This window comes from Stegodyphus dumicola, chromosome 3 (assembly GCF_044657685.1).
Source record: "Stegodyphus dumicola isolate Sdum_Otavi_A_Nest chromosome 3, ASM4465768v1".
Lineage (NCBI taxonomy): Eukaryota > Metazoa > Arthropoda > Arachnida > Araneae > Eresidae > Stegodyphus > Stegodyphus dumicola.
Window position 1 is genome coordinate 150030460 of NC_140770.1, and position 144179 is coordinate 150174638.

General features: G+C 33.8%; 1 protein-coding gene across 1 annotated transcript; it reads right to left on the reverse strand.

Annotated features, from left to right (window-relative positions):
• Positions 1 to 21540: 21540 nt before the first annotated feature.
• LOC118201960 (growth arrest-specific protein 1-like) lies at positions 21541 to 103012 on the reverse strand. The gene is made up of 2 exons (XM_035374112.2): positions 102002 to 103012; positions 21541 to 32044 (listed from the first exon to the last, which is right to left on the reverse strand). The coding sequence occupies exons 1-2, from the start codon at positions 102925 to 102927 to the stop codon at positions 32038 to 32040; spliced, it is 933 nt and encodes a 310-aa protein (XP_035230003.1). The 5' UTR covers positions 102928 to 103012; the 3' UTR covers positions 21541 to 32037.
• Between the last annotated feature and the right edge of the window lie 41167 nt (positions 103013 to 144179).

Genomic DNA, 144179 nt, shown 5'->3' on the forward strand with positions numbered 1-144179 from the left:
GCTTACAATCTGGACGCCCAACGACGTACCATTCACGAATCAAGAGGTGAGTACAGTCATTAGGTCACCTCCTATTAATAAAGCACCAGGCCCTGACTCGATCGATTATAGAATTCTGAGGGCCTGGGTTTCCTGGCAAAATTCTTTAACAAGCTCCTGGAACTTAAATACTTCCCTCAAGCTTTCAAGACAGGGCAAGTGATTTTCTTTGCCAAGGAAGTAAAGGATCAAAGTAATCCAGCATCCTTCAGTGCATTTGCAGACGATGCAACCTTTGTAGTTAGTGGCAGGAGCAGAGACATTCTAGCAAATAATTGTAATGAAGTTATCTCAATGTTTGACAATCTGTGCCGGGAAAAGAAGTTAAAAATTTCTGAGGCCAAGTCCAAATACATGATATTTCATAAGCCGGGGCGAACAATCACACGAAATCCTTGTCTCTCTATGCAGGGGAGGAAAATCAAATGTGCTAAAGAACTAAAGCTCCTTGGCACCACGTTGGATGAGGCTTTCACTTGGATACCCCACCTACGGGCGCAACGTGAAAAGCGCACCGCATTGCAAACAGCCTCAAAAGAATGCAGGGATCAAATTGGGGGTTACGCCCTCACATCTTAAAAATTCTCTATTCTACAGTTGTAGAGAAGATAATTACTTATAGAGCGGCGATCTGAGCCTGCCCGATGACTACAAGAAAAGCCAAAGTGCTAAACAGCATTCAGAGACCTTTCGTTCTTGCTATAACTAGGGCGTACCGAATGACTTCAACAGCAGCCGAATCAGTCCTAGCAGGGCTAATACCACTGCCAATTAAAGCGATGCAGGAGGCTTCAATTTATTCGGTTTTCCAACTGCAAATGTGTAAGACTTTCGGGGATGCCACTTATGACGCCTCTGAATATAAGTTCAAGAGTTCCCAGCTGGATACGCACCCATCCCTTTACGGGAAGGGAGTCTTCACGTACCACGACCCAGCTCTCGCACCAAACACACACGGCCCAGGAGTAATCATATTTACAGACGGGTCCAAATTAGATGGAGAAGTGGGGTGCGCTTTTGTAGCATATAATAAAGGAGATGTACTAGCAACCTGGAAAGGGCATATGAACCCTGGAAACACAGTGTTCCAGGCGGAAGTTTTCGCACTGAATAAGGCAATAGATTGGCTAACAACATCCCACCAACGGTACGCAACAATCTTCACTGACAGCCTCTCAGCAATTCATGCAATTAAAAACCCACGACATTCAGCGCATCTTATTAGAGGTGCAAAAAACGCTAAGAGAGAACACCCCCACTTCAAAGATCCGCATAACCTGGGTAAAAGCACCCGCTGGAACCCAGGGTAATGAGAAAGCAGACGAATTGGCGAAGGAGGCAGCCCAAAATCAGGACGCAGAAGAAGTTTCAATTTTGCTGCCGAAATCGCACCTAAAAGGCAAAGCGCGGAATACGGCCCTAAGCCTGTGGCATGAGGAATGGGATACAATCCAACAAGGCCGGAAAACTCATGACTTTATACATAGAGTGACGACAGATCGGGTAATCTCCGCACCCTACCTCACACGCTTCATAACGGGTCAGGGAACTTTCCCGTCTTATTTAAAAGACAGAGGCATATCTACCACCAATATCTGTGCCGGCGGCAATGAAGGGTCGCCGGATCATTATCTTGTGGAATGCCCTTTAACACAGAAATGGCACATTAGCTTCGGTGGATCTGAGATCCCGTTTAAGCGCTTTCTGATAAAACAACAGGCACTTACAAATAAAATTAAATGTATAATGGATAAGCTCGAAGCGCTTGGACAAGAGCTGTGTCAAGCAGAATGATGTCTAAGAAGCTCCAAGTAGTGAGCTAAGTTATATGCAGCAAAATATTCGCTTAGTAAATATTACCGGTACCACTACATATGTACTGCTTGACATCCTGTTTTTGTCTTTTTGTACTAATTCACAAAAAGTCATGTTTCTGTATGCAATGTTGTGTAGATCATGTATGCTATGCTATGTTCAATCACATTTGTCTATGCTATGCTATGCCCACCTGCTGTACAGGTCATATTATGCTGTTTATATATATATATATATATATAATGTTGTATGAACTTAAATCCATTTAGTGCGAATACAAGTTATTATTACTTGCGCAATTGCTGCAAAGTTAGTTAATAATAATTTATTTCCTAAACAGTATTGATTAATTGATTATATTATCTCCTAAGTTTAATTAAAGTAGAATTATTTTAAAAGTGTGCATCCATACTGGTAAGTTAATTTTGAAAGATGTTTTGAAGTAATTTGAAAGCAAAATGTTAATAATGTTTTAACGGGGACTGGAGTTAAATCATCACGAAGAATAATATTACAAATGTAAAAGTAAAAATTAAAACATGTAATTATTGTCATTGATCGGAAATTAGTTGACTTTTCAAGGGGAACAAACCAACTCCCGTTCAATTATCAATAATTGATAAAAATACGTAAATATGAAAGTGTTTCGTCTTTACTCGAGTTATAAGTTAAAGCCAAACCGGCAATTCTAGTCAGGCCAAATATTTCCGCGAATAGTTGTTACTCAAAGAACTTATTCTCATGAAGCATTTTAGTCAATTCAATTTGGAGTAAAAATCAATTACTGTAGAGAAATCCTGTAAAACTCGAATAACCGTCCCCGACACTATCATCTTTATGTATTTGAGTACTATATTATTTGTAGAAATTAAACATTGGAAATTGTCATTATGAAATCGAAATCAAAGTAAAGTTGAAATAAACATAGAAGATTATAAAAAGATAAATAATGCAAACTTTGTAAAAACAAATCAAAGAGAACATAAAAATAATATAAAAATAATATAAAAATAAAAATAAAAATAAAAATAAAATTAAAATAATATAAAAATAAAAATAAAATAAAATAAAATAGAAAATAATATAAATAAGATCAGTGAATGTACATGAAGATATAAAGGCCAGAAAGGTATTAAGTAACTTACATTCTTTCTAGTGGGGGAGTTGGCAATGTGTTCTCTTCGTGTCTGACTCAGAAGTGTAGGGTGTCCGAAAATTCTTAGCGGCAGTAGGGGCTTTGAATTATATCAGTCGGTAAGACTTGGGTGAAGAAATTTATGGTAGTGGGTGGGACTTGGAATTCTTGAGGGATGTATTTTGTGGAGTTCTTATCTGAGAGAGACCGTCTGTTAAGATTTTTTTTAAAATACTAGTGAATGGAAATTAATTAATTTCTGGCTAATTGTCGTGTCGCAAAGATTAAGAATTTAAGAAAGGAAAAAGGTATTTTCGCTGTCCAAGAGCTAGTAGACAGTCTAAAGGCAGGAAATATGCCCATTTTTTTAGTAACAGTATAGTAACAGTATATGTCTGAAGACAATTAGCTTTTTACAATATATACAATTGAGTAATTGCACTATATACAAATCTTTCAACTGACAGTCATCCAACTTATACCGCCTTCTCAGGTTTAGGAATAAATTATCATATCCCTATCAGTTAAATGATTTAGAGTGAGTATTTAACGCCTGCTCTTTTAAGGCAATGGTTGATAAATTGAAAGGGAATTAGATTATTTTTGAGAATTTTGATAAGGATCAAAATTTCGCGTTGTGAATCTATTGTATCTGTGCATATAGTTTTAATTCGTTGTATTTGATTAATTATAGTATTGTTAATTACTTTTTTGGATATGTTGGAGTTCCAATTTATTAATTTGTTAGTATTGAAATTGAAGTTTCTTGTTTTGTCAAAAAGTAAAATTTTTTTGTAGTTAATGATTTGAAGATCTAGAAAGTCTATGCTATTTTGTGAATTATTAGTTTTATTAAGTTTAAGACAATTCGGATAAATGTCGGAGTTTTCAATTTCACCAAAATTATTAATTGTAATAAGGTCATCAATAAATCTGTAGGTGTGTTTGTAGTAATTTAACTCTTGTGGTTGTAGATTTTTTTGGAAGTTAAATTCTTTGACAAATAAAAAGATATTACAGATCGAGGTGCTGGAATGTAAGCCCATTGGCAATCCTCTGACTTGTTTAAAAAGTTGATTTTGAAACATGATGTAGTTATGAAAAAGTGTGCATTTTAGGTAGGTTTTCCATTTGTCAAGAGTCATGATATTGAGTATATTAGGGAAAAGTTTTGGTAGATCAAGTAGACTGGTATAGATTTCTTCTAGAGGAAGTGAGGTATATAAGTTTTCAAAATCATAGCAGTTAATGTTTTGGATGTTAATGGTATGAATGGTATTAATGACAGGAGTGTTATTATGAATGATCCAGCAATAGTTATGATTAGTGTTACAATCATTATATACCTCACTTCCTCTAGAAGAAATCTATACCAGTCTACTTGATCTACCAAAACTTTTCCCTAATATACTCAATATCATGACTCTTGACAAATGGAAAACCTACCTAAAATGCACACTTTTTCATAACTACATCATGTTTCAAAATCAACTTTTTAAACAAGTCAGAGGATTGCCAATGGGCTTACATTCCAGCACCTCGATCTGTAATATCTTTTTATTTGTCAAAGAATTTAACTTCCAAAAAAATCTACAACCACAAGAGTTAAATTACTACAAACACACCTACAGATTTATTGATGACCTTATTACAATTAATAATTTTGGTAAAATTGAAAACTCCGACATTTATCCGAATTGTCTTAAACTTAATAAAACTAATAATTCACAAAATAGCATAGACTTTCTAGATCTTCAAATCATTAACTACAAAAAAATTTTACTTTTTGACAAAACAAGAAACTTCAATTTCAATACTAACAAATTAATAAATTGGAACTCCAACATATCCAAAAAAGTAATTAACAATACTATAATTAATCAAATACAACGAATTAAAACTATATGCACAGATACAATAGATTTACAACGCGAAATTTTGATCCTTATCAAAATTCTCAAAAATAATCTAATTCCCTTTCAATTTATCAACCATTGCCTTAAAAGAGCAGGCGTTAAATACTCACTCTAAATCATTTAACTGATAGGGATATGATAATTTATTCCTAAACCTGAGAAGGCGGTATAAGTTGGATGACTGTCAGTTGAAAGATTTGTATATAGTGTAATTACTCAATTGTATATATTGTAAAAAGCTAATTGTCTTCAGACATATACTGTTACTATACTGTTACTAAAAAAATGGGCATATTTCCTGCCTTTAGACTGTCTACTAGCTCTTGGACAGCGAAAATACCTTTTTCCTTTCTTAAATTCTTAATCTTTGCGACACGACAATTAGCCAGAAATTAATTAATTTCCATTCACTAGTATTTTAAAAAAAATCTTAACAGACGGTCTCTCTCAGATAAGAACTCCACAAAATACATCCCTCAAGAATTCCAAGTCCCACCCACTACCATAAATTTCTTCACCCAAGTCTTACCGACTGATATAATTCAAAGCCCCTACTGCCGCTAAGAATTTTCGGACACCCTACACTTCTGAGTCAGACACGAAGAGAACACATTGCCAACTCCCCCACTAGAAAGAATGTAAGTTACTTAATACCTTTCTGGCCTTTATATCTTCATGTACATTCACTGATCTTATTTATATTATTTTCTATTTTATTTTATTTTATTTTTATTTTTATATTATTTTATTTTTATTTTTATTTTTATTTTTATTTTTATATTATTTTTATATTATTTTTATGTTCTCTTTGATTTGTTTTTACAAAGTTTGCATTATTTATCTTTTTATAATCTTCTATGTTTATTTCAACTTTACTTTGATTTCGATTTCATAATGACAATTTCCAATGTTTAATTTCTACAAATAATATAGTACTCAAATACATAAAGATGATAGTGTCGGGGACGGTTACTCGAGTTTTACAGGATTTCTCTACAGTAATTGATTTTTACTCCAAATTGAATTGACTAAAATGCTTCATGAGAATAAGTTCTTTGAGTAACAACTATTCGCGGAAATATTTGGCCTGACTAGAATTGCCGGTTTGGCTTTAACTTATAACTCGAGTAAAGACGAAACACTTTCATATTTACGTATTTTTATCAATTATTGATCATTGAACGGGAGTTGGTTTGTTCCCCTTGAAAAGTCAACTAATTTCCGATCAATGACAATAATTACATGTTTTAATTTTTACTTTTACAATTGTAATATTATTCTTCGTGATGATTTAACTCCAGTCCCCGTTAAAACATTATTAACATTTTGCTTTCAAATTACTTCAAAACATCTTTTAAAATATAACTTACCAGTATGGATGCACAGTTTTAAAATAATTCTACTTTAATTAAACTTAGGAGATAATATAATCAATTAATCAATACTGTTTAGGAAATAAATTATATATATATAAGTTATGTTGTGTATTTAATGCTGTAATTATGTAATCCTTATTCTATGCTATGTAACATGATGGTGCAATGTTAATGCTGTGTCATGTCATGTCTACGCTAAGCTATATGTCATCATGCAATGTCCACCTGTCGCATAGGTCATGCCACACTGCGAATTGTATGTTGTAAATATGTAACCACAATATGTTATGTCGCTATGTCTTATCTATGCTTAACTATGTTACGTTGCTATACTATATCCACCTGTCATGTAAGGTACATTATGTTGTGTATTTAATGTTGTAAATATGTTATGTCACTATGCAATGACTGTATTCTATACTATGTTCCGTCGAATGCTATGCCTATGCTGAGCTATGTTATGTCGCCATGCAATGCTCTCCTGTCGTGTAGGTAATGCAACTCTAGGTATTTTATGTTGTAAACATGTTATGCTCTAGATGGAGCGGGTCCCGGACTATACCCGATTAGTCTTTGAAAGCCGTCCGGGTGTCCGGCCCTGCTGTCACCTGTCACCTGCCTAAAGCATGGATACTTTCCGGATTCCTGGAAAAACGCGGAATGAGTGCTCTTTCCAAAAGACGGGAAAGACAAAAGAAGACCAAATGACTACAGGCCGATATGTCTGCTCTCCGCCTGGGGAAAAGTTCTAGATAAATTAGTTACGCAAAGATCAACATATCACTTGGAAAAGAATAACTTACTTAATGATAAGCAGTTTGGTTTCCGGAAAGGGAAGAGAACGGTAGATGCAGTAGATCATCTACAAAGAATAATACAAAGAAACAGGCAAGAAAATCAACACACCTGCGTCATCTCACTGGATGTCGCCTCGGCGTTCAACCAGTTGTGGTGGCCAGGTCTTAAGAAGAGGCTGAAGGAGCTAAGATGCCGCAAGAACATCTATAACTTAACTGACAGCTACCTAACGGGCAGGAAGGTTACGTATAACCGAGATGGCATTAACATAACTGGGGATTACTTTAAAGGTTCGCCGCAAGGATCTAACATCGGTCCCATATTATGGATAATAATGGCAGATTCTGCCCTCCAGATAGATTTTGAAGACGCCGCAACAATCCAAGCTTACGCCGACGATTTTATCATCGTCATCAAAGGCGGTAATCGCACGATCATAGAAAGAAAAGCGGCTTTTGTCCTAGAGAAGCTAACGGAATGGAGCAAAAGAAACAAATTAAAGTTTAGTGTTGAGAAAACACAGATGATACTATTCCCAAAAGGTACGAAAATAGAATCGAACCCGCCGAGGATTAAGTGGAACAATATCCCACTAAGAAGACAAGATACACTACAGTACTTAGGCTTCTTGTTGGACAAGAAATTAACATGGGTTCCCCATTTGACGGAACTAAGAAATAAGACGAATAAAATCATAAATAGCATAAATAGAACCATGAATGAGAAATGGAAACTTAAGAGAAGATTTATGAAAGACCTCTACCTCAGGTCAGTAGAAAGGATGATTCTTTACGGCAGCCCTGTGTGGATGACGAACACAGTCAGAGTCCAAATGAAATTAGCCCAAATACAGAGGATCGCGCTGCTGAAAATCACTTCAGCGTTCACAACAACATCAACGGCAGCCCTGCAAATCCTTGCCACTAGACTTGAAGGGGCAAAGAGAAAAGCTGATTTATCGGCTGTTACATTACGAAGAAGACGCTTCATATGAAGGTACCACAATAATTCAGTTTGAAGCAATGGAAAGGCTAAGCAATGATGCACTCCTCCACCCAGCGACACACTGAAAGACTACATGGTCTAAGGCTCTGCCAACAGGTCAAGGACTAGAGATTTTTACAGATGGTTCGCGCATAAACAACCGAGTAGGAGCAGCCATCGTGGCGTACTACCAGGGACAAGAAATTTTCAAAGAAGGACTTAGACTTTCAAACGAAGCAACAGTATTTCAGGCGGAAACCCACGCCCTCAAAAAGGCAGCCCTATGGCAGGAGCACAAAATAAAGATCAGATAAGCTTCTTTACAGACAGCATGAACGTGCTGCAAGCGCTCAACAAAAGAGGGAAAGTGGCAGAACACGCAGCCACATTAAGGGAAATTTTCCACACAATGGAAAATCACAAGATTCAATTAAGCTGGGTCAGAGGACATACAGGACTTCAAGGAAACGAACAGGCGGACGAACAAGCCAAAGCGGCAGCTTCAAAGACCGATATTGACGTTGGAGTTCCACTTTCTACAGAAGTAGCTAAAAGATTCATTACTAAGTTCTTAATAGACGAATGGCAAGATCGCTGGAGTGAAGATGAGAAAGAACAGCACACTTTCAGATTCTTCCCCAAGGTCAGCACAAGACGTCTAAGATCTAACTATTTCCTGGTTCAGGCTTTGACAGATCATGGCAAGTTTCCAGCCTACTTTCGACGGTTCCTGAATCGAGATGTAAGATGTGCCTGTGGCCATCTTACATCTCGATTCAGGAACCGTCGAAAGTAGACATCAAGCAGACGTCCTTCATTATATCCAAGATTGCAGGCTGGTCCAAGACATCAGATCACGTCACTTTCCAGTAAACCACGAAGATCTACCACTAGTCTCCCTTGCTACAGACTACTATATGGTGAAAGGAGTCATCAATATCATCAGCGAGATTAATTCCAGACAAGACATCTTCCTAGAAGAATAAATAGAAACAGGTCTGCGTACCTGAACACCGATTACGACTTGTAAATATTGTAAATAGCAAAAGTCTAAAAGGACATAATATGTAATCTCTTTCTTAAATCTAGATGTATGTAACGTGATGTGTATTTGTATTTGTATGTTAAGTAAAGGACGTCAAGTCCACCACAGCAGTAAATAGGCAGTATATCTGCTTAGATTACTAGCGCAAGGAGGATGATTTCAAGCCCTGTAGTGCCTTCTTAATGAAATGGTGAAACCGGTTAGGTCACAAAACACTAGTTAATCCAAATATAATTCGCTCATTTTTATGATTTATTTTTAAAATTTGTATTTTTAAATATTTTTTATAAATTTTTCGAAAAAATTTTGTATTATAACCTATAAAATTTTTAACATTCTTTTAAAGAAGATGTATTTCTAGGCACACCTGCAAAAAAATTAGAGTTTTTTATTCAAAATTTTCTAAGAGTCAATCGGACCAGTAGAACGAGAGATATATAACTGTACCCCCTTTTTTTTTCCTTCGCAGTGTACGTCTGCCGTCTATCTGTACAGAAAGGTCAAGTTTCAAGAAATTGTTTTTTTAATAAAAGAATAAAAGTTCGCTAAAAACTTTCAATAAAAGTTTTTTCCCTTTCTTCATTGGTCCTTTACACTGCTCTTTTTCGCAAATGTTTTACTTCGGCAGTTTTCGTTATATGGGTATCGTTCTGACGCCATTTTTGGTTTCTTAAAGCGCCGATCAGTCTGCATAGGAAAAAATAGGATGTTGCTATTTGAAAATTTCGAAATATTTTCACTGTAACCGTAACTGTGAAAGCTCTATTGTTTTAAATCATCACATCTCGAGCGCATACCTTCAAATAAAAATATCTAAAATTTTATTTCGATCAGTTGAACGGATAGGCCGCTAGGAGTTCACATATCGGCGAAGTTGTTTTATGAGTACCCTGCACTAAGGTATAGCTTTCTCATATGTAAGCTTTCTGTTCTCTTTTAAAATACTTTAAAACAGTGCGAGACAATTAAGCGAAGATATGTTATATAATTGCAATGAATGGTAACTCTTTCGTTAAACTCGGTCAGCAAAAATGACAAAAGTTTCTCTGCAAATACATACGACAGTACATATATATACGCGCAAGTTTAATGAGGACAACGGGCTTTTTCTCTTGAACGCTTAATGAAGTGTCTTATGCTCATGCATGAGTAAGCATAGATAAAGATAACATAGTTGAACATTTAACCTCAGAAAGTTCTTTTCCATTCTTTTAACCATGCAATTAATGACAATGGCAAGAATTCAGACAACAGAAGGCGGAAATGATAGAGTTTACCCCGGGCTTCTTTCGATCGATCTGATCAGACGTTCACTCAACTCTACAAGTAGAACAACTACCTGGTCATGGCCTTACAATTCATTTTGTCACTGTTATGAAATCTCGGTTGTTTGTATCATATTACGTTTCGGAGAGGTAAAATGTCAAATTCAGACTTTATCTCTCGATCGCTCGTTTCTGATATCCAGATTGTTCAGTGATTTGCATATTATTTTAGCTTGGAGAACACTAGCAAGTGAAAATATGTCACTTGAAATCAAAGTTGCTTGCGGGTGGACAAAAAAAAAAAAAAAAAAAAAAAACTAATACAGGTGAAACGAACCAAAAAAAAAAAAAAAAAAAAAAAAAAAAAAAAAAAAAAAAAAATTGAGAGGGGATTGGCAATATGTGATATTCTTCAGGAGAGAAAATGCTACGATCTATCACACTGAACGAAAATAGTTTTTTAAATATCCCCGTTGTTTTTATTCGAAGTATTTACTTGTTTTATAATTTTTAGTTCCCTTTAGTGTTAGGTACTTTTTATTCGTTTTGAACTTCATATATTTTTGCAAATATAAAGGTATTAATAAACCTATATGCTGCACTTTTACATCAGTAATTATCATTCGATAATCGATAGTCGCAATGCATCGATAATTGTTTAAGAGGACCACCTTCACATAAGTTTGAAATCGTCTGGCATCATGGGTGATCATTTTAGAGAACGTTCACAGTATTTAAATTTGCTTTACTTTTCCCCCCTGCATTTTAGTGCTATTATTTGGCTTTAAATCAAACTTTCATTCTGAGAAACCTACTTAAAATTGGATTCCTTAATATAACAGCCATATTCATTACGGCAGTCTTTCTGCATGTAAATAAAAGTGATTTGCCTTTAAGAAGATAATTCGATTTTCATTAGGAAAAGTGATTATCATAAAAATATCCCGTGTTTAATCCATGCATCTTTTCTTGATTATTAACTATGTTTTTCGTTTAGGGATCAAATTTCTTCCCGTAATTCTTTCAATCACTCCAGGAAGAAAACTAAATATTATTTCAATTTTCTTCCAGGAATGGCTGAATGAATTTTGAAGATCAATTACACATGTTTATGCAGGGTGATTCAGAAAACGCGTATACATTTCTGGGAGAAACAGTTTGCAGAAAGGAAGTCGGAATCAAAATAGAAAGGCAGGTTAGGAAAAAAAAAACATCTTTGTAGTTGCTTCAGAAGGCTGAGATATGCCACGATCAAAATATATTCTCCAAAATATATGTCATTCCATGTGCTAATGTTGCCAAGTGTACTGGAACAAACCCTGAATGATGATACCTTGAGTAATGTCAGCGATGTGAAACTTTTGCCAGTGATGTACTGTATCCATACTCGTAGAAGAATTAGATGGCATCTCATTTAGTTTAACAACTTTTGTATTTAGAAACATTCTATTGATCTTCGATTTGCACGATGTAATTTTATTTTTACATTCCAAGCTATCCTGTATTTCTGTTTCGTACTCTTTTTCGTCTGTTATGGCAGATTCGACTTTATGCGTTTAATATTAATATATCACTTTCATTTAAGATGGATAAGTCATCTTCTAATAAATCAAATTTAATATTATCCAATTCTATTTCTCTTTCCAATTTAGCGATAAGTCTCGTAACTGATGCTCTTAGGATTCCCCCCCCTTTTTTAGTGCTTTAGCTTATCCACTGTAATAATCAATATTCAATCCCAACTCGAACAATAATGAATACTTAAATTATAATCTAAAGACCACTGGTTATGCCGGGTTCCAGCACCATTTCTTTATTTTCTAAGTTGTATTTTCTTAAATTTTAATTTTCTAAAACTATTTGGTAAGAAAAGTCTTTTAGTCAAAAGGGTCTTTGCCCCTGAAGGACTATTGTTTTCGCTTTGAGATTTTGCGTCGTTATCCTATAAACGGCGTATCACTTTTCAAATCGTTGCCACCAAATACTATCGCCCTCTATTATATTCGAAGAAATTAAATAATGAAAAATCTACATAAATGTATGTATATTTCTCGCATTGTGATAAAACATACATACATAAAGCTATCGAATTTTGAATGACGTAATCCTCCTAGGAATATGGGCATGTGGAAGACCAAATTTGAAATTTGGAATTTGTTTTATTATCGATTTCATATTTTGTAAAACTTTAACAAATTTTTGAGTAACAAACTCATCGGCAACATTCTACGCAGAAAAAAAAAAAAAAAAAAAAAAAAAAAAAAACTTTTTATCTGCAGCGCGTAGAACTGTGTATCGGAAATTCGAAAGATATGCTCATTTTAAAATTATTTTGTGACATTGCTATTGAACTGAATTTTATGGTTTAAGTGCAAAGAACATGATATTTAATAAATAAAGGTAACACACAAAAGGTTAAAAAACGCCTCTTTGGACGTCATATAAAAGAAACCTTTCAGATTTTTTTTTTCGCCCGTTCTAATTACTTAGTGCTTTGACATGGCAGTAAAAGCCAGAATGCAGTGTCATTCTTGTAGAAGATTAAACAGGCTTCAGATTAAGCCGAATGGTCTTAGGTGCTTCTTTTTCATTTTCTGTCCTCTTTGTGAACTAACATATGCAGACAGCGTTTCCGACCTCGTGGTATTCCGATTATGTCTTTGAGCAGCCTATCCTCTTAGAAGTTTAACGCACCGAAGTTGGAATCATCCTGCAGCTTTTTCTTTATATATATATATATATATCCTTCATTTATTCCACGTAGATATACTGTACTTTATTACACTGAATTATTCCGTAAATTTAAAAATTAGATAATTAGAAGGAGACAAAGGAACGCCAAAACTTTACATACTGTTTTAGTTGTTAAAGTAAATTTTTTCACAAGATAGATGCCTAGTCAGATTCTGTCATATTGCTTACCCGCAATATACCTATTCTTCTCAGAGGCGGGGCGTTACTTTCATACAGAACATAAGTATCGATATTAGAATTCATAAATAAAGAAATATTAGCACGAAATAAAAAGCAAATTAATATTGGAAAAAGGATAAAATGCATGCATAAAATCTTTTCATCTGGATTTCCAATCTGCTTTTGACTCCGTTTCTAGGGAGAGGAGGGATTCCAAGTTTAAAAATCTTGGATTAGGTTCCAGGACGCTGAATTGCTTTCGTGACGTGACTTTTTGGGCCAGAGAAGCTGTAGGATACGCTATGGAAGCGCTAAACCAAACAAATCTTTAAACTGTAAAATGGATTGTCATAGGCTGCAGTTGGTAGCTGCTCCCTTTTTAACGTCTACTTTAATAATCTGATTCCGCTGCTGAATACAATTGTCTGCTGTTTGCAGACGATCTTGTTATATGAACCCAGGTAGCAAAAAGAGTACTAAATTCGAAATTGAGAAGAAATTAAATGAATCAATTATGATTTTGGAGAGATGGTGCGAGGAAAATAATATGTTTCTAAATTTTACAAAAACAGCACTACAGACCTTCTTCCTTATGCATCGAAATATTGCCCAAGAGGCCTTCTATCAGGAGTGGCGCTTGACAAACAGTGAGATTCCAGATAGATTATTTAGCTAAGGGAACTGAAAAAAGATTAGAAATTTTAAAAACGTTTGGCGGGTTGTCTCTGGAGTTGTTCCCAGTCAACACTAAACCAAACGTATAAAGCATTAATTACTGCTCTGAGGTTTCTATCACAGTTCCAAGAAACGTAATAAAAATGGAAATCTTAAAAAATCAGGCATTAAGACTTATTATTGGGGTCTTAGATAATTAGTCTTGGGGTAAAGACTACCCCTATAGATGTAATGCTCCTTTTTTTACAAGAAATAGACTTATTAAACTTATTATCGAAGAGAAAGCCTTGTTGCTTTTTGAGAAATTAGTAATAACTGGAATTCCTTTTTGGAATTATTATGGAAATGAAGGCAGTAATCTAAAAACAAAAATTCAAGACGGACTCCTCCAGAAGGTGATGAAACTTAGATCAGACTTTGAACCTGGAAAATGAGACTTTTCTGAAACCCCGTAGATCTTTGGAGTTGTTCGGGAGAAATATCAACTTAGATCTTATTCAACATAGTTTGAAAAATCAAACATCTCGAGTTCCTTTCAAAATTTTGGCTCTTGATGTCCACAGTTTATCCTGAATCGGAGCGGTTTTACATCTGTACAAACGGTTCATTCAATGAGGGTTCACCAAACGCCGGAGCGAAAAATTTTTCCGCCCATTTTCGTTCTATATACCCATGGGTACGCGGCAAACTGCTTTCGATAGCGAGGAAATGGCTTATCTGGTAATTTTGGAATTACGCTCATTTTGTTTTTAAATTATTATTTAAATTTTTACAATAGGATCATTTAATTTTTAAACGTTTTTTGATGTGTCTCAGTCTGTGCAGTAATTGTATGCATATCTTTTTTTTTTTTTTTTTTTCAATTTTTGTAACTATTCATTTTTGTACTTAGATAAACTAAATATGATATTTGAATTTGTTTTGATTTTGGTTTAATTTTTAATTTATATATAGGGTTTTGGAGTCAATGGTGTTTTGCCTCATGTATAAGGTTAACATGAGCCAATTTCCTTCAAAAAGTAGGCCCTTCAGCCGCAGACCGGATTCGTTGTTCAGTCTGAGGTTCGAGTCTCGGCGAACAGATTGACTGCATAAGTGCTGTCGTGGTTTTTCCCACGTATAAAGTACACTGGTGTGCAAAAATTAAGGACGAAGTCGAAAAATTAGCATATCAGCTGAGCGAAGAGGCAGAGCGGACAGAAAGACCAATCAGGAGATTAAGTAAGGTGATGTACGGTAGCACATGCGCATATATGCAGGTAGACGTAATGGGGGAGTGTCTGAGTAGTATAAAGTATGTTGTCGGTGTAAGATCAGTATTTCTGGCAAAGAGATTGCACGCCGTATAGCAGTTAAAATCACACCGAGTTGCTGCCTCAGCGAGAAATGGCGAATAATCAATTTGTTAGACGACATCTGGATGCTTTTACCCGAGGTCGAATCATTGGGAAGTTGGAGGAAGGCCGCAGTGTGACAAGTGTGGCTGCAGAGTTCGGAATTGCTCACAGCATCGTTTCACGACTTTGGAGACAATTTCAAACTACAGGAACAGCTATCCGGAGGTTTAGTAGTGGTCGTCCACGAAGAACCACACCCGCAGATGACCGGTATATTGCCTTACAGGCCAGAAGAAACAGGCGGCAGACAGCGGGAGAAATCTCTAGACACACGACACAGGCGACTGGACGACCGATATCGCGTTTTACCATGGCTAGAAGACTGCACGGTGGTGGTCTGTTTGCACGACGCCCTGTACGGTGTGTACCTCTAACGCCTGCCCATCGGAGAAGGCGTTCTCTGTGGTGCCGGGAACACCGGAATTGGAGAGACAATGAATGGGGACGAGTACTCTTTACAGGTGAGAGCAGATTCAGTCTGAGTAGCGATTCTCATCGCATACTCACCTGGAGAGAGCGGGGAAGCCGCAATCATCCCTCGAACATCATTGAAAGGGACAGGTATGGAGATGGCGGTGTTCTCGTTTGGGGAGGCATCATGCTTGGTAGTCGTACAGACCTTCACATCTTCGACGCAGGTTCAGTCAACGGGACCCGTTATTGTAATGAGATTCTTCTTCCATATGTGCGTCTTTTTAGAGGCGCTATGGGTCCGCAATTTTTTTTTCATGGACGACAATGCACCATGTCATCGCACAGTAGCTGCCGAACAGCTCTTAGAGAGTGAGGATATTGAACGTATGGATTGGCCGGCACGATCTCCGGATCTCAATCCCATCGAGCATGTATGGGATTTTCTAGGCAGACGCTTGGCAGCTCGTACCTTACCACCAGTAACGATTCCGGAGCTTCGATTGGCGCTGTAAGACGAATGGGCAGCAATGCCTCAACAACTCATTGACACCCTCATTCTCAGCATGGGCAAACGCTGTGAAACCTGCCTAGCAGTCAGGGGAGATCATATCCCCTATTAAATACCGGATGTTTCTTGCTGGACACCCATCACAGGGATGTTTCGGCCTTCAGTCGCATTGCGCTCCATGCTACTCTTTCAATAAAGCTTCTTTTTATCCCTCTGATTTCTCTTTTAGTAAGTGTTGCTTACATTACTCATGTCCTTACGTATTGGGGATCTTACGGTATTAAATGTGTTGATTTGGAAAGCTTTTGTACAAAGTTATATTGAAAAAACCGTCTCGTCCTTAATTTTTGCACACCAGTGTAGATACGAACCAGTTTTCATTAGAAATCTCTCCATGAAAGCATCTCTCCCCTCAGGCAGCCTTTGAGAGCTTTATAATGAAATACACCAAACCTTTAAAAAAGTCTTCCACGAAGGCCTCTCTTCTGTTAGGCTAATAGCCGTCGTGTGCTTTGTCATAATCCAAATCTCTGAGTTGACAAAGTTTGAAAGCTACTGATCTAGACTAGAGTTTCTTAAACTGTGGGTCGCGACTCCCCCCTGCAACAGGCAGTCACCCAAAAATTTTAGCAGTTTTGATTTTTTTAAACTTATTATAATAATTTTACAATTACAAAATATTTTTACACAATTTATCTGAAAGTAGATAAAGATAAGAAAATACAGACAAAGGAAAAACGAAAACATTTTGACGCATTCTTTTTATAATGTAAAAGTTTATTTTACTTGCTTTGCACGTGACGTCGTCATTTCGTCTGTTACTTATTTAAAATTTTCACATTGTTCTATGTCTTAAAATTAGAAATTAAATTTAATGACCTAAAACTGCTATAGTGTATTGCAGTACAAGGGGGGAAAACTGACAGTTTCACTCACTCGTGTGTCGTATTTGCGCTGTACTTATGGGGTGCTACAAAGTTTTCGTAAAAAGTATGGGGTCCTGGGGTAGCGAAAAAAATCTCAGTGATAAAAAGGGATCGCGACTGAAAAAAGTTTAAGAAGCCTTGATCTAGACCCATATATATATATATTATATATCCTTTTCTTGGTAAAATGTATTAGTCTCATTTACGAAGACCAGAAAATTTTTTGAGGTGAAAAGCTATGTGTTTTACATACTATACCTGAATTTTGAATGTTTAATGTTATGAATGATATCTAAATCGGTAGTAAAGAAGAAAATAATGTCTTCATTAACATTTGACTGTTGTAACTGAACACGATCAGTGTTAACTGCTAATTAAATTTCACCGAAAGAAAAATTATGGAATAAAGTATTGTTAAGTAAATTAAAAAACCCATTTCTCAAAGTTCTAACAGATTTAAATATTTAAAATTTATATTTTTAATTTACATTTAAAAGTTTATTTACTGCAAATTAAAAACTATCAATTTTTTTATGACTAAAAGGATTATTTTTAAGCCACTTGGCAAAATTAAAAATAACAATATTTACATCCATTCTTCTTGAAAAAGTTGTTGTTTCAATACATTAAAAAAATCAACGAAAATGCATTGGAATTTCGAAAAATGGGACACACACCTCAGTAAAAGCACCATCATTTTTCCTTCACGCTTTCAATATAAATTATAAGCAGTACGAAAACTGCATCAGAGTGCATCTGTCGAATAATTCTCTGATATATTTATGCAACGAATTCTATCATTTCTGTTGAAAAGGGAAAACTATCACCGCTTTTCCCTATCAGAGATTAAAAGGCACTATATCCTTCTTCCCATTTATATAAACTCTTTTTCAAGCTAACTTCGACAGAAAATACAAAGCTTCAGCTTGCATTCTATTAATATTTCTGCCACGAAAGGCAGTAAATTACACGCTTTCAAAAATTTTTTAAATATTCTGTTCTTGAATGGTATGTGAATTAATATTAAATGAATATTCCCCAAGAATAACCCAAAATCCCTAGACCTTCATTCCGTTGTCCCCTTTCCTTAAATGTTCTACGACCTGGGTGGTCCGGGCCAACGTGTGTGGCTCTGCGATGCGTGTGTGTTCAGGACTGCCAGGTAGAACACTAAAGTCGGTGCAAAATTTCGATTCACTAGCATATATTGCGTAATGTTATTGCCATTTTCTTTTCGGGTTTCTTTTTAATTTTTTATCCACCAAACAGCATCTCCAGGTATAAGTTGTTTATTTAAAATATGTTACAGCGATGTTTAAATTTCATTTCGGATGATCACATCAATGTCACTATTCGCTATTCTCTTCTCGCAGCGAAGCGTGGCAATGAGCGGAATGGTTTTCAAAGCATCTCTTCACTTCAATTTTATTTTTGACTGTCAAATTTTAAAACGTAGAACTACCAGCAAGAATAAAACTGGCCTAGATTTTCCCTAGTGGTGAATGCCATCAAAAATTTCAGTTTTAGTTAACAGTATGTAGTTTACGACTTTTGTTAAGATAGTTAAGGAATAAGAATGGAAATTTTCATGAAATCATTAAACATATTTTTGTCCAGTTTACAACGAATAAATTTTACATGCATTTTGCAAATATATCACTTTTACTCCATATTAAACATATACTGAATAAATGCCAGATATTCTCATATATACATATATATGTAAGCATAATAACACATATAAATAAATACTCGTCTACCAACAAATGGCAATACTGTATATTTTAAAAGCATGTTTTTTTGGAATTGACAACGATGAGAGTTAAATTCTGAAGATTGTAAACGGCCAGTCGTGTTGATATTTTTGTGCGTTCATACCCAGTAAGATATTTGCGCTAATTGATTTATTGTATATATATAAGGTGGAACTAATATTTTTAAAATTAACAACAGCACTTCCATTACCTGAATTTCGAATTCCGCTTGGTCAGATCGTTTGTTTTCTTAGGAAGGTAAGTTAAGTTTGTTATTAATTTGTTTACATGCGTTTTTAATTTTTTTTATTTAAATCACAAAAATATAATGTAGTAAAATACGCATTTATTTGAGAGCCTAAATTAGTTTGGATAAGCATGTACTACGTGTAGAGGACTTCCACAATACCCGACAAATATAAACTACATACAGGCCCAAGTGATCTTCGAGAAAAATTCTCACACTTGCTTTACGATTAGCAGATATTAACGAATAAAGGTATATCTGACCTATAGAAAAAAGGACAAGTAAATTAACCGGATTTTTCAAATATCAGAAAACGCTGACGTGGTTGTAGTTGGAGAGATTCTGGCACATAACCTTAAAGGTCATAATAAGCCAAACGCATCATCTAAATATCTTGCAGAGATTGCCATTGTAGAGACATTAGGATTTTTTGGAAGCTGGAGAGCTGAAAAATTAGCAAACGCCTTCCCCGGGAATCGAACCACGGACCTCTGGAATACCGGCCCCAGCGTGCAGAACCACTACACCACGAAGGTACGCTAGAAAGGCGGGAGAAATACCTTATACCATACTGAATAAATGTCAAGAGTGCTTGTAGTGGTGTCGCACCTTGAAGTTCGATATTCCTAATTTTCTCCTAATCTGGTTCCCTATACAATTCAGTGTTTTAGGTACCGAACAAATCATTGCAGGATATTGGAATGAAATTTCCCAAAAAACTTCGAATGGTATCTGAAAGAAAACTTGTTCATGCTTTTCAAAAACCCTATGGTAACACGTTAGAAACTGATTAAGATATTTATACGATAGAAGTTGTTAATTTTGCCAGGCAATTAGATTTCGAGATTGAGAGTGATTATGTGAAGTTTCACTTATCAAAGAGCTGACAACTGACGAAAACATGCGTGAATAAGTCGCTACTGAAGAAGCAGACATTTTAGATCTAGATACACCAGAAAAATATTACGGCAATCCTTTGCTCGACAGGTACAGGTAGAAGTGGGCGAGACACCATAGCTTCACCATTGTTACAGTCTCTCCGCCCTTAATGTGCAATTCTACAGCAATTTGGCGGAAGAACGTCCCTGTGCGATCCGATGGTCGCCCATCCATCTTCTCCTACCAGCAGTCTCTTGAGAGGACTCGCCGTGTATTTTGAGTCTTCTTGTCACGCAAAAACTATGCGCTTAGAAACATACATGTCTTTTCCTGGATTTGAACTCAGGCCCATGATATGGCAGCCAGCGACTCAAACTACTATGCAGTCTTAGCTCAACTGAAATATGGTTATAAAATTTGGATATTATAGATCTTAACGAGGAACGCGCTCTAGTTACAAGGCAAGAAAGAAAAAAAATTTAAATTGGCTGCGAAGAAATTTTTCATGATTAAATGTCATTGAATCTTTAAGCCAGTTTTGTAAATTTTGTAAAACCATTCGGCACCACATTAGCTCCGTTTTATGTAATGCGTTTATTTGAAAACTGTTTTGTATTGATATGCATGAAAACTACATTCTTTATTACGTTCGTTTTCTTCTAAACAAGTTTTTTCGCCTCCCCTTGGTCCTATTTATCTAAAATTTATATAAATTTACATGCAAAGTTAGACCCTGACTTAAAGTGCTTTTCTTCGGCTCCAGCAATCATGTAGCTTAGGGAGTATTACCGTATCATCAACCAATTCACTTCTTGTATGCATAACAGAATAATGACGGTTTATTAATATGTTGAACCGCTGCAGCCGGTTCCCTTTTTTGTTACGTTTTGAGTTTCAGAAACTGCAATTTGCAGCAGGACAGTGCAATATTAGCACGCATCTTTTACGGTGTAAGCTAATTCCTGGACCAGAAAGATCCTCAGGTTTCTCGGCAACCGAGAATCTGGTGGACATGATTCGCCATTTTATGATTTACTCTCCATTGAGAATAACTGGAAAATTTAGCGAATACTACATAATATGCGTTACCTTGGAGAGAATTCCACTATCTATTGAATCAATGCTTTGCCTATAACTGTGTAACTACTGTATAACCTAAAATTATGGCCTTATTTATTACTAATTAACTGATAAATCTGGTTCCTGGACATCCAAATCTGTTGTACATAAAACATTTCCTCAGAGCGCCTTCTGTAGGTGCCATATTTCGTAGCATTTAAAATGTGTACTCCCCCCTCCATGTTTCTCTAAAATTACATATATACCGTGTTGAATATTGGTTATATTTCGGGTGTTACAACACCACTCAGATCGAAGTTTTTAATTTACTAAAGGGTTTATTTAAAATTATAAAAAGAAACAATACAGACACTCAAAAGGAAAAAAACAACAGCTTGGAAAAACCATAAATTTATTTTGATTTGATTTATAATATAACGAGTTTTTATATATAACATCTGTACAAAATCCAAACCTGAGCTTAACAGTTTTTTTTTTACCTTTGAAGAGAATTCACATTTGAACATTGAAGTGCATATCAGAGAATTCAGAATTTAAAAAAAAAAAAAAAAAAAAAAGAGGGGCTCAGAAAACAATATTTTGTTGCAATTACTATAGCTTTTGTTTCGTGGCTTCAGCTTCAAATTTTGCATCTTTAGGATAGGATACATCAGTGTTTTAACATTTAAAAACAGTGCTTTTGCTTCAAAGATGTTCTAATTCATTCATACTTCGGTGAGCATTACAAATTTTTAAAAGAAGTACAGAAGTACATTATATTTCCAATACTGCAATTATTGTTTTTTTAAAAATAATATTACAAAAATTATTAAATATTCTAATCTCCTTATATCATAGTTGCCAACTTTAAGTTCTTAAAGAGGGGGATATTTTTGAGATAAAACCGGTAGGATTTTCAAGCTGCCCGGCAACACCATTTCAAAGGAACTCCAAATGAACCATACCATTATAAATCACTTTATAATGGTATGATTCAGGTTACTGACCTAATCGTAATTCAATTCTAATGTAAAATATATTAGCATTTAACTGAACATTCTAAATTTTATTTTTTGCCTAATTTCCTTGTGTTTTTATTCTGAGAAAATCCCGAATAGTGAACGAAAGCTTTTATTTATCAAAGCATTTTCAAATAGGATGAAAATAAAATTAATAATTAATGCACGTAGCGTCTGTGTAGATAAACTTAGTAATGTGCCATATATTGAAGTCAACAAAATTAAATACAAATATTAACAAATTAAACGCTGCTCAAATCTTCATATAAAAATCTACAAATGTCAACAGTAGATTAGATTGAGGCAACTCATCAAATGAAATTTAATAGGACAGAATAAATAAAATATAACCAGAAAATTACAATTCAGATGAAATAAAATTTATAAGTAAAATTATGTTAAAAGCCATTAGAGGTGGACGAATAGAATTTGCCTATTTTAAGTTTCATTTATTGCTGGGAAACATTTTCCTTAATAAAGGGCAAAAATTAAAGACTGGGAAATTCAGTTATCTACCGGAAGACTAAGGAGATATCAAAAGGCTGTAGTCTCTCCGTAAAGCCAGGAGAATTAGCAGCTATGTTATATATAGAGGCCGACTTTGTTTTGCAGATATTGGCATATACGTTAAAAATCAAGTAATTATCAAATTTGAATGTAACCAAATAATTGTTGTACAGTTGCTTAAAATGGTCTTTGATTAAGATTATATTTATTATAACTAGCTTAATTACTTTAGTCTTAATGAAAGATAATTTCATTCTGTCTACTCCACAAGCTGATTTTCTGATAATTGTTTCCCTTCAAAATTTTAGAGTATTAGAATTAATTTCATAGATTTAAAACAGTTGATTATCTCAGTACAATAAAACTATGTAAGACTTATTTTAGCTGACATGTTATTTTTGCGTTAATTCTTCTCTTTTATAACTTTCAGATACAAATCAGGTCGAATTTAAATAACGAACAAATTTGTGTTATTTAACCTTAATATAAAATTTCATGAGTTTCAGTTTATTGTAAAATTATTTTTTTTCTGTGCTGGAACTGGCATCGAACCCGCGCAACATTTCGAAATATGCATTTACTTGAAGTATGATGAGCGAAGTCAAGAAACCACAAAACAAGTTGAATCAAAACAGTTCCGAATTTTTACATCGAGAAAAAAGGAACTTCTTCCATTTTATATTAAATTGAACATTTGGAATATGGTAAAAACATTACATTTCATAAATATACATATATCTTTTATAATATAAATGATAAAGTTTATAATAACTTAAGTAAATACATTACATTCACAGATTTCTTTGTTGTTACGAGACGTCATTTTTTTTTTTGTGATATGCAATGACGTCAGCCGGTAGACGACTTTGGTCACGAGTTGTACTTAATAAAAGTTGCCACTTGCAACTTCGAAATGAAATACAGAGGTAGATATTATCCATAACAAGCCTTTGTGCATTACTTCACTTTCTCAGTACAGATTGTTAAAAGTTAAGGCACTCATTTACAGTTACGGTTCTTTTACAGCTACAGTTCAAATTTAGAAGATTTCTGTCTTGATAGAAATGTGATGCAACGATAGCATGTTTATATAAAATATATTTCTCACATTTTAAAAACGTGTTAAATATCACTGTTTTTGAAATATTCACCTGCTCTTCTGTTACAGATAAAGAAACATTATCTTAATTTTTGTAATTATAAAACACATATTAAAAATTATTATAGTATGCATAAATGGCGGAACATGCACTACATAGCCATTAATAATCAGACACTCAAATGAAAATTATAGAATTAGATTTATGATCTTACAAAAAGGCTGTGAGCGTTTCATTCATCTTGCTATATGACTTACGAAACTGCGCGAACTTTCACGTCATAACCGGGTGATTTGAGGAAATGGGAATGAACAAATTCACCCAAAGACTGACGACCAAAGCTTTTAAATTTCAGCCAAAAACTGAACGTCTCTGGGATGAGTCGGTGTCTTCCTGTTTCCGCGATTCCTAAAAACGTTCCTGTTTCCGCGAAATCATCAATCTTCATTACCCCCTTACCGAAAGGGGTTACATAGTGGGGGATATTGAGCCTTGGCCTCTCCCGAAATGTAGGAAAGCAAAAAATTTTAGATAAAAAAAAAAAAAAAAAAAAAAAAGAATTTTTAAAAGAAATAATCGAAAAAATATTTACGATCTCAGTCAGATCTTTGCATGAATGAAGCTAATACTGTATTTAAAAGGGGAGAGAGAGATGTTCACACTCTGCGATGATTTTGTCAATGAACTAAAAGATTACATTTCCTACAATAAAAATAATATTCTTCCGAAATTTTGCATAAAGGCGAGATTTAATAAAATCGTTCAGAATAATATTCGTTTCGAAAAGAATGGTGCATTAAAAGAAACTGCACCTCGAATATCATCGCAGCTTCTGATAAATCCTGATAACATTTGAACCTCGTCTGAATGGACTCGCTTTACTTGTATTCATCGGAATATCATAACACATAAATAGGAAATCATTCATAAATTTATCATTCGTCAAAGGTAAACTTGTTAGTTTCCAAGATTTAATTCAAAAGTTCCAGAAGCATGGCGCACAGTTCAGAAGTGATTATATATATTTGTCATAATAATTTAAAATAACTTATTAAGTATATATATTTTTAATTAATTATTAACAGTAAATATAAGCAGTTGTAGAGTATATTTTAAATAATTCAATTTTATGTATAAAACGAAATTGCTAATTATAATCAACTTAGTTAATATTATTTCGTTTTACAGTACTTTTTTTCTAAGTCTCCTTCCTATTCATCTAGCTTCTATGTTAAGAGAAACTACTTTGTGAGCCACTAGCAGTTCCAACTCTAGACGCGGTTCGCAATTAAATTAAATTTATTCCTATGGTCGCAATATTAAGAACTTCGGAAACACTGGTTCAACAATTATAACCGAATTCAATTAGAGTCAACTTCTTTAAGGCAACTGTCAAGTGACTGGTTTATTGTGATGGTGGATATTTTAAAAGCTTGATTAAGGTGAGATGTGAAAATAACAGCAAATATTCTAATAGAATTACAAATAGAATGAAACTAAGGATTTCAAGAGAAGCCTAAACTAAAACATGACGTCAAGATGAAAACTAACTTATTCACAAAGAAACTGAGCAGCTCTTCTTGATGACTCATCAAGACATTCCCATGGAGGTAGGAAGTAAGATGGAGTCGCCCTAAACAAGTTTCTCCCGTACCCTGCTCTGAAACACCGGCGATCCCTACGTGGTGACCGAAACATTGGGTCATTTACCATTGAGATCAATGGGATTTCACGCGTTCGGATGTAAATATTTTGTAATTACGTGGTAAATATACATATAAATGTATATATTTTCTTTTTCTACAACACTTCAGAGTCCTAAGTATGTGAAAACAACATATTTTTAAACAACATTTCATTCTGAACGGAATTAAATGCTACAGTTTTCTCAGAATGGTTTAATTTGAATGAAATATTTTCGCAAGTTTTCGTTAATTACATTAGAAAAAAAAATTAAGGTAATTCGATTTGATTCGGTTAAGGTACAAAAATTAAGATCAAAGTTTATTGTATTATTAATATTAAAATTATGCATTATTTCTTTTCTATTTATAGAGCTTCTTCCTAAAATACTTTCTTAAATATGACATGAATTTTTGGCTTCTTTTAAATCGAAAAATGTAAGTCAATTTATAATTAATGCTCTATTCGGTTCCATTTTAAATTAGAGAATTATTAGGAATTAGCGAAATACTTTAAATAAGTATTTCGCTAATTCCTAATAATTAAGCAGGTATTAAATAGTATTTGACTTTCTCTGAACATTTCTGAAAGGGAATAAAATTAGTTTTTTTTTTTTTTTTTTTAAGTATTATTTAAAACTTGTAACTGAGTTATTATAAAATGTAAAGGGAATAATTCTTTTAATTATACTTATCAGATTTTTTTTTTTTTTACCCTTCATTTCAACAATACATATTCCAAAACTCTTTATTACGTTCTTAAGTGCGCATCTCATAGGATTTGCTTTACAATACCTTTTAACAGAGTACTTTTCAATACGAACAATTCTTGCTTATATAGTTTTATAACGTATTTGTCAACAGGATTTCAATTTATGTTTACAATTCAATATTAAGGTTATTATATATTTAGATAACATTTATAATCATTATAAATTAGATACATTTAATAATTAGATTTCTTCACAGTACTTTCACAGTTGTTTATAAGTGAATAAATTCTTCATTTCAAATACATTTATAAATAATTTAATGAATATTTAAGTATTTTGTCAAAGGCAGATACATGCTTTTTGCAAGCACATGCATAAATACCCATACATATTTCCTGTTTTTCATTTCCGGCATGTGCAAATCTTTACTTTCTGTGCATTCACTATATTTTTCGTGTAAAGTAATTTACACTAATTTAGCATACACCCGAAAGTTTTACATAAAAAATGTATATGAATATAATTGAATGAAAACTATAAGTATTATTTTTGATATCCACTCAAAGGTCAGGTTTTCTTCAAAATTCCTCCACGATGGAATCTCTCTCTTTAGACAGATAGCCGTTGCATGCGTTACTCTATTTAATAAAAACTTAATCTGACCTATGTACCTAATTACAAATATTTTAACATACATAATTTTATATTTATAAAACGTGTAAGCCCAAAGCGATTATTTTTCAGATATATAAAATTAAAACGATAGGTTTAAAATGAGCAGCAGTAAAGCCTCTCCTCTAAAAAATTTTAAAAGGTACATGTTACAATAATATATCGATGTGAAAAAAATTTGTTTTATTTAAAACATTTTGACGTTTGGAAAATAAAATAAAAGTAGCGAATACTCTATCAAGGGTATCGAAAGACGTATACAATTTTAAATGTACCGTAAGGTATATTTCATTCTTTAAGCATAACATTTTTCTTAAAATCTATATTTTTGTAGTGCAACAGCTTAGAATTTTATAAAACAAATTCATAATCAAAATCGCTGTTGTTAGTTATCGAAAATAATTAGGATGTGATTTTTGCGTAAATGTCAATAAACTATACAAATTGCTATTATCCATCACACTATGAATGTTTCTTTCATGCGAAAGTGTCCCTTTTTCGATTTCTATGGAACTGTCGTGTGTCGAAATACTATCAGAATCTTGTCAAGCGAGTTTCTGAATGTAAACAAAGAACACCCCATCTGGTTACCCAAGCTTCAAAGCAGTGCTTCACTTTTAGCACGGGTTGGCCCCTCATCCCTTTCCTACCTCCATGGACATTCCCTGAGGAGCTGTTTGAGGGGGACTGTACCCTCCGATTTCGGGGGAACAGGAAGAATTTTGAAAAACGCGGAAAGAGGAATCGCGGAAACAGAACTAATTCGGATAAGTCAGAGCGACAGTCGACAGCAAGCGGAACTGCTTCCAAAGCTGGCACAGAGCTGTTTGTCATATTGCAATATGAACAGAAGAAAATATTTCTTAATGTCTTTCGGAACTCAGCAGAAACTTTTGCAAGAAAGGTTCAGGCTGCGACAAAAGTGAATGTCCAACCTCTGTCACATTGAGAGGAACTATTAGTATCATATTCAGTTAAGCAATAGGGTCATTAATGGTAACATAATAAGTAATGAAAATAAAGCACATTTACAGGCCTTGAATTACAAGTTCTTCTGCAATGTGATTTAATTAACATATTAATAATCAAACGCATTTGCAAAATCGTCAATTAATTTCATACAAAACTTCGGTACTTGTCAATAACAGAGGCCTTGACCAGAAACAGAAAATGGCGCGTTTTAGACATGGCGAGAAACACACATTTACTGACTTGCCAAATGTGCACGTAGTTCATTCTCTTTCTTCTTATTTTTCTTATGCACATAGTTTGTTTATTCAATTCGTGAATATTTACTGAGATTTCTTTTTTTATTGCCAAATATTCAGTATGTTTACTATTTTTGCCATCTCTATTATGAAGGGAAAAAAATTATGTATACGACTTCTTCGCATATACTAAATTTTAAGCACACGTAGTTTTATACTCTTGAAATCCGTTATTTATTTATATTGCATTTTAGACAATCTTAATGAATTTTTATATTCAAAAAGATTCATGTGAGCACTGCATAAGTTATTTCTGCTCGCACGTTGTAACAAACGTGCGAGCTTGTTGTAACTTTTAGGATTTTGAGCACAAAAGATTAAAATTTGAAAACTGCATAGAATAAAAGTTTAAAGTATCAAAAAACTGGCTTTAAGTAAAATGTTTTCCATAGCTCTTTGGTTAGTAAAATACTATTGTTCGTCTTTTATGTTAATAGCGATGGTATTTACTATTTTTATTCTTTTAATTTTACTACTTGCTTGAGCGACCAGCCTTCGGTCTGGCATGTGCTCGTTTTGACCTATTAAACATGCCACACCGAAGGTTGGCCCCTGGCTAGTCGGTGGAAAAAGATGCATTTTATTTAATCCCCCCCCCAAAAGGAACGCATTTTGCCCTTCAAGAGAATTTGTGAAAATGGCCGTAATAACGCAACTGCAAGTTGGGGAATAAAAATCTTTTTGTGTCTACCAGAGAGTTAGTTACATTTCGAGTATGTTTGTACGCATTGATTACCTGGCAACGAAATTCATTGAAACTAGTGCTAATCATTCCGGCTGCCGGGGTTTTGTAGAATCTTTCATTGCGCCATTTTGCCTTTCAATATTTTGAGTTCGCATCGGTCCCGAAGCTCCATTGCTTGCTGCTCCTTTGCTAATATCTTTTTTTACAAAAACTAACGTGGCTTATAGTGGATTGGGATTACATACAACCAAAGCGAAGATTCTACGAATATAATGTTACGTTATGCTTATTTATTTATTACTAGCCCTATGTTGTACTGTTTGGCGACTTGTTGAAACTGTTCGATGGTGAAATATGAAAGTTTCTTAATGTATATTAAATTCCTTTAGTATATGTTGCATAAATGAACGATGTATTTTAGACATAGACTAAATTGCTTGTGGGAACATCTGTTATTCGCCAAAGCTGAAACGCGCCGATTCCCATTTCTTGTCAAGGCAGATGTAACCAACAATTCTCCGAAATTTCTTCAAATGTGTTTCTAATAATTTCGTAATTTCTCCAAAGCGAATTGGAATAATGTCCACAATTTATTAGCAGAACTGTTATTGCATCGTGATGCAAACTGATAATAGATAAAATTAATTAAATAATATTCATTGATAGCTGTTGAGATATAAACAATTTTACGTTGATTAGAATAGCGCAGAATATTTCAAAAATAAAAAACAGCAATTTTCGGTACTACTTTGGTAGACGGTTGCACGGTTTTTTGGCAATTAACGTTGGCGCAATTGTTGGCGCGATTTTTACAATCGTCAGCCATCTTGAAAAACGCTGTTTTAACGCATAGTTAGGTATTCGAAGCTTAAAAAAAGATAAATATCGTTAAAAGTAATGGATTAATTTTTTGTTGAAAATGTCGTTTTGTAAGATGGCAGGCAAGTGTAAATAAATACATTTACTATGAGTATAAAATACTAAAGGTTACTATTACTTTCATATAGCAAAAAAGAGAATAAAAACACCGCTATAAAAACATTGTGCTAACGTTTAATTAGATTAAAATATTACTGAAATTGAATATCGAATTAAAAACCATCATACTAACATTTAAAAGAATTAGGTTATTATTAAATACAAATACTTTAAAATACGTTATATAGAATATAATTAACATGAAAACATATGTGACAATAATTATCTCAGCAATTTTTGAAAATAGTGTATTAATTTTTTAAACAAAAATTGAAGTATACAATTATAAAATAAAAGAAAAATATGTACTTATATTTTTTTGAGTCATTTAACCTGTTGTTTATTGATAAGTAGCACAAAAAAAAATCGGAATCATAATTGAATCTGCTCTTTTAACCATCTTCATCTGTAATCCACATTTCTCGCACTTCATTGAAGAAGCAATTAACGAGGTTTCCTCCAAAAATTTAAAATAAATTTCCTCTGATGCTATTAACAATTTATAAATAAATCTTTGATTAGGAAAGACAGGTTGGCCAAAATAAGTTCTCAAAGGGCAATTTTTTTATTCCAATAGCAATAATTCTTGGTAATTACCAATACCAACATTCATTTTCGAAAAGGACATATCCATTCCATTTGAAATCTGAGGAATTCGAAGAGATGAATAATAAAATTTTAAAATGGCGCGGTAATGCACAAATATTCAGTAACCAATCAGGGAGCTGATTACATCACGCATAGAATTAAAATTATTTAAATAATCATTCATAATAAAATCATTTTTAAAACAAATGCAAAATTAAATTGCATTTTAATATTTAACAGCCATAAATAATGTTTAAAACATTAGATTAAATTTATTGATATTAATAAAACCAATTACTTTTTAAGTAAGGTGACGTCATTGATTACATCATCCACAACATAAAATTATATAAAATATTATAAACAACAAAATTTTTATTTCAAAGAAAAATGCAAAATTAAAATGATTTTTAATATTTAGAAGCCATAAATAATATTTAAAACACGAAATTTATGCATAATAAAACGCATTATTTTTTTTAATAAAATGACAACAAAGTATCGGTTACCATAAATAACTTATCCAGCAATGGGTTTACCATAAGTTGTATTACTCGCCAAAAGAAAAATCGCCCAAATCCGTGCAACCGTCTACCAAAGTAGCACCCAATTTTCATTACTTTTTCATCTTTTTAAATAAAAGTACTTTAAACAAAGATATTTCACAGAAGATTTTTCATATATTAAACGTATGTAACTGCGTGCCCTAAATTTTCCTAAGCCCTAACGATCCCTTCCTGTAATTGCGTGCCCTAACATTTTCAAACGTTTACCTGTCAAATTCAGCTACAGATAGAACTTTGATATTATTTTTGTATTTATTACACAAAAATGTGACTATCATGAGCGAACAGTAATTTACCCCTCTCCCAATTTGGCAATATCAATATCTAACACACATCTTTCGTTAGCAAAATTTCTATCGCTAATTCTTAAATCTAATTTCTAGAATTATTAAGTAATCAGCAAGTACCATAATGGATTGATTCGCATTTTCGAATGCGTTTAAGAAAGGAGTAACAAAAAAAAACTTTGCGTATAGATGAATATGATAAAAAAATAAACTGAGGTTGAAGAATTATAATAAAAGGTATAAATAACCAAATGCAAATATGCTTTAATTTAAAAAGTTCGAGGATGCTAAGTAAATTACTTTCTTCAAATATTAGACTGTTTTTTTTTTATGGTACGGAGCGTACAGCACGAGTTTGAGTGAGAAATGATAGAATTCAAAACAAATTGTCCAAGCTAAAAAACTAGCATTCTAACAGTTTGAAATGAACAGCTAATAAAGCAAACAGATGATAAATATCAAGATATTTTTCATATTATAAAGACAGGGGACGAAAGTACTTCCAGTATATAACAAAATGACAATAAAATAATAAAAAAGTCAATGAATACATTTGAATTTTTAGGCCATTACTTTTTTTACGTGGAATATAAATAATAGATGAAATGAAGTGAAGTAGTTAATCTCGGTCTGCAACGGAAGGTATGCAGTTTGAATTCTATTGCCCTCGAAGCCAGAATATCCATCAAGGCTGAATGGTAGCTTTCAGATGCAATATGTGTGAACGTCCATTTCTCTAACCTGAGTTTGAAATGAAGAGGAACGTTTTTGTTTTTCATGTATGTCTCACCGGTTCTACAAAATAGGAATATCCATCACTCGTATTCTTAGAACCTGCAAAAGACAGAAGGAGGGAAAAATTAATTTTGTTAATTTACAGTATCAAAACTGATATATATATATATATATATATATATATATATATATAAAAGAAACTGTGTTCAACTTATGTTAGGTTTCGATATTAAAAAAAATACATATAATTTCATTATTATAGTATACTGCCTAACTAAACTGACCAGACGCAAACGTGCAAAGTATACAAAGTCTAAACTAAGTTCAATGTATACAGATTAATGAATATAAATTAATTCAGTTCAAAGCATATAAATTAAAGTATACAAAATTAATAAACAAACTGACCAGACGCAGACACTCATTATGATAGTGTTGCGTGCGTATGGTTTCATAATAAATTTAATGCACAAGTCCAATGAAAAGTGAATAAAATTTATTCTTATCACAACAAGTAAACACAAAATGCTGAAATTGCCTTAGAGATATTCGTATAATAATTTCGCCCAGTAGTTATATTTTAAACTACTAAAACGTTGAATAGAACTCAATTCAATGAGAAAGCTAATCCGATCTCACCGTGAATTCGCTATAACAGCACTAAATAAAAAACTGAATTGAGATGTTTTCCTCCAGCTTGTATAAGCTTTTTAATTCTGCATGAGAACATTCTGGTAATTTTTTATTTCTCGAGATTTCCGGAAAGCAAAATTACGAGATATCTATTTATAAAAATGTTAAATGCGCGTGCTTCTATATTTTAATTTTTCCGGCGTAGATTTCTCTTCAGATAAGTCTCGTACTGCATTGCACGGAAATATGAAACAATTTTAATTACAAATTCTGCTAAACATAGCTAAACTAAATACAAAAACCGTAACAGTAGAACACTACGCAACTAAACTGACCGTACTCAGGGTCCGATCTGCACAATGGCACAGGGGCCTCTGCATTCAGGTATGCTTTAAAATCCTTCAATAACATTTAAAATCAAATAGATAAGAAAAACGTCAACATAAATTTTAAAATTAAGCAAGAAAAGCAACTTCATTTTGGCATATATTTTGAATAAAATTAAGTTATGTCCAAAATAAGTTTGAGTTTCATTCAAAATCTATTGGCGAATTAAGGTTGCTTTTTCTGCCTAATTTTTAACAAACATTAAAAACAAGTTAAAATTTTAAATAGTTCTTAGTTCCATTTTTTAAATTAGAAACAGGAACAAAATTAAAAATTTTACGTTTTTACCTCTTCAAAAATTAGACATGATCGCTGTTTTACACTTTCACTGGCAACAGATATTATTTAGCAAAGCCTCGATTTGTAAACGAACACTTACTCGCACAGTTAATCTCTACTACTGTGTGACCACTACCACATTTGCTGCTCAAGTCATATATGAGGGTCTTTCAATAATCGCAAGTATAGTTATATACTTGAATTTTAAATTTATAAGGATCATTCTATTATCACTTAACAGAAAATTGAAATTTTTTGAAATCGTGATTACTCTGTTTAGGAGATGTCACTGCAACAAATGAGCAATTGGAAAAATAATCCCAGTGATTATGAGTAAAATAATACGCTGAATAATGATCATTGGAGATGTTACGGCAACAAGAATTAAAATTTCCGTGAAAAAATTAATAACATAAGCAAAATAAGGTGCAATGAATATATACTTTTCATTTATTATATATATATATATATATATTGATTCCAGATCTAAGCTTCCAGATGCCTATATTCGAGTGGAGAGCTACGTTCTTCCAAATTTGATGAATTTTTTCCCCTCACTGCGAGAAACATACATGCATTGATACAGATTCTTCATTATTTAATTTTTTTTTAAAATTGTAGAGACATTAGGTAATTTGGAAGCAGGAAGGATAGAAAATGAGCAACCGTCTTCGCCGGGAATCGAACCACGGACCTCTGGAATACGCGCCCAGGGTGCAGACCATCCCACCACGAAGGCACACCAAGGAGGTGGGAGAAATACCTTATAAAATAAAATGCAGGGCTCTAACATTTGGTAGTAACAAATTAAAAAGTGATTCAGACTTATAGTGAACCAACGCAAAATGCCAAAACGAAATTAATAGCTCTTCTAAGCGGTGTCTTCCTGTTTCTGCGTTGTCAAAAACGTTCCTGTTTCCGCGAAATCATCAATCGTCACTACGCCCCCTTTTCAAAGAGGTTACATAGTGAGGGGCCGAGTGGACCTTGGCCTCTCTCAAAATGTAGGAACGAAAAAAAATTTTTAATTTAGAAAAAAGAATTTTTAAGACTAATAATCGAAAAATATTTACGATCTCAGATCTTTGCATGAATGAATCTAATACTCTATTTAAAAGGACAGAGATGTTCGAACTCTGCGATGATTTTGGCAATGAACTAAAAGATCGTTTCCGAAATTAAAAAATAATCTTTCAAAATTCTGCATAAAAGTAAGTTATAATAAAATCTTTCGGAAAAAATATTCGTTCTAAAATGAAGTTCTAAAATGACGTTCTTTCTTCTAAAACGACTTTAGTTTTAATTGCGCCTTTGCAGCTTTTAACGCAAATCCAATATAAATTCGTTTATGCAAATCCAATAAACTACATTTTCCTTTTTTCTATTTCGAATTCAATACTGATAACCTTTATAAAGCGCTAAAGATTTTTTTCCTTTTAGTTTCAATAATGTCTGAAACATCCATATTAATTAACATAAGATGTGAAAATAACAGCTAATATTGTAGCAGAATCATAAATAGAATGAAATTAAAAGATTTCGAGAGGAGCCTAAGCGAAGACTAACTTATTCACATAGAAACTGCCCAGCTCTTCTTAATGACTTATCGTGACATCCCCTGAGGAGCTGTGGGAGGGGAACTGTACTCTCCGATTTCGCGGGAACAGGAAGAATTTTGAACAACTAAAAAAGGGGAATCGCGGACACAGAACTAATTCTTCTGAGCTAACGCCCCTTTGGACTAACAATAATTCAGCAACAATAAATCATCTTTAAATGCAATTCGGAACAAAAATCTCTTGAGATTAGTAAATGTAACTCCTGATACAAATACTGTATTATTTTCAGTTTTGTATACGTATTTGAAGTTTAATTTTACATATTCTCTTTTAGGGTTACGACTTTTATTGAGAAAGAATTGATTAGGGCCTTCACAGGGAAGAAATTATTGTCTATCAATTAAGATCCGACTTTTCCTTTTAATTTATCAATTTTACAAATATATATATATAATTTATTTCCTAAACAGTATTGATTAATTGATTATATTATCTCCTAAGTTAAATTAAAGTAGAATTATTTTAAAAGAGTGAATCCAAACTGGTAAGTTATATTTTGAAAGGTGTTTTGAAGTAACTTGAAAGTAAAATGTTAATAATGTTTTAACGGGGACTAGAATTAAATCATCATGAAGAACAAAAATTCAATTGTAAAAGGAAAAATTAAACTAAATGCATGTAATCATTGTCATTGATCGGAAATTAGTTGACTTTTCAAGGGGAACAAACCAACTCCCGTTCAATGAACAATAATTGAAAAAAATACGTAAATACGAAAGTGTTTCGTCTTTACTCGAGTTATAAGTTAAAGCCAAACCGGCAATTCTAGTCAGGCCAAATATTTCCGCGAATAGAAGGGATTATGAACCAATGCTGATACTCAAAGAACTTATTCTTATGAAGCATTTTAGTCAATTCAATTTGGTGTAAAAAGCAATTACTGTAGAGAAATCCTAATTAACTCGAGTAAACTTCCTCGACACTTTCATGTTTATGCATTTGAGTTCTATATTATTTGTAAAAATTAAACATTGGAAATTGTCATTATGAAATCGAATTTAAAGTAAAGTTGAAATAAACATAGAAGATTACAAAATAAGATAAATAATGCAAACTTTGTAAAAACAAATCAAAGACAATATAAAAATAATATATAAGAACAGTGAATGTACATGAAGATATAAAGGCCAGTCCCCGTTAAAACATTATTAACATTTTGCTTTCAAATTACTTCAAAACATCTTTCAAAATATAACTTACCAGTTTGGATTCACTCTTTTAAAATAATTCTACTTTAATTTAACTTGGGAGATAATATAATCAATTAATCAATACTGTTTAGGAAATAAATTATTATCAACTAACTTTGCCGCAATTGCGCAAGTAGTAATAACTTGTTTTCGCACTAAATGGATTTAAGATCATACAACATTATATATAAAGATGTTGATACAAAAAAAAAAAAAAAAAATCGATTAACTGCCACAGCGAAATTTGAAGTCTCCAAGTCCATTCATATGCGCAGTAAAATATTTTTAGGTACAGTAGTCAGCCTCTTGAACACAAGCGTGAAAATCAGTTTTAAATATGACCCCTTACTGCGGTTGAAGAAATAAAAACCATGGAGTCCCGCAGGGACTTTCCAGGAAATATGCCGCTTTTAATTTGCATGAGTAATCCATCCGATTCTAGAAGCAGTGATTAAAATAAACGTTGAAATATGAATGCAAATGGGAACTTACAAACCACTAATGACAGTCAATGGTCGAGATTAAATCAGGCTTCACAATTACATCGAAAGAAAACGAATTCAGTATGTTAATGGTCGACAGACGTCGCTGAAAGCGATTACTCGTGACAATTTAAAATGCTGATTATTTAAAGAATAGATGCGCAGCTTCCATCATCGCAGGTGTAACTCACATCTGAAAATTACGTCCAATTAGTATTTGCTCATATGAGAAGAATTCAAGAAGCTGAAATGTCGTTTACTGTACTTTTGGCTAAGCATAAAAGAGGACTTTAAAAAAACAAAAGAAGATTTATAAAACAGTTCGATTGGGATCTTTCTGTTATAGGACAACAGTTTTCTGCGGAAATATAAGGATGTAATAGGAAAGCTGGTCAAAAACTTACGGAGCGGTATATGAAGGCAAAATTAACAATTTTCGCAATACAGTGTCTTATAGGAAGCCAAGCGGTTTGTTGTGTTCATGACATGCTGGATGAATACCTTATTTTGTATTTACAAGAAAGAAATTATTTACAATAATTTATTTTTACGTAAAAGCCATGGAAATTGTCAAAATCCGTTTTATGTTGTTAGAACACATCCACGTAAGCTTCCTTGTTTATTTGGACATTCAGCAAACAATCTATTTCCACTCATATATTCTGAAGAATGTCAGCTGTTACACAGAGGAAGACTACATTCTTTCAGCTCACCAACAAATAACTTTTTTTTTATCTGCAGTGCCTTTAACAAAGTTTATAAAAAAGGAATCAAGAGATAACTAGCGACGGGATAATGTTAGTCTAAATTAGGGGTAGTCAACCTTTTTGTACTTACCGCCCACACGGCAGGTAGTAAAATTTCCTTACCGCCCACAGGTCTAAGAACATTTTTTTATGTTGGGCTCCAGCCGTTTTGGCCGCTGGCCGCTGGCCGCTACTAAGGCCAGAAGCAGTGGCCATTTTATTATGGAGGCATTTAATAGACGGCCACCCTTACCTCCTATGAAGGGATAGACAATTAACATTCATTCCTTCTCCGGGATCCGAACCCGGGCTCTTCGGTATGACAGTCAGAGTCACTAACCACTTTCCGTCTGTGCGGCTACTTAAATTAGCGCAACTGCAAAGCAATTTTTTAGTGGATGTTTGTAAAAAGTGTTTGTAAGTGCTAAATTTGTCCATTCATTTTGTCATGATGTTTGTAAAGGATTTCACCATTTTGTGACAGGAGATAATTTCAATCTTCCTTGATCTCCATCATTGGACAACGACCTCTGCCACGCTGAAAGTTTAAATCACCCATTACTGGGCATTACAGACAAAGTTAACAATCCTTAGTCTAAACAAGCGTTTCCAAAACATTTTAATATGTTCGCTTATTTAAGTATGGTAAAGCACGCAACGACTTTCAACCTGAGGAGGGATACTTTCATGGAGAACTTTCTAATGGAAATTTCATCACACTTAAAGCTTTTTAACACATTCACTGTCACTGCAAAATCAGATTAAATACTTTGTCGGGCCATTTTTTATTGCTAGTGTTTTCTTGTCCCATTTATCCTAAAAATCAATTCAGTACCTAGTTTTGGTTTGAACTCGTTATCGTTATGGTCATTTTCAGCTGCATGATCTCCCACCCTCTTCCTCTACCACCATTAAACCACTCGAAAGAACTTTCGGCTTCTGAATATTTTAACTGCCCCTCAATGCCGCATAGATATTATGGTGATGTCCACTTTTAGTCGTAGATTTTGATCACACACACACACACACACACACACAAAAAAAAAAAAAAAAAAAAAGTGGATTTTTATTTAAAAATTCGGTGATGTCCATTTTTAGCCACTTTTATCCGTGGAGTCAGAAATGAAAATAGTGGATTTTTAGCCAAAAATTCTGCCCCCTACTTAAGGAACGTGCAAGTAACCCGTCCCCTATCAGCTGTGGTCTGACTGAATAGATTCTGCTACTCTAAATTATCCACCTGTCTTTTTCCAGGGTTAAAGCATGGACTCAATGATACACCAACCAACATCCCTAACTCCTCCATCAATCTTGTTTCCCGGAAATTTCAAGCTTGCAGTCTAACATTTCAAAATGTAATTTGAAAATAATAGAAATAAATGCAATAGAAATAAAACAAAATCTCTAGTCTGTCAAATCAAATCTTTACAGTTAAATAAAATCAAAAAACAAATAAAAAAATTATACACATACACGTGCACGCCTGTTCCAGAACTTTACCATTTTGGATGTCGTTGCAGTACCAGAAGAAGCAGTAGCAGAGCGTCTGCTAGCAGGCAAATTGAAAAGCAAGTGCGATTAGTTAAAAACGAAATCTTAGTTCAAATTGATTTAGTTTCGACCTTGATATCTTTTAATGGGCTAACTAGTAATACTTTGCATGGGGTGAGTTTTCAGTTCACAAAACCATATGCATCAAAACATTATGCCATATGACGGCTATTAATTTTGATGACGCAGTTTTAGAGAAGTTTATTGTTAGCAATTACTGTTTATAGAACAGAAAGGGTAAATACGCAAACGTTACCATTTTGACATACACACGCTCTTGTATATAATTTTACATCAATGCTGAATTTTACTTTGTATGTAGATTATGACTCAGAAAAGAATTAAAATGAGATATTTTGTAATCGACTTGCAATTGAGTGTTTGAAACATTTTTTTTATTACACTAATTATAAAATGAATCTTATTGCTAAATGTTAAGAAGCATAACTAATTATTCCAATTATTTACTTTTTTACTTTAATGTGCAGTGAACTTCTATAATATGGAAAATAAATGAAGGATTTCAGGTTTTGCCCACTCCTGGTCATTGTTTGTAACAGATAAAAAGCATTTAGTGAGCGTAATCTCGTTCTTGTAAAATATCAATATAGCGAACAATCTCAAAGATCATCACTCATGATTCTATATAATTTTGGTCTGCTCTACTTAGAGCAGTAATGTTCAGTACCGACGTATATTATACAAATACTACAGATACTGGTCACATTCACATGTCGTCCCCAGGAGAAAATTTACTGTATACATGGCAAACTGTATTACTGTATTACAAAGCAGAAAAGCTTCAAAAATTTTTAGACCTATCAAAATTCCTTGCAGTTCACATTTCTCGTGTATAGTGCTCCTTGTGTGAACGTAAATATGATATACTTAGAAAATCCTCTACGAAGAAATCTCCCAACGCTTAGGCTGACAGACTCTGAGTACTTTGCAATACTCGAATAACAAAGTCCCCGCCCCCCTTAAATCAGAAATTAGTTTTTCAAGGAAGAAAGTAGCATAAGATTTTCTACGAATTTTAAAATCTTAAGAACACCTTAATGTACATAATTTTCCTTTTAATACATTCCCCCGTATTGGAGTTTTACTGGTGGCCAAGAAACTCTTTCTTGTCTTTCAAAATTTTCTCCCCCCACCACCACTATCGCAGGCTTTTCTCTTGCTTTTTCAATTCAGCGAGAAACTGGAACCACTGCCTTTCAGAATGACTTCATTAGCGGAGAGAGCACACGATCAACAGAAATGAGCGCCATCTGGCGGATTGCCGGGACATTTTAATTATTTCATTTTTTATGAAAGAGATTGAACTCACAAAGTCGCTTTTATATCCCAGCTTCAGAATAAGGAAAAAAAATTGACACTCGAGAAAAATGTCTTCATTTCCCATCAGTGGCGTCTATTAAACAAGACACACGCTTTTCGAAAAGAAAACGAATATGTTTTAAGAAGTCGTTAAATAGTTTTTTTAAAAAATACATTAAATAACTATTGTTCCTTTGGGTTGTATTTCACGACTCTTAGGTTTTAATTAAAGAGTGTAAATTAAGATACTGGATGGCAAATGGCGCGTTCTTGCGTGCCACAAGACATTCCATTAAAAACTTAGGAACACTGTTTTTGACTCGCAATTTTCATTCTGTTTTCATGTTCACATCCAAGAATTTCTTCCCTCTTTCCCAGTAAAGGAAAAAATAAATGAAGAAATTAAGTTTATTTTTATTGAACCCCTGAACTGCTATAAAAGTGCACGCTAATTAAAACCTGAAACTTGTGAAATATAACCCAAAGAAACAATAGTTATTTAATGTATTTCTAAAAAAGAGGGAGAGATTATTAATTACAATAGGGAACGAATTCGCGTGCAGTTGATTAACAAACAACTTGGGTTTAAACTATACAATTTAGCTTATACACATTGATCATTATTTCAAAAAGTATAATAGAAATTCTTTTAGAAAATTTGCAACAATTTTTCAGAAACTTCCATAAGAACCACATGGCCTAAAAATTTTAAAAAAAAAGTGATGATGCATATAATTAATATTAAGATAATAATATTATCATTTGTTAACATTAAATATAAAAAAATATATTACAAAAATAATTATCTTTGATGTCTAATGTCAGTAATACATATCACAGCACGGTATTTTGCATCACAGTAGATAATACTGCTGCACGTACAGACAAACAGAACCTTGTACCATGAACTTTGTTTGGTCTTATGAATTTTTCAAAATGTTTCCCTCCCTCCAACTTTTTAAATAGCTCTAATATCTTGTATTAAAAAAGGCGAAGAGGAAAAAAAAAAAAAAAAAAAAATTGTGTGCGGCGTGGACGCAGTTAGCTGATCAATGTTTACGTTTACAGACTATCAAGTGTTGCCATGTTATTTTTATATTCGCTATATTATGAATTATTAGAATGTTAGAATTATTAATTATTAGAATGTTAACTGATAAAAGTAGCCGGATTTATTACAGTTGTCTTCACCTGTAAAAATTGTTTCTGTTTGAAGTTCTAAAAAGAAAAATGTTCCGATTTTTTTTTGGGGGGGGAGGGCTGTTGTGGTAGGTTTATTCAAAAAATTTATAGGATTTAACACACAAAAATATTAATTCAACATCTAAAAATACTGGAAAACATCAAAATGTTTAATTTAATCTATCTTCGTTTTGAAGTTATAGCAACTATTTCAATTTGAAATGAAATCCTAAGTTTTAAAACTTATTTTGAAAAGCAGATCAGATTCCAGTAATGCAGTCAATAAGATGTTATAAACCTTTACCGTGATCTAATTTTGCGATCTAAATTCTGCGAATTCTTTTCACGTTAGTTTTAAGGTTTGAGATAATAAGGTTTAAGGCATGAGTTGCTTAGATCAGTTATTAATTGCAGCGTTAGCAATGACTTCAGCATCTTGGTTAATATTACTCGGCGAAAGAGTGAAAAAAATGGCGAAGAGAAAAAATGTATTGGACGCACTTCAGTTAGTTGATCGCGGACGTACTCAGCTGATCAATGTTTACGTCTACAAGTAATGTTTTCGAAAATGAGAGTAATCAAAAATAATCTGAGAGGGATCACTGAGTAGTCAAAACATTTTAGTTCTTTCCGTGAGCCCGACAAGTTAACATCATTTTTTTTCTTGCAAAATTCTAACTTTAATTTGCAACAGTCCCCTAATTCTCTACTTTAATTTGAGTTTATCCCCTTTCTGGCATACAAATAGTAACTGCCTACAGGAACCCCCTCTCAAAACTGCATCGTTACAAAACTAATCCATGTGATATGATTCTTACATGACGCTAACTTGCTTAATATCAAATTTACGAATCGAAACTTTTTAACATCCGATAAGAAAACTGAACTGTAACTAAATCCTTCTAAACCCAAATTTCATCTTGGACGCGTCTCATTCGGCGCTTGCTTCTCTACTTTATAATTTTTCTTGCTATTTCAGGAATACAAAATGTTCTTCAAGAAGAGCAGGCGCGCTTACAGTGCTTATATGTGGCTGCATACATCAAGAATATAAGAATGTTTAACTGGTTCAAATGACTGGCTACTACAAATGACTGGTCTTTACGGATCAATGTTTAAATCATTACATATATATGAAATGAAAATTTTGAATCTGATGTAGGAGATACATGATGAAGCTTTAGTGAGGTATAATTCGTACATAACTGAAATAATTCTATTGGGAGGGAAGACAACATGTTTGGAAGACAGACAGAAGTATGAGAAGAACGAAGATTACGATACTGATACTAGATTAAGAACAACGCTATTTCAACGCTAGTTAACTTCATTTAACTATCAGAATTGAAGCAGAAGTTATAGTTCTGCTTCAATTCTGCTGGTTAAATGAAGGATTTGGTTTGAATACTCTTCCTTAGTCTCGGGTACACGTTTTAGTTTTATGTAAATACATGCGTCTTTAGTGTTACATAAGAATCATATGACCAGATTAACCAGAAATGACGCAATTCAGAAATATTTAAAAGCATTTTACTATTTTTGGAATTGAAAAAGTAAAATAAATAAATATATATAAAAAAAAGAGTTAAGTGCTGTAACAAATTAAAAAGAACTTTTATCTTACAAATTTCTATCTATGGTTATACAACAAGAAAAGGTTATACGTTAGACCACAGATTCCCAAAGTAGTCTATATGGAGCCAAGAGATCTACTCTGACCTGTAAAATCGTTCATGTCGACGAAAAAATTGGGGCTGCACCTGCTACGTTTTATCATATTTAAATAGCTGTTGTCCACAGCTTTTAACTGAATCTAAAGAGAAATGTTGGCAGTACAGTATTGATTATTTAAAATTCGGCTTTATTCTACATCTATTCATGTGCCATTTAGGCAGCAACGTTTTAAGCAGTGACTATATGAAACCATCTAAGCTGGAGGATCATCTGAGAAGGTTTCACCCTGATAAAACTGGTAAAGATCTGAAATACTTTCAACCACTAAAAGAAAAACTTTAGAAGAGGCCAACGGTTGACATGTTCTCTTCAACGTCGAAAAGAGACGATGGTGCTTAGCAGACGTCTGAACAACACCTCAGTAAGCAAAATCAGGAGAGCCGCATACTATCAGAGAAGAAATAACATATCTTGCCAGCCACTGAAGAAATTTTAAAAACTGTTCTACACCAACCTGCATATGATATATGCAATCTTTCGGTAACAACACAATTCAGAGACGTATTGATGAAATGAATGATGATGTTGAAAGCTTCTTGTGTAAATAAATATCTGCACGCGACCCATTTCTCCACGTATCTCGACGAGTCAACTTTACTTCGTTTATCGCCACCCATTCGCTATGTTGTAAACAAGGAAATCCATGAAGCAATGCGAGAACTTTGACAACACATACTAAAGACGAACCAATATTCAATGTTTCGGGAGATCATTTCATGGAAAAAGCGAACCCTCTATCAAATATAATGTCAGCAGCAGTAGACGTAGCACCTGCCATGTCTGAGAGCAATTATGATTTTGTTACTATTTTTTAAACAAAAGTTACCCAGATTTACAATTCACTGCGTCATCCATCGACAACATTTAGTTGCTAAAAATCTGAGTGGCAGATTGCATCAATCTTTTCAATTCGTCCGAAATGCAGTAAAAAAAAATTCGGAGCAAAGCTTTGAATTCGAGGTTATTTGCGCAGTTGTGTGGAGAAAATGACGATGACTTTTATCTATTACTCCTTCACACAAAAGTAGTACTCTAGTACTTCCGACCCGTACTCCAGGAACCATTGCTAAATATGGTGTTGTACTACTGCAATAATAGGAGCAAGAGCATTTGATGACAACCTCCCCCTCACTAAAAAAAATTGCATAATGAAGCAACTGATTGTGTTAGACAAGTATATTTGTAAATTTAGTAGGATATTATAAATTGAATTTGCATATTACTTACTTTCAAATTTTTTAATATATGTATTATAACGCCCATGTATATATATATTTTAGAATATATATAAATTCTAAAATTAAAAACATGATTTTAAGGTCTAAACAATGGCAGTCAATACAAACAATGGTCTAAACAATTTCATAAATCCATTCGACTTATGAAATTTTATTAATGTAATGCTTATAAACACCGTCTTTATGAAATGAAAAGGAGTAAAACTCTAATAAAATAAAATTTCCTTAATAGTTTAGATTTTTACTCTTTTACAATATATCTGATACAATTCAAAATATGCTTCATTTATATGTTCACTAGCGTCATTAATGTAATTAATAAAAATGTTTCTGATGCCGTACCATTGTAGAGACATTAGGTATTTCTGGAAGCTGGCTTAGTAACGCCTTCGCCGAGAATCGAACCGCGGACTTCTCAATTACGCGCTAAGCGTGCAGACCACCACACCACGAAGGCATGCGAAGAAGGCGGAAGAAATACCTTATGTACTCCCTCTTTTAAAGGGCAACTGGGGATTTTAGGGGACCCAATCGCCAAATCCTGGGTGAGGAGAATCATCATCCAACACACTTTTTAGTTTGGGCGCCACTGTAGAGACATTAGGTATTTTTGGAAGCAGGCAAGATGAAAAATTACCAACACCTATGCCGGGAATCGTGGACCTCTCAATTACACGCTGAGCGTGCGGACCACCACACCACGAAGGCATGCCAAGAAGGCGGGAGAAGTACCTTATACCATAAACAGATATTCCTTTTTTCTCATCTTCTTCTATAAAAGAGGTTGGGATAATTCAGAATTGATTCTGATCTCGTTGTAGTTAATGTATATTGATAAGACTTCCCTAACTATAAGTTATACATTTTGTAGATCATCCTGTATAATGATACTACACGAATCTTTCATATGTTCATAGGGCCAGATTAAACGGCTTTTGAGACCTGGATATAGCATTCATTCAGTGCTCCCTCCCCCATGCTTCTTGTTTTCATAACGTAAAAAAAAAAAAAAAACAAGATTGTGAGAAAGTAGTTTGATACTTTCGGCCTCCTAAAATCTGAGGCCTAGGCGCGGGCTTTTTAGTAATCAGCCCTGCATGACTTCGTTTGGAGTCAACTTGTCACACATTTTCACAGTACCAGTTAAAGGTGAATAAACCAAAGGTTCCTTACAGCTAGCTCATAGTTAACGAAATATCGGATTCCCAAAAGCTCTTGGCTTCATTCAGATAGAATCAAAAAGTCGAGTTCGTGCTCTGAATACGGCAAGAAGTATAAAAAGGAACAAACAAACAAACAAACAAAAAAGATCCAGTTGACAAGCACACTTTTCGAACTATCTGTTTTGGATGGGATAACCAGTTCCGTGATAAAAACTGCTTCCAGGGTCAAGAGAATTTCTTTCTTTTTTCTTTTCTTTTTTAACTTTTCTTTTTTAGATATCTGTTTCATCGTGATGTTCTTTCCTCCCTCGGAGACGGGAGTTGGCATAAATTCCGACGCTTGCCGCCCATTCGACAACGCGCGTTCCTCCTAATTGAGTCATTTATCTTCCCTGTCAACCGATTAACATCAAAAAAGATACGCACGGCTCATGAATCGAATTTCATCGGCTTCGCGGAAGCCGTTGCTTGTGACGACAATAAATCTGGCAAGGGCATTTTCATAACGTTCTTTTATGGGAAGGAAAGTGTAATATTAGGCAAAAACTTCAGCTTTAAATGGAGGCCATTTTTAGAGACCAGATGTATAGTTTTAGCCTTCCAAATGTCAACAATATTTGTCTCAATATTTGCCAAATACATACGATAGTGATTGGTTGCTTTTTCAGTTTACGGCAAAGATTCGAGGACTACCTGCCTAAAAGGAGGGAAGTCTTCTCGGAGGACTTTCTAAGGGGAAGCGGCTCGTATACGCGTTACGCATGAGGAAAACACGAAAACGCCCATGTGGCCAGCCCGTTCTCCTAAATTCGAACCGCGGATCGAACTACCAGTGTTCTGTGACTTGACCGCTCGGGCGCTGGTTGACCAAACAAATACGATATTGTATAAGCTTTTTTCTGAAATGTGATCAATTTATAAAAGAGTCATGTGCAAAGTAGCATAGGATTTTTGAATTTTAACGAAGAAAATACCGCTTAAATACAAGCCAGTTTTCCTTAGAATGTCTTTCACGAAAATATCCCTTTCCTTAGGCAAATAACCTAAGGGTAAATAAATAATAACCTTGAGTTTTAGTAAAACAAACATTCCCATAATTTCCTTGGGTACTTTCGGTATACGGGAGCAAAAAATTTGGCCGCTTGGAATCCTCCTTCAAAGAACGGCTCTCCCTTCCTGGAAGGATTATGTTAATTAACCCATGATCTTATTGTTTGATCTATACTTCACTTCTACTTTTCGTCAACTCTCACCAGAATGCAGATTGGAAACATGTATTTAAGAACACTGTTCTTGAAAGCTGGAGAGAGAGATCTTTGGCAGCTACACTAATTGTTGTGCTATTTCCTCACCCAGCCTGAATTCAGACTGCCGTCAGTCTTTTAGCTTGACGTTATTAGCACAAGTAATTTAGAAATGAGTCAGTGGTTGTTAGACTTTTAGAACATCGAATTCAGCGTGAAATTGCTTAATTTTAAATTCCCACTTAGCATTAATTGAATTCCTTGAACTGCGGAGTTAAATTCTGTAAGCATAAATCGCGCATCTGTTAATTTTAAATAATACAAAAAAAAAAAAAAAAAAAAAAAAAAAAAAAAACCACTTCTGAGTCTATATTGTTTTCATAGACGGTAGGTAAATCGCCCGACAGTCTCACGGGGGAGGGGCGTAAGTTAAATTAAGCAGTGACAACTACACTTTTGTCCCCAAAAGACACGAACTCTGCATTATTTTTCCGAAAATATATCACTTAATAATAATAATATAAAAAAATACCGGGGTGGTGCGGAAAGAAAATCTGAAAGCTTTAGATTTTATATGATGCCCAAACGGATGTATTTTTACTTCCTTGTACGAAGTAAAGGAAGTATTGTAACCGTGAACATTTTCTGGTATTATATTTCAGCGAAATATCCATTTCAACCGCTTTCGAAACCGTCTGAACGATGTTTTTGCGTGACATCTGTAAGTACAGACAGAATAAAGGATTGCTTTTGCTACAAAGGACTGTAAAAAACCGATTTAAAATGGATTCAGAAGAGATTTCTTTTTTCTTGATGTCTGTATGTACCTCGCATAATTCAAGAACGAGTAGCTGTAGAACATTGAAATTTTGATATGGGACTGCTATAACATGTAGTTGTGCACCTCCCTTTCTCGATGCAATCCGCAGCGCCAATCGTATTTCGCATTTATTAGTTACTGTTAATTGATCGGGCGTTGGTTTATTCCCCTTGAAAAGTCAACTAATTTCCGATCAATGACGATAATTACTTCTTTTATTAATAACATTTTCTTTTTAATTCCTTTTTAAAAGTTTCTATTCTTCAATTTATTCTAGATTCATATTTGATGTTTCCATTAAAAAAAAATTTCCAGATTCATTTTTTAAATATGCTTATAAATTACTTCATTCCACTAGAATTCTAACTACCTTTATCAAAAGAGATAATATACTAAATAATCCATTAGTAAATAATTGATTGTTTTATTACTTTGCAGCTTTTGCGCAAGTATTATGCAATTTTTTTTGTTTAATTAAAATACTTATATATATATTCTTCCTCTGTTACCTAGCTTAGTGAGCTTAGTTTTTTCATTCTTATATACTGGTAAACTGCGCATTTTTTTACTTTAAAAGTGATTGAATTATGTAGTTTTTATGTTCCGGTTACGGTTTTTACCTTTATTTAATCTGTATGCAATTGTTGTAGAATTATCAACAATTTAAAACTTTATGTTTCAACTTTTAACCCGTTCTCCTGAAATTGAAACCAGCTCGAACTATCAGTGTTCAGCAAATTTAACACTCAGCTGCTGGTGGACAAAAAAATGATACATATATCCAAAATGGAGATCGTATTCGCAGAATCTTATAGAATCCATGTTCTAGAAGAAACTATCAGGCTTCAGTATTAGCACATAGCTAACTTGTAATCCCCAACTATGGTGGGCACATGTCTTCATAGACACCACTTCTAAAGCCAGAAGCGGTAGTCTCTTTATTATGAAAGCACCTAATACGCACCTAATACCGGGCCCTTTGGGTCTGGCGGCTATTCCATCTGGGCGGCGAACTTGTAATATTATTTGCGGTCATTAAAAATGCCAAATATTTGTAATTGTTCGTAATTATTTTTAGCTTCCATAAAATATCAAAGTGCGTTTACACCACAATATTTACAGGAATTAAAAAGTTAATACATTTCCAATTTAATGAATGTTTTGTATGATTATAAGATAACGATTCTAAAGCAATAAAATTTCATGAGAATATAAATAACATATTTTTTTATTTTGAAAACTTATAAACTACTTATGTGTGTATTCTTTTGACACACCAAATGTAACAAAACTATAAATTAAAGAACGTTAAACAGTACTACACCATTTATCAATTCATTTAACTGAAAAGTTTCTATTCGTAAATATCATGGCAAAGGGGCTGGCAACAATTCCTTTAACAATATTTTCTATCTTGTGAGGGAAACACAGTAACATCACACGGTTAAAGAAAGGACGTAACATTTGTACCGCCATCTCAAAATGGATCAGAAGGAAAGAGGGCAAAGAAAAAAAATTAACGGAAGTCTTAAAAAAAAGTACGGAAGAATATGATTAAAATTATTAACTAAAATTGAAAGATTTCTGTAAACGCGCAAGAATTCGAGAAAATCTAACTTCCCAACTGATGAAGTTTATTAGGTAACTAATATTCAGGAACTAAAATTAAATGAATGGTCAGAGGACTAGTAACGATGAAGTAACGACGGAAAGGCTTACTTATTTCTTCTTTTCTAATTGCATTTTCTGATAATTTTAAGTACAAAAGAAACACCTTTAAGACAAAATTATAAAAATTCATAAAAGTGGCTAAAAATTCACAATCTGGTGTATACAGAATTTACTTGACTTTAAAAGAAGTCGCAAAAGCATTTAGCAATTAAATTTATAATTGCTAATAAACTGCTAACAACAGTCTATTTTGAATCACGGATTTCATTTCTCTCCCGCCTCTTGTAAACGTTAGAAAAATGTAGCATTTCAACGCCAAACTTTGCATGTTGCTCGTTTTTTGCAATAAATTAAAAAAAGAAAAATAATCAGCGGATCCCTGGTAGGTGGCAGTTAATCTGTATACCTAGTTTTGCTGAAAATTTTCCGAAGGCATCAGTAGTTGCATTTCCTTCCAGGCGACAAAATGTCTCTACACTATACAGTATAAAAAAGAAGTTCTGCTATTTCTCTGAAATAAGAATAGAGCGGGGAGATGCGGTCACACCCTCCCACTCTTTAAAAAAGAACCCACATAATAAGGGGCATACAGCGGGAAAAAAAAAAAAAAAAAAAAAAAGGGAACGAAAAAACAGAAAGACCCTTCTCGGCACCTACCAGCTTGTTTATTTAAAGAAAGTGATATCTTGAAGTGCTAACAGCTCGAAAGGTCAAGCAGAGGTCTAAAGAATTGACGTCACATACACATAAGCGTAGCTCCAGACTTCGGCTTGTCACTTGACACCGTCTAAATAAGGTCCACATGGGAAGACTTTGCTCATCTCTAAAGGATGGCAAAAAAATTTTGGCAGAAGTCGTTCATCGTGATTTAATTAGGCCCAGTTTTTGCCTCGCCTTCTATGTTGGCTTTGAGACCTTTCCCTGATGATTTCTGCTCGAAAAAAGGATAGTTTATGCGTAATGCTCAGAAAAAATCAATAGTTCTTTATTGTTGGATATGGGCTCTTTCGAATTGAGATATCTACCACAATGTACAAACATAATGCAGTTTACAGTGGTCACACGTAAACGGATCATAGAGACTGACTTTTAATCCTTTAACCCTGCCAGCTTTGATTTATGCCCTAGACTTGGCAAAACAATCTCAGATTTCGCACAAGTGCTGGCAGCGTTCATTTGGTTTTTAAATAAGTTTAATTAACAGTTAAATAACAGTACGCGCTCATTTTCCTAAACATTCCAATGTTCCATTAAGATGTGTCAATACTCATGAGTCATTTCGCCGTCTATCACCGAAAAAGTAGCTCAAGGAGGACGCATCACAGGAGATGATCGATTTTTCTTGGAGACGTTCCAACTAATTGTTGAAGGAGATTCTTTCAAGGAACAAGTTCAAAGTGCCTCTCGACCCTCGTCCGCTACCAGCTACTCAAGAAGATTTTCGGCTTGTCGCATATTTTAGGGCCCTTATGCCGCAAAGATTTACAAACATCAAAGCCTTCTTTGGTTTCGAAATAGCTAACGGTACGACAGGCAGCAGCACTCTTATTAAGAAATTCATCCAAATTTATCTCAAATCGCTTATCAGATGTTTACAGATTCTGTCGTAGTGTACGCAGTTCGTATTAGCATTAAATTTCGGCATTTCTAAAGGCTAATATTCTCACGAGCTAATATTCGCAGCTACAAAATTCTTCCCTTGCGGTTTACATATTGGTGACCCATCTTCATGCAAGTCTGTCAAGGGCCGTTCCCACTGGGGTTTATCTGAGCTAACGAACACAAGTGACGAAGCCGACCCATCTCCATAACCAGTTTTTTTCCCATAGGGCAGCAAGTTGACACTGTTCGAGAAGGCAAGAACCTTTGTAAAATGGCAGCCTCGGTGCCGTGGCGGTGTAAAGGCCATTCACACTGGGTTTATCTGAGCTAACGAAGTCAGTTCCATGTGTCGATTAGCTCCGCTATGCCTGCGGTTCAGATTTTTCAACCTGCTGCCCTATGAGGAAAAATTGGTTTTGGAGATGGGTCGGCCATGTCAGTTGTCTCCGTTAGCTCAGATAAACCCCAGTGTGAACGGTGCTTAATGGCTCGCAGTTGTTCAATGTTTTGGTGATTTAACGGAGGCTTAAAATCAGAAGTGCGATGCGAGACACCGCGTAGCTTTGGAGACAGAACTTCAGTCCGTTTCATGGGAGTGAAATATTCTACCTCATAACAAAAGAATTTTTCGGTGAGGACTGCAAGTAATTTAAAGTTCGCTCGCTTAACACCGAAAGCACTTAATACATTATGAGCGGGGCAGGTATTTGTACCCGTTGCGAGGATTGCCACTTATAAGCGGGGCAGGTATTAGTACCCGTTGCGAGGATTGCCACTTATAAGCGCGACAGGTATTAGTACCCGTTGCGAGGATTGCCACTTATAAGCGGAATAGGTATTAGTACCCGTTTAAAATAAGTAATTTTAAGTGACACAAGGGAAAAATAATGTTTTATCAAATATATGACTACGTCTCAAAGAACGTAAAGTGAGATCGAAAAAATTCCGTCTATCTGTATTTTAACCAATAATATTCTTCGCAGCCACGTGTTTCCACAAATTCGTTTTATGCGATGTTGTTAGTGGAGCAGCTCGTAGAAAGAGGTACGTGTAACGTTGATATTGTGTAAGCGGTTGATACCACCTACAATTCAAAGACAATTGATTCTAATAGTGATAGTGATGTATATGCAGATGACTTGTCGCAGATTTCAAGTGACGCGGAATTTCCTGATTTAGACAGTGAAAGTGACGAGGAATTATTTCGACCTAGAAGAAATCGAGTTTTGCCAATACCATCATCTAGTGACTCCAAAGACAGTGATGACGAAGTCAACAACATATGTCAAAGTCAACAACAACAATGGTCAGCAACTGATAATGTACCAATTATTGAACAATTCCTCGGTCAAAGTGGAGTTTTTGTAATGCCAGATAATTCAAAAAGTGTAATAGATGTGGTTAAGCTATTTATTGGAGATGACTTATTTGAATATATGGCAACGGAAACCAATCGGTATCGCAAACAAAAACCAGATGCATTTCGAGACAGAGCAAAATCTGTGAAGTGGAAGGATGTGAATGTGGTAGATTAAAAAAAAAAAAATGCTCGGACTACTACTCCTAATGGGACAATTTCTTAAAGATACAAGAGACGAATATTGGTCTACAGATAAACCTATCCAAACTCCAATTTTCGCGGAAGTAATGAGCAGGGATAGATTTAGACAGATATGGTATGCGTGGCATTTCTCTAATAATGATGACAGAGATCGTTTGAAAAAAATCCGACCAATTATATCTTACTTCTTACCTAAATTTCAAGAGGTTTATAAGCCAGAGAGAGAGTTATCACTGGATGAGAGCATCATGCCATGGAGGGGCCATTTGTCATTTAAAGTTTATAATGCATTAAAAATTATAAAGTATGGTTTACTTATAAGAATAGTGTGTGAAACTAAAACGGGATACATTTGTAATTTTCGCATATACTGTGGTGAGGGAAGTCGTTTGCAAGAAAGATTTAAAATCTGCTTGTACCCTATTCCAACTTATGACATCACATATACATGGACAATTATTACAATAGTGTTGCCACTTGTGAATTACTTTTACAGAATAGTTTTCGGACTTGCGGCACTATTCGGGTAAACAGAGGCCTTCCCAGTTGTTTGAAAAATCCTAAACTAGCAAGGGGGGATCTATATTTCGTTGCCGCCAGAATATTTTATTACAATGTTGGCAATCAAAAAGAACAGTCCGAATGATTTCAACTATACATTCAGCTGACATTGCGGAAAGCCATAATATTGACTGGGCAACAAAACAAAGAATTTGGAAGCTAATATGCGTAATTGATTATAATAAATACATGAAAGGTGTTGATCGCGCTGACCAATACTTATCGTATTACTCGATTGTGAGTCGTACAAAAAAAAAAAAAAAACGGACGAAACGAGCTGTAATGTTTTTTATCAATTGTGCGTTATTTAATGCGTTTAGAATTTTTAAAGCGTTAAATCCACATTAAAAAAAAAAGTATGAGATGTTTTTACATGATGTTGCAAAGGAATGGATTAGCGAAGCTCTTCCTAGCAATACAGATGATCCTGTACAAGGTACATCCTCTACGTCCAGCAGAAGTGATCCTCCGGGGAGGTTATCAAAAGATCCCAAAAGGCATAAATTGGTTAAAATTACCACTGGTGGAACAAAATTGAAACCTCAAAAACAGTGTCGCGTATGTGCCGCACATAAGAAAAAAAGTTAAACCGTGCTTGTTTAATGCTTGCATACTTTTTTTTTACATATGGGAGAAAGTGCAGAATCGTCCACTGCTTGGCGCGTTTTTAAGAATTACACGTACTCGGTATCCATGTACACATTGACCTATTTTCACTTAAAAAAACATCAGAGAATTGCCCAAACTAGGCATTGCGCACTTTCTTGACTTTATTCATGTACACATCGACCAATTTTCACTTAAAAAGACAAAGAAAATTGACAAAAATCCAGTTCTTCTTACTCTTGTAAAAAGCGCCAAACAAATAAGTGGGCTATTCTGCACTTTAGCCTATGTATATATTATCGGGCTATTTTATTTTGCTCCCGGTGAATTAGGAACAACGGCCTATAATTCTAATGGCTTTATATTTTTTAAATGTTTATTGTATTTTTTTTTTTTGGTATAATTTGGTTCATAAGAAATTCGACAGTAATACTGTATTTTTATAAAACAAGTGAGTCATGCATAATCTCACGAATTCTGAAATATACTTATCAAATATAAAAATATAAATTAATGTATATAATATAGTTCCAGATAAGACACATTACCAAATTTTGCAAAAATCTAACCATTACTTTTACGTCTATCAAGTTTATTTTCACACGCATATATTTCGCTTAGCTGGCAAATTAGCCCGCTACGCAGCACTGTCCGATATCATGAGCGGACCGCTTATAATGTGTTAACAGCTTCGAGCCAATAACCATGGCCTGAACTAGCCGCGCAAACGAATGGAAGTGAACACAGCTCCCCAACGCAACGATCAATCACATCAGCAAAGGGCTGAAAACACGGCAAAAAGTCGTACTTTTTCATTAGCATACAGATGCTGGGGGAGGGTGTATGGTGGCCCGCGGAGCCAGCCAGCGCTCTTAAAGAGTTGAATTACTAGAATTAGTCACCGAAAAGCTCTTTCGTAACGAGTTAAAAGTATTTCACTTCTATAAAACGGACTGAAGTTCTGTCCTTCAAAGGCAACGCAGTCTCTCACATAGCACTTCTGATTCGACTCATAGATGTTGCCACGAGCAAAGCCCTCCGTTAAACACGAAAAGGCCACAGACAGCGAGCCATAAAACACCACAGCTCCGTGCTCATAAACTTGTAAAAGCAACCTTCTTAAAAAGTACGGCATGGTGAGCAGTTTAAGTTTTGTACTCTGATTAGCCGAACGTATGAAAAGTCCACTTGCATAGCGGTGCTTTGGAATAAACGTACCTGCAACGAGAGTCTGTGTGAACATTTACGGTAGGTTTTACTTTACACAAAAGTTAGTCTGTGCGTGTTTCTGAAGTGAAAATAAATCGGATACTAAACGAAGTTGAAATTTCGAGTCAAAATGGAAATGACATTGGACTTTGCATCAAGTAGTGAACCAAAAGTCGTACGGCCTACCAGCGGCCAAGCGGTGAAAGCCGCTGAACACTGGTAGTTCGGTCTGGGATTCGAATCCCGCCAACGGACTGGCTGCAGGGGCATTTTCGTGGTTTTCCCCATGTGTAACGTGGATACCAGCTAGTTTCGCTTAAAAAGACCATCACAGGGCATTCCTCCCTTTCCGTGTAGTGCCTAAGGGTGGAGCACATAATAAGAAAGTAAAAAACCCATAAGTCGTAAAATTTACGTACCGAATATTATTTTATTGGAAGTAAATCCTGTAATTAATGAATTTATTTAGTTTTTGATTGGTTCTGAGTTATATTATACAAAGCTGTAAGCATCCAATTAGTATAATTTAATAAAATGTATGATGTATGTATGCTGAATAGGCAGAACAAAAAAAGGCTCTGGGGACCAAACAAGTTTTTATGTAAACAGCTAAAATACTAGTATACCAAAGAACAATAGAAAACTTCGTTTTGTGATCTACTGATCATTCTGAAATAAGCAAAGTTAATCTCTTAACCGGTAATATCACAAGAACAAGAAAACAGCCCCCTCCCCTTCAGTTCTGCATCATCACCAGTTCGCAAGCGTGCCCTCCTCCCCCAAAAATAAACCTGGTAGCCAAGGGGAGGGGCAGAGAGAGCTCGAGGAGGACAAAGATGAAGGGAGGTGGGGGGAAGGGAGCGGCAAAGACCAAATGAAGATATCTGGCGGCGGACGGAATACCGCCTGTCACGAAAGATAAATGACCTACTCAGACAGCTGCCTCTAACGTCCCAACAACCTGTTGCCAAATTTGGCACTCAAATCCCTTTTTTGGCGAGCTCAAGAAACCGATCATCTGAATTCACTGTTGTTCGTCAAGTGTTTGTGTTAAGTAGTTTCACTTAACGGTTTACGTATGCGATTTCTTTCTGTTAGCAAATACATCGAAAAAAATCTTTTTTTTTTTTTATGACTAAACTAAAACTGGAATTTTCATACAACTGAAGAATGATGTTACGAAGAATGGAAAATAAGAATTAAAAAAAGGAGGAAAAAAGAGAAAGAGATTGCAGATGAAAGCTGTATGGGAAGATAGAAAAAACTACCAGGGAGATGAATTTGGGTTTTGACTAGGACTATCTGCCTAAGAGCAGCGATGCCTTTGAGCAGGATTATTTTTTAAACCAAACTGACTCCTATTCGGGTTACACAAGAAAAAACCACGGAAACTCCTATGCAATGGGTTCGCCGGGATTTGAAACCGGGTCGGGCTACCAAAATTCAGAAATCCTATTGCTGGTGGACCACAAAAAATTACAATTAACCCCGGTATTTCACGAATACCTGAAAGTACACAAAAGAGTAAACGATAAAAAATTAGTAGTTAATAAAATTATGTAATACATGGTAGTAGAAACACTTTTTAATAAGAAATGTAACACATGGTAGCAGAAATTTCTTTTAATAAATATAAAAGTGCAAATGTTAATAAACATTACCAATTATGTAATACATGGTAGTAGAAACATATTCTACTAAACACAATAATATGAAATGTTAATAAAATTACGAGTTAGTTATATTGTAAAGCATATGAGTAAGATGTATTTTAAACCGCATCAATCAGAGATATTATTTTTAAAAAAATTAAGCTATAAATTACTAAGTACATCTCTTTTAAATACTTGAACTAAAATAACATATAATTTAAATTTAAAAGATAAAGAATTTATTCTAGAACGAATGGTCAAGAATGATGACTTCAAAATAAAGGAAGGATGATGAAGATCTTATGCTTCGTGGCTTCCTAATCTGCATTTGGTTGATGATTATTCCAATATAGCAAAGCATGCAAGGGATATTTTCCTAAGAGGAAGGATACCTTCGTACAGGACTTCTAGAGGAAACTGGCGCGTATTCTAGTTACACATGAGGAAAACCACGGCAAACAACTAACCTGTTCGCCTAAACTGGAGCCCAGGTCGCATTACCAACTATTCAGCTGTTTTAACACTGGGCCACTCATGGAGGTAAGAAAGGAAGGAGTGGCCAAATCGGTACTAGAAGTGAAGAAGCATTGCTTTGAAGCTTCGGTCACCAGATGGGGTGTTTTTTGTCGCTTGACAGCGCTCTGATAGTATTTCGACAAACGACAGTTCTATACAAATCGAAAAACGGGACACTTTCGCATAAAAGAAACATTTCTAGTATGATGGATAATAGCAATTTGTATAGTTTAGCGACAATTACGCAAAAAATCACAACTTGGTTATTTTTCGATAACTAACAACAGCGATTTTCATTATGAATTTGTTTTATAAAATTTTAAGCTGTTGTATACAAAAATATAGATTTTAGCAAAAAAGTTATGCTTAGAGAATGAAAAATACCTCACCGTACCTTTAAAATTGTATACATTTTTCGATACCCTTAATACAGTATTCGCTACTTTTATTTTATGTTCCAAACGCCAAAATGTTTTAAATAAAATAATTTTTTTTTTTATATCTACATATTATTGTAACATGTACTTTTTAAAATTAGTGTAAATTACTTTACTCGAAAAATATAGTGAATGCACAGGAATTAAAGATTTCCAAGGGAATGAAAAATATGAAATATATATCGGTATTTATGTATGTGCTTCCAAAAAGCATGTATCTGCCTTTAACAAAATACTTAAATATTTATTTAATTATTTATAAATGTATTTGAAATGAAGGATTTATTCATTCATAAATAACTGTGAAGAAATCTAATTATTAAATGCATCTAAATTTATAATGATTATAAATATTATCTAAATATAACCTTAACATTGAATTGTAAACATAAATTGACATCCTGTTGACAAATACGTTATAAAAATATTTAAGCAAGAATTGTTCGTACTGGAAAGCAATTTGTTAAAAGGTATTGTAAAGCAATTTCTATGAGATGCATACTTAAGAAAGTAATAAAGAAGAGTATTGGAATATGTATTGTTGAAATTAAGACTAAAAAAATCTAATAAGTATAATTAAAAGAATTATTCCCCTTATCAGTCATATATTCCCCTTATATAAGTCAGTTACAAGTTTTAAATAATATTTAAAAAATAATCCTTATTTTATTCCCTTTCAGAAATATTCAGAGAAAGTTAAGTACTATTTAAAGTATTGCGCTATTAAATTAAAAGGTGATCTAATTTGAAATGGCCTGAATAGAACATTAATTATAAATTGACTTACAGTTTTCGATTTAAAAGATGCCTCAGAAGCTAAAAAATAATGTCATATTTGAGAAAGTATTTCAGGAAGAAGCTCTGTAAATAGGAAAGAAATAATGCATAATTTTAATAATACAATAAACTTTGATCTTAATTTTTGTAATCTTTCACCGAATCAAATCGAATTACCTTAATTTTTTTTCTAATGTAATTAACAAATACTTGTGAAAATATTTCAAATTAAACCATGCTGAGCAAACTGTTCTGTGAAAAGTACAGCATTTGATTCCGTTCAGAATGATATGTTGTTTAAAAAATGTATTCTTTTCATATACTTAGGCCTCTGAAGTCTTGTAGAAAAAGAAAATATATACATTTATATGCATATTTACGACGTAATTACAAAATATTTACATCCGATCGCGTCAAAACCCATTGAACTCAATGGTAAATTAACCAATGTTTTGGTCACCAAAGAAGGGTTCGCCAGGGCTTCAAAGCAGGGTATGAGGAAACCGGTTCAGGGCTACTCCATCTAACTTCCTACCTCCATGGGGCCACTGGTGGGGCATCAGGCTGCATGAATGATAAATGCTTTGAGAGCGTAATGCAATATAACAACAGAAAAAAATAGAAATACAAAACTACAGGTATTTCTAACATCAAATATGTGTTAACAAATCTATTACAAAAGCCCTTCATTTTTTTACGTCAACTATTAGTAATATATTAGGCATATAAGAGCTCAAGAATTTCGTATCACGTGAGGCCATATATAGGCCCATAAAAATAGCTTCTTCTGAAAAGAAGAATAAAGGCTAAACTTGTAACTGTAATGTATTTATCAGTATCTTATATTGTTAAATACATTAGAGTACTGCAAGTGCATTTTCTCTTCTTTATAATTTTGCGCTCCATTGTAACGTTCCATTATGTTAATCCAACGAGTCATTATGATTTAGAACTTTACTATCACTTCTCTCTTCCGTTTCCTAGTCAGAATGCAAATTAGACTGAATACGTCAGCTGAGGTTGTTGCATACTAAGAGAGAGCGTATTTCTGCCTTGTTACGCGCATGTTACGTTTCTCCCAGCTCTGATGGTCTGAATTTCTCGGCTTCACATTATATGCTGTCGACATTTAAATATCTGCGCCTGTTAGGTTCGTGAACCTACTTCACGCTAATTTGATTTGCTTAGTCTTTGACTATTTTAGTTATAATAAAGGGTTCTTTACAACCTTCTTAAGTCTCAGTTGTTATTTTAGATAACTAAGAAGACCAAACTTTATAGCATTTACGTTCTTCTGCTGTGAGAATACAGTACCTAACATGTATGTAATTAACATACAGAAGGCGTGAAAATCAGTTGCATCAAGATGGCATTCCCGTACAAGTGGCATTTACTCACATTATACCTGTGAGAACATGAAAGTTTCTATAGATGTAAGTTATGGACAACAAATGATCCTTCCCAAAGCCTGTCAGAAACAATCAATCAGCGTTATGATTTATTGACATGATTATTTTAAGTAGTGTCTAATCCAACTCTGACAGTTGTTCTAAATATTTCTTGTGTGTAAAGGCCCGTCCACACGAGTACGCTCGAAACGTAGCTGACGAACGCGCTTTTACGTTACCAGCGTAAAAGCGTCCAAACGAGTACGCTTGCGAATAGTACGTTTAACCAATAGAATTATTTTGCGCAAAAATCACGTGACGCTGTAATATAGCGTCGACAGAGCTGTATCTTATTACTTCGCTGTTGTTCTGTATGTTTGCGGCAAGTTGTCCGAATCAGATGATTTTTCTTATAGCTGAAACTTTACTATTATGTGCAATTATTAAGCAGAGGCAAAACCGCAAAAAATGGCAAGAATGGGTCCGAAAGATTTATTTAGAGCGACCTGTTCAAAGAGTTTTTTTTTTTTTTTTTTTTTTTTTTTTTTTTTTTTTTTTACTGCCTCGTTTGCGAAAAGAATATCTGGAATTATTAAATTCCTACTATTAGCTCACACTCTCCCTATATCTTGTTCAAATTTTCAGTACATAAAATGCTTTTTATTCATCCACTCAAGTTCAAATACAATTTTTTAAACTTGCAGTGAATGACACTTGATGTTAATACAGCTTTTTCACATATTAAAATTTTTTTAAATTTTAAATTTAAAAAAATTATGTTTGTATTTTTATTTATTTATTTTTGTATTTTTAAACTTTTCTTTGTGGACCTAAGTAGGAATTAATTTTTTTTTTTTTCGGGGAGGGGGTATATTACTTGTTTTTTAATTCCTTCAGGATGAGTATCAACCAGTTTGACAGACTTGCAGATTCTATATCGTAGGAAAATTAGGATTTATAAAATTGGTTTGGAATACAGTATATAAAGAGAATTAAATTACTTAATTCTCTTTATATACACTATCCACCATATAATAAAACCAACTTCATATTTTTTTAACTCGCTCTCCCTTGGTCTTTTGTTTTTCTTTTTATTTATTTTTGAATTTAGAATGAGGTTCAAACTTTGGACAGTTTATGAGAAATTATGTGCATGATAAAATATGCAATAAAGTAAAAATAGAGAATTTATAGATGATATATGATAAAGAGATGCAGATATATTTTTACATAAGGATTTCTATTTGCACTGCACATTTTTAAACTAAATTAAAAACAATAGTAATAATGAATAAAATAAGAAATGAAAACAATAATGATAGGTAAAATAAGAATATAATGATTCATGATTAAATATAAAAAACACGTTTCAAAATGAGAAAAGCTAACTGAATTACACCGTCTACGGGTGAGGTTCGAACTTGCCACCTTTCCATTCCTCCGCCACCAAAGTAGCGCGCTGACCACTCAGCTATCTATGATAGTAGTGCTTGTAATAAATAATGTAACAAGTAGAAGTCGCTGCAAAGGTAATTTAATTAAACTTCAATAAATGATTGCTGTATGACACAAGTTGTAACGTTCCTCCAAAATTTCATAATTGTATTTTATTGAATACTCTTTCACAGTCAACTGCTTTATTTTAGAAGTTATTATATTGCTAAAGTTAGTTTTTGGTGTATTTAATATTGGGATATTTATAGAGCTTTTTATTACACATGATATAGCCAATATTTATAATAATTAAGGAGAATTTTGTAAGGCAGAAACTTTGATTTCGTAGAAACTGTAATTTATTTAGGTTCCTATTACTTACGGTGTTATAAATAGGTGATGCATATGGATATACTAGTCGGATCATTGCTTTATAAGTATACAGTTTTCCCCTTTAATGAGAATTTTAAATGTATACTAATATCTACGGTTTGAGAAATCTGAAGATGGCGTGAACAATGCTGATTATTTTATTGCCGTATACAGTTATATTTCTAAGCAAAAACTCATCTCTGTGTGGCTCTGACGCCATATTGAAACGGGTAAGCAAGAAGGTTTTCTGATTATGACACGTGATAAGAACTCGGTCGACTATTGGCTATACGCGCGCGTCGCGGGCGAAAAAGCTGAACAGGAGCGTACTCAGTTTTACGTCTTCTGCGTCCTGCGAATTTACGCCGGCGTCAAAAACGTTACGTCAACTACGTCGGTAGCGTCCTCGTGTGGACGGGCCTTTATACGTTTTTTCCGAATTTCTTTTTGAATATTTTTGTAAAATGAGTCTCGCCCTGAATTTCTGTGCACGAAACTGATTTCGGGGCACAAAACTGAAAGCTTACTTTTGGTCTCACTCGACAAAAAGACACTGAAGGCGTAGAAACTGATTCAATTTGTGTGGAGGCTATGCTGAGTCAATATATGGGATAATTTAATAACTTAATGATAATTCTCATTATCGGTATCAACAGTTTCGTGTTATTCCAATATCGGTATCCACAGTTTCGTGTTGCTGCAAATTCTAAAATGACAAAGTGGAAATATATTAAAAGCAAATCTGAAGGTGCAAAGGTTGAGTGAACTACACTAATTGCTATTACTCATCCAGCAATGAATGTTTCTTGTGTGCAAGTCTTCTTGCTTTTCGATTTGTGCACTAGTGCCACTAAACCAAATCAGCAAGAAGTTGTTAAAATGTTCAGAGGCAATATAATTGGATTTATCAATTATAATTTTTGATTGCCTCCAAGGATAAAGTGTATATACAGCACGCGATCCATGGTCGTCCGTGATATACGCAGTCGATATTTTGGCTCGTTAAGTGGGAAAAAAAAAAAAAAGTTTTATATCTGAAATATTAATCTGAAAAACATCATGCTACGATACACTTTTTTTTAAAAACCTTCACTAATTTAAATTTTAAATTAAGCTTAAGATAACCACAGGCAGCACATAAAATAGTTGGATTAAAGACGGAATTTTCATAATAATTTTCAGTGAGCATAAGAATCACCGCAGAAAATAATCCAAAATAACTAAATTATTTTCGAAGCCGTCACAATCACACGGTCCCCCTCATGAACCACTGTTCTTTCTCAAAAACGTTATCTCTAAAACTGGTCAGTATTTTTCTAACATAAATAAACTTTTCAGCCTTTATTCCCTTGAGTGGGTCGATAAAATGAGTACCAAGTTCGCTTGGGGACTAAACACCGGGGTCCTACGACAAGCTGACCACTTGTCCAGGGCATATGCTCAAAGCGTCCCGGGGTACACATTTAAGAAAGCAGATTTCGGTGTACTGCAAGCCATGGCCCACATAAAAGGCTGTTGCTCCAATGAGTTAAATTTTTAGTTAAGTAAACTTTGGTATTAAACGTTGCTTCTGTAAAAAGATTACCAGAAATCAAAATTATCCGAAACGTGGGTGTCTTATAGACGATTCATCCTTAATTTATTACAAATAAATAAAATAAAATAAAATAAATGGGTAAATTTTCATCTTTTCGGAAAATACAGACTTCCATTTAAGAAGAAATAAATGTAATGTATATACTATTTCTGACTCGTTTAATTTAACTAAATTAGCTTTGTACATGTTCATTTAACTGTCGATAATTCATAAACTTTTTTTTTTTTTTTTTTTTAATTTTCTAAAGCGAAAAACAGTTAAGATACAATAACCCGCCGAACAAACATAAACTTAGAAGTCAAACAACCAAAATCAGCATTATATTTTCAAATTTTTCACAGGAACTAGTTTCGATGGTTTTACCGAACCATCAGCCTCAGCTGCAAAAGCGCAAATGAACGAGATAGGATATAATGATTAAATAAGATAAGAAAGCCTGGACAGGAGATAAGCCCCTTGCGCCATCTGTTGATGAAACCAGAACTAAAACATAATTTCTTTAAAGGCTGAAGGCAAAGATGAATTGGAATTAGGGTTGTTAACTAGAACAGAAAGATACTTTTGAATGTGAAATGCCTCTAGAAAATTCAGTTCGCCAGTGGAAGATGTGAATAATAATGAATAATTTTGGCAGCAGAAAAATTGAACGTGTGGCAGCGAAAAACAGTTCTCGATTGTTTTAGATGATATTTAAAACTTTGCAGAAAATTGCAGTTACCTAATAGCTCCAATTCTTCTAATTTATCTAAGTATGTAATGCTTTTCATTCGAGAGTTTATAATTACTGTTATTTTTATTCTATATTAAACGCAGCAAAATACAGATGTCGCTTCTAGGTTAACAAATGATGTCTACTTATTAAAACTGCTTCTGTATTCAAAATAATGGGCTTTACTATAACTTTGCTTTGAAGATTATTGAAAATTTTGAGAACAATTGTAATTGAACCCGTATGTGAGAATTATCTTAGATTTATAATGAGAAGACTATACGTCAGTACTGCTCCAGTAACACCTAAGACAGAATTTCTTCTAAAATCAATAATTTCCCAGCCCGATAATACAAAACTAGGTCTGTTTATAAGTTCTTTTGCTACTACGTGTTTTTCCAAACCGATGCACAGTCTATTGTCACACATTTTGTTGAAAATATCTCTCAGGTAATCAAACGCTATGGGAACTTGGCCTGCAAACAGGATTACAAAAATTAAAGATGCTGAGGAACTTAAGAAAATAAAACAGTCTTCTATCATCAAAGGTACTGTCTGTACATCCTTCGTGTTCACCAAATATATTGCCAACATGCCAAAACAAGAAACAGAGTACAAAGCACACAGGAAAAACGCTACTTGTGCGAATACGCATTGAATCTTTTTCAGTTTATGCATGTTTATGTCTTGAATCCTGAAAATTTCAATTTGTTCTTGCGGTGAAAATGTGAAGAAGTCGCGCTGTTCTAAGTCACGGGCAAGAAGTTCAACAGATTCAGCACCACGATGACATAATAAGCAGTACACAGCAGTAGCTAGATTAAGAAAAGTGGGATGTATGAGAAGGTAGAGAAAATATTTGAAAAAGAATGAAACTTTTTGTAATGTTTTGCTTTCATACGTATATCCGTACATAAAGAAACGAAATGTTTCATCGTCAAGCATTATCGTGTGTACAAAAAGCTCTATAATGAACATGCCAATTACAATACTTATGAAGGAAGTAACTATTTTTTTCTCACGTGGCTTTGAAACATCGGAATAGTCATTCAGCAAATCCAATAGTTGTTCACGTTTATGATGCAGTATGAAATAAATGACGATTGTCGTTATATGCATACTAAAATAAGCTACTAAAGTTTGCCAGCCACTAGGATAGTCAATAAAGATTATAATAGTGCGTACCGTGATGTCAACGGAAATAACAACAATGCAAATTCTGAATAGAAAGGCAGCTATCTGTGATCGTCTGCTAAGAACTGCTTCTTCTATAAGACCAGTAAAACAAAGGATTCTAAATAGCAATCCGTACGAATCGCTGCAATTTTTTCTTTGAAAAGTGTGTGTACGTCTCATTTTCAGGTTCAAAACTGTTGGAAATAATGCAGGAAATCTTAACATTGGCACTCGATAACGAAACTATCGACGATTAACATGCATTGGAAAAAAAAATGCTCTGCAAAAAGAAAGAAAAGATGAACTTTGATTTTTGTTAAACAGCTCAAACTCTTTATTCCAAGAATATTATGTAGATTCTCTCAAGACAATAAAGAAATATGTTATTCCTTGAAAATTCTTGAAAAAAATGGCAGTTATGTTAGAACAATCATATAACAATCTATATATTGATTACATTAGGCAAATCAATACATCTGTTACATATTAGTCTCAAAATTCCCATTAGTTAATTCCTTCCCTCTAAGAAAGTAATTTGGATATTGATTATTGGACTTTCTGGGAATGAGTTTAAAGCCCTCTCATAATGAAAGGTGAAAGGAAAAAATAATGCGTGTCAAATAAATCATTAAAAAGAAGTAAACTTTGTAATGCACGAGGCTTTTATGAATATTGCACATTTTAAGGTTTAGCTTTTCAATTTGTTTCATAAATATAATACGTCACAGAAATTTTGCTGCTAGAAAAAATTTCAGATAACTGAATGAAGTACTTCCTAATAAAAAAAATTATGTATTTTAAATGAGTTTGTAATGATCCAATAAGATTCTGTTGAATTCTTTCCTTTCACTGAAAGACTATTACACTTCTAATTTTAAATTTTACTGATTCAGAAAACAAATTTTAAATAAATTCAACTGCAAAACCGATAAGGGCAGGAATACATTTCAAACTTGATAGAAGAAGATAGTCATCTCTCATGATGATATAAATAAAATTCCACTTTGAAAGAAGGGCAAAAATGTTCATTGTATTAAAACAATTAATTAGCTCATTAAATCAGATTTTATTTAAAAATAAAATCTGATTTAATGAGATAATTTATGTTTGCAGGGATATACGATAATTCTTTATATTCTGCTCCAGTTAGGGCGACTGGAAAGAGGGACGAGACCCACACGATCAAATCTAGATGGAGACACATTATCATCTACAAATTTATTTCGGGCGTTACTGTATAGACTGTTAAGCTTTTCTATATCTTAAATTCAATAAAAGTAAGAAACGTAAAAAATAGCTCGGTCCCTCATCCGTATTCGAATCACGGGTCGTCTATTTACCAGCTGGATGTGCGAATTACTTACAATACAACCAGTACGCTTGGGGAATGCGATAATTCCTTACATTCTTTCATATGAACGTAGAAACCGTCGGTAAATAAATCCATCAGCTATTAAGTTCATAATGCAATATGAAGTAAATGGTGGTTATGTTACCCGCATTCAAATTATAAAGCTGAAATTTAGTCTGTAGCGTCCACTATATTAATTCCTGTGTGAAAATTGTAAGAGTAGTAACTGCACAGGAAAAGGGTTGAAAGTACCCATTATTAACTCTTTAAAATTTACAACGCGTCAACTCGACGCTAACAAACTACGCCTCTGCTTGGGCGGTAACTGAAATCAAAGAACTAACTAAAGATTTAAGATATATACAAGTCGTCGAACTAAACTAAAGGGCTCAGAATAATTCCTGTTTTTTTAAACCCCCGTCGAAAACTAGTGGTAGGAAGTAAATACAATTAAGCCACGCGAAGCAGCAATAACTCTGAGAGCATATACTTAAGCAACAGAGATGACGGCAGTAGCCTAACTCTCTCTTTCCTATTGAACCTCACTTTTTAAACTCTTTGTAGAATTTTCATTCCTTCACGCGCGCTACCAAATTTAAATATTCTGTAGCTAGCAAGACAATCAAGAATTATTTATGCTTTAAAAAAATAAATAACTTAAATGAATTCCCGATTTATAGAGGTAATACAAAGGACAATGTTCACGGCTAACTTAAAATCGTGTTTAATCGGAGAACAATTAAACAAACACAAGCAGAAGGAAAGAGTAATAACCCATATTAAAATTAGCAAAATATATTGTTAACATCTACCTGCAGTTTCGAGTAGTTTAATTTGAAGCGCAAATTCAAATTAATCAGTAATAAACATAAAAAGAAAGCACTATAAATAATGGAAAAATAAACATTATTAAAAATGAAGAAATTAAGTTACATATGGCATTGAAAGAACAACATTACCAGAACTTAAAACGATTTTACTTGAGTTCAAACTTGCGTATAGAAACTGGTTAGAACTTTTGTGTTTTATTGTTCAATGTTTAACACTAGGTTTAAGGACATTTTAGAATCCTCCTATTTACGGACACCCGTTAAACAGACGGATATAGAAAACCATGTATTTTCTTAAAAAATTATTAATTTTATTTAAAAACATGTACAATTTTAACACTAGAGCAACGAATAACCGTCAATTAGACGAAGTTGTTTTTTAACGGTGTAACGGTAGTTTTAGCGTTAACAAATTTACCAGAGCAATCTTCGCTGACTCTATTTTCTCTAGCCATTCAGTACTTCTTCTCGGATTACTGATGATGAGTATAGAAGGGTATTTCGCCAACTAGTACTTTCCTCTAATTCTGTAAATGATACTGCTAATACTCATAATAATCTAATATTGTCAATTGTCTCTACTAGTATTAACGAACTTTTTCTGAAATGTCTTGACTAGAACCCAGCGACTGCAGATGGTTCCTAGTCTAGAGCTTTAACGCTTTAAGTGAACGCTTTAGGAATGTACGATTGACAAATCCCTTGCTATGGAGACCAGCGGCCGAGAGGTTAAGTCGCTGAACGCTGATAGTTCGGTCCGAGGTTCGAATCCCGCGAACGGGCTGGCTGCATGGACGTTTTCGTGGTTTTCCCCATGTGTAACGTGTATACGAGCCAGTTTCCCTTAGAAAGTCCGCCACGAAGGCATCCTTCCCCTTAGGCAGATAGCCCTAGTGTGCTTTGCCGTTGTCTCAATAAACTAAACTAAACCAAACCAACCCTTGCTCTGGAAAGCCGCAATGCGTTTTTTAGAGGAGTTTGAAGTAATCAAAAAGTATTTCAGTATAATTTTGATTTTGATTTAGTACCTACGTTTTGACTATTACTATATTTTTCACCAGAAGAATAATTTCATAAAAAATCCGGTTTATTATAATTCCCTGTCTGTTGACGTCATTTTTTTAACTTAGTCATTTTTTTTAACTTTAGTCATTTTTTTTAACTTTAGTCATTTTTTAAAACTTTCTTTTAACTCATCATTTTCATTCATAAGATATACGCATTCATAAGATATACATAAGATTCATAAGATATATCATTCATAAGATATACGCATACATCATACATATCCCTGAAATTAAAACCTGAAGAGGAAATAAATTTGGGTATGTATTCATCTCATTACATCGGTAATTGTCAGCATAAATATTGGGTAATTGTCAGCATAAATTAGAAAATAAAAGTAATGGTTTCTGTAATTTTGCTCATGAAGTCCGAAATCCGTCAAAATGACAGATCTGCACAGTGTTATATAAGCCGCGCTGATCGGTAGGGCTCCTTGCGGTTGTATTATTCGTTGGGTTTGGGTTGGAATTCCGGAGAAGGCTTGGATATTTGTAAGCGGACAGTGTCTGAGCGGCGTGGGGGCCCTCAAAATACACGGCGAGCCGAAAGTTCTCTCTAGTGCTTTGGTCGTAGGGAAAGAGGGGTGGTAGACAGATCCATCTCCCTGTCTCCATCAAATCTGGGACGGTACTGTCACCTGTACGTGGCTCAAGGCCAAAGCAACGACAGACGCAATCTTGCGCTGTACCAGAACGAGGAATATGATAACAGGTAACGATTTAAGAAAAAGCAGTAAGGAACTGAATGAGCTAAAAGAATAGTATTTATTTACCAGGGCATTGTTGAAATCTTAAGGCATCTAGATTATTTCTGAACTAACTCAGTAACCAATTTTAAAATAGCAAGTTTTAAAAAACACGCCAAGTAATATTAAAGGTTCCCAAAACTACTTTTAGCGAAATAATATTTACGAAGAAGCGAAAGAGATGGGGAAAAGATAGCTACTCCCAAAAAAGGTTTTGCTTGATTGATAACATTTTTGTTTATTTCATTTCTCATCATTTTCATTCTGGGAAATAAATAAACACGATGTCATCCACCTTCTTCAAAATGGAAGCTGATTGTTTATGATTGTGATGCTTATCTTTATCTTTAGTGATTTCTATCCAAGATACATCCGAATTGCGTTCGCTCAGAAATCTCAAGCGATAAAAACAAGGCTGTGATCTACTTGCTTACATTTTTTAATGGAGGAGGTTGCGGAACCTAATTCAGTTCTTGCAATTTTGTATTCTAATTAGCCAAAACGTTCTTTTTTTTTTTTTTTTTTTTTCCCTAAATGAAAGCGATTACAAAAAGCATATCAAAAGAAGACATACATATTTAACCCATGCGTCGATACTGCCAATTTTATTCAACACTTTTAGCACTTCCCAATACCAATATTTTGATCTAAATAGCGTCCGGACCGCTTTTTCGCAACACATAACCGACACAATATCATCCTGATTTTACTGCAGCGTAAGTAACACGTATACACACGGTGTGATAAAATAATGTTTACGCTCTTTTGATTTCATAAGCAAAACAATAACAAAAGCAAGTTTGAACTTTTATTGGCATTACATGCGTTACAGACATTCAAAATGGCCACAACCAGAGCTTAAATTGCGTCGGAGCCTACCGGAGCCAGGCTCCGATACTTCTTAGTTTTGGGGATAAATCCTAATTCTAACCGGAGCGCACCGGAGCCCTAAAATATGAAAGCTCCGGCACTTCTTTTATGTAACTGAACAGCAATTTCAGTAGATATTTTATCTCGAAAATTTTATTTTTAGCCCCAAAATTCTATTAAAAATCGCTCATTAAATTTTAATTTATCTCTTTACATTTTATTTAATTTTAATTATCTAACTACTTTAATAATCCCGGGTAAAACATGGATGTTTGTAAATGTATAGTGTCGGTGCGGCATGGCAGCGAGCCGAAATCCTCCCATGTGGACTGGTGGGTGAGGGGAGGGGTGAAAGATCCCCGGATCCCTCCGAGGTGCTCTCCCTCTAAATTGGGGCCGGAAATTAGAAGCCCAACATCTCTTCGGAGTAGGCTCTGGCAACCATTGTTCCATATAATATGGACAAGACAACAACAACAACTAAATACTTTAATCTTTAATTATTTTAATAAATAATAATTAAATTAATAATAATTGATTAATATTTAATAAATAATAATTAATTTTATGAAATAAAAATTAATAAATATTAATGAAATAGTTTTTAATTAATTTGATAAATATTAAATATTTAATTTTAAAATTATTAATGATTTTAATAGTCATTTTATTTATTTATTTACTGTTGTTTCTTTTTCTGACGGGGGCCCACCAGCGGCCGAGCGGTAAAGTCGCTGAACACTGGTAGTTCGGTCCGAGGTTCGAATCCCGCGAACGGGCTGGCTGCATGGGCGTTTTCGTGGTTTTCCCCATGTGTAACGTGTATACGAGCCAGTTCCCTTAGAAAGTCCTCCACGAAGGCATCCCTCCTCTTAGGCAGATAGCCCTCGAGGCTTTGCCATAATCACACACACACACACACTTTTTCTGACGGTCTTCCATAGGACTCCGTCACTTTTAATATTAGAAATTAAGCCCTGGCCACAACTGATAGCAATAACACTGATCGACAAACAGCGGAAATGACTCCTAAAGAGAAACACAGTCTCAGTCGTGCGACTTAGTGTGTCTATGGCACACTGACTTAAAATAACTGAAGCATATTTTTTTTTCAATTACTTAAACATTTTTGCAGAATATATAACTGCACAAACTGTACATCTTCTTTTTAGATTCAAAATATCTTTGCCCCCCAGTGTATCTTTGCTTTTAGGTTCAAGTGCAGTCTATAGCTCTTAGTCACACCCAAAGTGTTTGGAAAAAGTCTAAAGGTTAAGTACACTTACTCCTTTCAGTAAGTTGAGGAGCTAAGTTTCGCCCACTTAACGAGCTATATTTGTCGGCGCAGCTCACGATTTTAAGCAAATGATACAAAGCACGCTACGTTGAAAGGGAAATACCTTGATGTTCCGTTTTTGGATCAATGAAAAGAGCCTGTCTGCTCTTCGACAGTATTACTCCCCTCCGTAAAGCCTGAAGATAGTGATTTCTTGAACAATTTATTAGTCCTCCGCCTACGGATATATTCAGGTTAGGTTAGATTAAACAACTGGAACATGGGAAACGACACGAGGGCTATCTGCCTACGGATTTATCCTGACCAGTGGTTTCCAAACTTTGTCGACTCGGAGAATCCTTTAAAAACCCGGAACGGATGGGACTACTGGGAGCCTGCGAAATTCATGTAGGAAAATGCTATGAGGTCATGTGGAGAAAAAATAAAGACACTAGAAATCGAAAGATAAACTAATGGCAACCGTATTAAACTTAACGTCTTAGACCATCATCGTCAGCTCGTCGCAGACTCGTTATTTCTAGATCTAATTCCTTATTCCATTGTGTAAAAGTAAAGAATTTTTATTTCCTGGATATTTTATTTCCTTTTTATTTATACCATGGAGGATTTCATATAAAGTTATAAAAATGCCGGTATTTTTAATGCAAGTAGGTAACTGTTCGCCAACATTAAGATCGTGACATGGGTGTCCTGGCAGCCCTAATGAGGGCTGTTTTCTTCATGTTGTCGGATTTCATAAGGGTGCCGGCATATTTGTGCCTTTATGCTATATAACCTTTACGTACTGGCAAACGACGTGTAACTTCGAAAATAGTGCCAGTATCTTCTTCCAAGTTGCCCACGCCGGTTATACCAACTCCATTCGCCCTTGCCTAAAATCATAATTTTTGTGGAATCAGTAAGTTTATACCTTTTTATGGAATCCCAGAAATTAATTTTTTGTGAAATCGGTAAGTTTATACTTTTTTTTTATGGAATCCCTGAAATTAATTTTTTGTTGAACCGTTAAAGCTGTATTTTTTATGGAATTCCTAAAGCTAATTTTTTGTGGAATCCGAATCCCTATAAAGCTGCATTTTTTTTTTTTTTTTGTAGAACTCATAAAACTACTAAAATTTCTAAAATTAATTTTTTTGGGTAAAATCCTTAAAACTAAATTTTTTATGAAATCTAAAATAACAATTTTTTTGTAGATTTCTTAAAACTGTAACTTTTCATAGAACCAGTAATTCTGTTGTGGTATCGCTAAAAATACGGCATATATTCGTATCAGTATATAGTAAAGCAGTGTAAAAATCGACGTTATTGCATTTCAAAGAAAGGCATATTTAATATATTAAATTTGAAAGGGGAAAAGCGTCTGGCTGAAAGTAAAAATGGCCGCAAAACCGCATTCTCTAGTTATACGTCTCAGTCAACTGCTGCTTATTTAGTAAAGAAAGAAACAGTAATAAAATATATCGTGTTTAATGAAATACCCGTAAATTAACCTGAAGCTTCTCGTATCAACTTAATCGCTTTCGATTTGTTAAAATGAGCCTTAGAAACTGCATTCAAGAACATTGAAAGGACGCTGAAAAAGACCCATGAGGAGTGAGATAAATTGACATGACAGTGCTACAAAAAGTTAACTTTCTTGGAAATTTCGAGCTATATAGCTACAGCCAAGAATCAAAGCAAATTCGCCGCAAGAAATAAGCACCTTATGCATGAGAATTATTACGAAAATCCTTACTATAATGTGCTAACGACCTTCTGCAAACCGATCTCTACTCTTTTCATGGGGGGGGGGAACTTTATATTTCAAGAAAAGTGTTGTATCATTTTCTCAAACTTGTGTTTACAAATAGAATCCATCATATGATTTCGATCAAAGTATCTTCAGTTTTGAACCTAACTCAAAGATAATCTGCAAATATACTGTTTCTTACTCCCCAGCATTCCCCACAAACGTGATGATGTATGATGGGCGGAGAGCGATTTTCCTCGCAAAAATATCATACTCCCCTTATATGGGGTCCCTGAAGAGACAAACAACTCTCTTTTGTCTTTAACACCCCCAAACAGATGTCTGAGAAAAAATGGGAAACGGCAGAAGTGAAGGCTGCTTAAAAAAAAAATGAATTAAAAAAAAAAAAAATAGATGGAAAAACAGCGGGGAGATTATAATGGGAATTCTGAGTAGCTTGAGGCCCCTATAAGGCAAAAAAGAGGGGACTGCAAGAAGGCTCTAAACAAGAAAAGTCTACATTTTTGAAAAGCCTTTTTTTACTCTCATCACGCTGGTAACTGTCAATACATTTAAATAACTATATTCTAGTCTTTTTTTTTTTGGAGGGGGAGGGAAGAAGGGGATTATATACAAATATATTTCTCGAAATAATAATACTTAATAAGTTTGCTTTAAGTTAAATATAAAATAGTCACTAAACTTTTCCAAAATTGCAAGGAACACTTTTCAAGTAGGCTTAAGCAGCAAGACATTAAATCAGAAAGCACAATGCATCAGAATAGCAAATATAATGCATCATGCATTGCAATGTAGTGTATCAGTGTAGTAAATACAATACAAGTGTTGTATATAGGTTTAAGTTTATTTAATTATGGCAAAGCACACTAGGGCTATCTGCCTAAGGTGAGGGATGTCTTCGTGGAGGACTTTCTAAGGGAAACTGGCTGGTATACACGTTACACATGGGGAAAAATCACAAAAACGCACAAGCACCTAGCCCGCTCGCAGGATTCGAAACTCGGACCGAACTACCAGTGTTCAGCCACTTTACCGCTGGGCCGCTGGTGAGCCTTTGCTTCCCATCACAACTTCAAAGTATTCGGGATGGATTCGATTACGGTAAAGAACACTACAACAAACTGCCTAAGTAGAATTACGGGCGACGTTTCTAAGGATACTGGTTCATATTTTTACGACCCATGAGAAAAAGCAAGAAAACACCCATTGAGTCAAGTCGTTAGCCAGGATTCGAATGTAATAGTTTGAACTACCAGCAATCAGCGCTCTTACCACTAAGACATGATTGAGGTTGGTGCAATGCACTGCGCATGCCCATACAGCTGTGATAAATATTACAAAAAACAAGCATAAAAAATACAGCAAATGTAATATAAGTCATAAATGTGACTGTAGAGTAAAACTTCTTTTCGTCAAAGATTCGAATCATCCATTTAAAATTCCTTTTATTTCTAATATTTACAAGCAAAAATAGACTGAAACTTTACTTGCTGTATTTTTGAATATTGTTTTGTAAAGTTTTTAAAGAAGAAAATAATCGTTTTAATGTAATATGTGTTACCAAGATGGCCAATTTTCCCAATTTTATTGCCTTAAAATCTTTTTTAATCTCACCGCCCCCCCCAAATAAAATTAATTAACTCAGTTTTTAAAAGGGGAAAAAAAGCTTCCGTAATTTTATTTTTCACATGGTCAGACAATTTTTAAAGATGAAATCAAGGATTTTTTGCTAAATAAAAATAAAATTTTCAGACTTTACTTCTCTGATAAAATGAGCAGAATATCTCAGACCTGCTAACAAACGTAGGGCTATTGGGGAAGTCGGCCGCTATTAAAAAAGACAGTAACTTTCATAAAGGTGCTGGCACATTTTTGCGGATTGCTTTTCACAAATTGGGTAGAAAAACTCATTAACGTAAAATTTAAAATTGGGGGAAAACAAAACCTTAAATTGTGATGATTCTGAATAAAACTGGCCGATTTCGAGGGAGCTTAGACATCCGTCTTTTTAAAGGCCCGTCAGCGACCGAGCGGTATAGTCGCTGAACACTGGTAGTTCGGTCCGAATCTTGGCGAGCGACTAGCTGCATGGACGCTTTCGTGGTTTTCCACATGTGTAACGAGTATACGAGCCAGTTTCCCTTAGAAAGTTCTCCAAGCAAACATCCCTCCCCTTAGGTAATGAGCCCTTTAGGTAATGAGCGAGTGCTTTGCCGTAATTAAATAAACTAAACTAAATCAAACACTCTTTATAAAAAATAAAAACATTTTTGCAAAGCTAAGAAGATAGGCAACCATTTTGCATCAAACGCCATGAACAATGCAAAGCGAAAAAGGATGCATTGCTTCTGTTGAAGAAAATAGTAATGACACGTGAAAAGGAGTAGATAATACAATTTTGGAAATACTGGGAAGAGCTGGATTGGAATTAATATTGACTAGAGAAGACGTGAAAAACGTCAAAAGAAATACAGTCCGCCATCTGAAGAAACTTTGCGGATAACCAATGTGAAAAGAGCTAGCTGTCGAAAATTCGTATATTTAATTTATTACTTTATTAATTTTAATACTTGTTTTAATTTGGCACAATCATACTGACAAGGTATGCTACTAATTTCTCAAGAAACAGAGGTGGGACTTCTTGAGAATCGAATAACGAAACATAAAAGGATGAACTGGTATGATGAAAATGTTGTTAAACTCATTTCTCACGGTCGAATGTCTCATATAATGGAAAAAGATGTATATTTTAAATGTTTTTTGAATGTCAGGGAATGAAAACGCACTGTTGATGGCAACAATTTTTTTTTTTTTTTTTTTTTAATATTCAGTTTCGGAGAAAGCAAAGGTTTAGAAGAACAAATTTTCGCAACATAATAGATGTAAGAGTGAAAAGAGGTAATTTTTTTTGTTTATTAGGATGACATAATTTCGCATCAGAAACCAAATAGAAAATGTTTTATGAAAAAAAGTAGAGCTGAAATGATATTTCTTGCCATTTATCAGTATGCCGAGAAAAGGAAGAGAATTCAGGGTCAATTTCAATAGAATCCATAGTTTTATTCAAAACCACGAAATCAAAGGAATAAAAAAATCTACGAAATTTGTTTTTCATAAGTTAGAAAATGTAAAAAGTTCTGGACTTTTAATGTTAAAGTATTTTTACGAAGATTTCTTTTTTTTTCGAACAGTAGCTGATTTACACTAAACTATCAGGGGAACTTGCCGGAAAAACTATCAGGGGATCATTGTGAAGGCGTTCCCGTAAGCATATACACGTTTCTCAGACCTGTTTTGCTTTTTTTGTGGCACCTTAGACAAAGCGGAGGGGAGAGGATATATTTTTACGAATTATTAACAACCGCAGTCAACAACGCTCGAGCGTTGCGAGATGCCGATGTTTCCCGCTGATTTACGACCCCCCTTAAATAGTTTCTTTCTTTAGCCCCGAAAGAAGATGCATCACTTCTTTGGCACACAGCGACAAAACGTTCACACCCATTTAAAACTGACGCAGCAGCTGATGCCACAAATAATCACATCTTTAGCACAGTTTCTCTCCCTTCATACCTCTTCGCCATTTTAAAAATGTAGCTCCAATTTAGCTCATCGTGGCATTTTTTTATAACAATTTACCATGTTCCATATTTCTTCATTACTACATAACGATGAATTTGCTGATTGTCTCAAAGGATAACATAGTTGATTACATGCAAATCTTTCATGTTCTGTGTAAAAGCGCCATTTTCGTACGACAAGTTTTTTTCAATGTGTTTGAAAGACTAAATACTGTATCTGGCATCCGCGGGTCATGTTCGCAGATTATGCCGTAACACTACACAAGGTCGGAAAAGTCCTTACCGGACGCTGTCATAACGGTTCTCCGTGGTAAATGGCCCAGCACCTTGCGAGCAAGTTGACTATTGTTCGAAAAGACAAAAGTGGTTGTACTCTTATGAAGATCAGTTTCTAATTTGTAAAATGCAACCTTCGTACCGATTGGGATACTTTTATGACAGGACACCGCTATGCTAGTTGAATTGCCGTTCGGTTTTTTAATTAGAGCGGCAAACAAAAATGCTACTTACATAGCGATGTGCCTGTATCCTTATAAGAAAATTGCTCGCTACAAGTTAGATACTGATCTTTATAAGGATGTAGACATCTTCATGTCGATGCACCATTATGTAGATTTCTAGTTTTTTGAACAGTGGCCGATTTCCATAATGGTGGCAGCACCATTTTTCGATGGAGCACTGTAATGAAGAATTGACTGTCTCGTCCATATGTACTTCTATCATTGTGGAATGAATAAAATGGACAACGTTGAATCGAATGTATCTGATTCCAAAATAGAAAATTCCTTAGGAAAAAATTAAGAGAATTATCAAATCTAACTTTGCAACGAAACGATGCAGAGGAAAATAATCAAATTATCAAATAAGTACAGTAATTTGAGGATAGAACGCTGGCGTAATTTCGCTGTGCTTTTGGTTCTTGTTACAATTATTTATTTGCATTTATATTTTGTGTAATTCAGACGTTTTTATCATTTTACAAGTGAAATTAGGTTCACTGCCTTGAGTGGGCTCAGCTTTTAAGGTACGTGCGTTTTTTTTTTTTTTTTTTTTTTTTTTTTTTTATGCTTTGTAAAGCAAAACAGTAAACATTATTTAAGCGAAAATTATCAGCGACGCTGCCGGCATGGCGACAGCTGGCGATGATGCATTTACAGCGCGTTCGAAAACTGTTGTAAATCAATGAACATATCATTAAATGCGAAACGTAATCTAAATGCTCAGGTGAGGGAGGAACCAAAGAATGCTTTCAGTGAATTATGTTTTTTAATTAAGAAGTCTGAACGCTTTTAAGGTTAAAAATCGCCACCAGGCTTGTCAAACCGTATTAGCTGATAGTTGTAGGAAACTTTACTCTGAGACTGTAGCCCTTACCTAATAGCCATTTTGAAAGCTGGACTTTTTAATTTGATATTGCTGTTGAATCAACAGACTCTTGCTACGCTGAAGAGGTTAAAAAACATAAAAGTTGATCCAAGAAAAGCAAGGACTGGTGTCAGAAGAATGAAATGTATAAGTAAAAGGTCGCTTCTAAACTGCTTCTGATAAGAAGATAAGAAACGGTTTCAAGGAGCTTTATTAAATAAACCAAATTTAACTTCTGCTTAAAGTAGAAATCCAACGCCTTTTTCTGACAAATTTCCACATAATATCAGTGAGGTTGAATAAATTAATATACTGAAAGAGAATCCCGATTTAGATGAGTTAAGAGAAGTATGGGATCAAACAAAAGTGAGATTCGTGTTGAAGAAATTTAAAGACGGAAGGCATATTGTAATCGAAACGAACGCAGAATGTCGTAAGAAATTCCTAAATCCTTAAAAACTGAACTTGAATCTGTAGAAAATAGATTTTGTTATCTTAAATCGTTGTTTTAAATGTTCATAAAACAATTATTAGGCATCTAAGTGCAGAAAATCCTTAACCTGCTTTAAGTGTATGAGAGAACATAAAAGTTCAGAATGTGATCAGGATATTCAGATATGTGCAAACCTATATCCGATTTAATAAAAGAATGGGCAAGTGTACCTGGGAGTTGGCAGCAATAATTTGATGTATACTGAAGGATGGAAGCCTGTTTATGAATTTAGAACACTGATTTACTTAACTAAGTCGTACTCACATTAATTTATTGTACACAACAAATGCGTTATTCTGCGGTGCAAATGACTGACATTAAATATCGCACCCTCGCATATTATTTTTCTCTTTTATTGCATATTCTTTGTCTAACTGAATGTTTCTTGATTTAACAAACTATAGCTTACGAGTATTATCATCGGTCCTGTGGGATTCGTTAGATCTGATTGAAACAACTGCATTACAAAAAATTTCAAATGAAGGAATGCAAGTCGAATCTAACATCATTTTTTTACAGAAAATGAAAAGAAAAAGTACTATTCTGCAAGGGCTTGGGAAGCAACGAGGAAAAACTCAACCTTGACTGAAATCACACGCTTCGGCAAGAACACTGATGACTAAGACAGAAAAGAGACATTACAACTTGCTGCTGAAAGAATAAAAACGAAATTGATTTAAAAATCACGTTTCACACATTCAGCTTCGACCGTCTAAAAATCAAATAACAGTCACAAGTCAGACTAGGAAAAAATAATAAGATTAAAATGAACCAAATAAATAGACATGGGAAGACGGGTTCTCAGGAGAGCGTGAGATTCGCGATTTCCGTTGGTAAAATTTAATCACTAACCATCAAATTCGTGGCCAACTTTTTTTTTAACTTCTTCGGACCTTCCCAAGGTTTAATGATTTCTTCAGCAACTCATCCACAGGTATCGACTTCCTCTCGTTCCGCCCTTCTCACAGAAGCGCTCGACAAGAACCAATTTTGGTCTACAAAAAATGAGCTACCATTCCCAAATACGCATCTTGGAGTTAGATGAGCTCGAAGAACAGCGACTAGCGTTAAATGAAAAGTTACCACATTTCGATCTTAATTAATGTAGAACTAGGCTGACCACATTTCCGGCAGACAGAAAAGAATGTTTTCTTACATGCACATCGGTATCTCAACCGAATTTACTTCTACTGTGACGGTGATTCTTTGAAAGCTGTTGTTTATGTTTTATTTCGTATTTGTTTCACAGCCGTTTGCTGTATGCAGCATGGATACATATCTCCTAAATTCTTTCAACCAGGTAGTGAAATCTTCGCAATTATTTACATTTGATCTAATTTCATGTTGGAAGTTTTCGCAAGAAATATTTACTGTAACCACATTCTTCGGAAATTAATTAAATTATTCACATAATTATGTCTTCTCGATTTTCGAACTATAAAATTAGGAAATAAGGGGGGCAAAATACGCGAGGAAGTACGGTAATTCCAAAATACTAAACACTGTAAGAATAAAATGAAGATACTTATTTTGAATTTTTTTACACAAATTATTTACATTTTTCGTTTCATTGCTGATCTTCAAGTTATCAGTATTTCATTTAAATAATTCTAAAGTGAAAAACATTTCAAGCCTCATCTTTACGTTTTTGTAGCGATATAGCATTACGTTATGTATTCTACAAACGGCCGAACATTTGGCTCAGCCATGCGATCTGGCAAATTGCAGATTTTGATAATTGTTACCGTTCCGTTTTACATAAAATTCTTAATTTACCTTTCAAACTGTAACAGTGCATTGTAACAAACTCAGAGATTTAAGGTCAATATCATTTTCTTAATATTACTAGCATTGTTTTTAAGCCTTCGAAGGGCGGTGGTTACTTACAGTAACCACTTTTCCTATTGAACGTCTTACTCACTCGTGTGAGTGGTTTTCAAGAATGACCGTTTCTGAAGTTCCTTTGTACCTAATTAGATGGCAATCAAGAAACATAAGCCAGTAGTTGATACAGCAATTCGTCGTCAAGAAAATAAACATCAGCCATCGATGACAACATCAGGACTATGTGCGCTCTGCACATAGTCCTGCAGCACCAAGAAAAGGCCTCTAGGAACATTGTGGAAATGCAGCACATGCAAAATTGCACTCTGCTTGAAAAAGGAAAACTGTTTCCATGAGTACTATACTGATTTGTAGGGATGTGTTCTGTGGGCGGTGGTTAGTGACACTAACCACCAGAAGTCGTCATTTTTTCACGTGTATTGGACAAAATATGTGTAATAGTCGCAAATAATTTCATTGTAACCTGAAAAAAAATAAAAGAAACAGTCTGTGTGTGTGTCTTATGTTTGCGCAGCGCGTAAGCTAATAGACCCACGGCTACGAAATTTGGTACCTAGATGCATCTAGACAAGAGCCAGCGCACCTCGAAGCGATTTTTTCGAAATTCGAATTCGAATTTTTTTAATTTTATGTTTTGTGACGAAATCGCGTCATTTTGAGACATAATGGGAGAGCGAGATTTTACTCTACACACTCCATTTTCACATCGTCATGAAACGTAGGCACTTAGCTATTTTACGAACTTAACATAAATTTCGTGTTTCAATAAATCGATTAAATACAAATTAATTTAACAAAAGTAGCTTAACACTTTTTCAACGTGATTTTTCTAAAAAAGTTTATCTTTGAAAATGTACAGTTTATTTTTCTTTGATTTTTGGACACATTAAACTTTCATCCTTGCGACTGCTTTTACAAAAAGAATTTTGGAAAAATGATAATATTTTGCATTTTTAAAACTTTTTTTAAATGAAGCTTCCAAGTACACTTCTCACATCTTTAAGAATGTGATTTTGACAACAATTTTCCTTTCTTATTGCTGTTGATAGATTTTTGATGAAATTGCATCATTTTGAATAGTTTCATTCCTTTAGAAATATGGGTTTCGCAACAATTTTTCATCGTATTTCTTATGTCACTGATTTTAAGAGATTGGCATATTCCATTGCCATTTTTTTGTATTATATAATACATTTTTATTGAATTTTTTTGATAAAGTTGTTCTGCAGAGTGAAATTGTGCGCGGAATTTTTTGTTTTTTGAGTTTCTTTCATGTTATTTTTTGCTTTTTTCACTGTCTGTGAGATATTGAAAAGTTTTGCATGTTTTTCTTTCTTCAACGGAAGGTTGGTTAATTTTTTTATTAGGATAATTAATATTTGTATTAAGGGATATAGCTATTTCAATGTAATTTTTTTCCTCTTGAAAATATAAGATAAAACATCATTAATTATACTTTGCTTTTCAGAATTTTTTGTATTCTTTTATGTTATTTATTGCTTATTTCACTGTTTTTAAGATATTGAAAAGTTTTGAGTGATTTTTTTAGAAAACAAAGTTCTTAACCTCCTTTATACCATTCGAGTTTTTAAGATTTTGCAAAGGGAAGTTGGTTAATTTATTTATTAGGATAATTAATATTTGTATTAAGGGATATTGCTTATTTCATTGTAATTTTGTTATACATAATAACTTTTTTTTTATGAAGTTGTTCTGCAGAGTAAAATTCTACGCTGTTTTTAAATTTAACGTTTGGTGTCCCTTCAGCCATTTTCCCGGTACATTTAAAAGCTAGACGAAGGCTCGCAGCGAAGCTGCTAGTAGTAAATAAAATAAGAGTTTTGCTGAAAATGTTAATTGCCTTGTCTTGCCCCTCAAAAAGTTAACGTTATATTAGATATGCATCTGTTTCCTACAGAATTTACTTATTGGGATAGTTTAATTCAATTTTTACTCTTAAAAGAATGGTTTTTCATGAAACAGACACATAAACGTATATAATAAAATAAGTTTTACTTTACGTCCAGAATTTACACATTAGGCTAGTTTAATTAGATTTATCATTTAAAAACCATTTAAAAAATTGTTTTTCATGAAATAGATATAATGTCTTAAGACAGACAGTCATTTTTATACCAAAAATGGTGAACGGAAAATCACATAGTGACAGCCGTTATCTTCCTGCACTTCAGTTCTCAATAATTATTCTTCCTTAAAGCAAAGACAACTTCTCCTCTAAGGGAAAAAAACTTATTATTCTAATTCCGTATAAGAAAGAAAGAAGATTATAAGTAGTGCAGGGAGACGAAAATACGCCGTACTATTTTTATAGCTATCCATTCAATCCGGAAATCATTTACTCTACAATTACATGGATGAATAGCTAGGAGTTCTAAAACAGGTCAAATTCTTGCCAGAAAAGTGGCAGCCCATCGTTCAGCTTGTTTCAATCGATGTACTTCAATTACGTAAAAATTATAACTTCTCATGGATGGCTAACAACAGTTTTATTCTAATTTCAATGAAATATATGTAAACTAACATCACGTCACTTTTCCTTCACTTCTTTTTTCCTCCCAAAATGCATAAAAAAATAGTAATATTTTTATTACAACATTTATTTTGACTGAAACGCTATTTACAACAGAATTTTAAGTATTCAAATTTCAAAACATATTTAGGCAAATTACATGTTGTTCTTTTTTTTAACTCTGTTGTTAATTTATTTACATGCTTTTAATTTTTTCGTGTATTCATATGACGTAAAAATCCGTACTTTTTTAGAAGCTCTTAAATTAAATTAGATGAATGTGTACGATTTCTAAATTAGGGTGGAAGAGAATGAGATTTTTCTTTTGCAATCTGCGATTAGACAATTTTTGCGGTTTAAAAAAAATTTGAAGCATATCATCATTACTATAATCAATTCTTATTCCATCAACATTTCATCATACAAAATAAGAATAATCAGGTATTCATAAACTATTAAAATTTTTACTTGAAATTTATCTTTTCAATGTAATCTTTAAGAATTCTTCGTTCGCCATATGTCATCAAGTTGATGATATTTAGCGATTTATCGCTAACTAGGCAACATTCTGAAAAGTTTCAGAAAACACATTTTCGAATAGAACCGATTTTTCTCGCAGCTTAAAAAACTATAAATATCGGCTACGTCCAAGACCTGAATCAGTCACTCTGAATAAACATTTCAAGACCATATTTTACCAATCGTGGTAACGACTGCTGCGAACTGGTATAATCCTAATCGGCTAAAATCCCCTAAAGGTGCGTTCAGACGTGGGCATAAAGCACGTAGAGGCGTCCTCTATACGGTGATGACCATACACATAACGATCAAAAGGAAAGGTCGTTATGGCTTTGAAGTTCCTATTTTAGAGTAATAGACTTTAGTTTAGATAGTCAATTCAGAATCTGCATGTGCTTTGCCAAAAACTCACTCGGTGATGGGTGCTTTAAATTTTACCCTGTGAGTACTTTTGATGATCTGCGATGTTCCTCACGTGTTAAAGAGAATTTACTTTGTTTTTATTGTTCTGCTTGGGCTATTCATAGTTGTTTATCTTGCTGAATGAACTGTTATTTATTTGAATAAAATTTCAATTTCATCCTGTTCATCTAGCGTAATTACGCAGAAGATCTTTGCGAGTTCGTAGATCGCAATAATTTTGTTAATTTTTAATTACTGCATATTTTTAATTGGGAAATCTTTAGATATGAAATATTAAATTAAAAAAAAAAAAGAAAAAAGAAAATCTGAAAGGTTTCGGATTTTAAATTACGTCCAAAGGGGCGTTTTTTAAACATTTTATGCATTACCTTTATTTATTAAATATCATGCTCTTCGCACTAAACCATAAAATTCCATTCAAGAGCAATATCGCAAATTAATTTTAAATTGAGCATATTGTTACGAAATGTACAGGCGCGGTGAGATAGCTTTCCCGCAAAGCAGATTTAGGGTTGCCATAAAATGGCAAGGGAGAGGCAGGGTTGCCACATTTGGCGTGAAATCGCCCATTTGGCGACAAAATTGGCGCTATACCATGGACAGTTAGAGAACCTTCTGGAACGAATTCTTACCGGTTTAGCCCAGAATGTTCTCGAACACAAGCCGAAAGCTATATAAACCCTGCTGGTCTGCAGTCAGTGTGCCTCGTCGAGAGGGCGAGTCAGTATCGAGTGTGTGCCTCGTCTAGCGAGCTGATCGTCAGTCATTCAGCGAGTGTCTAGCGCCGAGTTGGTCGTCGAGTGCATCCAGAGAGTCGTTTTGTGTATCGCGAATTAGTGCATCGTCGAGTTTTGTCTTAGACTGTGCTGAGTCGAGAGCTATACTCTTGTGTATCGTCGAATGCATCGCGAGGTGTAGCATGGAGAGTCTCGAGAGTACGTGGAGTTCCGAGAACGATTAAGTAGAGTCGGAAGCTGTCTCTATCTACCGTTATTGCCTGACAGTGTGAAGGCTGTGTCGCTGAACGTGTCAGCGTGTTTACAGTAGTTCATCGACGACTGTAAAACGAGAATTTGGGGCGGTCCTGATTACTATTGGCTAAATAAAGTGTGTTTCAATACTTCATCAAGTGTGATCGTTATTCACTCCAAATCCACACAAACCCCGTACGAACGTGAAGGAAGAAATTAACGTAACAACTGGTGTCAGAAAAGGAAAACGTAACAATATCTTTAGAATTTCCGATACACAGTCTCATGTGCTGGAGATAAAAATGTTTATTCGGTACAACGTTGCCATAGCTCACTTTGAAATTCTTGAGTTTTTTTAATCAAAATTCGTTGAAGTTTTACAAAATATGAAATCGATAATAAAACAAATTCCATATTTCAAATTTGGGCTTCCAGATGCCTATATTCGGGTGGAAACGTACGTTATTCAAAATTGGATGGCTCTAAGTACCATAGTTTTATCACAGTGAGAGAAACATACATACATTTATGCAGATTCTTCATTATTTAATTTCCTCAAATATAATGCAGGGCGATATTTTTGGTAGCAACATTATGAAAAGTGAAACGAACATTCAGAGTGATTCGACGCAAAATCGCAAAACGAAAACAGCAGTTCCTCAGAAACAAAGCCCCTTTGGACTTAAAATAAAATTATCTTAATTGTTATGCAGTAGAAGTATCTGACTTACAAAATAAAAAACATTTTGCAGTTATTTGAATTTTCCAATTATCCGGAGGGCTGCGATTCCGTTTGGTCCAAGTATGTAATATTTAGAAACTTAGTAATTTGTTTTTTTCCTTATTTCCGAAAAGAATTAAGGGCCGCCAGTTTTACATTTCTTAAATCGTTCACCGTTCGTGTTATCTTCGTCTTCATTTTCAAATCGGTTATTATTTATAAAGCTTGGCAACGTAAAACCATATTCGAGAAAAAAACAGCAAAAATTATTGAAGAAGGAGTAATAAGGCCTTTTTTTATCCGTCTGTCCAGCTTAATTTATATCCTCCTTGAGGAAAAAAGTATTTCGCCTTGTCATATATTTTTCTAAGAATGTCTTTAAAAAAAGCAACAAGGGAGACTAAAATCACGGAAAGAAAACAACAGGGACAAGTTCTTTCACATCTGTTTATGTGGCCATAAATAACAATTCCTGCAATACGTCGTTTTAGGAACTTTTAAGGACTTTCGCGTTAAAGAATCCTGAAAAGGTTCATAAAAAATAATAATAAAAAAAAATATTCTTCGAAATTTCTAAGAATAAAACAAAGCATACCTGACGAAAACAAATCAGAATTTAACAATAAGGGCAATTTTTTAAGAATTAGACAGCACTTCCAATTTAAAATGTTTAGTTAAGAAATTGAAAAAGGCTAATTATATAACTGAAGTAGTTCACATATTAGAGATGGCAGTCTCTGATAATGACAGTGAGAATAAAAGACTGAAGCATCAGATTTTAGCCTTGCTTGTTATATTCATCAGAATTAATGGAAATCGTTTTCGAGGATACTGAATTTTGATTATACTTTTATTACTTCGATTCTCAATCGTGAAATAATTTAAACCTTTTATATGATTTGTAGAGATGTTAGGTATTTTTTGAAAGTAGGAGATGTGAGAAATGAGCAATGCCATCGCCCAGACTCGGACCTCTCGAATACGCGCGGAGTGTGCTGACCATTACACCACAAAGGCATGCTAAGAAGGCGGAAGAAATACCTTATAGATTTTACAAAGAAAGATCGAAAAACTAACATTGTTACGAATTTTGTACACAGCATGTAAATAATTTTAGTGAAATTAGTTGTTTTTTTTTTTTTTTTTTTTTTTTTTTTTTTCCCCCCTCCATAATGTAACATGAAAAATCTAAAGTCGCGAAAGTTTTCCGGAAATGTAAGAATACAGGGACAAGTCTATTTAACGGTGAGTAAAAGCTGCGAAGTTTTTCTATTTTGAGTTGGTTTTGATTAGTTTGAAGTGTAACTACCGATTGTGCTCTGTGACACTGTGAAGAGCTGTACCAATATTTTTGTGGAAAGTTTCAGAACTGTGAAGTGTTTCTTTTGGTGAAATAAATTTTATCGAGCTATCGTCGATTCTGCGTGCATTCAATCTTTTAGGAAACCGTACGCACTCAACAATCTTTATTCTCTTTTGGGTTTGCAAGCAGTATGGTAGATAACTAGTCTGATTATCGTAGTGCAGACTGATTTCGTTGAATCAGCTCTGCGTAAATGTAGCGTTTGCTATTGCGATTTACAACTGAAGATGAATAATCTGCTTTTCTTCAGTTAAAGAAAAAAAAAAAAAAACTTGGGAAAGGGAAAACTTCATAACACACTGAAACCTTAAAGCTTCATAACCACACCTTTTTTCCTTTCCTCTGTTTGGCGTTTGGTTTATCCACATTGAACCAAGGCTTCAATCTAACTGAAACAATCGGTCATTTGTGGGTGGCGATACGGACAAGAAATGGACAAAATATAATAAAATCGTTGTCACAGCGAAGAAAACGAACGGATACTTTCAGCTCTCGTACAATTTCATTTTATGTTTTTTGACTACGTGATGAACTTGTTAAGAAGGGTTAGCGAGCATAACTTTCCTCTCGAGCTCCGATACAAACCAAGGACTACAGAAAGCTAAATACATCGTTGGTGGGCAATGCAACACATCTAAGAAGTACACGGTTTACATTCGAAGCAAAACTCAACAGCATGGACTTAGCAAGAACATAGTCATAGGAAGATAAGATTAAAAAAACACCTTAAAATTTCAACTCTATTGTACATGTATGGCTGCCAATGATAACACTCGTACTACACACAGTCTTATTCACAGTTTACGATAGGCTTTTTTCAGTCAATGCATTTGTTAGAGAAACAAGCTTGAGAAAATAAGGGACATCCTGAATAAACAGAGGCAAATGATAATCTTGTCCACGCGTGCTCAAGACAAACTGCAGGGTGGGCAGCAGAATACATCTCCGAGGTACAACAATTTACGTTCACAGCAAAAAATGTAGCAGCACGTATATGGCCAAATCAGCCATAATGGCAGATAACAGAGGGAGAACCGATCAGGGACCCGATCTCTAATCTAAACAATAGTTCCTTCTTGTTTCTAGGAGCTAACTTCTTCTGAATTGACTAAAATTAACACCATTCTTACTAAACATTAACATGTACATGCGCCCAGATCTTCTTTGTGACCAAACAAACACAGATTAATGGATATGATTTTATTTTCACATAAGGTAATCCTTACAAATATAACTAAATCAAGAAAGATAAATAATTCGGCGTATTCTGCTGTAGCATTTTCTCACGTAGAAGCATATTGTATCTCATTTCTTTGCTTGGAAAATTGTCGTTCTGACTTATATAATGAAAAGATTTTTATTTTTTAACTTAGCTATATAAACTGCTACAATTCTCGAGGCAAACTATGATAATTTTAAGGAGTTAAAAAAAGGGGGAGGCGAATATTGTGTTTATCTCCTCGTTACTATAGTGATCGAACCATATTATTTCGAAAGAAATTAGCTACAAATCGTATAAATAAAGAAACTGTAGTTAGTCATAATATAAATAAACGCCATTCAATCAGAAAAGAAGGGAAAAGGAATGGAAACCTGAAAATTCTGTCGTAAAATGAAGAGAAAGCAAAAATATTTGAAAAGAAAAGCGTTTATTGTTTAATTATTTGTTTAACTGAATAAAGTACACAATAGCTATATGTCTGTGACGAAGGATGCTTTGGTGAAAAGCTTTCTGAAACTTAACCCCTTGCTTGTGGAATATATTTGCGTAAAAAGTGGCAAAAATGGAAAACTTTTTCCTCTTTAATTTTGTTCGTTATTATCATCAAAATGTTAGAAATAGATATTTTTTTTAAATCAAATTTTAAACAAAATAACTACTATATTCAATATTTTCACATGTATGAAAATTGCTAATGGATTACAGCCATTTTGGGCTTTAATTATAGCAAAACTAATCAACTGACATAATTTTCGAGATAAATATAAAAAACTAATGCAACAATATTATTACTTATATCAACTGTCATGAATTTCATGTCCTCAGATTTTTACATGAATGGGCCAAATTTTGTGCAGTTTTGCATTAGGGTGTGTTTCAAGGTCGATCACTTCGTTGTTCACAAAATGTAAATATTTTCTTATCATTTGAAATCAGTCGTAACACATAACTTTGCGAAAGAATGAATTTCAAGACATGTCCTTTTTTGACCAAAACATCGAGGCATCAGGCTTCTGAATACCATGTGAAAACATGGAGCAACAGAAATATTTTCATTTCATGGTCATTTGTAGGCACCCACATTTCTGATGCGCTTTTTGGTTTCAGATGTCGCCTTTCAATGCACTGCTGTGCATATCTATTAGTCTCTTCCGTAATGGAGTGAATCAAATTGTCATCGAAAAATAGTTCAAAATATTATTTTTCTTGAATAATTATTGCACCCACTTATGGTTGTTGGAATGGAAGTCTTAGAGCGGCTGGAAAAAGATTATTCAAACATAGCGGCACCCAGGTTCGGCATGAAAGAGTTTCACTTTCAAATCGTCACTTTTGGAATAGTCATACTCTTCTGTTGAAATACTGGTATCTGAGTATAAACAGCCAAACGAATATTTTTCATTGTCGTCTGATTCCGACATTGCGAACATAATGTGGTTATTTAGGAAAATATATTTTTTTATTTATACAATATATATATATATATATTGTATAAATAAAAAAAAAAAAAAAAAAAAAACCGGCAAATGGCGCAAAACTATCGAACATTTCACGGGAAAGTATCACAATCTATTGGAAACATGGTAAATTGCGTATTATGGATTGGACGAACTGAGTTTGGGCTTCATGGAATTGAAACACCCATTTTTCTCTTGCCCGAACTCAGGTCGGAGATTCCAAAATTGGCGCATGCATTTGCGTTGTCAGAACTGAGTTCGGGAGTCAAAGGCATGGAGGTAAGAAAGGAAGGAGTGGCCATGGTGAAGCACTGCTTCGAAGCTTCGGTCACCAGATGGCGTGTTCTTTGTTTACATTCAGAAGCTCTCTTGACAGTGTTCTGATAGTATTTCGACACACGACAGTTCCATACAAATCGAAAAAGGGACACGTTCACATGAAAGAAACATTCATAGTGTGATGGATAATAGAAATTTGTATAGTTTAGTGACATTTACGCAAAAATCACATCTTGGTTATTTTTCGATAACTAACAACAGCGATTTTGATTATGAATTTGTTTTATAAAATTCTAAGCTGTTGAACTACAAAAATATAAATTTTAACAAAAATGTTATACTTAAAGAATGAAAAATACCTTACGGAGGCTTTACTGCTGCTCATTTTAAACTCATTATTTTAATTTTATATATCTGAAAAATAATCCCTTTGAGCTTACACGTTTTACTTATTTGGGTTAATTAAAAATAAAATATAGTGAATGCACAGAAATTAAAGATTTGCACATGCCGGAAATGAAAAATATGAAATATGTATGGGTATTTATGCATGTGCGTGCAAAAAGCATGTATCTGCCTTTAACAAAATACATAAATATTCATTAAATTGTTTATAAATGTATTTGAAATGAAGAATTTATTCATTTATAAACAACTGTGAAGAAATCTAATTATTAAATGTATCTAATTTATAATTATTATAAATGTTATCTAAATATATAATAACCTTAATATTAAATTGTAAACATAAATTTAAATCCTGTTGACAAATACATTATAAAACTATTTAAGCAAGAATTGCTTAAATTCCGTTCAGAATTTACTATTAGAAGAAACTATTTAAGCAAGAATTTGCAATCTGTTAAAAGGCATTGTAAAGCAAATGCTATGATATGCGCACCTAAGAAAGTAATAAAGAGTTTTGGAATATGTACTGTTGAAATTAATGGTAAAAAAAATCTGATACGTATAATTAAAAGAATTATTTCCCTTACATTTTATAATAACTCAGTTACAAGTTTTAAATAATACTTAAGAAAAAATCCTTATTTTATTCCCTTTCAGAAATGTTCAGAGAAAGTTAAGTACTATTTAAAGTATTTCGCTAATTTCTAATAATTGTCTAATTTAAAATGAACCGAATAGAGCACTAATTATAAATTAACTTATATTTTTCGATTTAAAAGATGCCTCAGAAGCCAAAAAATCATGTCATATTTAAGAAAGTATTTTAGGAAGAAGCTCTATAAATAGAAAAGAAATAATGCATAATTTTAATATTAATAATACAATAAGCTTTGATCTTAATTTTTGTACTTTAACCGAATCAAATCGAATTACCTTATTTTTTTTTCTAACGTTTACAATGTAATGACAAAATATTTACATACGATCCCGTCAAAACCCATTGAATTTAATGGTAAATGACCCAATGCTTTGGTCACCACGTAGGGATCGCCAGTGCTTCAGAGCAGGGTACGGGAGAAACCTGTTTAGGGCTACTCCATCTTACTTCCTACCTCCATGGTCAAAGGCAAGGGGTTAATGTAGGTGGATTGACTAAAACAAGTACAAACAGCTATTTCACTTAAAGAGATTAATGTCCTCGTATAGGACTGAAAAAAAAAAAAAAAAAAACACTGGAAGGCATTATACGTTGGAAAAACCGCAAAAATACACATGCAGCCATATCTTTCGCTGGGATTTGAAACTAGATCGAACTACCCGTGTTTAGTCTTACCCATTCCATCAGCAGTCAATATACGTTCTAAAAGAAGTTAGCTCGTTTTTACCTCAGATGGAGAAAATCCCGAAAACACTCACACAATCCATGTGACACTCATACGGTCAGGATTTGAACCTGGAGTTGCTGTATGCGAATTTTTCCTGCATTTACAGTAAATACAAGCTAATTTTCCATACAAAGTCTTCCCTCTCTTTAGATAATCTTCGCACGATTTGTCTAAATCAAATTAATGTAACCCCTTCGAATAAACAGAGAAGGCATTTGAAAATGCTCGAAATTCACTACTCTTTATGCACGATCTGCCTTCGTAGTGGGCAGCTGTGGTGAGTATAGAATTAACAATCAAGCAGTTAACTTCATACTCACCAAGTGCTTTAATCCCCATTCAGCTAATCTAAACTCTTTTTAATATCCTAACAGAATGACTGCTTAACTGTGAAATAAGAATGGACAAAAAAAGATTCGAACTTCGAGAAAAACTGATTATTAAAAATAATAGCAACAAACGTTAAGATCCTTTGCCAAACGTAACAAAGACAGCAAAACACGGGCAGTCTCTAGATCCGAGAAGGACAAATTTATTATAAACATTGATTGCAAACTTTCTGATGCGTACAAATTTTCATACATTTGGCCATCTACAGAACTCGCTGAAAATATCAATAATGAGAGTGAAAACTATGATCGGTGGGCTTTCTGCTTCGCATGAACGCCTAGAAATTCCTCATTCTTGTATCTCAATCTAAAGAGATATAATATTTTAAAAGCAATCAAAATATCGATTTCTTGCATTGCCTTAAGTTACAGTTATGACGTTTTAGCCCGATGCGGAAAATTTCAGAGTTTAGCTTAAACGTTATTGAAGTTTTTTTAAATGAAGATATTAAAAAAACAGTTTCTTTAAACAGCTGCTTTTGATACTACCATAGCCTGACTGAAAATATTAAATTACAGTGAACCTTCGCTTCGTTATTTAATTTCTTTAAATATAATACAGTGCGATAATATTTGGCGGCAACAATTTGGAAAGTGATACGCACTTTATTGTGATTCAAAGTAAAATGCCGTTTCCAGACTAACACTATATTCGGGACTAACGTCCATTTTGGGCTAATAATTAACGGGTAAATTACTACGTGGATATAAACATTATATCCAACTAAGTACAAATATTAACTGATCAAACATGGATTGAATCTTCATACAAATGTTTAGTAATACTAAAATTAAATAGCGAGAGATTCAGTAATCTGTCAAGAGAGTTGGCAGCTGTGGAATACATAGAAACTAGTATTTTGAAATAATCCTCATTCAACGCATATTGCTAAATATTACGAAAATAAATAAATAAATAAAATAATAATGTAGAGCCCATGGCGCCAACGCACATCTTAATTTAGCCTTCGAGAGCATGGAAATGGTAACATCTGGCCTAGATGATAGGGAAAAGATTAAGCAATGATATCCGAAAGATAAAAAAAGTCTGAAGCATATGGAGAAAATTTTTGATAGAGTGGAAAATCTATATTCTGTTACTGTCTTAATGCAGTTTCTTCGCCCACAGCCGTGCTCGAAACAGCGTGAATCTTCACCTCGTGCCTCTCTCCTTTATTTATTTTTATCTTCTTTTCCACCTTGTAGAGGGCCCCTTGGCGCACTTGCCATCCCAGCTGGCCCCAGGGAAGCAGCACGCCCTGCAAAGGATCCCCATTGATTGCAGAGGAGAGATAAGCAAATCCCGATGTGATTTCTATGACTCGCAAAGGGTGAAGCTTCGGAGCGCAGCAAGACACTGACTGGAGGATAAAGCTACTTATGGCATGTGTTTTTCCATGCTGAAAAACGAGTTCTCGGCTTTTGACATTTTTAGCTTCATCTACAGCAGTTTTTGTAAAACGTGTTCATACATTAAAACACTGAAAGACAGGAGGGAAAAAAACTCGTAACAATGCGCCAGAATCCTTAGCTTCAGTTTTTTTTGCCTTTAATAAAATTGATTAGAAATATTGTAAAAGGCATGATTTTTCTTTAAAAAGATCTTCAAAGTAGATATCATCACTTTTAGCTTTTTAAAATAATTTGCGCGAGACCTCATGCTTGCGCCAGCTGAAAATCTCGTACACTTCAAGTCTTTGTTCATTGATGCATCAATACCACATTCCGAAGATTTGAATCTTGAAGGACGATCTTTGAATACCCAATGTAATGTAAATGGTTTTCCCTTTAAAAATTTGCTTCAGATTGTTTTTAAAATTTTTTCACAAAAGCATCTCTCTCCTTAAGTTTATTAATTACTGGTTTAAATGAATATGACAAAGCCTGCCCTGTGCTTTGTCATATTCATTTAAACCAGTAATAGCCAATCTCTGTGATTCGGGATCAATTTAAAGGGGTGCCTTTCGGACCAAGGGCAGCGCAATGTATTTATGTGCTGTGTATTTTTAGGAATACAATCGTAGATCCGTATTCATTGATTCAGTATTTGCGGTTTTCCTTACTCGCGCTTGAAAAAATAAATTTTCAGAGTTTCAGTAAGTTTCGAAATGCAACTGAAGTGCTTCAAAGTGAAGCACTGAAGTGCTGAAAGTGAAGTACTGAAGTGTTCAGTAAGTTTCGAAATGCAACTGAAGTTCGTAAAGCGATTGAATACGGTAGTTCGAATGCTCCCAATATTATCTTCTTCCGACGCATCTGCAGCTCTTTTTTTTTTTTTTTCTTCCAGCCGCTTTCACTAAATATGGAGAATGGAGATCATCTTTGAAGAACCATCTTTCGATATCCTCATGCGATTCATATGTTCTACAGAGAATTTCGGTTATTAATGGAAAGTGAGTATTTGACTTATTTCGGCACAGACAGTTCTTTTTAAATTTATTTCTATAAACCATATTTAACTTGTTCTCATTGAAGTGGTATCATTACTTTTCTATTCTTTAACTCCGAATTTATCGACCAGCGGCTGAGCGGTCAAGTCGCTGAACACTAGTAGTTCGGTCCGAGATTCGAATCCCGTGAACCGACTGACTGCATGAGCGTTTTCGTGGTTTTCCCCATATGTAACGTGTATACAAGCCAGTTCCCTGAAAACGTCCTCCACAAAAGTGTCCCTCCCCTTAGGCAGATAGCCCCAGTGAGCTTTGCCGTAATCTCAATAAACCAAACCAAACCAAACCAAATTTATCGCAAGAAGGGCCCATACGATTACCGGTTTGGTTTATTGAGATTACGGCAAAGCACACTACGGCTATCTGCTAAGGAAAGGGATGCCTTCATGGAGGTCTTTCTGAAGGAAACTGGCTCCTATTTGCATTAACACATATGGAAAACTACAAAAGCTTCCATACAGCCAGCCCGTTCGCCAGGAATCTATGCCGTTTCGAAACTACCAGTGTTCAGGGACTTTACAGCTCGGCCCACGGTGGGCCCATACGATTAGTATTGCTACAAGTGTTGAAACTACTACAGAGCTATGAATGCCACGAAAATAAATGTTTCTTACTTCTATAAGCCTTAGAAGAAAGAGTGTTACGTTGTACATACAAAACTGCATGTCTTCGTTTCTTATTTGTCTTTGTGTATTAAATTAAAATGTCGGAATCCCTTAATTTCATACGTACCGAAAGACATACTGTACAATGTACAATATATTTCGCATTACTTTATTTAGTAGTGTAGTACATAATGCATTGTATTATATAGAAAACTTTATTATGAATTTATAAATATCGGGGAAGTATTTGTATAATTTATGAAATAAATGAAATTATGTGGTGCTGTACGAATATACTGTTTTATATTATGTTTGCGGTTACCCACGATTTCATGTATCCGTGGTAAGTCTTGGAACGTATTACCAGAGGCTCTAGTGTCACCTACTGTACCTTCTGGAATGATAAACATTGGTTATTTCAAGACTCTTGTGGTCGTAATTTCAAATAATCGCTGTAAACAATTCGGCAGATAAAAAATTACGGAAACCACAGGGAGGAAAGCTTACTTGGAGAAATTCAAAATGCCATTTGAAATATACTCTAAAGGGAAAAACATTTCCTTTTTAATATTCAGGCTGAAAGTATAATAACAGGAATATGGCACTCAAGCGAAAACAAATTCAAGGTCAGTTTTTCACTGATACTGTTGATATTTATGCTGAAAATAATTTTAAAATGGGTTAAAGCACGAAACTACGAGTAAACAAATTCGAAAATCTGATGTCAGTAATAATTAATTCAAACGTCTGTTATCCTACCCGCAGGCTGCAGAAAAGTAACAAGTTAAACAGGTCTAGATTAAAAGCAAGGCACTGCAAAATATGAGCTATGACTTAAAATATGGAGATACAGGCCACATTTTTATACGCTATTTTACGTTTTAAATTGCATTTTCAACAACAAAATGTAGCACATTGTCGCAAAACCTGGTCAAGTGGTTGGAAAAAGTAGTATGAGTGATGGAATACTGGCATTTCCATCCGGGTTCAAAGCCAGGCAAACGGACTGGCCCCAAAGAAGATTTTCGATTTCCTCCAAATATTTCTCATTGCAGATTACAAATAAATATTCATACAAGATAATTAGCTCGCTATGTCAGCGATTCTCAATCGGTAGTACGGAAGAGCAAAATAGGTGGAGGCAAAGAAACAAAGCATTTTTAACTATTAAATCTAAAAATCTCGCGGAAAGAAAAAGAAACACTTGACAGAAATTTCCTGTGATCGAACTCTAACTGCAGATTTAAAAAATAGCACTGGTTAACTTTTGGCTGAACCCAGGGCCGGATTTACGCATAAGCTTCAGACCCACAATTTCTTCAGGGCCCCCCCCCGAAAAAAATTAAAATATAGTATAAATAGTATTAAAATACATTATAACAAACTTATAAAGGGCTCCGTATCTCAAATAGCTGAGGGCCTTATCCAGTCTAAATCTGGCTCTGGCTGAACCGCAAAAAACAATTTAAAGGCATTTCAAATAAAACTATTAAACTTTTAACACCTTTTTGCAGAACCTATTTGTGTGAACAGGGTTTTCTTCCATGTTATATTTGAAAATAAATACGGAAGAAAATTAAAAGTGGGTCTTAGCTTACGGTAAAAACGAAGTGAAATAAGACCGGACATAAAAAAATCGATCTCCCATAAACAGACCTAAATTTCAGAATTAAAGTTTTATATCTTAAATTTTGATAATCAGAATGGTAACCTTTTCAATCTAATATTTTTACGTGTGTATATTTAATACGAATAGCCAATAGGTTGTGCAAATGGCATTTTTTTTTTTTTTTTTTTTTTTTTTTAATTATTGAGAAACTGAAAAATAATCACTGTAAAATGTAATGGTGGTACTAAGGTTTTTCAATTTTTGTTTAGATGGTACGCGTTAGTCAAAAGGTTGAGAATCGTTGCTCTAAGCGATAAAGAAAACTTTAAATATTTAAGAAATACTACCAACGCGTTTTAATTTTTAATAATATACACCTTTTCCTCACGAAAGCTGATGTAAATTTATGTAATTTAAAGCGATATGAAGTACGGAAGAGTAGAGTTATGTGCAACTATTTCTCAATGGCGTCTTCGTATTAATGCCCCATTATACTGTAAGATTACTTTTAAGTTATAGTTGAAGTTCGAGAATCTTAAGAACTGATCAGCGAATACGAATTCGTGAGATACAGACAACACGTAAGAAGGGTGAAATTACCCTTTATTATTCCAATAAGGTTTAACAGAACTCCGTCTTGGAGTTTTACAAATAAGCTGCCACTCGGGCTTGAACTTAGGAAACTAAGAACTAAAACTAATCTTAACTAAAAAGATATAACCGAAGCTATCAAGATTCTAACCGAGTTGGCCCCTTAAAGCTGAATAACGGCAAAGCTATCAAGGGCCTAAAGTACGACCGAGCATAATAATAGCTTAAGAGAGAGTAACCTAAAAAGGAGGGCGTATACTAGCCAGATTCATTCGTTCTCTCTAACGAAGTCGGTAGAACTTCACGGTTAAATACTTCTCCTCATTTGCATTCAGACGCGATTCTAAAAATACGTTCTGAAAGGAAGTTGTAAGTTGAAATTCAGGAAGACAGAAAAGGAACTTTCACCCAAAATTTAACTGAAATTAACATAATCCTTACAATACAAATACGGAAAGCAAATTAACCATTTTTCGAAATGACAGAAATCTTCATCAGGTTGCCGTGGCATAAAATTAGAACTATACAAAGGTATAAGTTCATCTCGATAAACTTGCCCCTCATAAGTGAGAATCCATTTTTAACTTTTACATATTTCTAATTTTATATCAAAGTAACCTTCATAAATGAGCAGGCACTTCAACAGACTAGGGCATGGTTACAGAAGTAGAATTTTCATTCACTTTGATAATCTGAATAGCAAAAATCCTACTTAGCGGTGTAACGGCATAAAAGCAGTGCAAGATTTATGTATAAGCTACACAAGCTGCAGCTTAAAAGCTCCCCTTTTTCGGGGGCCCCCCAAAAAATTAAAATATAGTATTATATTACAGACTAACAAAGGGCCCCATATCTCAAATAGCGTAGAGCCTCATAAAGTCTAAATCCGGCTCTGCATAAAGATATCTGCATTTTTAAGTTTATCTTATTGCATAAAGGTATCCGTTTCCTTATAAAGGTTCGAGTTAGAAACGGATCTTCATTTAAAAGGGTGCGGCCACTTTTATGCCAGAGAACGTTATGAAGGTGTTTGTCTTTTCGAATAGTGGCCGCCTTGCGTAAAGATACTGGTACATTTATGACAAGGCGCCACTTCCTAGATAGTGTCAAGCGAGACTTGAATTCGCTTAAGCAATTCTTTTAGCAATTAGAACATCACTGCTGATTATTTAAGCACAGCGGGATTTTGAGTAAAAGGCGCCGCTTTACTCAGAATTTCTCCACTCAAATCCGTATTCATTAAGATGGCGGTAAGCCTTGTAATGTCATCGGCGAGTTTTTATCATTGCCGCTAAAATTAACAAGTCGTACTGGAAACGATTTCAAATATTACTTACATTTACATATAACGTTAAACTGGCTATGTTGTTCTTATCTAATAAAAGCGTTCTTATTTTCGAAATACTGTTATTAATAAGAAGATTTAAAGATGTCATCTGGCTTTTAAATGTATCGGAAAAAATGCCTGAAGGGAACACCAAACGTTAAATTTAAAAACTGCGCAGAATTTTACTCTGCAGAACTTCATTTAAAAAAAAATGTATTATATATAACAAAATTACAATGAAATAAGCAATATCGCATAATACAAATATTAATTATCCTAATAAATTAACCAACTTCCCGTTGCCTTCTCTCAACAAACGTCCAGTATCCAAAAGAAACATTAAATTTAAAAACTGCACGGAATTATAGCCCTCATTTTTCCAAGTTGCAACAGTGCTGATTTTCAACAGTCAGCAGTCCAGTATACAAATCATTCAATGAAAAACTAGTGCCAAAACATCATTTCTAAAAGATTGAAATTATTCAAAATGATTCGATAAAATCGAAAAAAAAAAAATTTTTTTTTAAATCTGATTCGAATTTTGAAAAAATCGTTCCGAGGTGCACTGGCTCTTGTCTAGATTCACCTATATACCAAATTTCGTAGGCTTGGGTCTATTAGCTTACGCGCAGCACGAACGAAAGGCACACAGACTCTTTTATTATATGTAGAGATGGCAAAGTTCTTTTATTATATGTAGAGATGGCAAAGCACTCGATGGCTGTCTAACTAAGGGGAAGAAAATGTCTTCGTGGAGAACTTTCGAAGGGAACTGGCTCGTAAAGGGGTTATCATATCTAGCGACGGCCCCTGCTAGACGGGACTTTTCTGAGAAACGAGATTCTGGTAGCACTGGTTTAAACGGGAGGATTCCTAAAAAAAACAGCTCCACCGGAAGCGAAGTCCCGCCTAGCTACGGAAACGATGTACCGGCTACACGGGATTTTTTGAAACCTCGCCGAAAATGTTTCTGTCCCGGGTAGAGATCAACCAATCGACGAAAGTTCAGCTTCTGAAGGATCACGTGATCTCAATTTGAGCGATAATGGATTACTGTTTTGCGTTCAAGTCTTTGTAGTACGTGAAAATGGTAACCTAGTTACGCAGGTTTTGTCCTTTTCGACGTCCAGTCCCTCGTAGCCGAAACATAATGCGATTGGGACTTTACGCTATACATCGGGGAGAACACGAAAACGGGGAAAAAAAAAAAAAAAAGACCGTTGTCTGACCGCCTTCAAAATCACTGAGGTTTATTTGATTTATTTATTTTTTTTCCCTCATTTTTAAATGTTTCATTAAATTACAAACCAAGATTTCATTTTCCAGTTTTATTAAAATCCAACTCCGCACTTGGCGACATTACTTTGTCAGGAGGCAATTTTCATAACCTGTTTTGAATTTTACTTGATGACTTTACGTGAGTTAAAAACAAATTTGTTCTATTACACTTTGATCTTATTAACCGAACTGTTGATAAAAAGGTGCTGGCTGCATGGGTCTTTTCGTCGTTTTCTCAATATTTAACTTGTATAACGAAGATCTCCACGAAGGCTTCCTTCCCTTAGGCAGATAGCCTCGAGTAGTTCGCCATACTCAAATAAACCAAATAAATTAAATCCGAGAAGGAAAAGCATAAAAATGAGGCGTTTGCATAAGTACAGATTGCAGTTTTCATATGAAACATCGTTATTCTCGATAGCATTTTCCCAAGAATCGACGAATAGATAGATATTTACACGATACATGTAATACAGGCATTCCTGTGTTTAACCATTCAACATCTAAACAACTTTTAAATAATTTTCAGACAACATATACACAGCATTTTTATCAGCTGTTTAACTAGGAATTATCTTTTAACTTCTTTTAACATAGTTATGGAGAACAAACACCAAGCTGTAGAACCTAACAATTGACTTATAAGCAAATGGATTAAGATTTTAGCATAACAATATATGAGAGAGAAAAGTGCCAAACTGTAATTTCCCCAATAATGACCGAGTTGTTAAACTCTGAAAACTAATCTATTTCTTTGTGGGATCTTCTAAAGGACGCGAATCCGAATCCCAGCGAACAGATGCTTGCATTGATGTTTTCATGATTTTTCTAATGTGTAAGTGCCCACCAGCGGCCGAGCGGTAAAATCACGGAATATTGGTAGTTCCGACTTGGGTTCGATTACGGGAGAACGGATTGGAATAAGTTTTATTCAATGAGTACTGATCTCTTAAATCTCGATCGATAATTTTTAAGTGAAAATTTCTATAATACGAGTATATAAGATCTTCTGCCGTTAACTTTCTACTGCTCGCTCCACCATTCAAATTTGTTAATATTTATTGATAGCTCGCGCACTGTCTCTGAGATTCCTGTTTTCACTGTTGACGATATCCAAAGTTTTATTTACTACGGCTATGGAAGAGGACATAAACAATACTGCAAGCATTTTAAACAAAATATTTAAATGAAAACCGAAATACAGAAGTCTAATAAACAATTAAAAGGAGGGGGGTTGAAGAGAAAAAAGACTGGATTATTTAAATTATAGCAAAGCATTCGATCGTTTTCTGTTTTCATAGAAGGCTTTCTGAGGGAAACTGGCTTGTACTCATGCATGGGGACTCCCACAAAAAATCCTACACCGCCAGCTCGTTGGTCAGCATTCTGTCAGCCATCTTAGAAAAAAAGGAAGAAGAATCGCATGCAAATATATAAATTATATGACGATACTCTAGAAGTTTCAAACGATCAACAGTTTAAAAACTCTCTACGGTTTGTTTTTGTTTAGCTGATTACGTCAAAGTATACGAAAGTTATCTGTCTAAAGTGAGAGATGCCTTTGTGAAGAACTTTCTAAAGGAAACTGAGTCGTATACGCGTTACATATAACTCTGTATACACTACTTTGCTTTTCAAGTCTTTTTTAACTATACCCATTTAGTACATATTAGTTGAGAAACTTTCAGTGAAAAAGTTGAGCTCACGTTATCTTAATATGAAATTGTTAATTATTTCTGTAAATAATTAAATATCTATTTAACAAATATTCGCAAAGTATGTATATTTCAATCTAGATTATCTAAGCTTACACAAATCAGTTAAACTCAAAATTTTACCCATGTCAGTTAAACAATTCTATAAGAACAAAAAATAATAAAATACACAATTATATACACTTCTGTTGATAGAATGTATAAAAACATCTTACTTAAGAAATCTTCTCCTACCTTCTTTATTATTTTTTCTAATGAAATTTAAACATGACGTAACACTCTTTTGCACTGACTAGTATATTCTTCTTATATACACTTGGAACCTATTTTTTTTTTTCACTTTATTTTAAGAAAACAGTAAAAAAATGTAACTCTGTTTCAATCTTACTGGAGACAGAAGAAATCATGAATAAAAAATATGGCTATTTTTACACAATTTTTTGCATGCTATAGATTGTGCAAGCAAATTTTATCTACTATTTTTCCCGTCGATAGTCAAATGCATGTTAATAATTTTTTACAATTAAGTTAAAAATCAAGTTACAAATCGCAAGTTTGGAAAAAGTTACATTAAATTTAGGAATATATAAACATATCGCAAATGTATATTTCCTAAAATTTCCAGGAAGAAAGTTCGTTTGTATTTACAATTTACATTTCCTACATCTCACATAGGTTGGATTAAAAAATACACATTCGTTATCGATTTAAAAATTTTCCAAGGTGAAATAGAAACTATCAATAATAACATTTTACAAAATGAACTTACCTAGCGCTGGAAACAATTTCCGCTGTCCACCACCAAGGCCATATTTTCTGTCTAAAATGCTCGCTGTTTCTCTTTTGTAAATGCTGATATGGCAAACATTTACTGTTTGTAATAAAAGTCTTACAGTTTCTTGTTGAAACAGTAATATAATCTGCAGTGCTTACGCTAGTCCTGAAAGTCCATAATACTAGAAGACATAGTAGGAGGTAGTAGGTCAGTCCGCTAGGTACTGTACAGAGCGAGCCCGAATCTGTCTCGGATGTTGTAGATGGAAAGTAGGGAGAATTGTCCATCCATTCATCCCGTCCATAACACAATCGTTGAGTATTCTTTTTGATATTACGGCATGGAAAATCTTCCGAGCCATCGCAGTAACAGTTTCGCAGTTTGACAGCTTTTTCCTGCCTATCTAATATTGCCAAACTGTTGTTACACCGAGGAGTACATTTGCGGCCGTGAAACATGGATCTGCAGAACCTGTGGTAGTAGTCCAGAGCCGTAGAACACAGAGGATCGGCGGCGCAAATCCACTCGGCAACGGAACAGGACACTACGGTGTCGTCGGCTGTGGCATAGCTGACCTCTGGGCGGCAAACTTCGGCACGTTCTTTACTGCTGCGGCAGAATTCGTTGTCACCACAATCGCACATGGAAAGGGCCAAACCCATCTCTGTGCTCGTCAACGAAATTAGAGCCCTTTTACAAGCCCATGGGCATCGCGTGGTTCTCCCCGCAAGGACATCTGCACAGTCTACCATATAACTGTGAAGGGCCCGAGAACAGCTTGTTCTGTATGCACACTTCATGCGGGCCACATCGCATTCTGAAGGGGCAGAAATTGAGTTGGCAGAAACAGACCACACTATCAATGACCACCACACGACAGAGAGCGGTCCCACCAACACTATGGCGAAACCGACCATCATGAATTCGTCCTCATCTCCGATTTAGGCTGTGCTCCTCACTCGTCAGGGAGGCATCAATTCTTGCCTCGGTTTGCTTGCTGTTTCTCAGCGCGGTTGACTCGTAGGGGTAACGACAGGGTTGCCGATAACGCCCCTTTTTCCAAGCACGCCAACCGGACGCCAAACCACTAACTAGCACTTGCTTTTTCCCCATAGCAGGGATTTTAAGAAACACGTTTCGCTCTAAGGAGAAAATTCGACGATGCCCATTCTCATCCGCATCTTTGAAGGAAGTAAATAAACTCGGTCCAAGTAAATTTTTCTCAGTAATTCCGTTGGTCAGTATTAAATTCAAGTCTGGGTACACTTCGGTCAAAACGTCATATTAAGGATTAAATGATAACGGAGGGCAGCAAATAAAATAATATTTTTGATACAAACTGTAATTATCATTGGAAGGAATGAGATGAACGATGTTAATTTACTTCTTTTACTTTTTTTTTTTTTTTTTTTTTTTTTTTTTTTTAAGTTTGAGGTATTAATTTTGTACCAAAGATTCTTAAAACTGCTTGTAAATTATTTTATCATCCGTTTCATCGTTTAAAATGATATCAGCAGTTCAATGACAAGAACGCTCGATTCTTTAATTATATTAATAGAGATTAAACTTTAAACGTACAAATATTTTTATATATCATTTCATTAAAAATCCACATTTCTGCCCAAGGTATAGAAGACTTTTAAAAAACACAAAACATATATTTTTCTTGACATTTTGTAATCTTTTTAGTCCAAAGGGGCAATTCGCCCGGAAGGACTATTAATTTCGTTTTGGCATTTTGCGTTGAAAACTATAAACGGCGAATCACTTTTCATATTGTTGCCACCAAATACTAGAGCCTTGTATTATATTTAAAGAAATTAACTAATGAAGAATCTGCATGAATGTATGTACATTTCTCACACTGTGATAAAACAACGGTACCTAGAGCCATCAAAATTTGAATGACGTAATCTTCCATAGAAAATGGGCATCTGGAACCCCTAATTTAGAATTTGAAATTTGTTTTATCATCGATTTCATACTTTGTAACACTTCATCGAATTTTTGATTAACAAACTAAAAAACGATTTCAAAGCCAGGGCTGTGGAGTCGGAATCGGAGTTGGGCCGATTTGGGGGTAAAAGGACTTGGAGCTGGAGTCGCTAAAAACATGTCGTCTCCGACTCCAGTTTTTGTTGGACAGTTTGAATTTGAAATGAAATTAAAGTGAATTGGAAAAAAAAATATTGAGAAGCTGAGTTATTATTTTTATTTATGGACTACATTAATAAATAGTTATTTTCTATTTTATTGACATATAAATAAATATAAGGGAGGAGGATGGATATGATATTTTCTATTAGTGATTAAACTAATTCATTTAGTTAACTTCGTTTAGTTACAAATCTCACTGGTAAATTTAGGTAAGCAACATTGCAGCAAGAACTTTCAAAATCGATGCCATTCTTAGAAAGTGAGCAGGAAAAGGAGCAATTGTTGATCAAGCAACGCCATGGGGAAGCACATATTTGATGATATAGAGGTTTCTAGAATTAAGAATGTTTTTAGAAGATATGGATAATCCTAATGTTTCACTAACAGAAAGACTGTGGAATGATCTTGCAGAATTGGAAACTCTTCTTTCTACACCGTATATAGCTACAAAAATGATACAATCTGAAAAATTAACAGGAGGCGAGAATGGAAGAATGGGATGTTTGTACTTTCTGAAATGGAGGGTTTATTGCAGAAGGAATCATTTCTTCAATGAAGAAAAGAGAAACTAGTTTGCTAGACAATGAGATCTTGCTGGGTTTATATATAGAATCAAAATACCGAATTCTGTTGAATGACGAACAAATTAAGAAGGCAAAGAAATCCATCTATGAACTTTCATCTATGAACCATCCATCTATGAACTGAGTCTTTATTATACTCTTTCAGTGATGAATTAGATTTTGAGAAAGAGTTTGGGATAACATTGAAAAGGCTAAGGCAAAGCGAATGAAAATAAAGAACCAGGAACCTTTAGATATAAAAATGATAAAATACAAACAAGATTTCTACACGGCCTTTGAAGAAATAAAGAAATATGATTGCTCTTACAAGACACCTCTTTTAAAACTTATAAAAATCTATCCTGAAAAGTTAAAAGAAGTAACCCTAACAGTAACATCTCTTCCTCCTACTCCAGTCACTGTGGAAAGACTCTTCTCAGCTCCAAAGTTTATCAAATCGCATCTATTGTCGTCCAACTGTCGTCCTGTTGAACTGAATTTTTATGGTTTGAGTACGTAGAACATGACATTTAATAAATAAAGGTAACACACAAAACGTTAAAAAAAGGCCCCTATGGACGTAATTTAAAATCTGAAACTTTTCAGATTTTTTTTTTTTTTTGGGGGGGGGTCATTATTTTTTTGTAAAGAATCCGTGAGAGACAGCATTATTTACACTTTTTAACACAGCATTATGCTGATGTTACCTAAAACTTCTAATATAAGTAAGAAATGGGCTTTAAAAGGGGGATTGAACTTCACTATGGCAAATTGAGTTGAAACAGAGTCTCAGTTTAGTGAAAGCACGTCAGTGTAGACTTTGTGGAGAAGGAAGAAGAAAATTTTGATTGTGTAGATTTTGAATAAAACGCTATCTATTTCGAGGACGATAGAACACTGGTTTCTTTTCTTCAGCAGGGGAAAAAAATAGCATCTCAGTTATCCAAACTCATCATAATTTTGTTTGAAGAGATGTTAACGAAGATGCCATGGAAGTATATGAAATACAATATGCATGTGATAAGCAAAATCTTGTCGAAATTTAGGATTGCTGTTCCTTTAAATTTCAGTAGTTTAAATCTTTGATACATAGAAGACTCTTCTTACGTTCGTTGTTCCTGCAGTCACATATCTTACCCTGTTTCCATCTTTTTTATTCCAAATCTGTTTCTGCCTACTTGCGACAGAATAGTTAAGACCGCTAAATGCTACTAGTTCGACAGGATTTTGGAACCCCTCAAACAATGGCTTTATGGGCGTTTTTGTGTTTTTTTCCTAAGTGGTTTATGCTGTTTGGTACGCTTGATTTTTCTTCTTTGATTATGGCAAAAAACACCCTGGTGCTATCTGCATAATGAGAGGGATATCTTCGTGGAGGACGTTTTAAGGGAAACTGATTCGTATCTACGTTACATATGGGGAAACCCAAGAAAACACTCATGCAGTCAGCCAGATTCGCCTGGAATCAAACCCAGGTCGAACTACTAGTATTCAGTGACTCCACCGCTCTTATTTGGGTACTTGCGTATTGTTCACTGGCCAAGTAGCGCGATTTAGAGTCAATTGTAGATGACCGTGTCCCTTAGAATTCTATAGTAATGATTGGTGATTGACGACAGTTGCGGAAGTTATTTATGTATTATCTCGATGACAGTTGGCGGAAATTTCCGCCAACTGTCATCGAGATAATACATAAATAACTTTATTTGGATTAACGGAAGGATTTTCTCATTACAGAATGGCAAGCACTAAACACTTTTCTCTGGACAAATGCGAGCGAATTTCATACTTTCAGCTGGAAACATACTTTGGTTATCAGTTGATTTCGATTAAGGATCAGAAGTCCCACAGCCCTCTGGAAGGCCATCAGGAAGAAGGGGGGAATAAATAAAATAACTGAATTAAAATTAAAATTTAATAAATATAAAGGTATAAATAAAATCCGAAAGGTTTCAGATTTTAAATTACGTCCAAAGGGTTTTTTTTTTTTAACGTTTTGTGTGTTACCTTTATTTATAAAATATCACGTTCTTCGCACTTAAACCATAAAATTCAATTCAAGAGTAATATCACAAAATAATTTTTAAATGAGCCTATCTTTAGAATTTCCGATACACAGTTCCGGGCGCTGAAGATAATTTTTTTTTTTTTTTTCCCTCCCTTAGAGTGTTGCCGTTGTTCGCTTTTAAATCGCAAGAGTTTGTTAATCAAAAATTCGTTAGTGCTTTACAAAATATGAAATAGATAATAAAACAAATTCCAAATTTTGGCTTCCGGGTGTCCATACTCGGGTGGAAACGTGCGTTATTCAAAATTGGATGGCTCTAAGTACCGTTGTTTTATCACAATGCGAGAAACATGCATACATTTATGCAGATTTTTCATTATTTAATTTCTTTAAGTATAATAATACCAGGGCGATAATATTTGGTGTGTGGTGTCAACAATTTGTAAAGCGAATCGGACATTTATAGTGAACCAACGCAAAATGCCAAAACGAAAATGATAGTCCTTCAGGGCAAATTGCTCCTTTGGACTAAAAACTTAAAAAGTTATTAAATTAATGATAAAAGTAAAAGAATTAAAATATCGGACCTCGTCATATTTGAGAGCGGACTTCAAATTTCACGCAAAACAACTCAGCCGGCTTCCGGCTGAATTTAAATATATAGTATATAACGTATACAGTGTAACGTATTATTTTAGTGGGGAGGGGAGGTGAACCACACTGTTCTTTTTTAGCACACCAATGGGGGAAAAAGTAAAACGATTAAAGCGTCACTAATGAAAATAGAGAGAATGGTAGAAAAAATATGCGAGTATGGAAAGAAATTTTAATGGAGAATTGTAGCTTCGAAAAAAAAGAAAGAAGAGTCCAACGCTTTATGACTGCGATGGCATGTCAATATAGTAGTTCTAGCTGTCAAGCAGAATGCGTCTGCCCAAAAAAATTTTCCCGAATCTGAACAGCATGAGGACAAATTTAAGGTCTGCATAAATGACATTTTTTGTTCCCCCGTATTTCGTTTCATAGTTAGTAAGTCTGCAGGAGCAGTGCAGTGAAAGCACTGGAAGAAGGGACTCACTGTTAATAAGGTCGGGAACAAAACATTTTATCCGCTTTCATAAATTTATTGCACTGCCTGGAGAGGTCATGTGGATTGGGTTTTTTTCTTTTCTTAACCAGTTAAGTGTGGCGCTCTCGTTTAAGAGTGCGCACCGTTTTGTGTCGCCAGAATCGAATCATGACAGTATATTCGTTCATCACAGAGTAAGTTGCGCTGATAAGATATTGGATGAAAAAGATGGTTTTATTTTATAAAATTGAGTATTTTATTATTAATATTTACTTATTTGGTTAACATAAACATATATTATATACATATTAAACTAAAAACGCAATAATTAAATTAAATATTATACATATAAAAGTAAGAATTTAAATTCCTGCTGTGGAGTGATATTCAGCGAAACAGGTACATAATGGGACTTTGCAAATTTAACACCAGTAATGCGATTCCTTCCTGATCTTACGTTTCTAGCAATGCGAATAACTTCGCGTAGGTTTTTTTTTTTTTTTTTTTTTTCCCATGTTCCGAATATATAATCCTGAACATGATTCCCGCCTAATCCGCTTATATTAGGTCTAAATGGCCGAGTTTGTGTCGATTTATTTTTTTCAATTCGATACGTCGCAAAAGTGTCTTCAATAAATTTGAGCAAAAGGTTAATACGCGATAATGTTCTATTATTTTTTTATATATATATATATATATAATATGAATGCATTCAGACAGAAAATGGCTGAGAAAGGGAGAAATATCTTTTTGTAGTACTTTTTGAGTCGTTTTCTTGTTGTGGAGTACGCTATGATAATTCCATCGCTCATATCCACTCCACCCATTTTTTTTATTATAATCAATCACTAGCTCCCGTTTCTTTGTTATTATTTTTTTCTCTGTTTCTATTACGTTCGCATTATGTACAGTACTTGCTAAATAAACCTCCCTCTTACCTTTCCATTTCATTAACATATTATTACTCATGACGAGTATAGTCGTCAATACACAAAATCGTGTCGCTTCTTCATAACGTGTATATTCGTCAATCACAGTTAACTGGTTAAAAGTCTTAACCTCCGTCAAAGTGTTTGTTCCCCAGATGAGGACAAGCATGAATTCGGAAGTTATAATCGATTTGAAGGTTATATTTATTTTTAAAATAAAATTTGTCTGCTGAAATTTTATTTCAGTTACGTAAAGGAATTACTGGAACTTTATTGAAGGCTCCGGTACGCTCCGGCTAGAATTGCGATTTACATAAACTGAGAAGTGGGTTCCGGCGCAATTTAAGTTCTGCCTATAACAGAAAAGATCCCGTGTCTGGTACTCCGTGAATTTTAGCAGTCTTGATGAGAAACACAAAATGGTAGGATTTAGCCATGGTGAGCATTAGATGGTTACCGATTTTTGCACAAGCATACACTTTTGTAAGTTGCTCCATCGTAAGGTGGAAAGGAAACTATCCTGTGGCCATCAGAAAGTCGCATTTCAATTATGTTTTCAAACACCTTATGTGTTCTGTATGTTGCTCTATGTGTTTTAGTTATTTTATGTTGTGTGTTGTATGTATATGTGTAGTAATTTGGTATATTTTCCTATATGTCGTTTATTTTACAGAGTATTTTTTAAAAATTATATTAAATTGTAGAGACATTAGGATTTTTGAAACAAGAGAGAATGAAAAATTAGCAACGCCTTCGCCAGGAATCGAACCACGGATCTCTGAAATACCGACTCAGTGTGCTGACCACTACACCACGAAGGCACGCTAGGAAAGCGGGAGAAATACCTTATATACTCCCCTTTTTAAAAGGGCGACTGGGGTTTTAGGGTACCCAATCGCGAATTCTTGGATGGGGAGATTCATCATCCACAACCCTTTTAGTCCGGGCGGCCACTGTAGAGATATTAGGATTTTTGGAATAAGACAGAATGAAAAAGTAGCAACGCCTTCGCCGGGAATCGAACCACAGACCTCTGAAATACCGACTCGTTGTGCTGACCACTACACCACGAAGGCACGCTAGGAAAGCGGGAGAAATACCTTATAAAATAAAATAAAAAAATAGAAATTTATTATCCGATAGTCAAATAATTATGCTTATTCGGTCAAGAAATATTGGCTTTAGTAATTATTAATTCACCTAATGCGTTATGGGCGCATCAAGAGAATAACAATCATTGAAGTCCCCTAGGGGGAAAAACAGGAGACAGTTAGCTCTGGGAGGTAAGAAGACGAAGGAGACCATTGTCTCGTATCAGCATAGTTAAAAGAAATCAGAAAGTACGTTTTCTAGAAAAAACCATGCAGTACAAAACAATCATATTCAGCTGAATACTAATACTACAACAAATCAGTACCATACAATCCTCAGAAAATAAGAAATAAATTACAAGCACGAAATTCTATTGCAAATAAGAAATTTATATTAAATTGTTTATGTGTATGTAATTGTGCAGCTTAGACATTGAATGAATTCTGTTTAACTTCTGTTTCTCACCGAAATTAAAATATACCAATTTCTCGCAAAGGACGCTGTAACCGACAAGTACCTTGCCTTTATTTTTCCACCCGTTGCTAAAACGCGCAATTTAATATCTAAATGACATACTATATTAACGTTTAAAAGTAAATATATTCTTAGTTAGAGCTATTAATGTAACGTTCGAGAGTAAATGGTTCTTGATTATTTTTACCTCCTTGTACGAAGTAAAAAGGAAATATTGTAATCGCGAAAAATTCCAGGCATCATATTTCAACGAAAATATCCCTTTTCACCGCTATCAAATGCAATTTAACGATGTTTTTGCGTAACATCTGTACGTAAGGGCAGAATAAAGAACTATTCCTCCCCCCCCGAAAAAAAATTATAAAACTAATTTAAAATGAATTCTAAAGAGAATTTTTCGTGGCGTCTGTACGTACGTACCTCGCATAACTCAAAAACGAATAACTTCAGAACGTTGGAATTTTGTATATAGGACTGCTGAACGCTGCTCAAGTGGACTGCCGCCCTTAACTATAGTAAGCCTTATAGCATGTAGAGGTGCACCTCGTATTTTGGTTGCAATCGGCAGCACCAAAGGTATATAAATATAGGCATATTTATATATCCACTCTGTTACTCGGCTCAGTGATTTCAGCTTCTTTATTCTTATATGCTTGAAAAATTGGGCATTTTTTGCTTTAAAAATGATTGAATTATGTTGTTCTTATCTTTCGGTTAAGGTTTCTATGCCTTTAGTAAATCTGCATGCAATATTTGTAGACTTATTGACAATTTAAAAGTTGTTTAAGTGTGGCTAAGCCTAATTATTTTTGCCATGGCGGCCATATTTGTTTACATACAAACATGCAAACATGTTTTACATACAAACATGTTATGCCAAGAAGCATAACGCCTCCTTTTATTACTGCGAATTAAATCATGCTTAATTCCTTCTGGAATTTATTCGAGGAAATAAGTGTTTAAAAATTATTTCGTAATTTTTAATATAGATATTTTGAGTTTTTATGTATTTTAGCCTTGTAGCGAAGTGAAGACTGAATTAATTGAATGAGAAATACTGAATCGTCTGTGAAAAACTGCTTATAATATTTGAATAGAACATGTGGCAACGATTAGATAGTTCTTCAGATGATATAAATTTTGTGAGTTCTGAGTTATAAAATGAATGAAATGTAAGGCTGTTAAGGGAAGTTAGGGCCTGAGTGTCGCTATGGTAAACAAATATAGTAAATTTTAAAGAGTGCATTTATTCTATTGTGGTTTATGCGCTATCGACCAAGTAGATTTACTTCAATCCAATAAGTTTAAATGAAATGCAAGAAAAAATAAGTATAATTTAATATAATAAGGAAGTCATGTCGTGTACACATTAGATTTTTTAAATATAAAAATACTGATTGGAATTTATCATGGTTCCTTCTGAGTTTAGGAAATCGGTAGTTATTTGCAGTGGTTGTTCGTCAAAAAAGGATGACGTTGGTCTGTACCGAAAAAGAAAAAAGGAAAAAAAGAGAACTGTTGACAATACAGCACTACTGTCGGCTTAACGATTGTGAATAGCTGAAGACGACAAGAAGTCTCAGGATCATTTTTCACTTTTATCTAGAGTGCTTACGCGACTTCCCGTCCATAACTGCTGTATCCCCCTAACTGGGGAGAGATAAAAAAAATTTCGCCAAGAAGCATTTTATGGTAGTGCTTATCCTCTGCCGTTTCTTCAGTCACTTCAACGACAACGGAACCACAGGAACCAATTAACTTTGACGTCTGCAGACTTAACTATATTTGACATTAGACGTATATTACAACAAGCTACTCTATCTTTATGGAAATGCTTTATTTACTTTTCATCTTAAAGGAAAATTATTGATACAAACAACTGCATTTATTTTATTTTATTCTATACTGACTCAACTGATGCAGTGTATTTTTTCTAGAAAAGGATGTTGCCAAATTGGCTTTTCTAAAACTAATTTCCAGAAATTTCTTCCCCCCCCCCGGCAATGTTTCTCACGAAGGTGGGATCAGTGTCAGTCAGTGGTTATAATTTAAGTCTCAATCCCGGTCATAACTTAAGTCAGCGCAAACTTCCGCGACTATTTTCACAAATTTTAGACTATTTTATGTGATTTTACGAATATAATTTTTTCCACGAATGTATCAGTGAATTTTACGTTTTTTTTAATTATTATTATTATTATTTTCTGGTTGAACTGTTGGATATTTTTGGTTTGGAAATAATTCTAATAAAACCTTCCGCCAGAATTAATGAGAAAAAAAGTACTGTAAAGTGAGCTTTACGTTGCAAAGTTGTGAGCTGATAAAATTCCATTTAGGTTTATCCAGGTTACACTAAACAATATTATTGCTATTACTGTTCTTGTTACAGTCTTTATTATTAAGAGTTACTGAGCGTTAATAATTTACTGTTAATAATCTAAATAGGAGTCAGTGTAAGAAAATGAGAGTAGAGTTACTACGAACTGCTATTCTAGCAATGCTAATATTGTTAAATAAAAATGTAGTCCACCTTCGCTATAACACAGGGACTAAGACAAAAGGATTAAAATCGCATCATGAGGTTATGTTCGGGGAAAATAAGATTTCAGTGTTTTTTTTTAAAGTCGAATTCAACAATTTTTATTAAAAGAAAAAAACAGCTGTTGGTTTAAGTTAAAAAAAAGTAATAGTTTTTACTTTTTAGAATTTTAGATGTCAGAAACGTCTCTGTCTTTCAAAATGTTTTGGAGCTTAACGTTGCGTAATGCTACCAAGTATTTTTCCGCTGCCTTAGCAAATGTCGCCATTTCAGTTACACTTGCGCTGGTGACAGAAAACCCGTGGATCATCAGCGACTAATGAGTGACTTAACGATGATTGCGACTGATGACTGATGGTCATCACTGCTCTACTTCGATTTAATTTAATTTTAACAATTTATTTAAATTAACTGTACTGGCGGATAACTTGTAAGATATCTGGCGACATTTTTTAGACGATTTTGGTAAGCGGTAATAAAAAATCGTTTGCTGCAAAAGAAGTAATTGCAATTGTACTATGTTTTTGAAAGTCAAAATTATCGTATGGGGCTTGAAAGTTTTGTTTTTATTCAAAATGGCGAATTTAACAAAGCAGTGGTTCGAAGGCTACATTTACGCACTTTCCGAAGAAAAATATGCATACTCCGTTATCCAAAAACGATGTGAGAGTCATGGTCATGATATCTAAAGCGTCGATAGGTAATATCATCAACAAGAAAGGAAAAAAACGTCAAATTGGAGCCTCAAGTAGGACAAAAATCCAAACAAGTATCCAAGGAAAAAACGGACATCTTCGACTATTGCAAAGGTACGTTGTTTAATGTTAAAAGAAAATCCCCTTAGTCAAAGGACAGTTGCAGTCCACTGTAAACAAAATGATAAACGTTGATTTAAATCTTAAGAAAGCAATGTGCATCGCCTTCTTCCAAAGCATATCGCTCAACGCAGGACACGTTGCAGAATTCTATATGAGAAACACTTATCCAAAGAAAAATGGAAAACAATTGTCACAATAGATGAAGCATGGGTGTATTTAAATGATTGTAACAAAAAAAAGAGCAATTTATTATCATAAAAGGGGAGAAAAAGATTTAAGTACATGGTTCAAAGAATCGAAAGTTTTTCTAAGGGATTCATGATTGTTGCTGGTTTTTCCTATAATGGCAAGTTAAAAATAAAGAGAGTTCAAAAAAAATGTCAAGATTAACTCCAAATACTATCAGGAATATATTTTATTGCCAATTTTTCTGAATGAAATACCATCTCTTTACCCACAGTGCCATCCATCAGTGAGACTCCATCAGGACAAAGCTAGCAGTCACACATTAAAATCCACTGTAAATTTCCTAAAAGAAATGGAACAAAAAACTGGTATCAAGGCCATACCCTTCACTGATATCCCTACTAAATCTCCCGATGTATCACCTATGGACTTTTGTGCTTTCGGATTTTTAAAAACTGCAAAAGGCATTATTATCCTGGAAATTGCGGTGTCGAAAGATAGTTCAGAATAAGGGATTTCAAATAGAACATTTAAAACACAAGAATTTTATGTAATTTAGTTTTGTGAATACAATATCGTCTAAAAAATGTGTGAACAGCCTCTGTAATGGCTGGTGAATTACATGTTAGTCACCGGTGACTTGATGGGCACTGAGGTCCTTCTTTTATTTATTTATTTTTTTTTTATTTATTTATTTCAGATTCATCTTGTGGCTTATGAACTGTCGAACCGAACGTCATTGGTGATTAATACCTTTGACGGGATTCGTGGGTTCGAACCACCCCACACTTGTTATCCGTTTGTTACAATGGGTCGAGTGGGCATCTTTTCCTATTCCAAGTATCTACTGACTAAAATCCTGACAGAATTTTCAGTTCTTATGCCAGTCATTCACGTACGTTTTCCGACATTCATTTCATTACCACAAGTTCTCCACCGTAAATGCAGAGTAGTACCGCCCAGACGGTAGTTAGTGGTGGCTTATTGTAGTTAGCGGTGTTAGATGGTGGTTAGTGTAGCCTACTGCGGTACCGAAGGGTCGGGGTTCGAATCCCGGAGAAAGTATGGATGTTTTAATGTCCGTGGCATGGGGGCACTCTCAATATACGGCGAGCCAAAACTCCTCTGGAGAGGTTAGTGATAGGGAAAGAGGGGTGGGAATAGGCCTCCCATGCTTGCCATAATCCAAATAATCCTTCCTCATCGGAATTGAGTAAAAAGTGTGTTTTTCTATCGATACATCGGTGGCATATATTTTTTTCGTATTAATACTGCGTTTTACAATCGGTACTTACGTATTAGTGCCCCCAACTTTGCAAAATTCGCCAAAGATTCAGAATACACCAGACTCTGATAACCAGGTGCATACAATTATTCAGGCAACCATGCGCATGATAAATATTTACTTTCCAACATTGTCATTTTCATATGCGTTCTTTCTGTTGTATGCCAAATTCCAACGGCCTTTTGTAGAAAAACTCTTTACTTTTTGTCTTAAACACTCTTTTAAAATTTGTGTTTGTAGAAATTTACTATCACAGAAGAAACAGAACTGAAATTTCTGCAGGAATACATTATTTTGCGTCAAAATCGCCAAAGGAACACTGCTATGAATTCTTTTTCAAAGCGATCGCTACAAAATTTTCACGACAACAAAAGCGAAAATCCGTTTGAAACTAGGTTTTCTGATTGTCTTTTGGAATAAATATGTAGTTGAAACGTAGAGTATGTATGTATGTAACATTTAATTTTTTACAATAAGAGTAGTTGTTCTTTACTTTTCCGTAAAATTTGCTATACTGCGCCAAGGTGGTGCCAGTAATGCTAAGTGCCCTACAATCTAATAACCACCCCGAATTTAATAATTAAATATTGTCCCAATATAAATAACTGAATAAATATTTATTCATGTAATAATTTACCTCCAATCTTTCCCTCCACCCTACCGGCTGGAAAACCTATGTGGTGTCACACTGCTTGCACGTGAATTTGGGGGGGAGCAACGTATTATTCAAAATTGTAATACGTCCAGCAGTGTTTTATAACAGAGGAGTTCCGAAATCAACGGCTTTCAAAGAATGTTTCAATGTGCAGTACCACAACAAAAGAAAGAGCTGTTGTTGAAGTCCATAGTGTGCGTTAATGAGGGAAGCGAATTGACTGTTGAGGAGAAAAGCAAAATACCTGAGGATAAATAAACCCCAAGAATAAAAGTCTCGAGCTTCTCACTGAAGCTCAGGTAAAGGTGAGAAGAATGTTAATGACCCTCACACAAAAGCTAGAGTTCTTTCTTTTCTTCCCGCTCTACAATAAAACTGGAAACTTGAAAGAGTTTTTTCTCGGAGAAAAGTCAAGAAGTTGATTGATTATATTGACTCTTCAATTCGTTGAAGAAGTTACTTAAACTTGTTTCTGGACATTGAGAGTTGTAGGCATCTTAGAATTGGTTTTCATGTGTTTGGGGGAAAAGACAACTAAATAATTTAGGGCTTGAAAGGGTAGAATTTGAATCAGATTTATATCTGAAATGTTTCATTGCCCTACTATTAACCGGTGAATAAACAACAATAGCTCCGAAAATATTTATTTCCTGATTTAAAAGATCAGATTTTCAACTTTCGATAATATTTCTTCCAATACAAATCGAATTCGCTTATTAAAAGCACAGTTACAACAAGTATTTCGTTGTAATAAATCATAATGATGTTAAACGATTTTAATTTAGATCCCTTGATTTAAACGTATCACACTCATTAGGGGTATGAGGAGTAACGGTTATATCGAGAAATATCTGGGTGTTTCTTATTGCACGTAATAGCAGAGTTTAATTTAAAAAGAAAAAGGGGGAAAGGGAAATTAAAATCTGAAAGGATTCAGATTTTAACGTAGCACCAGAGGGTTTCTTTAGGTTTTTTTTTATGCTCTCGTTGTACTCGCAGTTTATCTATTGGCTGTTAGACTCACTCCTGCTGATATAATGTTTTTTTTTTTTTTTTTTTGTTGTTTTTTGTTTTTTCTTTTTTAACTTTTACTTTCTTCGCACTTACAAGTAAATTCAACTACAAAATCACAAAATTTTTAAAAACAAAGTATCTTTATAATTCCCAATAGTGTTAAATGAGCTAATAAGCTACATTTTACTTTTTTTTTTTTTTTTTTTTTTTTTTTTATCTAGAAGAGTTATTCTTCCCGAACCTCACTTTTGCGTCGAATCACTTTTGTTGTCCGTTTCGCTTTTTAAATAAATAGACTAAAGTGGTCACTATAAAAAAAAGAAAAATACATATATTGCTTTTAATAAATCCAGCTAGTGTCATATCACGGGTACAGCTGGGGTAATCAATAAAAGTAATAAGAACTGCTTTTAAATCGTTTAGTTTGTTAATGATTAACAGGCAGATTAAATTTGAAAGAGAAGTTAAGCATGTTATGCTTCGCGAAATGGTAACATACTAGCACGTGGAAGTTAAACAATTTTTATATCGGATTTACCTTAGAATTTCCGATAAAGTGTTGGTGGTGTATTTAATTATGGCAAAGCACACTAGGGCTATCTGCCTAAGAGGAGGGATGCCTTTCGTGGAGGACTTTCTAAGGGAAACTGGCTCGTATACACGTTACACATGGAAAAAACCACGAAAACATCCATGCAGCCAGCCCGTTTGCGGGGTTCGAACCTCGGACCGAACTACCAGTGTTCAGCGACTTTACCGCTCGGCCGCTGGTGGTCTCCGATAAAGCGTTAAATTACTGCCATACAATTTTTAGTCCAAAGGTGCAATTTGCCCAGGACTATTATTTTCGTTTTGCCATTTTGCGTCGATTCACTACAAGCGTTGTTTCACTTTTGAAATTATCGCCAAGAAATATTATCGCCTTGTACTATATTTAAAGAAATTAAATTAATGAAGAATCTGCATAAATGCATATATGTTTCTCGCATTGTGATAAAACAACGGTGCCTAGAGCCATCCAATTTTGAATAACGTAATCCTCCTACGAATATGGGCATCTGGAAGCCCAAATTTGAAATATGTTTTATTATCGATTTCATATTTTGTAAAACTTTAACGATTTTTTTATTAACAAGCTCAAGGATTTCAAAGCGAGCAATGGCAACGCAACGCTGTACAGGAAGGGAAAAATAATAATACTAATAATAATAATAATAAATTCCATCTCCCGGGCGTATTTGAAATTCTAAAGATAGCAATATCGCAAAACAATTTTAAAATTATTTTGCGATATTGCTGTTGAACTGAATTTTATGGTTTAAATGCGAAGAACATGATATTTAATAAATAAAGGTAACACAAAAAATGTTTAAAAAAAGCCCCTTTGGACGTGATTTAAAACCTAAAACCTTTCAGTTTTATTATATATACATTTACACTAGCCTTCGTCTGGCTTTTAAATGTACCGGAAAAATGGCTGAAGGGAACACCAAACGTTAAATTTCAAAACTGCGTAGAATATTACTCTGCAGAACAACTTCATAAAAATAAAGTTATTACGTATAACAAAATTACGATGAAATAAGCAATATCCTTTAATACAAATATTAATTATCCTAATAAATAAATTAACCATTTTCCCTTTGCAAAATCTTAAGAACTCAAATGGTATAAAGGAGGTTAAAAACTTTGCTTCCTAAAAAAATCACTCAAAACTTTTCAATATCTTAAAAACAGTGAAGTGAGCAAAAAATAATATAAAAGAATACAGAAAACAAAAAATTCTGAAAAGCAAAGTATAGTTAATGATATTTTATCTTATATTTTCAAGAGAAAAAAATTACAATGAAATAAGCTATATCCCTTAATACAAATATTTATTATCCTAATAAAAAAATTAACCAACTTTCCGTTGAAGAAAAAAAATCATGCAAAACTTTTCAGTATCTTACAAATAGTGAAATAAGCAAAAAATAACATGAAAGAAACTCAAAAAACAAAAAATTCCGCGCAGAATTTTACCCTGCAGAACAACTTTATAAAAAAAAGTATTATATATATAAAAAAATTACAATGAAATATGCCAATCTGGCCCACCAGGGGCCGAGCGGTAAAAGCCGCTGAACACTGGTAGTTCGGTCCGGGGTTCGAATCCCGGAGAACGGGCTGGCTGCATGGGCGTTTTCCTGGTTTTCTCCATGCGTAACGTGGATACTAGTCAGTTTCTCTTAAAAAGATCTCCACGGGGTATCCCTCCCTTTCCGTGTAGTGCCTAAGGGCGGAGCACGTAATAAAAAAAAAAATAAAAAAAAAATTCCAATTTCTTAAGAGAAGTGACATAAGAAATACGATGAAAAATTATTGCCAAACCCATATTTCTAAAAGAATGAAACTATTCAAAATGATGCGATTTCATCAAAAATCTATCAACAACAGTAAGAAAGGAAATTTGTTGCCAAAATCACATTTTTAAAGATGTGAGAAGTATACATGGAAGCTTCATTTAAAAAAAGTTTTAAAAATACAAAATATTATCATTTTTCCAAAATTCTTTTTGTAAAAGCAGTCGCAAGGATGAAAGTTTAACGTGTCCAAAAATCAAAGAAAAATAAACAGTACATTTTAAAAAATAAACTTTTTTTAGAAAAAATCCCGTTGAAAAGATGTTAAGCTCAATTTGTTAAATAAATTCGTATTTAATCGATTTATTGAAACACGAAATTTATTTTAAGTTCGTAAAATAGCTAAGTGCCTACGTTTCATGACGATGTGAAAATGGAGTGTGTAAATTCTCGCTTTCCTATAGTCCATTATGTCTCAAAATGACGCGATTTCGTCACAAAACATAAAATAAAAAAATATAAAAAATAAATAAATAAATAAATAAATAAAATAAAATAAAATAAAAAAAAATTCGAAAAAATTCGAAAAAATCGCTTCGAGGTTCACTGGCTCTTGTCTAGATGCCCCTATGTACCAAATTTCGTAGCCATGGGTCTATTAGCTTACGCGCAGCGCGAACGAAAGACACACACACACTGACACTCAGACAGAGTATTTCTTTTATTATATGTAGAGATTTACTACATTATTTCTTTAAAAATAATACATTCCGATAACATTTGGTGGCAGCATTCTATTTGTACCGACATACAATGTTTTTTATACTCCCTATATTATTTTTTTAAATAATGTATAACGATGGTATTTGGTGGAAACAAGTAATACGGATAAAAAAATCAGGTTTGACTTCGGGAAATGTTAGGTCTGCTGGACATAACGTAAATCACTCCATGATGAAGTTTTCGAATATTATCATTATTATTTATTTCTTCTCTTCAATACATTTTACTGAAAACGTGCATATATGTTGAATATTATTTTAATGAGTTCGTTTTATGATCTTCTTCCCTAAAAATAGTTTCAAAAAGAAAAGGATCCCTTCCCTGACATCAATAAATAGGGTCCTTTTGACAGTCCCCACACTTTTGTGCCAAGGTGAAAAGATGCCCCATGGTGAGTGTCCGGCATGGAGGTAGGAAAGGGCATGGAGGTGTCCGGCATGGAGGTGCTTCCTACCTCCATGGTGTTCGGAAGTGCGTGCAGAGACACACCCTCATGGCCCAGAGAGTCGGGAGATACGAGGAAAGCTGAGAATGGTAAAGAATTTCCCTTTTTCCCTAATTGCTAATTGCATTTGGGGAACTGTAAATCCTCAAAAAGAATTTTAAAAAAATAAAAAATAAATAAAAAAAAATAAAAAAAACATTTAGCTTTCTAAATGGGATACATAATTTAAAAGCAAAAATAGATATTCTTTACTCAAATGTTATGAATATTGGCAAAATATATTAAACAAATTTTAGTGAATTCAGCATAAAATGTGCCATATTTATCAAAGTACTTTTCTCTTTTTTTTTTTTTTTTTTTTTTTCGTACAGTTTTGCCATTGCTCGTTTTGAAATCGTTGAGTTTGTTAATCGGAAATTCGTTAAGTTTTACAAAATATGAAATCGATAATAAAACATATTTCAAATTCCAAATTTGGGCTTCCAGATGCCCATAGTTAGGTGGAAACGTACGTTATTCAAACGTTATTCGACAAATGTCCAAAGATGTTTCATTAATTTGCAGATGGTTTAAAAAAAAGAAAAATTTAAATTAATAATTTAACATTCTCGAAAACACGTCCAAATTCATTCCCTAGGTCTCTGCAATCTGATTATATTTATAATAAATTAAAAAATCAAAAAGTCAAAAAGTCACTCACATGCTAATATGTAAGAAACAGAATTACTAAAGAAAAATAATAACTTTAATTTATTTAAGTATTATCCCTCTAAGGACTGGCCAGTAGCGATCCTTGCCGAAATTTGTGCCAACAGTCGACGGGATAATACGTAAGTACCAATGTTTCAAACACATTTTGCTGTGCATTTTAAGTCAGGATAATGCTTTTCTCGTGTTATCCAACCTAACATATGAGAAAGAGCAGCCATTTTTTTAAAATGGCGGCGCGCTGATGATTCCATAAACCAGTAACGAATTAATAAAATTAAGAACGTAAGAAACAACCGAAGTTGTACGACCGAAATACCAGTGTTTAGCGACATTATTCGGTTAATATCCGGGCTGATGGCACTGCCGATTCAATCGGTGCGGAATTAAAGGTCAAGATTTCGGGATGGTAAAATTTTTAGAATTTAAAGGAGAGATTGGGCAGCAAAATTTCGATTAAACAGTCAACCGTTTAAAATTAGGCAAAAAAGCAACCCTAGTTTAACGTAGAATTTGAATACCTCTGAGTATTTTGAGTACAATGAGTACACGTCTTTCTTCTTCAGGGGTGAAAAAAAAATTGCAAAATTTTCCTTTTTCCCATAAGGAGCGGAATGACCCGAAAACATCTGTAACGAACTAACTTAAGATTAGGGGTATCGGATCTGTCAAATAATTTCCCAAAACTTTATGAACATTCAAAATGAACTTTTGCATTTTCTAAATTAAAATGTGGTGAAAATGCCTATTTATATGTTCTTAATATCTTTAATTATATTCCATTGCTTTTTTGAAAGTTATTTTTTTAGCATCATTTAATGTTATCATTCGATTAATGATGCAAAATAGTTACGACATTAAGCAGAGCGGACTATACTAAACCGCTGCAGAAGCAACTCAATCGATTGCTCTATCTCTGAAAGGTAGCGCGGCTAGCGCCATCTAGTGTTGATAATTGGAACAAGCTAAAAAAACTAAAAAAAAGAGCAAATTCTTTCTCTTTTCAGCATATATACTCTGAATTGCAAAATTTAATATCTTATTATGCGATATATATAAAATATGATTATATATTATTTGATTTGCAAAATTTAATATCTAATATAATTAATTAAATTATATATTTTTTATTCCTGTTGTTATCATTACTTAAAATTATATGGTGTATATGCAATTTTTTAGGGGAAATTATGATGAAATTACGATTTTCTTTTAATTTTCCCTAAAAGTGCAAGCGATATCGGTATATTTTCAGTTCTTTCTTAATAATTATTTTTCTGAGACTACAAAAGGAAAATATGCTTTTATAGATAGCCCTGAGCGCAAAAATTTCGTAATTACTTCTATAATCTCATTGAAGTAAACCGATTCGCGATATTATAATGTAATTTCGAATAAAATGTAATAAAATAAATCTGAAATGAATTCTTAAGTTTTCAAAAAAAGAAAAAAAAAATGAAATTCTGATTCTGGTAATTCAAATTTTGATGACTCTAGGTACCGTTGTTTTATCACAACGCGAGAAACATATATACTAGTACATTCGTGCAGATTCTTCATTATTTAATTTCTCTAAATATAACACAGGCGATAATACTGGGTGGCAACAATTTGAAAAGTGAAACAACGCTTGTCGTGAATCGACGCAAAATGCCAAAACGAAATTAATAGTCCTTCTGGGCAAATTGCCTCTTTGGGCTAAAAAGAAAAAGAAAAGTTTAAAAAGAAACTGCATTTTTATCTCAGACAGCGAATGTTATCTCAATGCCTAGAACCTTATAAGGTATTTCTCCCGCCTTCCTAGCGTGCCTTCGTGGTGTAGTGGTCAGCACACTGAGCCGGCATTTCAGAGATCCGTGGTTCGATTCCCGGCGAAGGTGTTGCTAATTTTTCATCTTGTCTGCTTTCAAAATATCCTAATGTCTCTACAACCTTTCTAAATAAATTTAATAAATTCTCCAGAATTTGAATTGTAAGAAAAAAAAAATTGTGTGATACTTCATCTTGTAAACTAAACTAACACGGAGACGTGCGTTTTAATTTAAGAAAAGACTTAATTATTCAAACCTTAACTATGCATTTATTTCATTGGATTACTGGCATACGATGTTTGCAATAACTATGGCAATACGTTCTGCTTAGCCAGGATAAGAAATCCGCTTAATGAAAATAATAAATGTCTTCTGTTCGGTGGCTTAAACAGAGAGGGAGATTACGACAAATCGGAAAAGAAGTATTAGAAATTACCGAATGAAATAAAATTCCATAATTAATTACTCTTATTTATAAAATACAATAAATGATGTAAAATCTTTGAATTACCGCGTTGATTACATTTACATTAATTGCATATAATACTTGAGTCATCTTGCTGAGTTAAATGGATTCTATTTAATTGTACGGTGTAAGTTAGGCTATCTAAAAATGTGTGTAAAAGTTCGCTCGGTTTTTGAGTGCGTTTATCTCATCAGATTTCTAGCTCTGACTTTAACAAATGCTTTGGAATTTGCATGCGACCGTATGGGACGAAAGAATCTGTACGGCACAAAATGTGTCAAAATTTACTTTAAGTAACTTTACGATTGTTTTCAGATCGTTACGATTGTTTTTACGATTGTTTTCAGATTTAACAGTATTAAAAAAAAAAAAAATCTGAAAGGTTTCAGATTTTAAATTACGTCTGCTCTTAAACTTAATATGTTTCACAAACTATAATCAATCAACAAATGGACTGTATTCCTACACTTTTATTTTATTACACTTGTCAGCGATGCGAAATAATTGATACAAAATAAGCGAGCCATTCTACATGGCTGTCACAAACACAATTCTATCAATCAATTATTTTGTTGCCACACATAAAGTTCAAAACTAAAAGAAGAAAAACAAAAGGAATTTACGCTGTTTGCAACAATAAAATGAAGCAAACGATACTCACATAAACATCTGGCCCTCCTTGAAATCCCAGGGGATTTCAACAGTTGGAGCATTTTGAAACTTCTTAGTCTGTAATAAAGATAAACATAAGAAAAATAATACAAAATATTATATGCGAAGCAGTTCATAGTTTTTTAGTCTGAATAGGAAGAGGACACAATTTCACGACTGGTCGTTTAATGACACCATGACCAGTTTTAATACTAGCAACTCTGACTCTTTGATCTGAGCCCGGATGAACAGCAATTATTCTCCCTAACCTTCATTTAAGAGGCGGAAGGTTGTCTTCTTTGATGAGGACTAAGTCATTGACTTCTAAATTGTTTTGACTTTTTTGCCATTTAGGTCTTTGTTGAAGCTGAGACAGGTATTCTCGACTCCATCTTTTCCAGAAGTGCTGAAAAAAAACTGTCTCACATGCCATCTGTCAATGTGATTGAAGGAACTATAATTTAGGTCTGGTTCAGGTATGGCAATTAAAGACGTTCCTATTAGGAAATGACCAGGTGTTAATGCAGTTAAATCATTTGGATCAGCCGATGTTGGACACAATGGCCTAGAGTTGAGACAAGCCTCAACCTGCGCTATCAAGGTCTGAAATTCCGGATAGGTCAGCACAGTATCACCAACAGTCCTTTTTAGATGTAATTTCATTGACTTTACTGCCGATTCCCATAGTCCACCAAAATGGGGAGATGATGGCGGGTTGAATATCCATTTTATTTCTTCTAAAGACAAAAATTTGTGAATTTCTTGATTTTGCTTACATTGCAAAAAACATTTTCTGATTTCTTTGTCTGCACCTTTAAAGTTAGTACCGCAGTCACTATAAATCTCAAATGGTTTCCCTCTACTTGCAATAAATCGTTTCAATGCACTCAAAAATGCCTTTGTTGACAAATCTTCTACCACTTCAAGATGTACTGCCTTAATTAAAAAACACTTAAATAAGCATACGTAATATTTAAATGATTTTTGTCCACGTCCTACACGATGTTTAATCATGAACGGTCCAGAAAAATCTATTCCAGTTCGATGAAATGGTCGCGATTGTGTTACTCTAGATTCCGGTAGATCAGCCATAATTTGACTTGCAGTTTTAGCTCTAAGTTTGCAACACGTGATACAAGATCTTACTACTTTTCGGATAGCAGATCTAGCAGCTATGATCCAAAATTGCTGTCTAATTAAAGATAGAAGAAGTTCCGGTGCTGCATGCAGATATTTGACATGAAAGTGCCTAATTATGATTTCTGTCAGATTGTGTTTTGAAGGTAATAAGATTGGATGTTTTTCATTTTCTGACAGTTGCGCATTTTTCAGTCTTCCTCCTACACGTAACACTTTGTTGTCATCTAAAATTAGACACAAGCTAAGGAGGTTGCTGTTTTTAGGTAAGTCCTTTCCCAACTCCAAACATTGAATTTCTTTAAAAAAGTGAAATCGCTGTATTATTCGGACAATACAGAAAGTTGCAGCTCGAATTTCATTACTAGATAAAAAAGACGTATTTCTTTCTAGATATGCTACTTTAGAATTCGATATGAATCTTAATATCCAAGCAAATATGCGTTGTAACTTTGGAAATGAAGATATATTTGATATAATAGCAAGTTCCTGTACAGGTTCAGAAACTACAAATGAGACTGTTTTACGTGCATCTGGTAATGCCTCTTCATATATAAGAATATTTTTAGACAAGGCAATCTCACTGCACTTTAACCAAGAAGGACCATTCCACCACAATTGATGAGAAAATAGTTCTGCAGGAAATAATCCACGTGAAGCACAATCAGCTGGATTTTCCTTTCCATCAACATGACTCCAGTTCTCAGGTGGTAAGATGGATTGTATTTCAGAAACTCTATTGGATACGAATACTTGCCATTTTTTAGGATCTGACCTTAGCCATGACAACACGATTTGTGAATCACTCCAAGCTTGCACTAAATCAAAATTTATAACTAATGCAGCTTTTACAGACTGAATCAAGTGTGCCAATAACACTGCTGCACATAATTCCAGTCTTGGAATCGTAATAGATTTTAATGGTGCTACACGAGTTTTAGCTGTTACGAGTTTAACATTAATGTCAGAGTTATTGCAAGTTTTGATATAAATAACTGCTGCATAACCTCATTCAGACGCATCACAAAATCCGTGAAGTTCACATCGAAAATAATCAGGTAGCAGAATTTTCCTAGGTATATTTATAGAATTCAAAAGTTTAACTTCTCTACATAGATTTCTCCAATTTCGATCAATCTCTTCTGTTACAGGATCATCCCATGATAACTGTAATTTCCACAATTGCTGAAGGATCATTTTAGCGAGAATTACATAAGGAGCTATCCACCCCAATGGATCGAATAGTTTTGCTACGAATGACAAAATAATTCTTTTAGTCGGAACACTTTGATACTCTATTACACCGACATTACATTTGAATTCATCATTTTCCGGATGCCATTCCAATCCCAGAACTTTCAATGGTTTGTCTTCTATTACACGATGAATATTGTCACTATCTGTGTTTGTTAAGCCAGAGGTTTTTAACAACGACGGTTCACTTGTCGACCATTTGTGAAGCTCAAAGCCACCACTTTTTAGCAGATGTTGCAATTCGTCTATCAATGCAATTATCTTTTACACCAGTTAACATATCATCAACATAAAAATCTCTTAAAACTATATTCTTTGCCTTTGGAAAGTTCAATCCTTCATCAATCGCTAACTGACTCAAAACTTTGGTTGCAAGATATGGAGCAGCTGCAGTTCCATATGTAACTGTTTTCAAACGACAAACTTGTATTTGTTTATACGGGCTATCTCTCCATAATATTCTCTGAAAATCTCTATCTTTTTCATGAACCTTTATCTGTCTGTACATCATTTTAATATCAGCGGTTATTGCAATGTTATGAAGTCTAAATCTTAGTAAAATACAAATTAAGTCATCTTGTATTTTTTAGCCTATCATTAGTGTATCATTTAAAGAAACACCTGTGGTTGTTTTAGCGCTCGCATCGAAAACAACTCTCAATTTTGTTGTTAAGCTAGAGTCCTTCAACACGAAGTGATGTGGGATATAATAGTGTTTATTCTCTAATTTATAATCTGTGTCTGGCACTAATTCTACGTGTTCTAGTGAAAAGTACTCTTTCATAAACTGAATATACTGGTTGTAAATTTCTTTCATAGATAACAGCCTCTTCTCCAAGTATTGAAATCTTCTGTACGCCACTTCACGGGAGTCACCTAGAATATCTCTATTATGTTTGAATGGTAATGCAACTGAATAACGACCTGATGTGTCTCTAAAATGCGAGTTTTTAAAATGTTCTTCACAAAGTTTTTCTTCATTTGTTAAAGGTTATACATTTGGAAACTTTTCTAACTCCCAGAAAGAATTTACTAACTCATCTGTGTTTGTATTCAAATGATTTACATATACTGGCTCAAAATTTGTAGATTCAAAATTTGTAGTACCCGAAATTATCCCTCCCAACCTCGAATTTAGAGCAAATGGTAGATCAGGACCACGTTTGACAATTTCTCCCGTCATTAAATGCAGAAATACATTTACTCCAAATAAAATGTCAACTGGTTGTGACTTGTAAAATAATGGATCAGCTAATTGTAAATCACTGAAGATATCGAAGATGATTGATGGCAAAGATACATAGGGAATGTTATCTGTCACCTTGTCCAGTACAAACGCTGATGTTGATACACGAATATCACTTTTAAAATGAGAAGTGAATACTAAATCGACTTCCCCATTACTTATAGTATTAAATTCTCCTAAACATGATACAGAAATGGAATTATCTTTCACTCGTAATCCTAATTTCTTCACACAATCCCTTGAAATAAATGATCTCTGAGATCCAGTGTCACATAAACATCTACACTTCACAAATTGTTGCTTAGAATTTTGAACTTTTATTAAAGCAGTACACAATAAAATGTGACTGGTTTGATTACCTTTTGCATTCGAATCATAATGAGAGGCACAAACTGTGGCTGAAACGTCCTTAGGACTCGTTAATTCATCTCTTTTAATGATAGATTGCGTAGGCGGAGATATACTGTTTAACTGAGTTTTATTCTTTGAATTATTTACAATGTGCAAAATACTGTGATGCTTCTTAAAGCAATGTTGACATGTATTTAAACTCTTGCATTTTTTGAGCAAGTGCATATTAGATAAACAATTAAAACAGTAACGATTAGATTTTACAAATTCTATATTTTGCTGAACCGATAAATTTAGAAATTTCGAACATTTGGCTAAACTATGATCTTCTTTACAATAACCACAACCCAAAGTAGCAACCAGAACATTATTCTTATTTTGAAACACAGATTTAGGTACCTTATTACTTGTTGATTTGCTATTTTGAAGTGTTCTTGCATAGTTTTTTAGGAATTCAATTAAAGTCGTAAGTTTTGGAATTTCATTAGATTTTAACTGACGTTCCCACCATAATTTTGTAGAAGGGTCTAATTTTTGCAAAATTAAATAAGTTATTAAAGTGTCACCAAAATTATCAATGGTTTGATTCCATACTTCTAAAGAACGAATTACTTCATTAATATTGTCAACTAAATTTAAAATAGCAAATGCTGATTCATTTTGAATAGTTGGTAAACTTAAAAAACGTTTAATATATGCAAAAATTTGTTCTCTCTTATTTGAATATCTTTCGTCTAACAGATTCCATGCTATTTCAAAATTACAATCCGAAATTTGAATGGTTTGAATAATGCGATATGCTTCACCTTTCAACGAAGCCTTCAAATACTGCAATTTTTGAGCATTAGATAAATTTGTATTATTTCTTACACAAGCACTGAAAAGATCTTTAAAAGCTATCCATTCTGTAACATTACCACCAAAAGTCGGTAATGTTAACTTGGGTAATTTAATATTGTCAAGAACCTGTTCTGAAATTACACCATTAGAATTATTTTTACTATTTTGATTTTTTAATATTTTTTCACCTTTAAATTTCCACAAATAAATTTTATCTGTGTACTCCTGAACATTATCTATTTCGTTTTCTAATTCTTTAGTATCTGTAATTAAACTTTCGATTTCAGAATCAAGCTTCCTTAACTCAGTTTCTTTTTGTGTCAATAATTCGACACATTCCTCTAGTTCTATTAAATTAATTTTATCTGCAGTTAAAATAGTTTCAATTTTCTTTACATAATTAGTAACACTCCTGCGTAAGACCGCTCTTTTTGTTTTAAAAGTTATAAGTTCACTCATAACTGATCAATTCAAAAACAGAAATTGTTCTTAAATCACTTAACACTATCATTAAAATGAAATCGAATTCTATGTTGTATTACAACATTGTTCTTAAAATTTAACAACAAATTAAACGAATTTTTGTTCAAAATCCACTTACCTCACAAAGTGGATAATTTTCACCAACCATATGCATATTTGCGTTGTTAGAATACACTTAACAGTCACTATCTTCACTACCTCTCCGGCTAGACTTTTGACCAACAAATATGTTCTTAAACTTAATATGTTTCACAAACTATAATCAATCAACAAATGGACTGTATTCCTACACTTTTATTTTATTACACTTGTCAGCGATGCGAAATAATTGATACAAAATAAGCGAGCCATTCTACATGGCTGTCACAAACACAATTCTATCAATCAATTATCTTGTCACACATAAAGTTCAAAACTAAAAGAAGAAAAACAAAAGGAATTTACGCTGTTTGCAACATTAAAATGAAGCAAACGATACTCACATAAACAACGTCCAAAAGGGTGTTTTTTAAATTTTTTTCTGTTACCTTTAATTATTAAATATCACGTTCTTCGCCCTTAAACAGTTAAGTTCAGTTCAAGAGCAATATCGCAAAATAGTTTTAAATTGAATTTCCGATACAGAGTCTTGCGCTCTGGATATAAATATGTTTTTTTCTGTACAATGTTGCCATTGCTCGCTTTGAAATCCTTGAGTTTGTTAATCAAAAATTCCTTAAAGTGCAGAGACATTAGGATATTTTTGGAGGCAAGGGAGATGAAAAATTCGCAACGCCGGGAATCGAACCACGGACCTCTGGAATACCGGTCCAGCATGAGGAACCACGACACCACGAAGGCACGCTAGGAAAGTGGGAGAAATACCTTATAAAAGTTTTACAAAATATGAAATAGATAATAAAACAAATTTCAAATTTCAAATTACATGCCCATATTCGTAGGAGGATTACATCCTTCAAAATTCGATGGCTCTATGTACCCTAGTTTTATCACAATGCGAGAAATATACATACATATATGCAGATTTTTTATTATTTAATTTCGTCAAATATAATGCAGGACTCTAACATTCAGTGGCAACAATTTCAAAAGTGAAACAGACATTTATAATGATTCAACGCAAAATCGTAAAACGAAAACAATAGTCCTTCAGGGACAAAGCTGCATGGGAAAGTTTTCGTGGTTTTCCCCATGTGTAATGTGTATACGAGCCAGTTTCCCTTAGAAAGCCCTCCACGAAGGTATCCCTTCCCTTAGGAAGATAGCCCTAGAGGCTTTGCCATAATCACACACATAATGGCAATTCAGGAACAAAGGCCCTTTGGACTAATGGAAAAAAAAAATTGAAAGCTTTGAGATTTTATATTATGCCTAAAGGAGCATTTTTTCCGTTTATACACACATACACTTTTCGAGGGCATTTGGACTAACCTAACTTTGCTTTCGGCTAAAACCATTTACAGTTGCCAGATGTAATTTAAATGCCAAGAATATAAAATTACATGATATTCATTTGATGACTGCAACGATACTCAGAGTTTGCCTGATTTCAGGGAATATAAATTTCAACCTGCTCAAAGTAATAAAGAGTCTGAAGAAACGTTATTAGATGATTACTTCTTTAACGGAAGTAGTTTTGCTACAATCAGATATCAACAAAAAGGAAAGTTGCTCATTATGAGCCTAAAACGGGAAAAAAGAATCTGAGCATGAAATGGATTTTTTAAGAAGAAACTATTATCTTTAATTATTCATTCTTCCTTAAAGAGTAAACAAAAATGTAATTAACGAGAAAGATTCCATACAAAATTGACTTAATCTAATCAGATTTACGTTAACAGTTGGTATAACTGTGACATTTCAATATAATTTTTCGATGTTTGAAAAATCCACTAATTTTTACTAATGACATTTTTTAAAATTTCACACAACATTTCTACTAGTGCGACTGTATGTTAATACATTCCCAAAAATTGAATATTTTAATTTTCAGTTTTATTAATAAGTAGGTCTTCATAATAATTTTATGCGTAATTGATAAATTTTTTGTGTCTGCCGATTTACATCTGATCATAACTGACTATAAATCAAAAGTTAACTATTTTAAATATTAAATTATTTGTTAAACTATTTTAAATATTAAATTATTTGCCCAAAAGGGCTCTTAATCTCAAAACGGCATTTTACGTCGTTTCACTTTCTGTGTTGATTCACTTTCCAAACTGTTGCCACCAAATATTATCGCCATGTGCTATTTATAGAAACTAAATGAATGCATGAATGTTTCGTGGGGAATAAATAAATAAATAAATAAATAAATAAAAAAAAAAAAAAAAAAAAAACGGTAACTAAAAGCAGAGAATTTTGAATAATGTAGTCCTCCAATCGAACATGGGCACTTGGAATCCCGAATTTTGAATTTCGGGTTTGTTTTTATTATCTATTTCAAATTTTGTAAAACTTTAACGAATTTTTGATTAACAAACTCAACGATTTCAAAGCGAGCAATAGCAACACGATATGGGGAAAAAAAAAAAAAAAAAATTATCTCCTGCGCGCGAGGCTGTATATCGGAAATTCTAAAGGTATGTGTTGGTTTGTGCGTTAGCACTGAAGGCGTAGTGAGTAAGTTTTCCTCACGCGCAGTTTTCATTAAAGAATCATAAGTAAAAAAATTAACTACAAAATCTTTAATAAAATAGGATAATTTTGCTTAACTTGAGCATAACAAAAAAGTAATAATCTTCACAGACATTAAAACACTGAATTATCGAAAAGGAGATAACGTACATAGAATCATTATCAGTCCTAAATATCATCGGGCTTACCTATTTAGGCAATAAGAAAAAAGACAACAGGAACATACTTTAACACCGTACCTGAAAAGAGAAAGTACTACTAAATTAGACCTTTGGCCACGTAGCTAAGGTGAAAATCAAATATACTGCATTGCACACGAACTTTACTTTCTAATAATTAGTTTATAGTTATAACAGTTTGTTTCCATTGGTGTACTAGCGGGTTTCGCTTCTTCAAGTTGAAATTGCTAGACAAGTTGATTTATTTTATTTTTCTGTGATAAGAGATAACTTCCATCTTCCTTGCGATTTATTTCCATGCCTAAGAAATATTTAGCTTCACCAAGATGCGTTATTTGGTAACGTTTCTTTACCTATTTAGGCAATAAGAAAAAAGACAACAGGAACATACTTTAACACCGTACCTGAAAAGAGAAAGTACTACTAAATTAGACCTTTGGCCACGTAGCTAAGGTGAAAATCAAATATACTGCATTGCACACGAACTTTACTTTCTAATAATTAGTTTATAGTTATAACAGTTTGTTTCCATTGGTGTACTAGCGGGTTTCGCTTCTTCAAGTTGAAATTGCTAGACAAGTTGATTTATTTTATTTTTCTGTGATAAGAGATAACTTCCATCTTCCTTGCGATTTATTTCCATGCCTAAGAAATATTTAGCTTCACCAAGATGCGTTATTTGGTAACGTTTCTTTAAATCATTAATTGTTTGAAGAATTAGTCCTCCTTCTGTAGAACTTATTAGGATGTCATCAACATACACTATTAAATTAATTCTTTTATCACGAACCATTTTTGTGAAAAGACACGGATCTGCTTTGCTTTGATTGAACCCAAGATTCTTCAATGTATTTTCAATTTCTGCATTCCAGCACCTAGCTGCTTGTTTGAGACCATAAATCGACTTCTGTAATTTACAAACTTTATGTCTTTCTTCCGGAACCACGAATCCTTCTGGTTGTTCCATATATATTTCTTCATTTAAGTTGCCATATAAAAAAGCTGTTTTAACATCTAATTGATGTGCTTTGGCATTATTATACGCTGCCCATGCTAAGAAAACTCTTATTGTAGTGTGTTTCACTACTGGTGAAAACGTTTCATCATAATCAGTGCCGTATTTTTGAGTAAATCCTTTGGCTACTAAGCGTGCTTTGTATTCTATATTTTTACCAGTTTCATCATATTTTGTCTTAAACACCCATTTGCTGCCTACTGCATGTTTTTCTGGTGGTAATTCTGTAAGTGTATAGGTTTCATTTTCTTTTAGAGAATGTATTTCTTCTTGCATAGCCTTGATCCAAGCTTCTTGTTCACGTTTTGGTAAGTTTAGAATTTCTTCAAAGCTTTCTGAATCTTTATTTTTAAGTAAGATTGATTCTTCGTCTTCTGCTTTATAAGAGAATCTTTCCGGTGGGACCCCTTTAGTTGATCTGCTAGAAACCCTTCTTTCTACATTTTCTTCACATTTAATTAACTCTTCAGAACTTTCTGAATCTTCTGTAAAATCATCGCCAAGAGATGTTTCTTTATTATTTTCTTCATCTTCTTGCGAGTTATTGAAGTGAATTAATTCTAAATCTTCAGCATTATTTTCTGCATGTTTGTCAGATAAATACGCGTTTTCTGAAAATTTAACAGTTCTAATTACTAGTATTTTCCTTTCACCTACATAAATCCTGTATCCCTTACTTCGTAAATCGTATCCTACGAATATCCCTTCTTCAGCTTTGTTGTCGAATTTACGCCGTTTTTGTTTGTTCACATAATAAAATGCTTTACAGCCAAATACTCGTAAGTGACTTAAGTTTGGTTTTCTACCATTCCACAATTCATATGGTGTTCTATCTGTGGCTTTAGTTGGTAACCTATTTTGAAGATATGCAACAGTAGTTGCTGCTTCAGCCCAGAATCCTTTCGGTAATTTAGAGTTTATTAGCATAGCTTTTGTCATTTCTATTAAAGAGCGATTTTTCCTTTCTGCGACGCCGTTCTGTGCCGGACAATAAGGAATCGAAATTTGATGAAAAATGCCGAGTTTCTTTATATAATTTTCAGTAGTTTCGTTACAGTATTCTGTACCGTTGTCGGATCTGAGAACCTTTATTTTCTTTCTAAATTTATTTGTTGTCGATGCAACATACTGTTTAAGTTTGTCGAATACTTCATCTTTTGAAGTAATAAAATAAATTTGAGTATAACGCGAATAGTCATCAATGAAAGTTACGAAATATCTTTTCCCTCCTAAGCTGTTGACTTCAACTGGCCCACACACATCTGTGTGCGCTAAATCCAGTGGATTTTTAGATCTAAAACCAGTTTTGGAATAAGATTTTTCAGTAAGTTTCGCTTTTACACAAGTAGAACATTCCACACTATGAGTGCATTTGCCAAGTTTAATGCCGTCTGCCAAATCATTTTCCTCAAGTGTTTTTATGGCATCTATATTTCTGTGGCCTAATCTTTGATGCCATTTTAGTATACAGTTCGTATTAGAACATGAAACATCATTAGCTAAGTATGCTTTCTCGTCAATTGAGTTTACGGTCAATTTATATAAACCTTGCTGAGCGTTGCCGTCGGCTAAGAGTATATTGTTACGCTTTATGTAACACTTATTACTATCAAATGTAACAATGCAACCTTTATTCCTAACAGATTGAACAGAAAGTAAATTACTATCTAAACCTGATACAAACAATACATTTTCTAATTTTATTTCTGTAACCTGACCCTTTAAGTTTTGAACTTTAAAATAGCCTTCACCAATACCATAAGAATTTAATTTAGCACCATTAGCTACAGTTACTATTTGTTTATTAGAGTCATTTAACTGAGAGAAACAATTCTTATCACTCGTCATATGAGTTGAGCTCCTGAGTCGATAACCCATTCTTGCGTTTGCGTGTTTTCATGTTTATTTTCCACTTTTAGAACTTGATTAAACTGAATCTGCGAATTTTCAGTTTCAATACTTTTAAGATACTTATTTTCTTTAAGTTTTGTTATGTTTTCTACAGTTTGCGTATTTGCTATTTGGCATGCATTACTTTTATAATTTTGAGAATAATTTCTTACTTTACTGTTATTTACATCTGTTTTCGGGGAAGTTCTAGCGTTGCGTTTTAAATGAAAACAGTCATTTATCGTATGGTTATTTCTCTTACAATAAGTACAATATCGTGTAACATACTTTGATTTATTTTCGCTTTTACTTTTTAAAGCAACTGAATCGTATTTTTGAACTTTCTTAGTTTCCAAACGTCTACAATACTCATCTATAAGTTTGTTTTTAACATATTCTAGCGACAATTCAGCTTCCGATTTACTTTCTATTGCAGTTATTAAGGAGTTGTATGAATTTGGTAAAGAACATAGTAATATTGCTATTAAGTTATTTTCTTCAATTTCTTCACCTATACTACGCAGCTTTTCAGCCAATTCTAGTACTCCTTTGATATGTTCCTGCATTTTAGAACTTTCATTATATCTAACGGAATATAGTTTTCTAAGAAGAAATAACTTGTTTGTTAAATTTACACGTTCATGGACACATTTTAACTTCTGCCAAACTTCTTTTGCAGATTTACTATGCAAAACATGGATAATTTGCGAATCCGAAATGTTTAGGCATATTAAAGCTTTAGCTTTACGATCATTCTTTAACCAAATATCAGTAACAGTTCCCGGTTTTTCTTCGAATACAACATCATCTAAACCTTCTTTTATTAGAAGTTGTTCTATTTTAAATTTCCACACTGAATAATTTTCATCTGTTAATTTTTCTATACAAATTGATTCTTTTAGAATAGACATTATTATTTGTTGCAATTATTCTTATAAACTTTGTAACTAGTATTTTCAACAAAGAGTTTTAACACTTTATGCCCCTGGAATCTTACAACATTACAAAATTTCAATTTTAGAAATTCACTCTCATAATCTTTTGTTGATTTGGGCATTAGCACTGAAGGCGTAGTGAGTAAGTTTCCTCAGGCGCAGTTTTCATTAAAGAATCATAAGTCAAAAAATTAATTACGAAATCTTTATTTAATAAAATAGGATAATTTTGCTTAACTTAAGCATAACAAAAAAGTAATAATCTTCACAGACATTAAAACACTGAATTATCGAAAAGGAGATAACTTACATAGAATCATTATCAGTCCTAAATATCATCAGGCTTACCTATTTAGGCAATAAGAAAAAAGACAACAGGAACATACTTTAACACCGTACCTGAAAAGAGAAAGTACTACTAAATTAGACCTTTGGTCGTGATACACTCCACGTAGCTAAGGTGAAAGTCAAATATAATGCATTGCACACGAACTTTACTTTCTCTCGCCTTCAACAGGTTTGGTGCGTCCTGTCGAAGTGATGTTTTCATTTCCCTACGCTACTTTGTCAAATGTAAATAACACATTCAAGGAAATTTGAAATTTAACATCATTATGGGATTATGTAAATTAGTGATAAAACACAAAATTCCATTCTTGCATTTGCAAAGCAGTATTTATTAGTCTTCTCATAGGATTTTTAAAGATATATTTTTAATGCTATACGAATGTTCTTCGGGGATCTTTTTTAATTCAAAATGAACAAAAAAAAAAAAAAAAAAAAGAAAGAAAGAAAGAAAGAAAGAAAGCACAGTGACAAATGCAAAAGGGGGAATTTTGTCCAAGTCCAAAATGAAAATGAAATTTATACTTAAATTTACATTTTTCGCTGCATCCTCATCAGGAGGTTGTTGCAAATGAAAGAAGTAAATAAAGTAAATAACTGAAAGAAAAAAAGCGCAAATTACCCGATTACCTAACTAATTTGCATAATCTATCTGCATCTACTGCAATTCTGCTACTATAGCGCAGGATGGGTTTAAATTTTTTTTTTTTTTTTAATTCTAATTTTTAGCCTATTTTTATATTCCTTTTTAGGTAATTCGAAATATATCCGAACTGCCAGAGCTTAAATTGCACCGGAGCCCACCAGAGTCCGGCTGTGGCACATCTTAGTTTTGGTTATAATTTATAATTCTAACCGGAGCGCACCGAAGCCCGAAATAAGACGACTTTGGCACTTCAATTATGTACCTGAACAACAAATTCAATAGAAATTTGGTCTTGAAAATTTTATGTTTAGAAATAAAATTATATTAAGAATCGCTTATTAAGTTTTAATTTATCTCTTTGCATTTTATTAAATTTGAATTTTAACTTTTTAATTACTTTAATCCTTAATTATTTAATTATTTTAATAATGAGTTACTTAATTATTAATGATTTTATTAGTCATTTTATTTATTTATTTATTCTTGTTCCTCTTTCCTGAAGGTCTTGAATAGAGTTTCGGTACTCCTAGTTTTAGAAATTAGGTTAAATTAATTCACGTATAATCGTATATACTTTAAATAATTTGAAATATATACTTCATTCATACGAAATAATATGTATAAATATTTTAAATAATTTGAAATACGTACGGTGTTTAAATAACTCGCTTCAATGATATCTATTAAATAAATAAAAAAAAAATAAAAATAAAACTAGAGAAAGCGGGGCCTCCACAAGAGCTTATGGCCGGGCCTACAGTTTTATAAACAAGCCCCTGTTCTCTCCATAAATATTTCGACGTCCTCATTAACAGATGTTTTGAGATGGGTCGTGGGAAGGGAACCCTATTTTCTCCAAGCCACAGATTTGGGTGCGATATCAGTTTCCTCACAAATTCCCGCTTCCGATGTCAACGAGATGACAGACTGGAACAGCTGCAGATGTTTTTTCTCCGAGTTGACACTCTCTGGGAAATATAAATCAAGTACCGCCCTTCTCTTAGCTTTTACCATGAAAGAAGAACGGTTTTGTTTCATTTTTCTAAGGATAATATATCCGAATAATTATTTGATCTGTTTTTAGAAAGCATATCAAGAAAAGGCACAGACAGAGATAAAGACTAGTTCCACGAAATCAAACATCTAATAACAACATAGCATATATCCTAATACATTATGCAAATTTTTTTTTCTCGCTGAACTTAATATTAAACTCTCTATGTTATTCTCTATGTTGTTTTTCTTTTCCACTCCTCGTGAAATAAAACCTTGCTCACGACTTATGATATAAAGGGTATTTAAGGAAACGTAAACAAATAGTAACGCACATACAATTAAAATTTGAAAAACTAGCAAAAAAGACTTTAAATACAGGTAGGCATACATAGTGTTATTACGTTTTATAGATACTGGTGCATGCGCACCGGTTCGTAATAGATTAAATGACGCAGAGACGATATGATAGCTTGATAAAATTTACTTTATCAAAAGAAACACTTAACAATTCTGGAACTTTCCACAAAAATGCTCATGTAATTACACTTCAAACTGCTAAGAACGTTAAACACAATGCAATGCAAAGATCATCTAAAAAGCGAAGCTAACACAGAATACTCTGAATTCAGCTTTGAGCTAACAACTACTACTTCGAAACTGATGCCCTCTCCTGTCTCATTTAGTATCTCTAGTAGTTCTTCAAATTACTAGAAGGCATATGAGGGCAATATACGGTTACAGCTCATGTAACATCAATTACAGTTATTCAATTACAATACCCATTACAGTGATACAGGGACCGGACCAAAATGTCGCCAAGTTTGCCTATTTTGGTGAAATAATTAATTTGGGGAAAATAATTAGTCGCCAAAACCATCCTCAGCTTGGCCCTATCTCATTAATTTAGCGATATAGCCATTTACTCGAAATTAAACAGGTTTGCCCCTGGATTCTTGCTTTTCGGTCAAGCTCCACTTTTCTAGATTTTCATGTTACTTTATATATATATATATATATATATATATATATATAAAAAGAAAAAAGAAAAAAAAGAAAAAAGAAAAAACCCTCACATATAATTTTACTAAAATTTTTTATATATTTACAAAACTCATAACAATATTGCGATTTTTCACTCCGTTTTACTTACTCGATCTCTGTTTATTTGTGGGGTTGTCAGGATTAAAACCTGGATTTAATACTTAAACCACTTGTACCGTTCATAGTTTTTAGAAATTCATCACATAAACACCTGCGGCTGAAAAAAATGAAAACACTTAACACTACAGAATTCGATTCGGAAAATTGTAAGCTTGGTAAAACAGCTCCTAAAAAGACTTCTCTTTGTCAAATATTTTTGAGTATAACAGGTATAACCAAAGCGAACTGTAGACTTTACATTCTCAAAAAACCTGATAGTTTATTCTTCTTTTGCCATTTAAAGGTAATTAAATAAAATATAAATTTTACCTTTCTGTATGTTTCGTTTTCATACGATTCCAGTTTATTAAGTGTTGTACAACAGTTGTAAAGACATTAAGTAATTTCAAAGCAAGAGAGATGAAAAATGAGCAATACCCTCGCCGGGATTCGAACCACGGGCCTCTCGAATTCGCGTCGAGCGTGCCGACCACTACATCACGGAGGTATGCTAAGAAGGCGGGCGAAATACCTTACATGCTTCCCCTTTTAAAGGGCGACTGGGGAATAGGGGACCCAATCGTTTCCTGGTGGTGAAGAATCATCATCCATCCCCGTTTTTAGTTCGGGTGCCACTATAGAGACATTAGGTATTTTGTTGCTGGAGAAATACCATACACAGTAGTCTCACATTTGAACTGCACGCGGGACGAATACACGATCTGAAAACAGCTGATGGGTTATTTCTTCTTTTTAAAAAATGGAACAATTGTATTTAGACAATAAAAAAGTAATTTAAATAAATTTAAAATTTCACTTGCTGAAAATTTAAATAGTACCTGTAAAATTTGTGAATGAATAGTAAAACATTTTTGTTAATTACACTCTTTAATTCAAATATAATGGCAGCTAAATATTAAATTCTTAGACATTTCTTGAACACTTTCTATAGCTTCACGCTTGATGGCGTTTCTATTCTAATAAACTCTATAGTCTTGGAGAGAAATTGTCTTCATTATAAATTGTGAATGCTCATCGGTGAAATAGAATTTTTTCTTACTAATTTTCAATTGAGCAAAAAAGCTGTTCGCATAAAAATGTATTCACAAATAGAGCGATTATTCTGAGTGCAAAAATTCGTAACTGTTGTTAACTTGTCTTTTAACTAATTGTTTACATTAACTTTTTTTTTTGGGGGGGGAAGTAAGAATAAAAATCAATCAAATTAGTATCGTCAAATTTTTGAGTAAGATTTATATCCCACTGTAAATTAGTAATTAATAAATCATTTTTCTGGTACATTTTTCAGGTTCGTGTTTACTTCCTTGTAAGAAGTAAAAAGGAAGTACTGTAATCACGAAAAATTTCAGGTATCAAATTTCAACAAAAATATCTATTTCGACCGCTATCAAATGTACTTTAACGATGATTTTTACGTGACTTCTGTACGTAAGACAGAATAAAGGACTCTTTTCCCGCAAAAAATTATAAAACTGATTTAAAATGAATTCTGAGGAGATTTTTTCGAGGCGTCTGTACGTACGTACGTAGCCTCAGAACGTTGAAATGTGAAATTTGTGAATGAATAGTAAAACATTTTTGTTAACTACACTCTTTAATTCAAATATAATGGCAGCTAAATATATGGCTAAGCGAGGTGCACATCTACATGTTATAGGACTGCTATAACATGTTATAGGACTGCTATAACATGTAGATGTGCACCTCGTATTTTGGTTGCAATCGGCTGCACCAAAATTATATAAATAGTTAATTGTTCATTTTTTTCTTTAAAAAAGATTTAATTAATGTTGTACCTATCTTCTGGTTAAGGTTTTTATGCGTTTAGCAAATCGGCATGCAATATTTGTAGAATCATCGATAATTTAAAAGTTTTTTAAGTGCTACTAAGCCTAATTATTTTTACCATCGCGGCCATGGTTGCTTACATTTAAAACTTTGAAGAATAGTAGATTTGTTGCCAATCTAGATAAACTAATCTTCGCAACAACAAAGATAACGCCTTCTTATATTATTGCGAATTAAATCATGCTTAATCCATTCTGGAATTTATTTGAGGAAATAAGTATTTCAGATTTACTTCGTAATTTTTAATATAGATATGAATTTTTATGTATTTTTGCCTTGTCGCGAAGTGAGAACTGAATTGATTGAATGAGAAATACTGAATTCTGTGTAAAAAACTTTTTTTTTTTTTTTTGCTTATACATCGTTTTAGATTTCTTATAATATTTGAATAGAACATGCGGCGACGATTAGATAATTCTTCAGATGATATAAATTTTGTGCATTCTGAATTAAAAAATTTCCTTCTCCAGCTTCCTCCGATTTTTCTTCAGAGATTTTCCCACGTCTGGAATCATATACGTCATGTGCCTTCGGGCTTTATTTCAAGAACCGGCAAAGATGCATCCTGCAATAGTTCGGTATATTAAAGTGTCTAAGTTCTAAGTTATAAAATGAATTAAATATAACGCTGTTAAGTGAACCTAGCGCCAGAGTGTCGCTACGGTAAACAAATGTGGAGAATTTTAAAGAGTGCATTTATTCTATTGTGGTTTATGAGCTATCGACTAAGTAGATTTAATTCAATCCAATAAGGTTAAATGTAATGCAAGAAAAAATGCGTATAATTTAATATTCCGTACAAGGAAGTCATTGGTGTACACATCAGATCTTTTAATGGAAGTAAAAATAATAAAACGCGGACTTTGAATAACTAAAACTAAAAACTTGAAAAATTACAACACCGTGTTTACGACAAATGCATAACTGAAATGTCTTCGCAGGGCGCATAAAATCTGACCACTTTGTGTAAAATATAATCTTAAGCATTTTAAGTGTTTTTTATTTTGGTAAAACGTACGCTAAAGAGAAGCAGCTGGAGAATTTTTACTGGTTTTATTATAAAACTTAATTAAATTACAGAGAAAAAGGGGAAAATAATGCAGTTCTATTGTTTATCAATTTAAGTAACGCCTATAATGATTCAAAGATCCTCATATGCAAAGGATATCTTGAGGTTAAATATGATACTCACACAGTACTAGAGTCTATGCAAAGCTAGAGCAGTTTACAAATTAAGGCTGGAATTAGCCCTTGAATAAGAGCACAAGAAAGCGCTACGGAGTCTTTCTTTCTTTCTTTCTTTTTTTCTTTTTTTTTTTTTTTTTTTTTTTTTTTTTAGTTATTAGGCCAGAGGGGCAATTTGTTCAAAAGGACTATTAATTTCGTTTTGGCATTTTGTGTCGAAGACTATAAAAGGCTGTATCACTTTCCAAATCGTTGCCACCATATATTATCGCCCTGTCTTATATTTAAAGAAATTAAATAATGAAGAATCTGCATGAATGTATGTATTTTTCTCGCAGTGTGATAAAACAACGGTATCCAGAGCCATTAAAATTTGAATTACATAATCTTCCATAGAATATGCGCATGTAGAAGCCCTAATTTGAATTTAAACTTTGTTTTTTTTCTATAGGTTTCAGATTTTCTAACACTTCAACGAATTTTTGATTAAAAAGTAAACGATTTCAAAGGGAGCAGTGGCAACACTTTACGAAAAAAACATTTTTATCTCCATCGCGCGAGGCTCTGTATCGGAAATTTTAAAGATATGCTCATTTTAAAATTAATTTGCGATATTGCTGTTGAACTGAATTTTATAATTTGAGTACGTAGAACATGATATTTAATAAATAATGGTAACACACAAATCGTTAAAAGAAGCCCCTTTAGACTTAATTTAAAATCTGAAACCTTTCAGATATTTTTGTCCTTTATTATTATTTTAAATTAGTTGTTCGTCCGGCAAACCAGCTAATGCAATTTCATGAATGTACTTAATGATTTTAATAATAAGGCAAGAGTTTTGCTTCTCTGATTACAGTAATTTAATCAACAGGTAAAGTCCAATAATTCTAGATGCAATCGAAATTATCATTTTATCTGGAGTGAATAATGATGCAACTCACTGTACAATTTCTTTAATGTGAAAAGTATTTTTAGTTATGCTTCAAAAAGGTCTGGAATGAAGAAAAATGTTTAAAGCATGTTATTTTTTCGGTGCGCAATATTTAAATATTTTACATTTATATATGGAATACGAAATGTGGATTAGCTTATTTCTTGCCTTTAGATTTTCTCAACTCTATTTATATTATTTTTGGTATGCTGTTGTATCTTTCAACACCATGCGTATTTAAACGCGTATTTAAATGTAACTACAAAAATTTACATTTCCAGTTTCTGAACTACTTAATGCATAATAACTACGTAACAAATTATACACAGAGATGTAATTTCCAACAATACTTCTGATAATCTAAGTTCTCGAAAGCATAAGGTGAATATAAATGAATTTTGGCAGGAAATAGGAATTATTTTCATAGCGGATTTTTTTGCTCACGAACATCTGTTTCGCAGCTTTTATAGGATCGGAATCAGAGAGATATATATAATAAAGCGTATAAAAAACAGAGTATTTTTATTTTAACTATGGGAAACGAAGCGTTAAATAACAATAGCAGAAAATAATAAATGTAATACTAGTAACATGATAAGCCGCAAATGCTTTAGAGCGAGCTGAAGGCTTGGAAGGTTCAGTCCGATTCGATTTATATACTGGATTTCAGAGATATTTTTATCATCTATGCTTCGAGCTAATCGCAGTTAAATTGTTAAATTGTTTCAGATAATTGTGCAAATGATAGGAATAACTTTTACATTGAAAATGATGAGTATTCTAAACGAATAATTTTGTTTCGGATATCTTTTTATATTTAACGTTAAAACAAAGGGAAAAAAAATTCTCTTTTTCGATTTTAGATTCTATCTGGATTTTACAAATGTTATACCAGTGTGCTCAGAACCTGCAGTTGGATATTTACAGTCATCAGGATTTGACCATAATGAGTCAAAACACCTACATTGTAGGGAAGAAAAATCTGTAATGTTACGAAAGAAATTCACGGAAAGTGAGATGCCATGAATTTTTACTTAATGCTTGTATCAGCTTTTGTAAGAAGTAAAGGAAGCATAGTAATCACGAAAAGTG

Bases quoted from the DNA above. Each gene is read 5' to 3' on its own strand.
- LOC118201960 (XM_035374112.2), bottom strand. From the start codon at position 102,927: ATGATGGTCGGTTTCGCCATAGTGTTGGTGGGACCGCTCTCTGTCGTG.